The sequence below is a fragment of the Selaginella moellendorffii genome, unplaced genomic scaffold (genome assembly GCF_000143415.4).
Source record: "Selaginella moellendorffii unplaced genomic scaffold, v1.0 SELMOscaffold_182, whole genome shotgun sequence".
Lineage (NCBI taxonomy): Eukaryota > Viridiplantae > Streptophyta > Lycopodiopsida > Selaginellales > Selaginellaceae > Selaginella > Selaginella moellendorffii.
In genome coordinates, this window is record NW_003314442.1 from 1 (window position 1) to 128331 (window position 128331).

The 128331-nt window shown below is 47.0% G+C and overlaps 28 protein-coding genes, 4 long non-coding RNA genes and 1 pseudogene across 63 annotated transcripts; 12 read left to right on the forward strand and 21 right to left on the reverse strand.

Moving 5' to 3' along the window:
* Positions 1-3905: 3905 nt before the first annotated feature.
* LOC9637351 (E3 ubiquitin-protein ligase AIP2) lies at positions 3906-5169 on the forward strand. The gene is made up of 5 exons (XM_024667664.1): positions 3906-4054; positions 4113-4332; positions 4386-4591; positions 4657-4863; positions 4939-5169. Exons 1-5 carry the CDS (start codon positions 3926-3928, stop codon positions 5086-5088), a joined length of 912 nt encoding a protein of 303 aa, XP_024523432.1. The 5' UTR covers positions 3906-3925; the 3' UTR covers positions 5089-5169.
* LOC112343703 lies at positions 5010-5823 on the reverse strand. Its single transcript, XM_024667665.1, has 5 exons — positions 5787-5823; positions 5632-5743; positions 5493-5566; positions 5353-5438; positions 5010-5307 (listed from the first exon to the last, which is right to left on the reverse strand). The coding sequence occupies exons 1-5, from the start codon at positions 5821-5823 to the stop codon at positions 5161-5163; spliced, it is 456 nt and encodes a 151-aa protein (XP_024523433.1). The 3' UTR covers positions 5010-5160.
* Positions 5824-5928: 105 nt separating this feature from the next.
* On the reverse strand, positions 5929-19286 carry LOC9637327 (dynein heavy chain 1, axonemal). Its single transcript, XM_024667658.1, has 44 exons — positions 19210-19286; positions 18895-19146; positions 18634-18829; positions 18491-18585; positions 18256-18440; positions 17963-18208; positions 17558-17911; positions 17236-17499; positions 16790-17179; positions 16513-16740; positions 16369-16461; positions 16152-16313; positions 15961-16092; positions 15645-15902; positions 15322-15590; positions 15078-15264; positions 14733-15020; positions 14530-14673; positions 14286-14477; positions 13808-14230; positions 12702-13748; positions 12490-12651; positions 12202-12438; positions 11972-12139; positions 11619-11927; positions 11208-11558; positions 10900-11151; positions 10676-10840; positions 10455-10628; positions 10099-10401; positions 9884-10042; positions 9522-9818; positions 9272-9469; positions 9087-9212; positions 8748-9033; positions 8608-8699; positions 8146-8544; positions 7941-8093; positions 7530-7880; positions 7372-7476; positions 6811-7311; positions 6587-6739; positions 6203-6518; positions 5929-6134 (listed from the first exon to the last, which is right to left on the reverse strand). The coding sequence occupies exons 2-44, from the start codon at positions 19046-19048 to the stop codon at positions 6013-6015; spliced, it is 10686 nt and encodes a 3561-aa protein (XP_024523426.1). The 5' UTR covers positions 19049-19146; positions 19210-19286; the 3' UTR covers positions 5929-6012.
* A 916-nt stretch (positions 19287-20202) lies between these two features.
* Positions 20203-21163, reverse strand: LOC112343694. 2 transcript variants are annotated; one of them, XM_024667657.1, is made up of 6 exons: positions 21051-21163; positions 20923-20987; positions 20765-20859; positions 20567-20713; positions 20351-20511; positions 20203-20278 (listed from the first exon to the last, which is right to left on the reverse strand). In XM_024667657.1, coding segments are annotated over exons 1-6 (498 nt in total). In that variant the 5' UTR covers positions 21079-21163; the 3' UTR covers positions 20203-20276. The 2 variants fall into 2 exon arrangements, with proteins under 2 accessions (XP_024523425.1, XP_024523424.1); XM_024667656.1 differs by lacking the exon at positions 20203-20278 and having other exon boundaries at positions 20329-20511.
* A 970-nt stretch (positions 21164-22133) lies between these two features.
* On the reverse strand, positions 22134-25612 carry LOC9637338 (spermatogenesis-associated protein 20). 4 transcript variants are annotated; one of them, XM_024667652.1, is made up of 14 exons: positions 25518-25612; positions 25187-25406; positions 25032-25104; positions 24962-24983; positions 24779-24890; positions 24581-24729; positions 24363-24519; positions 24055-24295; positions 23751-23992; positions 23434-23700; positions 23273-23383; positions 22991-23215; positions 22500-22937; positions 22134-22439 (listed from the first exon to the last, which is right to left on the reverse strand). In XM_024667652.1, exons 2-14 carry the CDS (start codon positions 25304-25306, stop codon positions 22230-22232), a joined length of 2367 nt encoding a protein of 788 aa, XP_024523420.1. In that variant the 5' UTR covers positions 25307-25406; positions 25518-25612; the 3' UTR covers positions 22134-22229. The 4 variants fall into 4 exon arrangements, with proteins under 4 accessions (XP_024523420.1, XP_002994074.2, XP_024523419.1 ...); XM_002994028.2 differs by having other exon boundaries at positions 22500-22676; positions 22734-22937; positions 25187-25590; XM_024667651.1 differs by having other exon boundaries at positions 25187-25590.
* Positions 25613-25688: 76 nt separating this feature from the next.
* LOC9637339 (protein GRAVITROPIC IN THE LIGHT 1) lies at positions 25689-27280 on the reverse strand. 2 transcript variants are annotated; one of them, XM_024667655.1, is made up of 2 exons: positions 26043-27280; positions 25689-25958 (listed from the first exon to the last, which is right to left on the reverse strand). In XM_024667655.1, exons 1-2 carry the CDS (start codon positions 27157-27159, stop codon positions 25798-25800), a joined length of 1278 nt encoding a protein of 425 aa, XP_024523423.1. In that variant the 5' UTR covers positions 27160-27280; the 3' UTR covers positions 25689-25797. The 2 variants fall into 2 exon arrangements, with proteins under 2 accessions (XP_024523423.1, XP_024523422.1); XM_024667654.1 differs by having other exon boundaries at positions 25689-27280.
* Positions 27281-27478: 198 nt separating this feature from the next.
* Positions 27479-30736, reverse strand: LOC112343693 (alpha,alpha-trehalose-phosphate synthase [UDP-forming] 5-like). The gene is made up of 3 exons (XM_024667650.1): positions 28403-30736; positions 28060-28333; positions 27479-27989 (listed from the first exon to the last, which is right to left on the reverse strand). The coding sequence occupies exons 1-3, from the start codon at positions 30481-30483 to the stop codon at positions 27612-27614; spliced, it is 2733 nt and encodes a 910-aa protein (XP_024523418.1). The 5' UTR covers positions 30484-30736; the 3' UTR covers positions 27479-27611.
* Positions 30485-32681, reverse strand: LOC112343701. Its single transcript, XM_024667663.1, has 7 exons — positions 32394-32681; positions 32266-32341; positions 32112-32218; positions 31940-32061; positions 31019-31883; positions 30854-30957; positions 30485-30761 (listed from the first exon to the last, which is right to left on the reverse strand). Exons 1-7 carry the CDS (start codon positions 32679-32681, stop codon positions 30746-30748), a joined length of 1578 nt encoding a protein of 525 aa, XP_024523431.1. The 3' UTR covers positions 30485-30745.
* LOC9637340 lies at positions 32606-34676 on the forward strand. Its single transcript, XM_002994017.2, has 3 exons — positions 32606-34167; positions 34237-34426; positions 34477-34676. Exons 1-3 carry the CDS (start codon positions 32623-32625, stop codon positions 34605-34607), a joined length of 1866 nt encoding a protein of 621 aa, XP_002994063.2. The 5' UTR covers positions 32606-32622; the 3' UTR covers positions 34608-34676.
* On the forward strand, positions 34510-38580 carry LOC9637328 (copper-transporting ATPase PAA1, chloroplastic). 2 transcript variants are annotated; one of them, XM_024667648.1, is made up of 18 exons: positions 34510-34623; positions 34678-35142; positions 35194-35247; positions 35296-35443; positions 35632-35706; positions 35758-36038; positions 36087-36320; positions 36374-36472; positions 36521-36670; positions 36723-36869; positions 36927-36977; positions 37029-37177; positions 37228-37345; positions 37398-37495; positions 37552-37792; positions 37838-38041; positions 38092-38172; positions 38233-38580. In XM_024667648.1, the coding sequence occupies exons 2-18, from the start codon at positions 34744-34746 to the stop codon at positions 38440-38442; spliced, it is 2739 nt and encodes a 912-aa protein (XP_024523416.1). In that variant the 5' UTR covers positions 34510-34623; positions 34678-34743; the 3' UTR covers positions 38443-38580. The 2 variants fall into 2 exon arrangements, with proteins under 2 accessions (XP_024523416.1, XP_024523417.1); XM_024667649.1 differs by having other exon boundaries at positions 34543-34615.
* Positions 38581-39120: 540 nt separating this feature from the next.
* LOC112343696 lies at positions 39121-40739 on the forward strand. Of its 2 annotated transcripts, XR_002991373.1 has the most exons (4): positions 39121-39267; positions 39336-39602; positions 39664-40445; positions 40504-40739. It is a non-coding gene; the product is annotated as an uncharacterized LOC112343696 (long non-coding RNA). The 2 variants fall into 2 exon arrangements; XR_002991372.1 differs by having other exon boundaries at positions 39336-40445.
* An 85-nt stretch (positions 40740-40824) lies between these two features.
* Positions 40825-42573, forward strand: LOC112343695. Of its 8 annotated transcripts, none has more exons than XR_002991370.1 (8): positions 40826-40951; positions 41007-41517; positions 41574-41611; positions 41662-41713; positions 41789-41897; positions 41951-42105; positions 42156-42236; positions 42294-42573. It is a non-coding gene; the product is annotated as an uncharacterized LOC112343695 (long non-coding RNA). The 8 variants fall into 8 exon arrangements; XR_002991371.1 differs by having other exon boundaries at positions 41682-41713; XR_002991367.1 differs by having other exon boundaries at positions 40825-40951; positions 41574-41713; positions 41751-41897.
* A 5096-nt stretch (positions 42574-47669) lies between these two features.
* Positions 47670-48533, reverse strand: LOC112343699. Its single transcript, XM_024667662.1, has 3 exons — positions 48313-48533; positions 48146-48263; positions 47670-48093 (listed from the first exon to the last, which is right to left on the reverse strand). The coding sequence occupies exons 1-3, from the start codon at positions 48504-48506 to the stop codon at positions 47839-47841; spliced, it is 567 nt and encodes a 188-aa protein (XP_024523430.1). The 5' UTR covers positions 48507-48533; the 3' UTR covers positions 47670-47838.
* LOC9637341 (uncharacterized protein ycf39) lies at positions 48528-50309 on the reverse strand. Its single transcript, XM_002994031.2, has 7 exons — positions 49807-50309; positions 49660-49758; positions 49414-49608; positions 49274-49366; positions 49124-49219; positions 48918-49058; positions 48528-48863 (listed from the first exon to the last, which is right to left on the reverse strand). Exons 1-7 carry the CDS (start codon positions 50212-50214, stop codon positions 48687-48689), a joined length of 1209 nt encoding a protein of 402 aa, XP_002994077.2. The 5' UTR covers positions 50215-50309; the 3' UTR covers positions 48528-48686.
* Positions 50305-52919, reverse strand: LOC112343697. Of its 2 annotated transcripts, XM_024667660.1 has the most exons (7): positions 51426-52919; positions 51305-51360; positions 51177-51254; positions 50982-51113; positions 50702-50932; positions 50536-50655; positions 50305-50475 (listed from the first exon to the last, which is right to left on the reverse strand). In XM_024667660.1, the coding sequence occupies exons 1-7, from the start codon at positions 52831-52833 to the stop codon at positions 50350-50352; spliced, it is 2151 nt and encodes a 716-aa protein (XP_024523428.1). In that variant the 5' UTR covers positions 52834-52919; the 3' UTR covers positions 50305-50349. The 2 variants fall into 2 exon arrangements, with proteins under 2 accessions (XP_024523428.1, XP_024523427.1); XM_024667659.1 differs by having other exon boundaries at positions 50982-51254.
* LOC112343698 lies at positions 52855-54997 on the reverse strand. Its single transcript, XM_024667661.1, has 10 exons — positions 54809-54997; positions 54639-54755; positions 54391-54582; positions 54288-54334; positions 54139-54239; positions 53961-54076; positions 53639-53907; positions 53126-53581; positions 52988-53068; positions 52855-52926 (listed from the first exon to the last, which is right to left on the reverse strand). Exons 1-10 carry the CDS (start codon positions 54963-54965, stop codon positions 52855-52857), a joined length of 1608 nt encoding a protein of 535 aa, XP_024523429.1. The 5' UTR covers positions 54966-54997.
* A 7186-nt stretch (positions 54998-62183) lies between these two features.
* On the forward strand, positions 62184-64332 carry LOC9637342 (sphingoid long-chain bases kinase 2, mitochondrial). 5 transcript variants are annotated; one of them, XM_002994019.2, is made up of 13 exons: positions 62184-62354; positions 62398-62529; positions 62578-62654; positions 62703-62756; positions 62805-62864; positions 62917-62985; positions 63054-63100; positions 63167-63207; positions 63261-63342; positions 63391-63505; positions 63559-63681; positions 63746-63849; positions 63902-64332. In XM_002994019.2, exons 2-13 carry the CDS (start codon positions 62433-62435, stop codon positions 64038-64040), a joined length of 1008 nt encoding a protein of 335 aa, XP_002994065.1. In that variant the 5' UTR covers positions 62184-62354; positions 62398-62432; the 3' UTR covers positions 64041-64332. The 5 variants fall into 5 exon arrangements, with proteins under 5 accessions (XP_002994065.1, XP_024523410.1, XP_024523408.1 ...); XM_024667642.1 differs by having other exon boundaries at positions 62410-62529; positions 62600-62756; XM_024667643.1 differs by lacking the exon at positions 62184-62354 and having other exon boundaries at positions 62401-62529; positions 62600-62654.
* Positions 64333-65091: 759 nt separating this feature from the next.
* LOC9637330 (probable protein S-acyltransferase 14) lies at positions 65092-66936 on the reverse strand. Its single transcript, XM_002994032.2, has 7 exons — positions 66301-66936; positions 65978-66233; positions 65831-65922; positions 65649-65775; positions 65505-65590; positions 65386-65451; positions 65092-65332 (listed from the first exon to the last, which is right to left on the reverse strand). Exons 1-7 carry the CDS (start codon positions 66487-66489, stop codon positions 65207-65209), a joined length of 942 nt encoding a protein of 313 aa, XP_002994078.1. The 5' UTR covers positions 66490-66936; the 3' UTR covers positions 65092-65206.
* Positions 66859-70994, forward strand: LOC9637343 (DNA excision repair protein CSB). Of its 3 annotated transcripts, XM_024667625.1 has the most exons (8): positions 66859-66975; positions 67036-67074; positions 67139-67558; positions 67612-67911; positions 67972-68329; positions 68378-69792; positions 69840-70226; positions 70274-70994. In XM_024667625.1, the coding sequence occupies exons 3-8, from the start codon at positions 67463-67465 to the stop codon at positions 70808-70810; spliced, it is 3093 nt and encodes a 1030-aa protein (XP_024523393.1). In that variant the 5' UTR covers positions 66859-66975; positions 67036-67074; positions 67139-67462; the 3' UTR covers positions 70811-70994. The 3 variants fall into 3 exon arrangements, with proteins under 3 accessions (XP_024523393.1, XP_002994066.1, XP_024523395.1); XM_002994020.2 differs by having other exon boundaries at positions 67972-69792; XM_024667627.1 differs by lacking the exons at positions 66859-66975; positions 67036-67074; positions 67139-67558 and having other exon boundaries at positions 67709-67915.
* Positions 70794-72370, reverse strand: LOC112343691 ((S)-ureidoglycine aminohydrolase-like). Of its 2 annotated transcripts, XM_024667645.1 has the most exons (12): positions 72223-72370; positions 72080-72170; positions 71940-72016; positions 71843-71882; positions 71721-71793; positions 71577-71662; positions 71432-71522; positions 71321-71377; positions 71221-71259; positions 71098-71168; positions 70993-71046; positions 70794-70935 (listed from the first exon to the last, which is right to left on the reverse strand). In XM_024667645.1, exons 1-12 carry the CDS (start codon positions 72341-72343, stop codon positions 70848-70850), a joined length of 888 nt encoding a protein of 295 aa, XP_024523413.1. In that variant the 5' UTR covers positions 72344-72370; the 3' UTR covers positions 70794-70847. The 2 variants fall into 2 exon arrangements, with proteins under 2 accessions (XP_024523413.1, XP_024523412.1); XM_024667644.1 differs by having other exon boundaries at positions 71940-72170.
* A 12-nt stretch (positions 72371-72382) lies between these two features.
* LOC9637331 (hypoxanthine-guanine phosphoribosyltransferase) lies at positions 72383-73267 on the forward strand. The gene is made up of 4 exons (XM_002994021.2): positions 72383-72517; positions 72565-72738; positions 72789-72953; positions 73010-73267. Exons 1-4 carry the CDS (start codon positions 72398-72400, stop codon positions 73121-73123), a joined length of 573 nt encoding a protein of 190 aa, XP_002994067.1. The 5' UTR covers positions 72383-72397; the 3' UTR covers positions 73124-73267.
* LOC9637332 (protein ELC) lies at positions 73137-74669 on the reverse strand. Its single transcript, XM_002994033.2, has one exon. It carries the CDS (start codon positions 74554-74556, stop codon positions 73294-73296), a length of 1263 nt encoding a protein of 420 aa, XP_002994079.1. The 5' UTR covers positions 74557-74669; the 3' UTR covers positions 73137-73293.
* On the reverse strand, positions 74649-76955 carry LOC9637344 (pentatricopeptide repeat-containing protein At4g02750). Of its 2 annotated transcripts, none has more exons than XM_024667634.1 (2): positions 76746-76955; positions 74649-76686 (listed from the first exon to the last, which is right to left on the reverse strand). In XM_024667634.1, exons 1-2 carry the CDS (start codon positions 76929-76931, stop codon positions 74674-74676), a joined length of 2199 nt encoding a protein of 732 aa, XP_024523402.1. In that variant the 5' UTR covers positions 76932-76955; the 3' UTR covers positions 74649-74673. The 2 variants fall into 2 exon arrangements, with proteins under 2 accessions (XP_024523402.1, XP_024523403.1); XM_024667635.1 differs by lacking the exon at positions 76746-76955 and having other exon boundaries at positions 74649-76468; positions 76537-76628.
* LOC9637345 (NPL4-like protein 1) lies at positions 76785-78281 on the forward strand. The gene is made up of 2 exons (XM_002994022.2): positions 76785-77883; positions 77974-78281. Exons 1-2 carry the CDS (start codon positions 76909-76911, stop codon positions 78232-78234), a joined length of 1236 nt encoding a protein of 411 aa, XP_002994068.1. The 5' UTR covers positions 76785-76908; the 3' UTR covers positions 78235-78281.
* On the reverse strand, positions 78235-80424 carry LOC9637333 (vacuolar protein sorting-associated protein 36). 3 transcript variants are annotated; one of them, XM_024667637.1, is made up of 9 exons: positions 80183-80424; positions 80040-80124; positions 79196-79979; positions 78957-79133; positions 78805-78898; positions 78675-78732; positions 78554-78623; positions 78386-78512; positions 78235-78330 (listed from the first exon to the last, which is right to left on the reverse strand). In XM_024667637.1, the coding sequence occupies exons 1-9, from the start codon at positions 80346-80348 to the stop codon at positions 78254-78256; spliced, it is 1638 nt and encodes a 545-aa protein (XP_024523405.1). In that variant the 5' UTR covers positions 80349-80424; the 3' UTR covers positions 78235-78253. The 3 variants fall into 3 exon arrangements, 2 of the variants coding, with proteins under 2 accessions (XP_024523405.1, XP_024523406.1); XR_002991361.1 differs by lacking the exon at positions 78235-78330 and having other exon boundaries at positions 78467-78512; positions 78675-78757; XM_024667638.1 differs by lacking the exon at positions 78235-78330 and having other exon boundaries at positions 78507-78623; positions 78675-78757.
* A 7-nt stretch (positions 80425-80431) lies between these two features.
* Positions 80432-81837, reverse strand: LOC9637346 (GDSL esterase/lipase At1g71250). The gene is made up of 4 exons (XM_002994036.2): positions 81517-81837; positions 81335-81462; positions 81031-81270; positions 80432-80972 (listed from the first exon to the last, which is right to left on the reverse strand). The coding sequence occupies exons 1-4, from the start codon at positions 81770-81772 to the stop codon at positions 80508-80510; spliced, it is 1089 nt and encodes a 362-aa protein (XP_002994082.2). The 5' UTR covers positions 81773-81837; the 3' UTR covers positions 80432-80507.
* A 96-nt stretch (positions 81838-81933) lies between these two features.
* LOC9637347 (guanine nucleotide exchange factor SPIKE 1) lies at positions 81934-89034 on the reverse strand. Its single transcript, XM_024667647.1, is given in 29 exon segments — positions 81934-82277; positions 82338-83306; positions 83367-83552; positions 83604-83936; positions 83993-84340; positions 84392-84769; positions 84815-84997; positions 85050-85160; positions 85209-85284; positions 85335-85465; positions 85522-85715; positions 85765-85891; positions 85942-86086; positions 86151-86188; positions 86244-86351; positions 86408-86569; positions 86616-86688; positions 86741-86784; positions 86840-87031; positions 87079-87246; positions 87301-87528; positions 87578-87838; positions 87894-88031; positions 88080-88177; positions 88237-88292; positions 88355-88470; positions 88539-88627; positions 88705-88870; positions 88920-89034. Coding segments are annotated over 29 exon segments (5460 nt in total). The 5' UTR covers positions 89007-89034; the 3' UTR covers positions 81934-82022.
* A 198-nt stretch (positions 89035-89232) lies between these two features.
* Positions 89233-92541, forward strand: LOC9637348 (beta-galactosidase 8). 6 transcript variants are annotated; one of them, XM_024667633.1, is made up of 18 exons: positions 89233-89535; positions 89587-89682; positions 89738-89850; positions 89904-89970; positions 90039-90131; positions 90176-90319; positions 90370-90458; positions 90517-90622; positions 90679-90766; positions 90818-90936; positions 90978-91145; positions 91203-91375; positions 91431-91531; positions 91584-91693; positions 91747-91857; positions 91903-92007; positions 92059-92273; positions 92321-92530. In XM_024667633.1, exons 1-18 carry the CDS (start codon positions 89254-89256, stop codon positions 92430-92432), a joined length of 2292 nt encoding a protein of 763 aa, XP_024523401.1. In that variant the 5' UTR covers positions 89233-89253; the 3' UTR covers positions 92433-92530. The 6 variants fall into 6 exon arrangements, with proteins under 6 accessions (XP_024523401.1, XP_024523397.1, XP_024523398.1 ...); XM_024667629.1 differs by having other exon boundaries at positions 90978-91375; XM_024667630.1 differs by having other exon boundaries at positions 91903-92273.
* Positions 92530-94423, forward strand: LOC9637334 (DNA-directed primase/polymerase protein). The gene is made up of 11 exons (XM_024667639.1): positions 92530-92708; positions 92768-92914; positions 92965-93016; positions 93074-93248; positions 93301-93383; positions 93433-93645; positions 93700-93780; positions 93828-93954; positions 93998-94105; positions 94161-94226; positions 94275-94423. The coding sequence occupies exons 1-11, from the start codon at positions 92548-92550 to the stop codon at positions 94367-94369; spliced, it is 1308 nt and encodes a 435-aa protein (XP_024523407.1). The 5' UTR covers positions 92530-92547; the 3' UTR covers positions 94370-94423.
* Positions 94358-95162, reverse strand: LOC112343702 (annotated as a pseudogene).
* Positions 95087-95839, reverse strand: LOC112343692 (tubulin alpha chain-like). Its single transcript, XM_024667646.1, has one exon. It carries the CDS (start codon positions 95591-95593, stop codon positions 95213-95215), a length of 381 nt encoding a protein of 126 aa, XP_024523414.1. The 5' UTR covers positions 95594-95839; the 3' UTR covers positions 95087-95212.
* A 3078-nt stretch (positions 95840-98917) lies between these two features.
* LOC9637335 lies at positions 98918-99250 on the reverse strand. The gene is made up of 3 exons (XR_002991376.1): positions 99158-99250; positions 98986-99109; positions 98918-98934 (listed from the first exon to the last, which is right to left on the reverse strand). It is a non-coding gene; the product is annotated as an uncharacterized LOC9637335 (long non-coding RNA).
* An 18559-nt stretch (positions 99251-117809) lies between these two features.
* Positions 117810-118692, forward strand: LOC112343700. 2 transcript variants are annotated; one of them, XR_002991375.1, is made up of 4 exons: positions 117810-117881; positions 117941-118049; positions 118125-118312; positions 118395-118692. It is a non-coding gene; the product is annotated as an uncharacterized LOC112343700 (long non-coding RNA). The 2 variants fall into 2 exon arrangements; XR_002991374.1 differs by lacking the exon at positions 118395-118692 and having other exon boundaries at positions 118125-118393.
* Positions 118693-128331: the final 9639 nt, after the last annotated feature.

Below are 128331 nucleotides of genomic sequence, written 5' to 3' on the forward strand. Positions count from 1 at the left end.
TTCTGATTGCATCCATCAAGGAGGAGTCCTGAGGGGCCAGGGAAATTGCCATAACTTGAAGCCGATCAAGACCGAGGATAACTTGATCCTGTTGATCGAAGGCAGGATTACCAGGCCTGAGACTGAGATAGGAGCGCCTTGAAAGAGCATCAGGAAGGCCTTGAAACTTTCCAGGTCTGTACTTGATAACAAAGTCAAACCGACTCAGGAATTGTGCCCACCTTGCTTGACGACGGCTTAAAACTCGGGAAGTGGCAAAGTACTCGAGATTTTTGTGATCCGTCCAGACTGTTGTTTGATGGCTCGCCCCCTCCAAGAAACGGCGCCACGATCTTCAATCCGATGATCTCGCTAGCGACATTTTCCCCCATCTTCAGGCTGGACACCCAGTGACTCCCGACTGCCGGCGATTTGACGAGTTCGAGTTCTTAGATCCCGACTGCCGGCGATTTGACCGGTTCCATCTTAGACTCCATCTCGGACTCCATCTCAGGTCCACCTCGGACTCCAATTCGGGTCTATCTCAGACTCCATCTCGGGTCCATCTCGGGTCCATCTCGAACTCCATCTTAGGTCCATCTCAGACTCCATCTCGGGTCCACCTTGGACTCTTCCATGTGTCATGTGTTGGACCTTTTGGGTCCCTTTTTGGAGCCTTGCTTATTGCTCGCTTCGTGCTCACTCCTCGAGCATGTTGTTGAGAGTTCCACTCCCGCTCTCGACCTTTCAAGTAGGAGCTTTTAGTCCAAATGTGTTACGCTCGTTTGGTTTTCGCTTTGGCCACTACCACATGGCACCCTCTCCGGCTCCACTTTGGGGCCTAGGGATTTTGTGTCTCACACATTGATGGCCTTAACATTGTCCATTTGTTGCCACGAGGAGTGAGGGCAATGTGGGATAAGGACATTCTCCAAGTAACTACAAGCAAGCCAAGAGATATTAGAGAAACAAGCAAATTTGTTACTTTTGTATTTAGTGTTTGCTTGGCATTAGAGATTCTAGGACTTCATGCATTCTTTTATTTTATTTTTTCTCATTGCTTCCTCTTCTTTCTCCCTTTTTTTTTTAAGGCTTCTAATTTTTTCTTCTCTATTGCTTGAGCTTTTCTAGCTGTTGCTTCTTCCCTCTCCTTTTTCTTGATGGCTGCTACTTCTTTCTTTTTTATTGTTGTTTCTTCTCTTTCCTTTTTCCTTGCAGCCCTTTCAATTGCTTCCAATTTTTTTTGCTTCTCATGTGCTTCTTTTGCAGTGGCAATTGCTTTGACAACACTAGTGAATTCTAGACTTGTTGAAATAGTTCCAGCACTAGCTTGCAACACTGGTCCAAGTCGAGGATGACTTTGCACCCTTGAAAATAATTTTGTATGCAAGTATGCCACCCAACTGTTTTCTAATTGCCATCCAGGCACATCCACGTGTTGCTCATGCTGCTCAGCTTGATGCTCTAGCAAAACTCTTGTGAATGAGAATTAAGAAGTGCTTTTTACCTAGCTGCTCAAGTTGTCTAGGAAGTTCAAGATGCTCAAGCTGGTCATGATCACTGCTTGCTTGCTACTTAGGCTACATTGGATGTTGTAGATGGACCGCAGCCTACACTAGATCCTCATGCTGTTCAGGTTGCACTAGATCCTACTCAAGTCCTAGTTCTGATTGAGGTGGCTGCCGATCTCTTGGTCTCCCAGCTCCAAAGTGTTTTTGAAGTCTGCTTCAAAGTCGTCGAGAGATACTACATGGAGTGTACTTGGACCAAAGTGAGTGTCCATAGCATTCTTGTTCAATGGCCATAAACCACTTGCTCTAAAATTGGATTGGATGTTTGTAGGTGTCAGAGCCATAGCCATGGCTCTACTGGATAACTGTATGAGATCTTGACAATTGACTTCGTGTCTTAGATGTCCAAGAGTGTGTTCATCCATGCACTGCTTGAAGTAACACTTGTATGGCCCAAAACATGCAATGTCTAATAGCTGCATGTGGTGAGAAGTATATGCTGGAAGAAGAATCACATCCACACCTAACATTCTTGCTATGTCAAGTGCAACCTTTGTGACATAGGATTTGTGGCCATCAACAATGAGAGCATGGCAGTTTGTAGGTGAGCATCCATTAGGTACTGATTTCACAAAGTGTTCAAGCCATTGTGGCCACAAGTTGTCTGTCATCCAGGCTTTCTTACTGATGGTGAATGTAGCTCCAACTTCACAATCTGCAATCCAATTTTGCATCCTCCACTCACCTTTGAAGATATAAAAGCCAGGTATTCGTCCACCTACTGCATTTATGGCCACTAGAACAGTCATGTGCTTTGTGTTATTTGGGACGATTCGGTAACAAGATCTTGCACCTCGAGCAGCTAACACTTTGACACCTCCAGAACGATTAGCCCAAATGCTAGTTTCGTCAGCATTCCAGATATGATCTGCCTCATAGTTGTTTCCAATGTAAGTTGCTTCCAAGTTTTTGTAGAATTGTGCCAAACTACTTGATTCAAGGACTTTGCTCGTTGCAACTCCAAGGCCTCAGTGACTTTGTTACTGATCTCTAGATGTCTTTTCATAAAACCTTTGCACCATTTTTGACTTAGTCCTCCTTCTATCCAGGTAATTACTCTGCCAGTAACTAATAGCTTTGCTGCATCTTTCAATTGATTGAAAGTGAGTGGATAATTGATTTCAGCTTGAGCTTTCATCAAAGATGCAAGAGACTCTTCTTCCGATGATGTAAGAATGGTGGGAGGACCTGGTCGTCCTATGCTATGTCCCCTTAACTAATCTCACAAAGTCGTCCAGACATGCCACACTCTTCCACCTCATGCATAGCCTTCTTTATTGATTCTTCATTCCATATTCTAATTGCATGCTTCTGGCTACGTGCTGTCACTTAAATCCTTCCTGTAAGAACCAAAAAATTCATTGCTAATGATTACAGATGTAAAACTCACATATACACCCTATAGGGAATTTAGGTTTGAAGAACCTTTAGGGTGTCCTTGCAGCAAGAGGTAATTATCTGTTTCCATTTCAGATTTTTAACTGGACTTGCTTCCAGCTCATGGTGTAGAGAAGTCTGGCAGCTCTTGTCCCTGAAAGTGTACTTGAAATCCAATGTCCTAGCATTATAAAGGTAAAAGATCGTCAGGTTGAAAGAAGAAGAAATGTCTGACTTCTCTACTGTTTGTCCATGTCTTGTAAGTCAGCATCCAGCCACGCACGAAAAGCCCAGAATGGGACAGCCTCTGGGAGCTACTAGTATTTGCGCACAAGCTCTTGAAAGTTGCGTTCTTTTGCCCTGTAGTATGCTGGTTTCTTGTTATAGAATTTTGACTAGGCAAGGAAATGGCATGCAATGTGCTTAGTGTATGCATATTGTGTTGGCTAAGTTTTGTAGTTGATTGAATAGTAAATCTTGTGATAGGATCTAAGAAATTATTAAGAAATGAATGTTTTTCTTCTTCAAAAGAATGGCATATCTCAAAAATTGATGTATTCTTTCCAACTTTTTTCACTTTTGAGATACTTTGACCCTATGATGAAATGTAGCTTGATGAATAGTTGAAGTCAACAAATTTTTTGTTTCTACAGTTTTATTAAGTTCTCTTCTAAACTCAAGAATAGAGATGAAATAGAGCAATGGAATGAGTTCCTTTTCTTTTAAATAGCTAGATTTTTAATTGAAAAAAGTGATGAATTCTTAGATGACACTCAAATCCATCATAATTTAAAATGCCATAGAACCTGCCAAAAAATTGCCACATAATTTTCCATTTGTCACATGGACAAGGTTTGAGGGGTGGCCGGAATTAAGGAGAATTGGGCCCATTACCCTAAAAGCTCCATTAAATTCTAGCGCGTTTTGTTTCTAAATTCCCGCGTTGGCTGTAAATAGTATTTTCCTTGCATTTTTTTATTTTAGGGCAACCAGGGGCAATGGAGGCGGTCGTGGCGGATCTTCACAACCAGCTCGGAAAGAAGAGCAGCTTCGAGAGCGCGGCCACGGCGCTGGCATCTCTCTTCCGCGATCGCTATGACGGGGCCACGGCGGCGGAGAAGAGAGCGGTGAGTGAGCGATCTGATTCCTGTGAGAGGATTGATTTGAGCCAGGGAGAGTGTGTAGATGTACGCAGCTGCTTGCCGAGCGGGCTCGCTCCTTCAGAGCCGCTACACTGGAAAAGGATTCTGGATTGCTGGGCAGATACTGTTTGAGGAAGCTGGAGATGCCATCACAGACCCGCAAGAGCAGGAGAACATGATGAACTGGCTCACTAAGGCTCACGAGTTTCTCCACGAGGACGAAGACAATTCACCGCCACAGCAGCAAGCGCAAGCAGGACCAAGTGCGTATGCAAATTTTTCTTTTAGTCTTTGTCTCCAACCGCCTCGTGAACAGGCTCACCATTTTTGTTCGAGGGACAATTGACTGTCGATCCGGAGCCACGACCTCCGCTATGGCTTCTCGCTCCGACTACGTATCATTACGGACCGGCACAGCTTGATGGTGAAGGCGAACATGACGACGAAGAGCTGGAGGATTATGTGCAGTCACTCACAGCGCTGGAGAACTTTGTGATTGAACAGGCAGTTCGGCTAAGCCAGGTAACGTGTTAGATGCCACCAAACTTCACAGCGATTCGAGTTATCTCTTCTTCTGTGCCTTGCAGGAGCAGGATACTCAGAAAGGACCACCTCCAGCTTCCAAGGACGAAGTCGCGAAGCTTTCCATCGTGCGCGTGACCGAGGAAGTGCTGAAGGGCCTGGGCGATGGAACCGAGTGTGCAGTTTGCAGAGAAGTTTTGGTGGTCGGCGATGAGATGCAAGAGATGCCTTGCAAACACTACTTCCATCCTCTCTGTCTCAAGCCATGGCTGGTACGTGTGCTGTTTTTTTTTTTTTTTTTCTGGATTCGTGTCTTGGCTGAGAAACGTTATATGACGTTCGCGCAGGAGGAGCACAACTCGTGCCCGGTTTGCAGGTACGAGATGCGCACCGACGACCACGAGTACGAGAGCAGAAAGGAGCGCGAAGCGGAAGCCGAAGCCGAGAGGAAAGGTGCGGCCAATGCACTTCCGGGTCTCGACTTCATGTACGTATAAGTAGATTAAAAGCGATTGTGGAACAACTTTTGTTCCCCTAGGCAGTACGTACTAATAAAACAGGATAGATCTTCACCGCCATTTCGATCCAACCAGGCTGAAATCCTGGCTATCTTCGTAGAGAATGCTTCTGATGGTCATGGCGAATGCTGCTGCCGCAGAAACGCCGCCGGTGTTTGTCACGGTTTGGACGTATGGTGGAGCAGGCCCGATTGCAGCCTAAGAAAGACAGAAAGAACAAGCTTGATCGAGTTTCCGAAGTACCTCAACAGCTTGTAGTTTTCTGAGGTACCACTCTCGCTCGAACAAAACACCAAGGTAAGATTTATCCAGCTCGTTTTCTGCCTCACCTGTAAGCAAGAAACGTCTCTGGTTCTCAAGAACTAGCCGAGGCGAGGTCTTACGGATCATAGAGTGGACTTCCAGTAGTCGCCGGAGATGCATGATGGGTTTCTTTAAGAGAGCCTTGCTCTCGACACTGATAACCTCGAGTGTGTGTTACTTTCCCAAGATCTAATAGCAAGAAACACATTTTTGAGAGACCTGCTGGACTGGGAGTCTATGTCTTGAAAAATCTCTCGCAAGTTCTCCCACACGTCAGTGCTGGTGCTCTCCGAGTTTTGCGTTCCATCGTTGTCCAGAGAAAGAGCTCCGCCTGGAGAAAACATGAGAAAAAGATGGCAACACTATCTCCATACCAGCGTCAGAAGCTGCATTGTGGAGCTCTTCTTCCATGGAAGCAAGACAGAAAAGAAAGAAAACTAAAGACCTAGATTCCAAAATATACCCGCAGTTCAAGTTATTTACAAGCAAGCTATGTACAATATGTACGTGAAAAAAGAGAGCAATCACTTGACACTTACACCGTTGGTCATCTCACTCTCACTCCTCGTTCACTACTCTCGCTTCTACCATTCTACAAAACTAATAAGCCAGTGACGTGAAGAGACCAACACCCCTGTTTATCCAGTGTGATTGATCTTCCTTGGAAGGCAGCTCTATATACATGACAAAGTTTGTCGAGTGACCAGTAGTCGATAGTGTTCCTGAAAAACGAGAGAGATTCTTGTGAACTTAAATGTTTTAACTCGCAAGGAGGGAGTGATCTGCGTACCTGCGCGAACCAGTGTCTTGTAAACCGGGCACTCGTAGATGCCTTCCGTGGGAGCCTTCCTAAACTGGAGAGGCTTGAGCCACACCACCGGGAGCTCCGTGTACAACTCCTTGGGCCTGGATTCGTCCAGGACGTGCTGCTCGTAGTTCCACCGGCATCCCTCGAGGTATAGGCCCCGGATGTAGCAGCCATCGTCCGGGGGCTGCTTGATGGTGTCGTAAGTTCTGTCGTCAATGATCACGAAGTCGAAGCCCACGGTATCGATGGGGTATCTGTACTTTCTCGCAAAGTTTTGCAGTGTTCCCGTCAGGAAGGCCTGGGCGTGTTTGAGAGATGAGTTTAGCTTGCTGCTCGGAGACGTAAAGAAAAACAGGAGAAGCAAACCTGAGGGAAGAAAAATCCTGAAATCCAAAACACGGGAGGAGCACCGTTCCTTATCCATGTACTGATGAAATTTGTTCGCTCCAATAGATCAGCCACCCAAGCCGAAAGAGGTTTCAACGAAGGATAAGCCTTACCAGCCCACATTTCAGGCACCTGCAAATATGCTCCAAAGGTTTTAACAATCTATACTACGAAACGGAAGAACGAATGACAAGAAAGTTTACCTGGTTATTGAAGATGCTAGAGCACACCATCTCAAGTTCCATGGACATGACCACGAGACCTATGAGAGCCTTGAGAGCGTCATTGAGCGATGTCTTCATGACCGAGAGAAGACCATTGTACCGAATGCACTCCTGCGTCAGCACGGTGTTCATACTCTCGCTATACATGGTGGGATACAACTGCAGGACCGCCTCCACGTCAAACACCGAAGGCAACTTCTCCAGAATGTCACGGCACGACTTCTCGATCATCTCTTCCCGGGACAAGCCCCCTCCTCCGGAGCTCTGCTCCCTTGGTTGCAGCATGAGCACGGTGTTGAAGAGGTCGTACGACTCGTTCTGGTCGCAAGTGATGTCCGCGTTCTCGTGAAGTCCAAAGATTTCTGGCTTTGGTGCAAGTGGTAGCTCTTTGATGTAAGCCAGGAACTGATTCACGTTAGAGGCTTCTGGAACTCGAAATACACCCGATGGACTGAAGAAGTATTGAGATGTTTCTACCACCTGAGAGAAAAAGTGGAAATAGTGAGCGTAGAACCAAGGGAAAAACACCATGTGCCGTACATTGGGATTGATAAAAATCAAAAGAAGATTGTTGATGAGCCTCCTGTCTTTGTCGTCTGTAACTCGTCCTCCATAGTTGATTTCTCCACACAAGAATCGAATGACCTGCAAGCAATGCGGGTAGTTAGATTCGGATCTTTGCTCGCAGCAGTACAAACCTTGTATGGGATTTCCTGATAGTCGTTCAAAAACATTCTGATCTGAGTTTGGCATACACTCAAATCTCCGTCAGTAAACTCGTACCGGATGTTCCAGCCAAGTGGTCCGAACTTGCGTCTCTCTTGAATGACAGCATGGAACAAGCAGCTTGCAAAAATAAGCTTCTTCCACTCGTCTGGTTTTGCGCAGTCGCTCAAGATCTTGTCGGTGAAACGCAAGTAGGACCTCGCAAGATTGGATTTCAATCCCTTGGGTGGTTCCAGCGTCATCTTTACACCATTTTGAAGGATAGAAACAGGAAAGTCTGGACTGGGCATGCTTGTCAGCCACAGCCGGAAATCCTTGTGAACCTACAAAGGAATTCTTCCTTGTAATTCACAAAAAAAAAATAAAAAAATCCAATCTTGTACCTTCTCTGGATCAATATTGTCCACAATACGCTCCAAAGCTGGCATCCATGACTGGGACAAGTGGCAATTCTGTAAGCACACCCACATTCCTCGTTCCATACCAAGCTCTAGCAACTTTTCTGCCTTGGGACCTTGTCCTTGGCCCAAAGACACCTGGTGATAGTCAAACGGTTAAGAACAAGTTCTAACGAGCTCGTGTACGTACCTTTTCGAACTTCTTGGTAAATCTCAGTTCATCAGCAAGCTTCAGTAGATCTGCCATAGGATCTGCACCTGCTGAGAGAACGAATATAAGCGGTGATGAGTTGGATCCATCCTTATAACATGCACCCAGATCAAATGCTGGCGGCTCTATGAATCGTTGTCCCATTGTTGCAGCAACGAAGTCTTGAACACCGAGAAGAGCCTTGTCTACCCGAAGGCATCGAAGTATCAGCAACTTTTGGAGCATGCTGAGCTTTGTGTCCCATTCACCAGCCAGGGGCTCTCGATGAGCTTCCGGGCTGTCAAAATACTTTCTATAGTGTCCTACGTTCTCGGCCACGTGTTTATCAAGGCCCTGGTAGTTTGGAAGCTTGCTAAGGTTGGCAATTTCAATCCAGGACTGAAAGGTAGGCCACCGTAACGTTCAGTAGGGTGAGAAAAAAACAGGAAGAACCAGATGTACCTTGTCAGTAAGCCATGAAGGTGCTGGATTTGGACTGAGTGCACTTGAACTGGCAGCACCAGCCAGTAGAAACCGCCACTCGGCGGGATCAACTTCTTTCCGTCCCTGTAGATATATGTCAGAAAGAGTTCAACAAGAACATAAATTCCATGCCTGCATAATCTTGATGCAAAGAAGGAACGAAAACATGAGCTTGTGCTTTTCGAAAAGCGACCGACAGATATTCACGTACAAGGAATACGTGAAGTATTCGTTTAAATTCTCAATTCGCTTGTCAATGATGGAAGCTTGCGCAGCACTTTCAATAGCTCGACCAAATAAGTTGATGAACCAAGCAAGACTGTACTGATACATGGGATCCACAATGGCCAAGTCCGAAATACAGAAAAATAGAATAGAGGCCCTTGTTGCCACTTTGCGATACACCTGACCATAGACCGAACTTTTCTATTGAGTTTGGGACACGATAGAAAGCTTACTTCACGTGTCTCGTCAATGGCAATTTCTGTCTTCTCGGCTTCAGCAACCTTAATGGTGATTTCATCCGAAGTTACCTTGGACTGTGCTAAAGTATTTATAAGTACTTCATCCTCTAATATGTCACCCTGTCGCAACGACACAACTGTGAGAAAATGGCGGAGACAAGCACAACGGTGTCACTGACCTGAGCATTTGATAGAAGAAACAATATTTTGGACTCAATTTCCTTAAGCTCGCGCTTCATGTTGGCATTCGAGACGACAAGCTGGTTCTTCATTTCAGCAAGATCAGGCCTTTCCTTGGTAACAACTTGACCCAGAAGCTGATCCTCAAGACCCTCCATAGTCACGAAAAAATTAAGCAGTGTTACCTTCACGCACACCTGTCCGGAAACAAAGGCATTCAAAGAAACATGACAGTTTCCATAGCCATACCTCCGGTGCATAGTGAGGATTTCGAAGCTTTGTTGTCATATAAAACCGGAAATCTTTATGGTATGGAATAAGATTGTCGCCTATCTTAATGACTTCTGTTCCTCCCTGCTTGAAAGTCAACCTTAGCAGAAGAGGTTCCAATGCTGGCTCTAATGTTTCCCAGATGTTTTCTAGCAGCACCACTCTGCCAAACCGGACAGCATTTTCAAGAGTCCGTAGGTAATCCCTTTCGCTAAGTTTAATCACGTCCAAACCAGTTTCTCTGTACATGTTTTTCACCCATTTGTTTGCTTGACCCTGCGCATGAGAAAAAAAGAAAAGAAAAAAGAGTACAGGAACCAATTTTATTGTGCTCAATTCACCTGTGGATCAATCATGAGAGGCCAGCGTCGCGCTTTGAAGACAATAATGCCGTTGTCCTCACTTAGAGAGTCACTAGGTAGCCCAGCAATATTCCAAGCTCGCATCTTCACGGGGTCTTTAAGCACAGCTTGAAGAGTAACACCACGCGTATGTGGCAGCTGAAAGACGGTAACGGTCAGTTCCAGTAGATGCAAGTTACAACATGGTCACTTACTTGCAGCGTTTGCAACAGCTTTACCCATTCCTGATTGAGACGTAGCCTGTATTGGGGGGTAAACGGCCCTGTATAGGCAATTGCTCCAGCGGCAACAGCAACATCACCAACAATGTTTTCCATGTCATCGGTGAGGTTTATAATAGTCTCGTTCCACCTCTTCCTTTCACCACCCAAGCCTCCGATCAGTTTTGAAGCACGCTCCATTTTTTTCTCGCAATCGCTTTTTTGCTTGGCAAGGTCTTCCTTCTTCTTTATTGCAGCATTCAGCTGTGCTTCCAACCTAGCTATTTTTTCTTCCACCTATAATGAAGGATATACAGTTAGACATAAGCGGAGCATACTCAAAACGATACCTCTTTTAGCTTAGCCTGTGCCGCCTGGAGTTTTCCCATCGTTTCATCAAGTAACGCTTGAGCTACTGCAAGTTGCTCCCGCTTCGGACGGACTATCTTAAGCACCTGATAATACTGGTGCATTGCTCGCACCCACATACATATTGATGTGCAAGCCTTTGAAACTCTAGCGACCTGCAGCAAACGTATGAGCAACCTGCAGGTCGTTTAACATTACGTGCCTGTTCTGGCGTGAATGTTTCCAGTGCAAGATATGGTTCAATTTTCTGAATCGTAGCCTCTTGTATATTCTCTCTGTCAAACTGCAATAGAGAGTCTAAAAACTTCTGAGGGTCTGTCAGTAACTTTGTGCTGGGATCCCAATAGTCGGGTATTTTCTTTCCAAGCTGTTCAAGTTGAAAAATTTGGAGAGTCAGCATCGATCCAGAAACTCAAAAAGCCTTACTCTGTTGGGATCATTGACCATCTTCGGTGGCACGACAAACATGATACAAGTGGCTTCCATCACAAGCTTAACTCCTTCTGGTGGGTTTCGCAAGGACTTGACTTCGACAAGATCATTCTTCGTGAGAGCTTTCAAAGCGGACAAGGCGGACTCCAGTGCAGGCATGGCCTGATCAAGGTCGTTTTGTGCACTGTCAGCAATTGCTTTGGCGTCAGCAGCTTGGGCATTGGCGTCTGCTTCTTGTTGAGACACCTGCCAAAAACCAAACACATCTAAGTTCAACGCTTCACGTCAGATGATCAAGTTACCGCTTGCTTCGTAACATCTGCATCTTTCTTATCTTGCCCGATGGCAACCATCATTTCATCAGCTTCTTTCGCAGTTGCTTCGAGAATAGGCTGCAAAGCAACCAGCTCCTTTTGCATGACTTCAACATCAGCTGCCGTAGTCAGCAGCTTGTCCAATCCTATCTCCAGCCTCGATCGAAGTCCCTCAAGTTCGTCGCGCTTCTCCTCCAGAAGCTTGATGTATGTCGAGAGAAGTTCGAGGTAGCTCGTTGGTGTCACGTAGTTGTACCGACGTAGTTCCTCATAGAACTCTTTTGAACGCCTCTCCACAGATTGATGAATATACACACAGACTGTAACTATCTTCGCAATCTGAAAGTACCACAGGGGGGCAACAGATTGAATAAGAAAAGAAAGAGATTGTATACATACCTGTTCATTGTCCAGCATTTGAGTAGCATTCAAAAAGTTCCTCGCGACCGACTGAAGGGCCTCTTCAGGCCATTCACGAAACCAGTCGATGGTACAGCAGTTGACAAGAGAGGGGAACATGCGAAGCCGGGTCCGAAATGCGTCTCCTATGGGACTCATGCAGATGACAAGATGGAGATTTCGCCGCACGCGCTTCAAAAATAACGTATAAAGTGCAAGCTTCGTGGCCGGAAGCCCCAGGGACAAGAGAATAGGCCGCATTGCATTTGAGATAAGATCCATATCCTCATTTTTCCATAGGTTTGGCACCTGAAGTCTTCGTAAGGAAGGGATTAAACGTGAAAAAATGTTACCTCGCCAGAGTTCAGGATATTGTTGATATCTTCAAGAAAAGATTCCGTTAGGATCTGTGTGTCAGAGAAAAGGAACGTTGTTTCTTTGTCGTCAACGCCAGCTTTCATAAGAACTCTTTTCAGGTCATCTCTCCATTCTGTGTTGCCATAGCCTTTTGCAATCTCAATCTGCAAGGAGAAGTTTTGTCGACATTGTAAATGAGTGTTAGAAGTTCTTTAAGAATCTCAACCTGGAACAACTCAAAGTCCTCCATGAAAGTCGCCAGCTTTGTTAGACTCTGCCTCCCGCTGCCTCCAACCCCAAGCAGCAGCGCATTTCCAAGTGGCAGACGGATGACTCTGCACACTCTTGAAATATGTTCTATAGCGTCGAGAAATAGAACCAGCTTCATTGGGGCGTTGCTAACATTATTGTACTCCTCCAAGTAATTTTCCACAACAGATGGTAGTTTCACGAGGTCAGTGATCTAGCAATGGGAGAAAGTTAGCTTCCACGACGATTAAAAGACATAGTGTACCTCCTCGTAAATTTTTGGTTCTGCACCGGGCACTAGGAAATCCCCAAACATCAGACGTTCTCGCCTTACAACTTCGTTCCATTCAAGGTCGAAGTGTTTACGGATAAGATTTGCAAGCAAATTGGAAAACCATGTCCGATCCTCGTCATTGATGAGGCGATCCTGCAAAGCGCGAGAGTTAGAAAATCTGTTGCAAACAACCAAACACCTACCTGAAAAACACGCATGGCCTCATGAAGCCAGATAGTAATCATGGAGTTGAAGCTCTTGCTCTGATTCGGATCGGCGCGAAGAACACCTTGTATGGTCTTACTAAGATCTCTCAGGTTGAAAGTGTAATGAGACTTCGAAGGAGTTGGCAACAATTCCTGGCGTATAGTGTTGTACACATCAATGCTGGCGAGAACAATCGGAGTTGCGGCTCTATGCACATCTTCTTGGAACTTTTGCGTAAAAGTCGCTCCCAAGATGGTGGAGAAAATCATCGCCAAGCTCTCGTCAGACATGTCGTTGAAGGACAGAAAGTTAAAATGCCGTAGAAACCTGAAAGTGACGGGATTCCGTCCTCCTCCCGGCGGCCCCATGCAGCCAACAAACTGTATCTCGATCAGAGTTCTAAAGGCGCAAGGTGGCTTCCTGTCATACCATCCCTTGTGATCCATCCACTGACGAAGTATCTCGATTGGAGGCTGCGCGAAGTACTTCTCTCTCTGTGGCATGTTGACATCATCCACGAAGATAATGTACTTCTTGTTGATGGGGGGACCGAAAACTCCCTTCCGCCTCTTCTCGGTCTTGGAGTCTATCAAATCCTGTGTCTGGTTGGCACTTGTTCTTGCAGAAAAGTTGACGAAAATGGGGATGAAAGCAGCGTCCATGTGATTCAGTAACTGATCTTGCATGACCAGAGTCTTGCCCGTCCCGGTCTCTCCGACACACAAAACGTGCTTCCCGATCTTCAAGAGCGTACTGATTACAAACTTGGATCGAACCGAATCCACTGTCGGGACAATGAGCTCCGAAAACGGCTTGTCTGGGTTACAGACATACTTCGGAATGGTCTGCATCCAATCCAACCACTCCATAGTCAGATGGTTGAAGTGATAAGAAAAGACGTCCATGTCGGCTGGAGGAGGCTTTTCTAACGCCAGCGGCCCAAGCAAAGCCCGTAGCTGGTTATCGAACTTCATTCGTCCGGTGTTATCGCACGTAACTCCAATGGACCAGACAATAGAGAAGATAAATAGAGGCTCGATAATCTGTGACACAAGCGTCAGCTTCGAGCCGGTAAAACACGCAGAATAGAAAAACACCAAACCTGTGGCAAGCGTTCCTTTTCCTCATCATTTAGATCCTGACCGATATCCTTGACATAGGGGGCCATCATGCTGTCCATAACATTGAACAGGCTCAACACAAGATTGTCTTCCGTCGTCAATACAGTCTGCTTGAGATTCTTCTTTGTGTACTTAATCGCGTGACAGGCAACCTCGTTGAACAAAAGAGTGAGCTTTTCACTGTGAGCTTTGATAGCCGGGGACAGTCGCTGGAGCCATGAGACTATAAGAGGGTCAAATCCCCTGGCAGTAGGCTCCATATAAATCATCCCGCATCTGCTAACTGTGGCCGGTGAGGCCACCGCCAAGTCTTCCACCTCAAACATCATCGTCATAGTAGAAGTCAGTTGAATAATCTCTCCACTGACGAGACACAGCTTCTTGTTGTCGTCAAGAACAGTGTTCTACGCAGCAGAAAACCCGGGGATAAGTAAAAATAAAAACGAGACAGAAACATACCATGTTTTCTATCCAGACTGCATCCACTGGACCGTCAAACATAAGCCATTTTTTATCTTGTGATGGTTCTTCTGCCAAAGCGCGCATGTAACATGCTAAAACGCCATCAGTCCACTCGTGAGTGTTTTCGTCAAAATCACCATAAAGCTGACCCATTGTGATGGATTTGGGATTCAGACAGACTATTTGCACCTGCAAGTCACCATGGATATAAGTCATTAATAGCATACACGCTTATAAATACCTTCTTATATTTCACGGAGCCTTCTTTCTCAAGTGTTGTCATAGCCATGGAGAGAGAACGATAACACATAGTCTTGCCGGCTCCAGTTGGTCCCACCAACATCAGCCCGTGCCTCACTATGGTTGTTTCATAGAGTTGAATAACCTTCAGAGGTAGAAAAAAAAACATGAAGAAACAATGCGGCCCAACACCTTTACATATACCTTGTTTGTAAAGGCAGGGACTGGTTGAATATTCAGCTCCACGGATGCTCTTGCCAAAGCATCAAGAAGATCCACGTACGATATTTCCGGTGGCTCTACTCCCGGAAACAAATCCGTAATGATACCGGCAAACAGGGGCAGATCCTGGCTAAGAAACTTGGGAACATTGACATCACGTAGGCCGCAAAGAAGCAGTACGTCCTCGTCTTCATCGGGATAAGCTCGCTTCAGATTACCAGCAGCGACAATAACACTTTTCACTGCTCTCATTCCGTAGTCATAGTGGTCCTGCCGCGATTCATATGTTAGGAGTGACAAACAAAAATGAAGAGTAAGGACACTAACCTGTGAAGATAATTGCTCAGAGCAAAGTTTGAACGTGGCAACCATCTTTCTGGCAAGATTTTTGGCGCGACGAAATCCAAACGAAAATAGACTGATTTCGCCAATCAGTTCGTAATTGGGAACCATCATTGCGCAGGGCCTGAAAAGAGCCTTAAGATTGTCTGGTAGCTCCGAGCGTCCGGCGTATCTGATCAACAATGTCTTTCGGATCAATGCGAAAGAAGTGTAGCTGTCAGTTACTTACCCGGGGTTCATAGTGATGTAAACAGAACATGATGGATCGAGCGAAATCTCCGTATCTTCGAAAATAAAACGCTTTAACTTTTGTTGGATAGCCAGTTGAATAGTTAAAATCTGCTGAGCAACCACGGAGAGCACTTCCAAATCAATCCGATTGAATTCATCAAAACATGCCCATGCTCCACTGCTAGCAAGTCCTTTGAAAAACTTTCCCATAGCCAGGTAGTCAAGACCATCCGAGCAGTTGAAAACTACACACTGCTTTGCTAGCGCCTGCAGAATTTGTTCGTTACAAGATCACGCATGCATGTTGCGAAGCGTTTTTACCTTCGCAAGATCTTTTGTCGTCTCAGTCTTTCCAGTTCCGGCAGGACCAGCAGGAGCTCCACCCAGATTCAAATGCAAAGCTCCCATAAGGGTCATGTAACACCTATCTGTTAGAGGCGTTATAACAAGCCGTGGAGTGTTTCCCAGATATTCATAGCCATATGGAAGCGATGCTTGGACCATCTTCACATAAACTCCCTCATTTTCCCAGTAATAACGGAGCTGGCTCACCCATTCAAAATCTGTCACTGCTTTCACCTGCAGGTCGTGAAACTTACTTAGAAACCGAAGACTGATAAAAAAAAAAGCCACTTACGTTCTCGTCAATGAGCTTTTGAGTGACATCACGAGCATGAACATCAATGACAATAAGAGCCCCGAGGGTCAATCGGGCAAGTGCTGACAGAGGTTTTCGCACAAGATCCGTTAAAGCCATCAATTGCTCAACCTGTATAAGAACTGGAACACCATGTTAAACAACGGCCTCGCCAAAACATAAACTCTAACCTGTATATTCGTGAAATAATCTTGTAAATTATTTTCGTTGATAGCATTTTCCACTTGTTGCGTCCAATAGAATGAGCTTCCACAGAGAACTACTTGGCCGGGCCATACTTGAACCCAGTCAGTTCTTGCAGTTGTTTTATACGCAGCAAGCGAAAGACGGATCTATAGGGCAATCAATAAAAAATGCATCAAAGCGCGCGCACGCGCGCCAACGCACCTGAGCATGTATACTTTCTTTCATCCTCTTCTCCACTTCAGAAAGCCATACCTCTACATTTCCAAGAGGATGCATCGTGGTTGCAAACGGAACCTGCAGAAAACTATATGAGAACGAACTAAAAGTTAAATGATCATGGTTAACCTTTTCCCCTTCGCCGGAGTTCATGGCTGTTATTTCCATGTCCTTCTTAAAGTCAAGCTCCGCAATGGCTTCGAAACATTTGCGCAAATGCGGCTGAACAGCCAAAGGATTCTTTGCCTGTGATAGTATTTGGAGGAGCTCATCATTGGAAAGAAAAAAGAATCGACTAAATGCTAAACGCTTTGTCTCCAAATAATCAGCAAGGCCCTTTTGGACGAGATCAATCAACTGCGTGCAAAGAATGTGTTAGAAGCATTACAAGACGGACTCCACGTACCTTGTTAGAATCCTTAAATTGTTCACACAGCTTCTTGCTCGTGCACATTGTAAGCATGTGAGGCGTTTGTTTCGCTTGAGCAAGAGCTTTTCGCCAGATTGTGTTGACAGTGTTGAATCTCTTACTCTCAATAGGAAGCTGTGTCTGAATGTCCGGACTGCTGAAAATAGGTTCCAAGTACATCCATTGTCTTTGCAGTGCAAACCATTCGTCGAGAAGGTCAGACATGAGTACAAGCTGAGCTTCCCACTTTGCAATTTTCTCTTCAAATGGTTTCTTGAAAGGAGAAAAGCTCATGGACTGGCTCATGGCAATATGGTCGTCAAGTTGCTGCAATATCGACTCGTCAACTTTGACAATGTACGTGCCAGTTTCTTTATACTCCATGACCTGTAAGAAACAATTTCCATCAGACACACATTGTAAGGTTTTAGAATTGTACGAACCTGCAAGTATGCCTCCTTCCAATCTTCTTCCATCTTTTCCAAAGCAACCTCGATTCCGTATTCTTTGCTAGCAACATCTGCAACTTGCTGTATAACCTCCAGATGATCAAGGAGGCCCATGGCAATGCCTTTCTTCAGATTGAAATCCGGTTTCATATGCAAATCCATCTTAAGCTCTGCGGAAAGTTGATCCCAATGACGGTCTCTCATTCCGGGAGTGCGGAGTGCTTGTATCAAAGGAACATAGGGTCTGAATTCCCCAACCTGAACAAAAATGTCAACCATGAAAACAATCTTTCTCTACCGGAGCAAACGGTATTACCTGACCACGAATCTCCTCACAGTTCGATGCACATTTGGGAAGTTCCTTCTGAGTAAAAACACGGTTGGTTTTGAACAGGCCTTTCCACCAGCCGGTGACACTTCTTTCAACATGATCAGAATCGAGTGTTGTGAACTCATCATTCATCCAGCTTTGGTAGCTTCGTTTCCAATCATCAGCTGAAGTCCAAAGGTAGTGGAATGGTTCAAATGCCTCCACCGTTTTTCTCACACGGCTGTAATCAGTTGTCGGTACCCCAAACAAAAGCTCTCTGGAATTAAAGAGGCGTGACAGCTCCTCAGCTTTTTTGAGTTGTGCATGAATCTTACGAGCTTCAGCCGAAACATTATCTGTCTGCACAGAAACAGTTTAGAAAATAGCATTTTCAAAAAACCATACGTGTACCTCTGCAAGATCTTCATACTGCTTAAACCCTCCAACAACTGATTCCAAGGTATCCATGGTGCCAAGAAAAGCAATTTGCTGCTCTTCCATCTCTCGCTGGTAGCGTTCCATATCGGTTGCTAACGTTTTCTCAGTTTTCTCTATCTGTTTCTCGAGCCTTGATGGCCACCCCTGGCACGTCCACCTCAAGGCAAAATCGCTGTCGGAAAGGTTGTAGCTCAGCTCATCAAGTGCATTGTAATACACCTAGAAAGTATAACACGTGAATACATAACGCTTCTGTAGAGCATTACCTCGGTTTGATCAATTTCTCCTTTGAGCTCCGTAATCTTCATGGGGAGTGTGGCTATAAATTCACGCTGAGAAGCGACTTCTTCTGGTGTCTTAGTCTTGATTCTTAGCTGTTTTTCCTTTTCCTCAAACTTTCCGGAAACAGTTTGAGCCATTTGCCTTGGCGTTCCAGTTATCAAACCAAACACTGTAATCATTTGATCAGCTTCCTTTGCACAGTTAAAACCTCATACAAACCTAGCTCAGTTAGTTGGGACTTCTTTGTTACAAGAACAGTGCGCACTTTCTTGCATGAAATTGTAAATGGACCGAAGGCAATATTCGATGGTATCCTGCAAAATCAAATAGTCTATTAAGTATTGAAAACTAAGCTGCTTCACCTGGTTTCTAACTCCTCCTGGTCCACCCTATGAGTTCGAGCTTCCACGAGCAGATCTTTTAGTAGAGGCTTCCTTCCTTCGAGCTCCGTTTTATACTTTGGTATCTCCAGCTGAAGTAACGGTTCGTGAACTCTGTACTTGTCAAGATATGTTTTTGCCATATTGATCGCCTTTTGCACAGCAGTCTGCAACGAACCTATTTAAATGTCTCAGTGTTCTACTTCCGTAGTTTAACACGCACAAGATCAACGTAGAACATACCTCTACTCTCGATCTTAGCTTTTGAACCTTCGGTTCGAGTAGATTCACAGCACTTATTGACGGTATTTTGCTCCAGAAGAGCTTTTCCATGATGGCTGGCTCCACTGTGGGAATAGCTTGCAGTGATAGAACCGCAGCATCGAAAGCTCGACATATAACATCCTCAAATCTTTTTAAAGCTATATTATAATCAAACTTTCCTCCTTCTACATTGAGAAGCTCAAGGGTGAAGAGAGGAGGCTTTTTGATCACCTGAAAAAAAAAAAGCCAAGAGCGATGTAAGCGTGATACAAACAGAAAATCCAAGTGCTGTACCCCGAAGTCGTCTGCTGGCCAGACAGTTGAAACTGTGTCTGGATTTAGTATCTCTACAATAGGATTGCCGCAAAACCTTTCTACGAACTGGCAATAAGTCGCCAGTGCACCCTCTACGAGAAATCGCACTGAATCTTCCATCATGTACTGAACCATATGAAGGAATCGCTTCATTTTACTGCACTGATAAGCATCCATGCTGTGCTCACGGATATTGAACCAGCCTTTACCAACGTCTTTAAAAGCGCTACGCACTATATTTTTTAGCAATGTAGTCCAGCTGGAGCACAAAAATGCAAGCTTAGCAATAAAACACAGAATACCGTGATTTACCTGTCCCGCAAGTGCACCGAAGTTTGCTCGATCATCTGTGATTGCATCTGATCAAACTCGTCGAGTCGCAGACTCTTGTTGTAGTGAGTATTTAGCAAGGACATGTTGAGCACCTTCCTGCATTCCGCTCGAACTTTGACAGTGGCGATAATTACCTCTGTCTTCGTGAGACAGGAACAGAAATGGAACTCACTGGACCTTTCTTCAAAGTTATACTCTGGAACTCTAATACAACCAAACCTGAAGGTCACGGACAGTGCTCATTGTTTAGTCATAAAGCTAAAAAAAGATAAAGCAAGCACTTACTGTGGAACAGGTGGCATCACCTTCTTCGGAAACTGCATGTCCAGTGGAAGAATAAACTCTTTGCAAGAGGTCGGGCGTTTCCGAAGGCTCTCGTCAAAGACAATGTTGTTCATTGCATGTGCATAGTCCAGGTTAATTTCTCCTATTCTGGAAGCAGCGTCGAGGTTCCTCTCCCTTAAATCTTTACTGTTGAATGCCAGGTTACGTATCCGGCTCTCCTGATCATCTCTAAGGTGAGGTATGTCGTCAACGGGCATATTGTTGACGAACAAGTTGTATTTCTGCATAGAAAGCGGAAATGATCAGAACTCCTGGAAACGACACAGGACATCTTACAATGAGAGCTTCGACATCCTCCCGAAGTTTAACTGCTGCAACAACACGTTTTGTAAACAGAAAAGGATCTTCGGCTTTGAAGTGAACCAGCATCCTGCATTTGTAGATCGCTGGTGGTAAGTTGTCAAAGCAGCTATGACGCGGTAAAGCTAAAAAGGATCAGTACATTGCCTTGGCAACCACAACGTCTGTCCAGTATCCTCCCACTGGACAAGGTAAGTGTCATTCTCTTCGATGAAGTCAATAGCCAAGCAGTGTTTCCAAACACACCGCCCTTCGTAGTTAACGTACGCAGCTTGCGCAGAAACAACTGAGACTTTGTCGATCCTACACAATACTGGATTATTCGCAGACAGCTCTATTTATATCGTGAAAGGCTCACCAGTTGGAAGGAAGTCGAGTCTCAAAGTCCGTGTTGTCGAACCAATGCAAGGGCAGCCTACCCGTCTCACTCCCCAGATCAAGATTCTCGAGACCTTCGGCGGCCAGCAGCACTCCAGCATCTTGGAGAGCATAGAGCCGCTTCTTTCTGGAGAGAAAGAATCAGCTCACAAAGTCGTTTCTAAGCTCTCTTTCGAACCTCTCCACTTGAACTTTGCGAGGGATCTCCCCGACTTTGGTGACATAAGGGACCATGACCTTGGGATCCAAAACGCTCTCATCCTCCAGAAAGGCCTGCGTTTACCACCAGCGCATTTCCGATCGATTTCCAGGCTGACGTGAAACGAAGAGCCTTACCGTAGAGGCCAGCCGCTTCTTCCCCTTGTCATCGTCTTCAGCCGCGGAGCTACTGGATTTAGCAGCTGCGAGAGACGCAAGAATGTGACCTACAGGCGGTGAATGGCGCCGATGGATCAGTGGCATACCTTTGGGACGAGGCTGGGGCGTCCTCATCGCTCCGCGCTGCGAGAAATCTGTGCTGCGGTGTGCTAGCTAGGCTTTAGGGCAAGCCAACTGAATGAGAGTTCTCGGGGCGCCAAATTTCACTGCCAGTGCCATGTCACGCGCAATCTTCGCCGTCGGAATCTTCAGCCGGCACAGAGGGATGAGGGTTTCTTCCCCTCTTCTCGGTTGAGAGTTTGATGGGCTGGGCTCTCCTCGCCCGGATCGTCGTCAAGCGCGCCACCGCCAGCAGCAACACTAGCAGCGGCAGCAGCAATGGCGCCTATCAGCTCATCCGGCGCTGCTCCAGCGCCGCCCTCGTCGCCACCACACACAAGCTGCCGCCGCCGCCGCCGCCACTTCCCAGCGATGAGCTCGCGGCCCGGGAGGCCAGGAGCGACAAGATCATCGTCAGCGGCTACGACGCGTGGTGGCGCGAGTGGCAGGAGCAGCGCCCCCACTTCCCGAGCCTGGGGGTGCCCGACATTCTGGCGTCGGACGACACGGTGGTGATGGACGCCAACATCGGCGCCATCTTCTCGCGGATGCGGCTGGACAAGGCGTCGCCCGACCGGCAGGTGTTCCTGGGCATGCTCCGCGCGCTGGAGGACCGCGGGCGGCTCAACGCGCCCCCGAAGCTCATTCACAGGTACGCCATCGCGTGCAACCGGATGCACAAGGTCTGTGTCCCGGGCGCGTTTCTGGACGAGGGGGACCGGAACAGCATCGGGCATTTGGCGGAGGAGGTGATGCAGTGGATCGTGGAGGCGCGGTATCAGTTGCCCAGGGATCCCGCGAAATCGATAGACTTCCTCGTCACCCTGCTCCAGTGCGCGTTTCTCTACAAGTCGACCATCTTCCTCACCAACAACAAGGACTACTACTTCGTGCTCAAGGCGGCCAAGGTCTTGCAAGAGAGCATGCACGCCAGCTATCCCGAGTACGCCGACAGGATCGATCTGGGCAGCATCCGGATCGTCTTCGTGCAGGAGCAGCTCAAGTTGAACGTGCACCAAGTTGTGCGTGTCTGAGAAAAAAACGTTTTTTTTTTCTTTTCGGGAACAGCATTTTTTCTCCTCAACAGGCTTTCTGTATTGTACATCCTTCCGAATGAGTTTCTCAAGGTCCTTTCTACATCTCGACATCGACTACTTACAGATAAGCTAAACGGCTGCCACCTTGCTCTTGTTCTTGTTGAGGAGCCGCTCCAGTGCAGCCGCATCTGAGACTGGAGCATAGCACTTGAAATCCTGGCAAACAAAGGCCACTGCTTTGCTCTTGGGGGCTTTTCCCTGTGCCATGGCCAGGAGCATCGGATTCTTGGCTTGCCAAAACTCTACGTCGCTAGGCAGCTCCGGATCTATCTGGATAATCTGGCATCGCGGGACAAAACAAATATCGTCACAAAGCCAAGTGAAAGATGGCAATCTTACGGTCGAATCCGGGTCGAAGAAGAGATGACTTGTCGTCACCAATGCATCAAACTCGCCTGACGTTTTGGCGCCTGCCACCAAAATCTGTCGCTTGGAAGGAACGGCCAGCACATCGTAGGCACAGCACATCAGGGGCACTGCCATAGCCAATTCTTTCACCTTGCCTTCGAAAACAGCCTGTGTGCGAGAAGCGAGCAATGAAGAAAAGAAACTACGAAATGCTGCAAAACGTACCAAAAGATGCTGAGCCCTCTCAAGAAACAATTTTCCCTCCTCGCCGTGACAGATAGAAGCGAGACGCAACAAGTTGATGGCCGCTACTGAATTACCTGAAGGCTCGGCACCATCGTAGTCCTCCTTCATGCGGAACAAAATGGAGGAATCGCCTTCTGCAGTGCTGAAATAACCCCCACCTTCTTTATCCAAGAACAGATGGTCCTGCATTGCAAGCGACGCTCAAGTTACCAAGTGCAGGAAAGACGACATAATACCTGCACTTCTTGAAGCTCAAAGACCCAGGCAAGCCACTTCGTGTCTCCACTGGCCTCGTACAAGTCTAAAAGTCCAGCAATTAAAAACGCATAATCGTCCAAGAATCCGGGAGCCTGGGATGGAGACTTCCGGTAGCTACGCTGAAGTCGCTTCGCACTTGCATTGTAGATCTTATCTTTCACGAATTTTGCAATACGTTCAGCAACTATCAAGTAGTCCTTCGGCTGCAATGACGGAAGGTTACTCCTAGAACTGAAATGAAAGAGAGGATGATCACTTACGTCGCATCCCATATCTGGAAAGTAATGCTTCAATCCTTCGGGTTCAGCCCTCAAGAATCTGGAAGCACGAGAGTAAGCTGAAATCGCTAGGCCATTCCAAGCAACAATAACCTGCATAGAAGTTTACAACGTTCGAAAAGTAGAAACAAATGGTCCGTTACCTTGTCATCCAGATGTGGACGAGGCCTTTTGGATCTATGGGCGTGGAGCAACTCTCGGCATTGCCCAAGGAGGTCAGCAGTTTCTTCAACAGTTTTTCCAAACTTTGCCACGGTATCAGCTAAGCTCTGCCGCTCTATGAGCACATTTTTGCCCAGGAACTCATTGTGAGGATCGCTCATTCGTGACAGGTTGCAGTTTCCTTGCTCTCTCACGTAGTAATGAGCCGCGAAAATCTGAGCGCGATCCTTCCCAAGAACGTCTTCGATCTGTGAGTCATTTGTTAGCTATCCTTACGTCAAACTGCAAGATTTCTTACTTCTTTGGCAGTCCAGACGTAGAATGCGCCTTCTTTCTTCTTTGAGGATCCGCTTGGTTCTAGACTGTCCGCATCTTCAGCAGAAAATATGCCACCCTCAGGGTGTGTCATGTCCCGGTTCAAGTAGTCTAAAATATCTCTTGCAACGCAGGCATGCATCGTATCTCTCGTGACGAGGTAAACGTCAAGGTAGGCATTTGCAAGCTGAGCCTGGTCATAGAGCATCTTTTCGAAATGTGGGACTGTCATAACCAAGCAACCCGATATCGCTTCGATGAAGAAAACAAAATGATTTGATGCTTACCATGCCAGTAATCATCAACGCTATATCTGTGGAATCCTCCTCCAACATGATCGTGCATTCCTCCCCGCGCCATGCATTGAAGATTAAAACTTGCCATTTCCAAAGCCTTTTTGGAGAGGCTTGCTTTGCCAGCTTGATCCAGACGCTTATAATACCGAAGCATCAAGTTCAGCTCCACCGGCCTGGGAAACTTTGGTGCACTACCAAACCCGCCGAGCTTGGCATCAAAACCTTTCATGAGCTGCAAACGCAGATCCGAGAGACGTTAATAATGATAGCAAAGAACATAAGCTCAAACCTCAAACTACCTGACTAGCACAGAGCTGGACAGCTTGCTCCGCCACACCACCTGAAACTTGAAGAGACGTTGCACACGCGGCCATTGCCTCTGCAAGCTGCTGAATGACATTGTCCCCAGCGTTTCGAAGCACGGCTTTCCTCGAGTCCCAGTTCTCCTTCACTCGCCTGCAGCAGCAAGATTCCAGCTTCAAAATGTGTAAGTGCTAGCTAGCTAGAGACCAGCTACCTTAAAACTGTCTTAAACCCTGGACGACCGTAATTATCCTCGGGAGGGAAGTACGTTCCTCCCACGATGGGCTTGAGCTCCGGCGTAAGAAAGACGCTCATAGGCCAGCCTCCTCCACCTTGTGAAGCTTGGACGAATGTCATGTAGATCTGCATGAAAGCATTCACAAGGTATACGGGCATGAAGACGAAAAAAAACCTTATCAACGTCGGGCCTCTCTTCCCGGTCGACTTTGATGCTCACAAACCAGTCATTGAGCAATTTGGCGACCTCTTCGCTCTCGAACGATTCCACTTCCATTACATGACACCTACAAAAGAAGTTCTCAGTCAGTTCTCTTATGCCGGAGAAAGAAAGGAGAAAAACACTCGAGCGCAGTACCAGTGACAAGTGCTGTATCCGACTGCAAGCCCTTTTTGTTAGGAAGCAGAAGACACACGCAGTAGCATACCTGATAGGAAAATCGGCTTGTCTTCTGCCTTGGCCTTGGCAAACGCTTCTTCTCCCCATGGATACCAATCCACCTACATGCACACAAGACTAGATCATCATAAAAACGAAAACAAGAACAGAAGAGAAAACAAAATTGGAGGGAGCGAGCTATACTGGATTGTGTGCATGCTGGAGAAGATACGGGCTGTTTTCATGGAGGAGGCGATTGGAATGCTTGTGCTTGTCTCCCGAGCCAGCCGCAGTGGCACTGCTAGCGCTGTGCTTATCGGCCATAGCATCTGGCCCTGCAGCTCTGGCGACCGTGCGCGCAAAGGCAAACGCGGGAGGCTTCCTCTTTTTCGCCTGCAAAGAGGACCGAGCAGGGGCAGCAGGCCTGAAGAAGGAGGCGGCGGCGGCGGCCAGGGGCAGGTGTCGCAACCGGAACATGCCGCATAAATACCAGCTGCTACCAAACAGGAAACAAAAAATGTCGGGTGCCACTCACCTGGATCCAACTGCCAGTCGACTATCCCTCGCTCGCGCACGCACGAACCCTAATAGAAGACGAGTTTCTTAGCTCATCGTTTCTTCTAAATCTTTACAGGCGAGCCTGTAGTTGGATGGATTGCCACCAACACCTTCCACCTTCATCCACAGCTCTGGCGGTGAACAAAAGAAAAAAATGTGTCGTTTCTTTCATCACACTTAGAACTTACAGCTTCTATAGTTTTTTCTTCCGAGGATAAACGTCTAGACAATGAATGGGGTATATTGATGACTAGAATTTAATCTCCTCCGCCTCCGCTGCCTCCTCCCCCTTGATTTAGATACACCAGGCATTTGATGACTGCGTTCTCCAGGCGGAAGCCAGGCATGACAGTGAATCCCACCGTGTGCAAGTCCCCGCCCCCGCCACCTTCGAGATCCACAACGCTCTCCATGAACTCGCTCTGGAAACTCGTGTCCTTCTTCACCTGGAAGATGCTGGCGGTGGGGTTGAAGGAGAAGGCGAGGCGATGGAGCAGCCACACGCTCTTGGCCAGCTCCAAGAACCTGTGATAAAACTGGCTGCTCGGGTGCTCGCCGCCCAGCACCTGGTTCCTGTGTTGCAGATGCCCGAAGAAGGACTCCTCCATCTTCTCGTGCACGATCTGGAGGTACTTCCGCAGGCAGAACTTGCCAAAGAGGCAGTCGGGCGTGGTGGAGACGAGCTCCAGCGGATCGATGGAGCGCATGTCCTGGAACTGCAAGAAGCAGTCGTGGCGGTGCTTGCCGGGGTCGAGGATGGACGACAAGCTGCCGCTGAGATAAAAGTTTTCGTTCTCGAAGCCATTGAACATCCTCTGGCAGACGTAGGACTCGAATGCAAACCTGGTGTGGATTGGCCTGGCGTAGACGGCGCCCGGCTGGATCGAGTTTGCGGCGGCCTCCAGGTCCCAGTCGGCATTCTTGAGCAGTCCGATGAACATCTTTGCGAAGCTAAACGCCTCGCCGCGAGCAGCTTGAGCCATCTGCTCGAAGAGCGGGGGAGCAAGCGAGACGTTGCCGTTCATCATGCCCGCACCGCCGCCACCTCCACCACCTCGAGGGAGCTCGTTGAGCCGCCTCTCCAGCTTCTCCTTCTTGCTCGTCGCCCGCCTGAGCGACTCCTTGAGGCGCTCCATCTCCTCGTGCTGCTCCGCCAGCTCCTTCTCGCAAGCTTGCATGCGGCTGTCGTAGGAATCGATGATGGACTGCTTCTCCTTGAGGCCCGCCTGGAGCTCCTCCACAAGCTTGCGATCGTTGCTGTTGGCGGAGGCGGCGGCAGCTTGGTGGAGGAGGTAGTGACCCCCGCCGCCACCACCACCACCACCCCGGCTCCTCCCCTTGAGCATGTGTTTGATCTCCGAGAGCCTGCGCAGCTCGCCAATGACCAACCTGTCGGCGGAGCGCAGCTTATCCGCATTGTAGGGAGAGTGCGCCGACTGGAGCTGGATGTAGGCGTTCTTGAGCGCCGAGACAGTGCCGAAGATATCCACAATCACATTCTCCATCATCTGGACTCTCTGGTACAGCCTCTCCACCTCCTCGCCTTGCGCCTCCTCCGCCTCGTGGAAGCACTCCTCGGCGCCGCTGCCATTCCCATCCTCCTCGCTCCGTTGCGCCATGCCCTAGGTCTAGCCACAAATCCCGAGCTCGCGCTCACCTCGCTAGATCCACTCCGACTGCTACTCACTCACCCGCGGCCCATCAATTGGCGAGCAAGCAAGAATGATGGATCTGTCCATCATTCCTGGAGGGCAGAGGAAGCGATTGCGTGCGCCCTAGGCCTATGCGAGACGAGGAGGAGAGGATGAGAAGCAAGCAAGCCCCTTGTGCCATTATTCCACTCCCCTGCACGCACTTAGTACTTACTACTCTTTCCTTTAAATTTTTTTTTTTTTTCTTTGCTCGTCTCGTCGCTCCCCTTCTACCTAAGAGGACAACGACAACAAACAGCGATGATATTACTTTTACGAGCTTTTGTTTTCAGTGGAGGGGTCGCCCGCCTCCCCACCTTTGTTAGCTCGGTGATTCCAAAAGAGAGAAAGAAAGAAAGAAAGAAAGGAACGCGCCTGGCCTACATTGTGAGCGCATTCTCCATGGAGCTCGCAAACGTGAGCAAAGGAGACGGGGAGTCGAATCCATGGCCGCCGCCGCCGCCGCCGCCGCCACCAAGCATCGGCGAACTCAAGCTCGACTCGGACGCGGTGGCCACGGCCTCGAGCATCTTGATCACGTCCACCGTGTCGTCCAGGTAGTAGCGGGCTTTGCTCGGCTTCTGCCCCACCGTGCATGCAAACACCTCCGCCGACGACGAGGAGATGGCGTGCCCCAGCTTCTCAAACATGTCCTCGTCCGACCGGTCGTCTCCGATGCACAGGACGAAGTCGGGTGACTTGCCCGTCTGTGCGAGCGACGATAGCAAGCGCTCCACCACCACGCCTTTGCTCACTCCCTGGAAGGAAAACAGACAAAGCTCTTTACAACTCCGCCCAAACCCGTGAACAAGATAAGACTTTGCGTACCTGTGGCTTCACCTCCACGATAAACTGGCCGCTCTTGACGGACACCGGATCATTGGCGAGGACGCTCTCCAGGTGATCCAGCAGCTCCTTGGCTTGCCACGATCCAAAGTCGGGGTCGGCGTCCCGGTGGTGCCACACGAGAGCGCTCTCCTTGGCCTCGATGTAGGATCCATCCGTGCTGTCCATGTACTGCCTCATCACCGGAAGTGCTACGTGCTTCCACTCGAAGTCGGGCACCGGCACGCACGCCTGCCAATCCTCGTCTCTGGACCACCTGCGACAAGCAGCACTTGCTTTGAATATCTCGAAAGAGAGGAAAGCGAGAGAAAGTAAACGAACGTACCTGTAGAAGTAGCCGTGCTCGGCCGCCAGCCCAAGCTTATCGCACTGGGAGAACCACTTATGGAGAATCTGTCTGTCACGTCCACTAACGATGAACACCACGTTCTTGGGATTGCTACACAGCGTGTTGAGGATGGAGATGACCTCGGGGCTGGGAGTCTTGTTCACCGACGTCTGCGGCATCATGGTTCCATCGTAGTCGAGCAGGATCGCCCGGCAGGAGCTCCTCCTGTACACGGACACGAGGTGCTCGGTCATGAGCCTCCGGAAGTTTGGATCCAGCGCCACCACCCGGAAGCCCAGCCCGAACCCGATCCCGTAGGACCTCCTCCGCGAGTGATCCCGGCAAGCTCTCTCCAGGTCCGCCATGAAGCTCTGCGCCCAGTACGCAACGTCGTGCGAGCTCACGTACTTGAAGTGCTTCTCGTGCCTGGCGTGCTTCTCGGCCTCGGGCATGCTGACCGCCATTATCATCGCCTCGGCCACAGCCTCGATGTTCCAGGGGTTGACGCGGATGGCCCCGCTCAGCGACGGCGAGCAGCCGATGAACTCCGACACCACCAGCATGCTCTTCTTCTTGGGCTTGTCACTGTCCTCCACTGTAATAACCCCGATGCGGCCAAGTCCATCATCGGCTTCGTGCTCGTCACCTTCTTCGCCCATGCCTTGTCGGCAGACGATATACTCGTAAGGGATGAGGTTCATGCCGTCGCGGACGGCCGTGACAATGCAGCACTCGGCGATGGTGTAGTAAGCGATCCGCTCGTACAGCGGCATGTCCCTCTCGATGAGAACCACCGGCTGGTAGCCTTCGCGGCCGTAGGCCTGGTTCACCCGCTTCGCCACCGCGTAAGCCTCGTGCTGGACCTCGAGAACGTCCTTGCCCCGCCCCCTGGCCGGGTTCCCAATCTGGACGAGCACCAACTTTCCTCTATACTCGGGGTGCTGGTTGAGCAGCTCCTCCATCGCCAGGAACTTGAGGCCGATCCCCTTGAATATGTCCATGTCGTCCATGCCCAGCAGCACGATCTTCCCCGCAAACTGGACGCTGAGCTCCTCCACCCGGCCGTTGGTCTGCTGGAGCTTGAGCCCGGCCTCGAGCTGCGACATGTGGATGCCAACCGGCATGATCTTGATGCCCACCGTGCGGCCGTAGTACTCGAGGCCGATGTATCCCCTCCGCGACTCAAACTCGAGGCCCAGCATCCGGCTGCAGCACGAGAGGAAGTGGCGGGCGTAGTCGAAGGTGTGGAAGCCGATGAGGTCGGCGTTGAGGAGCGCCCGGAGGATCTGCTCGCGGACGGGCAGCGTGCGGTAGATCTCCGACGAGGGGAAGGGGCTGTGGAGGAAGAAGCCCAGCTTGATCCTGTTGAAGCGCTTGCGCAAAAAGGTTGGCAGCACCATGAGGTGGTAGTCGTGCAGCCACACGAAATCCTCCTCGGGGCTGATCACCTCCATCACCTTGTCCGCAAAGATCTTGTTGGCGGAGACGTAGGCCTGCCACAGGAGGCGGTCGAAGCGGCCGCCGGGGTCCGTGGTGAGCGGCAGCATGTAGTGGAAGAGCGGCCATAGCTGCTGCTTGCAAAACCCGTGGTAGAAGCGGCCGTGGAGATCCGGCGGCAGGAAGGCGGGCACGCAGTTGAAATCGCGGAGGAGGATGGCGGCCACCTCGTCCTGCTCGCTCATGGGCACGTCCACGCGCAGGCAGCCGACGTACACCACCTCCAGCTCCTCGGGGAGCCCATCCTTGAGCTGCAACAGCAGCGAATCGTCATCCCACCTGAAATTCCAGAGGAGATTGTCGGGGCGGCGCTCGCCGTGGAGGGGCAGCTGGTGGGCGACGATGATCACCCGGCTGCTGTGCGAGATGGAGGCCGCCTCGGACGCGCTGTCGTCCTCGATGATCCGGCTGTCGCTGCACAGCCCCGCCACCGTCATGACGCGCGGCAATCGTCGGCCCCGGGGCGACGCCGTGCCCTCTGCCGGGGACGATAGATCCAGCAAATTGGAGTAAGATCTGGACACCATGGCTGCTATATGGCTGCCACAAACCTCACCCCTCGCCAAATATAGGTCTATCATATGCTCCTTCCTCTCAGTGCCATTGATAAGCTAAGCATATCCAGACATCAAATTCTTGCCTGATTGATTCGTCCGTCTCCTCCCCTTCGAATCGCTACCTCACCTTACGTAACGCATTTGACACAAACAAAACATCTCCTCTAAGACTTGCGCTGTTCCAATGATTCCGCAATGTCTTTTCAGCTTCAACTCGTCCGTGGTTGTGGCGCTCGTCACTGTTAGTTTAGTCACCAGCAATGCTACGGTGGACTCGCGTTCGTGCTCAAAACAGCGTGCTCCTGCCAGGAAAAGATCAAGCACACGTCTGCCAGTTAATAGTTTACTCGACAGACAGGCAGACAGCAAACACAAAAGAAAGATTCATTCTCACCTCGAAGCCCCCGCTGCATCGGTTGCTCGCAACTGTCGAGACGACGATAACGCTTTGTCAATTCGGACCTCGAACGGTGTAGAGTGCCAGGTGACCCGCTGATCCTGATGTCACGTCCACGACATGAGAAAGAGAAAAACGAGCAACCAACGAGAAAATATCTACCTCTTTGTATTTCCGGGTGGTGTTTGGAATTCCCTGCCCGTCCCAGAGTTTGGGAGTTGCGTCCGCCTCCGCCTCCGCCTCGGCCGAACTTGTCTCGTCATCCCAGCGCGAAGTTGGTCTCAGCTGTGGAGTGATCTGCGTGGAGCCCCACTGCAGCTCCGAAAAGAAAGAGTAGTTCTCCGATTCGATCTCCAGCTCGTTGGATCCACTGCTTGTTGTTGGTGATACTTTGTCTTCGTGAAAATCGTCTTCCTTTTCTTCCACCCGCTTGTTCTTGTGCCATGCCTCTTCTTTCAGCTGTCGCCATTGCAGTACGTTTCCAACGGGTGTCAGCACGGAAGTTTGGTGATCCTGGCGCTTCTCCGCCTCCATCGGGGTTTTGCATGCAAATATATTTTCCTTGTCCTTGGATCCATCACTCCGAGCTTCGACTGTTTTCCTCTCCACAACGGGTGACATGCACCGAACGGGTGTTATTTCCACGTCGCTGCCTTCGCTCCTGAGCCCCTCAAGCACTTCACTGGAGGACGGAGCCTCTGCCTGCGATCTTCTGCTGCAGTCGGAATTGATGCTCACGTTTGCCTGTGAAGGAACGTTTCCTTCCTCTTCGGAAGAGATGCTGGACTCTGCTTCGGCAACTGGTGAAAGTGGCTCTTGCCACATGAATGACCGGTGTGCAAAGCTTCTCTTCTTGGGAAGCATGAAGAATCCGGCCGTTTTCGGAAGACAGACGAGCGAAACCTGTTCCGGCACTGGCTTCGGGTTTGGTTCTGCCGTGCCTGCGGCCAGTGCAGCCTGTGTGTTTTTGTCCTTCATCCCTTCTGGCACTGTCCCCGCTTCGACATTGTTTGACGGAGGCGGAAGGCTAACAAACCACAAAAGTTAAAATGAATGAATGGAGAGCTCGAAAAACTTGCAAACCTTGCGGAAGTTGATACTGGTGAATCCTCCGGCGACGAATCCCATCTTGGTGCCTCCAGAGGAGCTTTAGAGACCTTTAGAGGTTCATGTGGAGTTTCTAAGGATATGACGCACGACCGAAACTGAGAGACCTGTGTGTTAAGCTCGCAGGAAGAAAATGAGGGGGATGTACCTCTTCCTTCAAAAACTTGGCTTGATCAGCTTCCAGCACACTCTGCAAGGGGCGATCTCTGATACGCAAGTGTTGGAGTCCATTGCTGTCCACACTGAGGCATTCACCTGAGAAGACACCGCCATTAAGCTACCAGAAACATAAAAAAGCTCACCACTTCTCAGCCAGGGATTTCCTCCAGCAGCAGTAGCAAACGAGGGCGTGAGCTGTGACGACTGGGCATGCTGCTGCTACAAACGTGAGCACATTGAAGAGGAAAAGGGCAGAAAGGGGAGAACTTACTGTGGATTTATGGCCGCGACTAGTCCGTGAGCAGAGCCTTGGCAATCTTTCCTTCCTCCCTCCGCCGCATCCAAAGCATCCAAACAGCCAGCCCATGGCGCTGATCCAGGCGCTAGGAGAAAACCCACATCTCAATCTCAGCCAAGCGAGAGCGCAGTTTGAAAAGAGCCGTTGCGGGGGAAAAAGAATTCCAGGAAGAAAGTGACCTAGCTTATGCTCTAGGGCACGGATGAGGAGGACATTCCCCACAGCCCTAGGAGGAGGTAGAGCGTCCCCGCCGCGGCCCATCGCCAGGGCTCCCCATTTCCAGCGTTCATGCCACCGCCAGCAGCAGGAATGCTGCACCATGGAGGCGGCGGAGATTGCGAGTGTGATCAAGTATCACGAGGCGACCAAGCATTCTCTAACAAGGTATGCTCGCGGCCCGCGTGGCCTGGATTGGATCAACCAGCCCGATCCATTTAGGCGCTACCAGGGAGCTCAATTGGCGCCCCTGGATCATCTCCCGCCGGACGAACAAGGAAAAGAGGACACTCCTCTTTCGTATCCCAGTGTCTTCAAGCTCGCGGTTGCTCCAAGGCCTGTTACCAAGCGGACGCTCTCGCAGCTGCTTTACGATTCTCTGGCGCTCTCCGCGTGGAAATCAGCAGGGGGATCGACATGGTCGCTCCGTGTGAATCCCAGCAGTGGAAATCTCCACCCCACCGAAGGATATATTATCAGTGGTCCGGTTACTGGCGTGTGTGACTCGCCATTCATTGCTCACTACGCGCCCAAGGAGCACGCATTGGAGATTCGAGCACAGATGCCTCCGTCAACTTGGAAGGAGCTCTCCATGGATTTCCCGCCGGGTTCTTTTTTCGTCGGCCTGTCCTCCATCTTCTGGAGAGAAGCTTGGAAGTATGGGGAGAGAGCATTCAGGTACTGCAACCACGACGTCGGGCATGCTATAGGAACCGTGGCCATTGCGGCGGCAACACTTGGCTGGAAGACGAAGCTTGTCGACTCGTGGAGTTCCAGCGACTTGCGACTTTTGTTGGGATTGCCTCGAGATGACGCGTCGGCCTCGGACAGCAGTGATGTTGCCAAAGGACACTTTCCGGAGCTAGAGAACGAGCATGGAGACTGCGTCATGCTTTTGTTTCCGAGCGACAAGGCAGTTCCCTCCAACTGGTCTCCGTCTACAGAGCTCGTCTGTCAGCTTTCCAAACTGGCTTGGAATGGCAAGCCCAACTCGCTGAGCCGAGAACACGTTCGCTGGGAAATCATTTATCGGGCAGCACAGGCAGCCAAGAAGCCAGCGCTCGCAGAGTCGTTGTCAACTGGCTGCATGGAGGCGAGCCGCGAGCAGACAAGCCGAGAAACTTGCTTTCGACAGTTTGCTTCGTCATACGGCCGGGCTACTATCCGTCATGTTGTCCGGACGCGCAGGAGTGCAGTCAGCATGGATGGTCAATACGGCATGCAGAGAGACGCTTTCTACCAGATTTTACTCAAAACAATGCCCTGTCTAGGGACGCATAAGCAGCTACCATTCTCATCGCTTCCTTGGGAAGCAGAGGTGAGCATGGCGTTGTTTGTTCACAGAGTTGCCGAGATGAAGCAGGGCCTTTACTTACTCGTCAGAAATCCGTTGCACGAAGAAGATTATAGAGCGGACTTGAGGCAAGATTTTGTGTGGGAAAAACCAGCAGGATGCCCGTCAGAGCTTCCACTTTATCTTCTTGCGAGAGGAGACTGTCGGAGCATTGCCGAGCGACTGTCTTGCCACCAGGTGAGATTTATTTATTTTATTCTCTTTCTTTCTTTTCTCTTTTTTACTGATGAATATGTTGGCTTTTAGGATATTGCGGGCGATGGATGCTTCAGCCTCGGAATGGTGGCAAGATTTGAGGATTCTCTCAAAGAGCATGGTGCTTGGATGTATCCGCGGCTCTTTTGGGAAGCTGGCTTGCTTGGTCAGTTGCTCTATCTTGAAGCGCACGCAGTTGGCATATCCGCGACTGGTATTGGATGCTACTTCGATGATTCTGGTATGTGACATGCTTTGGTTCATCTTACTGAGAATCTCTCTCACAAACAGTGCATCAAGTACTCGGCATCAAGGACAGAAAATTCCAGAGTCTCTACCATTTTACGATTGGAGTGCCCGTTTTGGATACGCGCATTTCGAGCCTGCCTGCATACCCATCCACGAAATCGAAGACGAACTAGCGGATAAAGTCAGTAGGTATATATAAAAGCTCATTCATCATAAACGTGATATCCGGACTTGTGTGGTCAGCTACAACGTGGATCATGTGGGAGAAACAGTGGAAAAGAAAGGAGAGCTTCTAGTGGGTTATAGGCGATGGAGGCGATGGAGGCCTGTGTCCGGGGAAGCCTCTGGGGGTGTCAAGCAGGAGCTAGCTCCGCGTTGAGGCGCCAAATAAGGCTCAAGCTCGTAGTACGCAATTGCAGTTCACAGCGATCTGTCTGGTGGAAAGCTGGAGCGGCGCTGTTGCTGAAGTCTGCAAGTGCATCAGCCTGCGCTCGCCACAAGCAGGTTCCAGTACTGGGATGCATCTCCAGCAGCCTGGCGACTGGTGCAGGAGGGGGCTGCAATTTCAACAGTGGTGGAGGCCAAGGACCAGGAGGAGGAGGTGGAGGCGGAGATGGGTTTCAGACGTCGGCTGTGCCAGCACAGTCAGTGAGTGGCGAAGCTGACGATTCGAGTGCTGCTCAACCAGTAATTATTCTCGACGTTGGGGTATGTCACACATAGGAGCTTTTGTTTATCAGTTTATTTGGCTTGCAACAGGGAATGTCGTGTGGTGGGTGCGCAGCGTCCGTAAAGAGGATCCTTGAGTCCCAGGTCTCGGCTTCGATGAGTGTATGCATGCAATGACTATGAATTTTCCAGGTTCAAGTAGCTTCTGCTACTGTCAATCTTGCCACAGAAACCGCAGTTATTCACGTCAAACAGGATTCTCCTGCAGCATCTAATCGGGAGATTGCGGAACATCTTGCAAATCACCTGACTACTTGCGGATTTAAATCATCAGTACGAGGTGAGGTGTCTTCCCTTTGCAGCACAATAGACTAGGAAGGAATCCATCCTTGCCTGATTTGTTTTTCTGCATGGTTGCAGAAGTTCCTCTGTAAAGCAGTGGAGATTTTGCTTTCAATAAACTATATCTTTGTGAACATGATTCAACTGGAATAGACTGAGATGTTTCATTGGGCTTTGGTCATGCAGAACAAGGGTCCCAAAGTCGTCTTCAAGCAGCTTACAAAAGAAAAGAGGAACGTAAAGTTCGTTTGAAAGACTCTGGTATGCATAGTGTTTTGTAAATGCATGTCATGGATTAACTTGACTGAGCAGGGCGGAGATTGGCAGCAGCCTGGACGCTATTTTCTCTGAGTCTCGTTGGCCACGCAAGTCACTTCGGTCTCAAATATTTTCCTCCATGGCTACATTTTTTCCACTCAGTGAGCTTTCAGATGTCTCTTTGCGTTTTCTCGCTAGTAGGACCTGGCCGCAGCCTTCTCTTGGACGGATGGAAAAGCTTTCGTCGAAGGAGTCCCAATATGAACACCCTGGTGGGCTTAGGAGCTCTTTCATCTTTTGCAGTCAGTGTCATCGCGGCACTATATCCAAAGCTGGTAGAGTTCGATCCTTACATTGAGAAGGCTTAAGCGTTTGTTTCACAGGGTTGGAGTTCGTTTTTCGAAGAGCCCGTAATGCTTTTAGCTTTCGTGTTGCTCGGCAGAGCAGTGGAAGAAAGAGCAAAAGTGAAGGCAAGCAGTGATATGGAAAGCCTACTTGGACTTCTTCCCAAAAATGCTCGGCTTGTTATGGGGAAAAGCTTAGACGAAGTTCCATCGACAGTGGACGTTCCATGTGATAGCATTGTACTGGGAGACCGGGTTATGGTCTTACCTGGGGTATGTTAAGTATAGCTATCATTCTTCGGTTCATTTAATTTTATTGTTCTCAGGACATTATCCCAGTGGATGGCATTGTGAAAGAAGGCAGAAGCACTGTGGATGAATCCAGTCTTACTGGTGAACCTCTTCCGATTTTGAAGAAATCTGGTGTAAGTTACGACTTTTGTGGCCTTGTTGCTCAACTTAATGCAATGCAGGATGAAGTAAATGCTGGAACAGTGAACCACAATGGTGTGATCCTGGTTGAAGCAGTGCGGTCTGGTGATGAAACCGTTGTTGGGGATATTGTGAGGATGGTAGAGAACGCTCAATTAAGAGAAGCACCAATACAGAGGTTGGCTGACAAGGTGTGTGGACGCAAACGTCACTGTTTAGCGCGCTGACTGTTTTTCTTTGTAGGTTTCAGGCAAGTTTTGTTATGCAGTAATGGCCTTATCTGTCGCCACTCTCGGATTTTGGAGCGTTTTGGGACCAAAGCTGTTTCCTTCCGTCATCCCGACTGGTGGTGGACTTCTTCTCGGCCTACAGCTTGCTTGTAATGTGCTTGTGAGTATATATTTCACTGATTGTTTGGCACTGCTCAACTTCTTACCGGTTCTCCAGGTGATTGCCTGTCCTTGCGCTCTTGGACTTGCCACACCAACCGCTGTTCTGGTACTTAAAACTTTGTTCGTCATTGTAAGACTTGTATTTGCACTTATCTAGGTGGGCACGTCACTGGGAGCACGAAATGGTTTACTAGTTCGAGGTGGAGACATTCTAGAAAAAGCATCCGCTGTTGATGCGGTTGTGTTCGACAAGACTGGCACACTTACACTGGGGAGGCCTGTTGTGGTTGACGTGGTGTTAAATAAGTATTACTATCGAGTTAGAAGATACTACACTTACTAACTATTTCTTTCAGGTACTGGAGTAAAGAAGAAGTTCTAAAGTTTGCTCATGGAGTGGAACGTACAGCAAGCCATCCTCTCGCAAAAGCCATTGTTCAGGAAGCAGAAAACGTAGGATCTACGGGCGCATTGGTGAGAACTATGTTCTCTGTGAGCAGAAATGTTCTGATCTGTTATTCTCTAGGTGCAAGATGGATCTTTCGAGCAAGAACCTGGGAGTGGGGCAACAGCTGTTGTGGATGGAAAGAGAGTAACTGTCGGCACCTTAGATTGGGTCCAAAGGTTTCTCTTATATCTATCTACTTGTGGCAATATCTATTAATTTTGATATGTTGTAGGTTCGGAACGGTTGGAGAGCCCCCGCGACTTCTGGGAAATCCGGAAGGAAGAACAGTTGTTTTTGTCGGGGTGGACAACTCCATTGCTGCTGCTATCACTTTGGTCGACGAAATCAGGGACGACGCCGCGGAGACTGTGAGAGCTCTGCAGAGGTTGGGAGTATCGACGTATATGCTGTCGGGTGACAAACGTGAAGTTGCCGAGCTCGTGTCAAGGAATGTGGGAATTGATAGAAACAAGGTATGAACCTACTCATCTGAATCGATTTTTGACTGCTGCTGCTAGGTGTTTTCTGGAGTGAGGCCTCACGGAAAAGCTGAGCTTATTGTTCAGCTTCAAAAGGAGAAGAAGACCGTGGCCATGGTTGGAGATGGTATCAACGACGCGGCAGCACTTGCACAGGCCGATGTGGGAATAGCCATGGCAACGGGTATAGGAGCTGCAAGCGAGGTGGCGTCCATTGTTCTCATGCGAGACAAACTGCTTCAAGTAAGAAGATGGATTCTGATTTTCTTATCGTTCTCAAAATCTGGTTCCAGGTGGTGGATGCTCTCGAATTAAGCCGAAGAATCCAGAGAAAGATAAAGCAGAACTTATGCTGGGCATTCATGTACAACATAGTTAAGTGGCTATTTTGGTTCTTCTTTTTGTTAAAACTTTCCAGTGCTGTTTGTTGACAGATTGGTTTGCCAATAGCTGCGGGGGCTCTTGTTCCAGCCACCAGAGTGATGCTCACGCCGTCACTGGCGGGTGCTCTCATGGGATTGAGCTCGCTGGGAGTGGTGACTAATTCGCTCCTGCTTCACTGGGAATACTTTGTTCACGTGGACAAGCATCGCAGTAAAGCACCACTCGGAGCGAGCGATAGCATTGCCATTGTTACTTCATGATTCGTTCAACTTTCACATTCTTCACGAACTCAGTGAGTTTTGAGGAAGAAAAACTGCGATTCTTTACTCATCGTTATCTTACAATTCTGCAACTCCAAGGCTTGTCCCAGCTGTAATAATAGTAAACATCGCACCTCAGGAACTGGGAGCACCTGTCTAGCGTAGATTCCCAGAGGCTTGGCACTGCCTTGGGCAGAAATACCTTCACCAAGCCATCGCTACCATGGTAAGTTGCGTTTGCACCAACCGGGTGGTTAGGGGGAAAAGAAAGCCTGAGCGCGAACTCTTTGGTGTTCGCTCCTCCCCGCTCCAGCCTCCGTGCTTGGCCCTCGTCTTCGTCTTGAATCACGCCAGTGACAGACACAATACAGCTCTGTAGCCAGCAAGAGCTTCAGGCTGAACCAGCTCCTCCGCCATGTCAGTAACCAGAAGATCGCACCGCACCCACAGCAGGAAGCACAGCACGCTCCTCGCTCTCCGCCTCTTGCTCGTCGAATCCAAATCCCACAACAAGCGGCACAGTTACCCGCAAGAGACCATCGTCAAGCTGGTGGCTGATGCGCCCTGCGTCAACGTGCTGCGGGAGGACAAACTTCGGAGCAAACAGCTTGGTGAGCGCACCGCGCTCCTCTCTCCGTGCAACGGAATATGCCTCGTAGAATTGGCAAACATCGGCTAGGTTTTATGAATGGTCTAGGGCTGTTTGAGAGCTTGCGATGGTGATCCTACTAGGCATGTTGCTGCTGATTGTGCTGGCGATGCTGCACCCGCCGCCTAAGCATCGCAATGTGTGGGCTACTGCCACCTGGATCCTCTTCCTTGTGGGTAAGTTAAATCTTTTTCAATGCTTATAGATTGCTGCCATTCGACATTGCTGATGCTGTTTATTTTAGTGGGCATTTTGATTTTTCTTGCTCTGTGGGAGAGATATGGACACTTTGAGGAAGTATTTTCTCCTGTCGTGATTCTAGAAAACTGGTTTGCAGTCAAGAAGGGCACTAGTTCTGCGTTACCTTGGAGATTGCCCTCTTATGGAAATCGTCGAGGCTTACTAATAGTGGTCAACGATGAGAATATCACTAGATGCACTGATGATGCTGCTGACATTGAGATGTTACGCCACGAGTCTTTTGGATACACTGAAGTCTAGCTCCTGTCCGGTATCGTTACTGGTTTATGATTGTTTGCGTCTCTTTACTTTACATGGTTGGTTTTTGTTAGGTCCGAGCACTAGACGTGCTTATTTTGCAATCAAAAAGTTCATCACAAGTGGAGTTACTGGAGATCGGCTTTTCTTCTTCTTTTGTGGACATGGTTTGGAGAGCCTTCTTGATATGAATGGTGATGAACTTGATGGCAACAATGAAGCAATTTGCTTCTCAAATGGACTTCAGTTTATCCAAAGGACTTGTGGAGTAGCATCTCAATGTCAGCAACGTCATCAGTGCATCCAGTGATATTCTCATCATTAACCGTTATTAGTAGGCCTCGACGATCTTTATAAAAAGGCAATCTCCAGGGTAACGCGGAATCAGTGCCCTTCTTGACCGCAAACTAGTTTTCTAAAGTCACGACGGGAGAAAACGCTTCCTCAAAGTGTCCCTATCTCTCCCACAGAGCAAGAAGAATCGAAATGCTCACTAGAATAAATAGCATCAGCAATGTTGAATGGCAGCAATCTATAAGCATCGAAAAAGATTTGGGTATGCTTTTTCATTTATTCTTCTGTTATGTTTTTTGGTCATGATTTTGTTTGTATGTAGGTGCTCATAGATGATATTCTACATAAGATAATGGTAGAAGATCTTCAACCTGGTGTCCAGCTAACTGCTGTGCTTAACGAATGCCACAGCGGCACGATGCTTGATTTGCCTTTCCAGACAACAGGGAAAAGATGGATGAAGGCTTCAAATCAAGTTTCAACTCTGCTGCAAGCAAAGGTTTTCTTCAAAACGACTGTTACCTCAATTGCAGCGTGCCTGGATCACGAGATAACTTTGTTTGTAAGTTTCTTTTGCCCATTGTTTGATTTGTTCTCTCAGTTTCTGTTATTCTTTTCAGTATCAAACTCAGAGACACAGTCTTTTCACTCTCGATTTCACCAAATCCATTCGTGAAGGAGCAAACACGTACAAGCTACTCCTTGAGAGTATGCACAAGAAGCAGCAAGAAGCTGGATTAAGGAATAGCACAATCAATATATGTGCAACTGAGCCGTTTTCTCTTGATCAGGTACTTGTGTTGTAGCCTCTGAATGAAGTTCTGCTGGCGTTAATAAAGTTTACTGACTTTCCATTCGTATGGCGTTCTGGTGCAATATAAAAACATGATGCTTTCATATAGGAATGTCGTTTCCATGTCGGAGATGACGAGAGGAGGCCACTGCTGCCACGGACAGACCCGCAGAGCTTCTTAAGCGCTACTGAAAGCAATGAAAGAATACGGGAGCTTCCAGATTGGATACACCAAGGCAATTTTTGTGAGAGTAGAGTGCAGTGTCAGTACACGGGTAAGAAAGTGGAAAGCAAAAGCTCCGTCGGGATTTGAAAAACGTTAACATTTAGGTCGGATTGCTTGGAAGGAGCGAGGAGCGCAGAGGATGGCGACGCGTCAGGCTCCTCGACATGTCGAGTGCCGCCGCTTCTTCTTGTCCCGTTGTTATGGAGGACGACGATCCGCCACCGGAAATGGGGATCTCGAGGTAGGCAAAATTTGCAGACTTTTCCCTGGATCCCTCTAGATGTCAGGGTCGAGGACGCTCCAGTTGTAGCTCCCGTTCCTCCTGGTCGAAAAATTAAGAAGTACCGTAATCTGAGGAAGAGTCTTGGCCTTTCTCACTGGCGAATGCGAAATTTTCGTGCTGTGCACCTAAATTTTACATCGGCGTTTTGGATCCGGACGAGCTTCCCATACCAACGCGATCATCACCCAAGAAGCTGCCGGAGCTACCCACTCTTGAAGTAAAGTCCAGTTTACACGACGAGTGCAACACAAGCGTGGAGAAGAATTCCAACAGGGACAGTTTGCGGGAGACATGTTTTTCCGAAAGATTCGACAGCCGTTCCAAGCCGCTTGGTATGTTTTCTCGTTCCTCGCTGTATGAGACTCATGTTCTTTTTACTTGTTCTTAGACATATCGATCATGGAAGAGTCTGCTCGAGACACTTCTGTAAGTTTGGAGCTTTATTTGTATGCCAAGGCCTATACCTCTAAGTCCAGTTGTGCTCCTGCAAAAACAGCGATAGAATCTGCTATACAAAAGGACACTCGGGTACGACTTCCCATTACATTCACATATCCTTTTACAGCTTCGTTCTTGTGATTTTTTCGATCAAACTTCCTGTAGCACTTCACACAGACGAGAGAAAGACTATTCCTCGTCCATTAAAGCTGCAAAAGGAATCCAACTTGAGTAACCTCCGTTTCTAGGAGAGTTCAAGATACACTTCTTCCAGGTTCGCACTCATCATGAATATGTATTGGTTATTGATGGCTTCGTCTGGCACAGGGCGTCTTGATCCGTTCACAGCAGAAAGATCCTCGGCAGTGCGTTTGTCCAGCGACGTGGAGCCGAGCTGCTCGTTGCAATCCTGCTCAGTATCCGACGCTCATGATGAGATTTGGACACGGGATACGTTTCGAGTTTGAAGAAGGATCAGACAAGTAAGAAGATGGATTCTGATTTTCTTATCGTTCTCAAAATCTGGTTCCAGGTGGTGGATGCTCTCGAATTAAGCCGAAGAATCCAGAGAAAGATAAAGCAGAACTTATGCTGGGCATTCATGTACAACATAGTTAAGTGGCTATTTTGGTTCTTTTTGTTAAAACTTTCCAGTGCTGTTTGTTGACAGATTGGTTTGCCAATAGCTGCGGGGGCTCTTGTTCCAGCCACCAGAGTGATGCTCACGCCGTCACTGGCGGGTGCTCTCATGGGATTGAGCTCGCTGGGAGTGGTGACTAATTCGCTCCTGCTTCACTGGGAATACTTTGTTCACGTGGACAAGCATCGCAGTAAAGCACCACTCGGAGCGAGCGATAGCATTGCCATTGTTACTTCATGATTCGTTCAACTTTCACATTCTTCACGAACTCAGTGAGTTTTGAGGAAGAAAAACTGCGATTCTTTACTCATCGTTATCTTACAATTCTAGTAGAGGATGCAACTCCAAGGCTTGTCCCGGTTGTAATAATAGTAAACATCGCGCCTCAAGAACTGGGAGCACCTGTCTAGCGTAGATTCCCAGAGGCTTGGCACTGCCTTGGGCAGAGTCACAGAGCCAATCCCAACTCCATAACCAAAGAGTGTAGATGGTTCCTCTAAAGAGATTTTATTCCTCTATTATATTTTGCAATAAAGAATCCCTACTCTATAAATTAATTAATTAATTAAAATTAATTATTTTATGGATTAAGAAACCTTGGATCTGCTCAAAAACCCAAGAACACTCTATATTGGCAATTTCTTTAATCACTAAAATTTATCTTGCTAAAACTATATCCTTAACATGGCTGGCTTTCTAGCATAGTGGTTGATTGTAATGTGGTAGGGCTAGTGATGACTTATGTGCTATCACCAAAGGTAATTACCTTTTTGGGAAAAAATGCTTTTGCTTACAAATAAACAAGCTCCTCAGAAAATTTTACATGCCGATAAATTAAGAAAAAGGAAATCAAAATAAAAGGAGAATTTTTTTATCTTTGATGAGCTAAATGATAAGGTAAATGGTTATAAATTTCATGTAAACCATTTACTTTCCCCAAAACCTTAATTACAAACTAATTAAAGAACAGTTTAAGAGCAGTAAATCATGATTATATACTTAGAATATCTTTCACAGATCCTGGTAATTGCCCCAAGCATGAATGACTAAATCTACACTCAAGAACAATATTGCTTTGAAGTAGGTGTGATTCATTAAATGAAAAATGCTTATCACATAATGAGAAATCTCAAGTATAAAGATCATATAGCCTAATTGACTATAGGTTGAAGAAGTGATAACCCTCTTCAAATCTTGCTGTAAGCTCATTGTAGATGCAATGAAGAATAGAGTCATGGCTCCAAAGACAACACAATTAACAAATTAGGCATATAGACAACACCAAATCAAGCCTTAGCTATAAGGATCTACCACCAGAGTTAGTGAGTGTGATTGAGTGGTTGTTGGAGGTTGGGATCAAGTTGGATTGGAGTTGGCTTGTGGATTAATGGCTCCACTATATAGTTATAACATTCAAAGGGTTGATTTTATCTATCTTTTGCAAGGGTCTCTAGTGAATTTTATAGGAATACTTGGAGACAAAGGCATTCCATCCTCAGCTGGCAATCTAGGGATATTAGGAAGATATGCCATTACCTTAGGTATATAAAACCCAACTTATGGTGACTCAAGTTTGGCTGCAAGAGGAGATCTCTCTATGATCCAAGAGATGCAAGGCGAGCTAATGGAGCTAGCTAGTAGAGAGACTATGCAACAGGTCATTGATGTACAACAACTTTGTGATGAGAAACAGAAGTTATTGGAGGTTGTGTAGCATTTGGTGAAGGCACACTAATAGCAAGGATTGGAATTTGAATAGCGGATTGTGGAATCAACACTTGATATAAAAATGCATTAGCAAAGTTTCAGAAGAATAATTAGATTTTAGAGGAGAGCTGTGCATTACAGGAGCTCATGACATGGCAGCATTGGACAGCTATAAATGCAAGGAAGCTAAATCAAGTTATCTAGATCCTTAAAAGAGTTGCAAGCAAAGACTTGCAACAAAAGTAGAGGATCTCGAAGCTCGAGAAACAGGTACAATGTTCCTTAGTGCCAAAGGATATAAAACTTACCAAGAGGCATAGAAGGATGCAATAGGAGAAAAGGAGTTTAAATAGGAATTTAAGGAGTTCATCAAAGAGGAGTTAGACCTGAGTGAGGATTTAGAGGACACCATCAGCAAGCTAAAAAGCAAGGATGAAGACATTTGAGAGGATGCAAAAACTTTGGAAGACAACCAAGAATCAAGTGTAGGAGATGGAGTCACCTACTAAGTAGGTGGTAAAGACAAGAGTAGGGGAAGCCAACATCAAAAGAGTGCTAAAATGAAAGGAATTTGGGATGGAGCAAAAGATTTTTGTAGAGGAACAAGTATAAGGATCTCTTACTTCAGCTTAAGGAGAAGTGATAAAGAAGGTTTTAGGAAGTGCTAGTGGGTTGACATTGAAGGTTCAATTATTGCTGAGGATTGTTGGAATTTCAGTGGAGTGCTAAAGATGTAGCAAGGATAGAATTCACTTACTACCATAAAGGATGAATATGGGAGTATTAGTAGAAAAGTATAGGCTTGGGCAAGACCCAAAGAAGTAATATGCAATAGCATTGCATTCTAGGTGGTGGTAGGGCAGAATAGCTATGCTATGCAAACCTTAGAAGCAGTCAAAGTTATGTTTTGATTAATGTAGTATTTAGGGTGTAACATAGAGATGCATGGATATTCTTTAGGAGTCATGGGAGGGGAATTTACACTAAAAGACAATAAAGATCTGGGTATTATAAATAGCTCTTTAGCATTTGTTCTAATCAATTATACTTAAGTTTCTTAATAGTGTTATTTCTTGGATGTGCATTACCATGCCTCTAACATCACCTTAAACTTTATTATATCAAGATCCTAACTACTATCTTTACCTCTATGTCTTTTCTATGATTAAAGATATTGGTCAACTTTTCAATAGTTCCATTTCTATAGTTTATTTATTTTCTTGGGTGGCAGCTCTAATTTAAAAAATAACTTTTAGCTAGTGAGCTGCAACAAATAAGCAACTTATTACCCTTGAGACATCAGCCATGCAGATCTAAGTTATAGCTCAATATTGTAACTAATAACATCTACAAGTTGAGTCATAGAGCAATTATTTATTTAGTTTTTTTCTTTTAGTACATTTTGGAAAAAAAATTCTCAATATTTCTATTTCAGTGTAATTCTAAAATAGTGTGTAAACACATAGCTTATTTATATTACTGTAAGTTTTTTTATAGCATTAATACACCGGTCACTATCTTAATTATAAACAAGAGAGACAAAAAGAGAAAACTCAAACCTGATGACCTTTTCTTTATTTAAAATAGAAACAAATGAAGTAAAAGCTTGTGTTGTAGTCAATAAAATCAACTTGTTTGACTTCAAACAATGTCTAAATACATTGCAAAGCATCTCTTTCAAAATGTTCTTGAATCCATTAGCTATAGAGTAATAAAAGTTGTAAACCATGAGCATAAAATATATTTACATTTATGTTGCATACCTAGTTTTTGCATTTTGTTACTTATCTTCAGCTGCAAAACCCATTATACTATTTAAATCTACCATAAAGGGTATTTTCAGCTATGTGGATTTTAGCTTTGTAGAAATTACTCTCCAAAAATCTTGTAACTAAGACACTTGTGGATATAATTGATTGATAAGATACAAAGGAATTATGACATCTCAACAACTTTTTTGCACTATATTATTTTCCTTTGAGAGAAATTTGTTGCCACACATAGTCTTTGTATTTGCAAGATTCACATTTTGCTTCAAATCTTGAAAAACAAATTGTTACTAGAAGAAAAAGTGGTTTAAAGATTTACAGGATGTGAGTTGTCAATTTAAAACCAGCCTCTAATCTGTTTATTAATAGACAAGTAAGACATTTTACTATATACATATCCTGATAAAATTCTCAGCAATCATCCGGAATAAATGTTCAAGTGACTGTCTTTTGCCATCATCAATAACATCAGTAATAATAGTCATACCAATAGCATTTGCAAGTTTAAAAATACTATCACCCTAAAGATGGATGAAGTAGGTGCATCGTCAAAATAGAATTCTCACATGAATATTTCAAAACTAAACATAGAATTAGCAAGGATCCTAGCTCCACTGGGAGAAGTATAATCACAAACACACAACCAGCAATGTGAACATAGATTTGCAATTAATCTTAGAGTTTCCACAATTTGCCAATCTCTAAATAGGCCAACTCTTTCTTCTATGACACATGCAATACAAAGGGTAGTTCTGCCATTGTCAAAACAAAACCCTATAGTAATGGTTTTATAATAGTTTTTGAGATTAAACACAAACCACTTCAAGTTGAGTCCTGGAACGTAAAGACATACTCACACTTAAAAGGCTTGCTTGGATCAGGATTGTGCTGCTTCCCTTTGGGAGTACAAAGTACCCAGCCTTAATGGCCAATGGTTCACTATTAAGCTGTCAGATCAAGGTTTATTATTTGTGAGAATATTATCACAAGTTGCTATATCATCCTACATGGCCTGTAGATGTTCTCCAGAACATGTATTGCCCACCCATGTGGAAGTCATGTTCTCAAGAACATATACGACTAATCAACAATTTGTACACATGGCAATGTTAATTCAACCGACTTAAACCTCTAATTACAGATTGCTGCGTGTACTGCTTCAATGGGCTCGCCACAGGACTGTTAAGGTAGGCTTGAAATGAGCAAGAGAGTGAACCCTAGGCCAACCTCCTAACCCTTAAGGCGTTATGGCCTATAATCCCACAGGCCATGGAATATTCTTGGAATATTCATGTGGTTTGTTGGGATACCAAGATTAGTGGGGATAAAACATCCTTGATTGGAACTCACACCACTTAAAATGCTTGCTATCACCATTGTGTTGTTTCCCTTTGGGTGGAGGCCGAGCTGAGTCCAATCATGGCCAAGTTTGTTCCAATGTTTATAACACAACATTCTATTGGTCCTCGAATTGCAGCACAGGAGGAAGTGCCCAAAGAATACCATGACAACATCATTCTCATCACTTATACATCCTGCAACTACTGGGTCTCCATTGGGATTCGCTACTGTTTCTGCAACACAATGAACTGGTGGCACTATTGTCCTAATTTGGCATTTCCATTGAAGCCCACACAAACGTAGGAGTTTTGGGGAGTTGAAGTGAGGCAGAATTAATTGATCTACTGAGTGCTAAAAATACTGAGAACAATGAGCACAAAACAGCAATCGGTTAAAGAGAGGGACAGATAATATAGCTTCCTGATACTCCGATTTGGATATTTGAGCATCCAATTACCTTCTTCTCATGGGGGATGCACATGTATGGCACATAGGATACATGGGATGGGGCCACCATTATTGGAATTCCACGTGGTATATTCTATATAGAGCACGCCATTCCGCTAGAAAATGCATGCAGAACACTCTCCACCAATCCAATCCGGATTTAATTGCCATCTGGGAGGGATACAAAATCCGAGCTCATCTCCGCAGATCCATGGATTGGCGAGGATTGGCAAAGGTCGGAGACTGCTTGCGGGACCACTGGGAGGAGAATATTTTTGACAGGAAGCTCGTGGAGGCCACCACCTTTGACATCATTCCTGGAGAGCCGCAAGGAGTTCCCTCTCCAAGCTCTGGTTTTCCAGCTGCAGTGCCTTGACCTCGTGTTGCAACTGGTGCATTGCCCGCATCCAGTCCCTGGCCACGCCCACTTGCTCCTCCGCGCGCCGCTTGATCCACTCGTTCTCCCGCACTTGGTCTTGCACCTCGCCCTTCACCCCCGCCAGGTACTCCTCGCTCCTCGTCGCTGCTTCCACAGCGCTGTCCAGCCGCTTGAGCACCATCTCCAGCTGCGCATACCATCGAATATTGAGTTTCATCGCAATGCTCAATATCACAGACCTCGCTCGCGGTCTGGCGCAATTCCTGCACGGATTCAAGCTGCTGCTGCTCGTCGCACTTGATCCGCTCCCCTTGCGCTTGCTGCTGCTGGAGCTGGCAAATCTCGAGCGCCACCTCTCTGTCCATTGCATTGCATCTAAGGAGATTTTAAAAGGAGGAAAAGGAACCTGCGCTCTTGGACGAGCTTGTCTGCCTTGGCTTGGCGACTTCGTAGCTCCTCTTGGGCCAGGGCAGTGTGCAGCTCCATTTTGCCCAGACCCAGCTTCAGTGCCAGGATCTGGCGTTGGATGCGCCGGAGCTCGCCCTTGCGCTCCTCTACAACCAGCCGCTTGCCACCTTGGAGGGCCGTCTCCTCCTGCATGGACTCATCACTCGCCCGCAATTCAAAAACTTTCAATCACTAAAAGGAATGCGTTTGTTACATTCAAGCGCTGGAGCTGCGCTTGCCGGGAGCGGAGCATCTCGTCCAGCCGCGCTTGGAACCCAGCAGCCATTTCCTCGCGTCGCGAGCCTACTAGGGCTTTTCAATTTTACACATCATTCATATGTAGAACTGGCCCTGCTTGGACTGCGCCTTCAAGTCCTTGAGCTTCTTGAGGATTTGCGAGTAGTACTCCTGCAAATACTTCTCCAGGGTGGTGCTCTCGTTGGGATCCACGCCCAGCAGCGAGTATGTGTCGGCCATTGGTGCAGAGAAAACAGTGTCACTGGTGAGGATCTGTGTCGTCGAACTCACTGCTAAGTTAAATAGAGACTTAAAACAGTCACGCACCTCTGAGAATGTGAGCCGGTCTGCCGCATCGTTTGTCCACTGAAAGAAACGAGTGACGAGCCGCGCAAGCTTGAGGATTCCCAAGGGAACTGTTGTCACCTTGGCGTCCTGTCCTGCCAGCCTCTCGCAAAGACTAATCACCTGGAGAAGGAAAAAGGAAAACAATATCAGAACAGGCAGAGGATCAAAACTTGCGTTGCTGTGACCTCTTGTGTCGTCCATGCGCGAGGACCTGCAAATGTGAGCATCTTGCGATCTGCCTTTTTGTTTCTCAGAGCCATGAGAGTTAGCCGCGCTACATCCTGGTAGAGAAGAATTTATCAAAAAGGAACAGTGCCATACTATAATGCAATCACCTGCGTGTCCATGTACGCAATCCGCGTAGGAGCATCTGTTCCCCACACTGCTTGGTCCTCGAGGACAGGCACTGCGTACTGCCCGATGAGACCCTGCAACGCAAGCAACATATAATTCTCGTTTGTTTTTCTTCTTTCACCTGCATGAATCCACACAATCTGATGATTGTGTAGTTGAGACCGGAGTCCGCAATGTACTTCTCGGTGCAACGCTTGATCTCCATGAGGGGTACCTCCGGATGCTGGTCGCAATTATGGATAGAAAAGAAGATGAACTTCTGGATTCCCATGGCCTTCGCGCATTGGATCAAAGCCACCTTCCCATCCCAATCAACCTGCAACCAAAAAGAAAAATAAGAACCGCGAGGAGCAGCTAGTATCCACACCGTTCTGATAGGCTCCTCCGGCCGACCGGTTGCACAGTCGATGATGGTATGAATTCCCACCAAAGTGGCCGGTAGCGTCTCCGGCTTGCTCAAGTCACCCTGCAAATGATGAGTGAAGAAGCATGATAGCAAAAACGGCACACGTACGTTGACGACGGTGGCACCCCAGTCACGGAGGAAGTCCGCAGGCGCCGGGCGGGGACGGACGAGGCACCTGACATCGTAGCCTTCGTCAAGAGCTCGACGAACAACCTGCCTACCCAGCGTACCAGTTGCTCCCACAACCAGAACGCTGGTTGCACGTACTCGAGTGCCCGAAGTGGCCGCTACCATTGTCCCAGCGTCCGCACGAACACTCACTACTCCTCTCGCGCTCCTGCTCCTTGCTCCTTCCTGTGCGACCACACCTCTTCCGCCAATGCTCACCTCGCTAAATTCCCCTTCTCCCCACAACGAGCAACGCCGAGTTGCAAATACACTTCTCCTCCTCGTCCTCGTCCCACAGTGAGCTCCCAGTCCAGCAGCTGGAGTTGACGGAGCACTCGTAGTCGCCATGATAAGACAAGGAGGAGGGAAGTGCCTGCAACTGAGTAGAGACTTGGATTTCCCTTTCCCTGCACCACGCAATCCACATCCCGAGTCATCTTAGATTAGAAGTTGACATGCTGATTAACATTATCTTATCTGAGATCACTTGTACACTTTGATATTCTTCCCTAAGGCCGCGTACAGCTTGTTGCCTTTGTAGACCATCGACATTACTGCATCATCGCATGTAATGCTCTTCTTGACATCATCATCGTTGACATGCACCACCTATACAAACACACGCCACACAGAATAAAAAAACAAAGCATGACAAATCCCAAGTGCAACCTTGATCGATTTGTCCCAGCCACCCGTACACAGACAGCCATCTGTAGAGATTGTGGCCAGGCACGATATTGGTCCATCGTGAGGCCTGATGGAAGCATCGCATTTGCCATTCTTCCACACCTGTAACTCAAGTTGAGTTCAACCAAACAGAGCGCGAGCTATTTACCTGAATGCCACCGTTGTCGAGACCACAGACAACAGCTTCATCGTCAGAAGAGATGGATAGTGCTCGGATAGGATCAGTTCCAACGTTTAAAACTCCAACTGAGCCAAAGTCGCTACGAGACCAGATGCGGATGCAGCCATCCCAGCTTCCAGAATACAGAAGTCCTCCGCCTACTGCAAGAGTTGAGACCACTCCTCGGTGGCCACAGAACGTTCCCAAAAGGCTGTGCGTCTGCAAAACATTCCTGCACATTTATTTTTCTAGACATAGCTCTGCATACCTCTGTACACCACGCTTTGACAAGCATGTCACCGCTGCCACTGTAGAGAACGCCGTCGTCCGAGATAACAAGAGACGCGACACCAGTGAACCGCCAGTCGTTGTGGTCTTGCCATTTAGCCACGGGATGCTTCTGAAACGGTTGCGAAAGTTTCCATACGCAGATAAGTCGACCGTAATCGCCAGTGTAGCACACCTGAGAAGCTTCGTCTACCGCTAGAGCTTGAATACGTTGAGGATGCTGGTCTTCCCAGCTCCAGAGCAGAGATTCATCCTAACATTCCGAAATCAACTGGACGCTTCAGAAGAAAGATTTTCTCTCACCTGCAAAGACCAGAGCCGCACAGTTTTATCAAAGGAGACGCTCACCAAATTCGCTCCTGCAGCAGCAGTAAACGCAGAGGCTAGGTTCAAAAGCTAGAAGTTGGTAAGACACAAAACTCACCGCAAAAAGCGAGGGAAGTGATGCAACCCGTGTGACCTTCGAGCGTTGTGGTCTCCTCAAGCTGCAGGTCTTGCTGCTCCTGGTCTTGGAAAACTTCCTCTTTCATCAACATGTCCAGTGCTTGAAGCCCGAAGCACCAGCTTATCTGCGCGGGCGGAGCGTCCTCTTCGTCATTGGTAACTGAAGTCTCTGGAGAACGCAGCAGCTTGAGATGGTGGCAAAACTCTTTCATGGTTGGCCTCTCATCCGGGTGCTCCGCAAGGCAACTCAGCAAAAACTCTTGAAACGGACTGTCACCATGTCCCGCGGCGCCAAGGAGTGTTCTTTTCTGCTTAACCTCATCGCAAGCTTGCTTGAATGACAGCGCTGGGCAGGGTCGATCGAGAATGAGGTGGAGGAGAAAGCATGCGAGCGACCATACATCGGATGACTCCTGGTTTTCGCTTTCCAAGGTCCCTGCCCCAGAGGAAAGTGCTACCAACATCTCTGGACTTGTGAAATGCCATGCTTCACGAGTAGTTTTGTCATCCACTAGACTCCGATGCATGGCACCACGAAGCTCCAGTGCCCCGTTCCAGTGCATAATGATGCGACCAAACTGGCTCACTTGGAACATCTCCATGCCAAAAATTCCCAGCACCATCCCTTGGGAGTGGATTTGCATCAGTATCTCGCACAAGTCCGCGGCAGCATCGGCGAGGCGGCCTCCTTGGACATGGTGCGCAGAAAGGCTTGTCGACCCAAATGAGATGTTATTTACCAGGTAGAGCTTGCTATGCTCGTCATTCAACCACACTCCCACAACTTTGCACGCCGCTTGGCACAGCGAAGCTACCCTCAACAGCGCTAATATCTCCTTTCTCGATCCCTGTGAAAGCCCCTGCTGCCAAAGCTTCATCGCCGCCTCTTCTCTGCGCAAATCATCCTTGCCAGCAAGAATGCTTCTCCATTTCCTGCTGCTCCCAAGGAGCAAGAAGAGCGAAACGCGAAGCCCATCACCTAGCTGCCCATGCAAGAGATCCCCGGACGAGCTTGAATCTGAGCTTGAGCTGACGCAAATAGAAACCAAACCTGGGAACGGGTGGAGGAGATCACGCAGCACAAACTGTCCAGCTCCTTCCACAGACAATGACGATGGAGCGACAGTAGCAGGCCGAGGACGACGACTCCTACCAGATAGTCGCAGCAGCTCAAAGTTCTTGGGGAGCGATGACGGATACGCAAGGGCCGTGACGTGAGAGCACTCGGGGCACCGAACAAACCGCTGCTGCTGCTGCTGTTGCCGGTCTCGAGCAAGGTGGACAACGCACTCCTGGCACAGCGTGTGGCCGCATCTTAAAACTCGCGGAACATGCTCCCCTTCCTCCTCAAAACCTTGGAGACAGACGCAGCATTCGGCCTCCTCCATCGAACTTTACCTAAACTCTTCTCAGTCCCAGGCAACTTGAGCGTTTGACTTGGTACAGTCGAAGGGACCCAGTTGCGTTCCATTCTTTCGAACCTGCCAGGACATGACGGCTTGATCACCCAGCCACGAAGATCAAAATACCAGCACCACGTACCGGAGACCACGGGCCTGGCTGAGGTTCTGCTTTATTGGGAGGCGAATGTTGTACTGGTCCGGGCTTGAGAATGTTTCCATCCTACAGAGTTCCAGATGCATTCCAGTTAGTACTCTGTAAAATAAACAAGAATTCAACCTCTTTGATCGCTTCAGCTGACGACTCTGTCGATGCTCCATCACAGCTAGTAGCTATCCAAATTTTCTTCTTCTCCTGCACAGGCGACGCCAAACGGCCGACAGCCCTCTTTGCAAACGCGAAGAACGAGCCCTTCTCTTTGGCTACGCTGGGACCAGAATTTAGCAAACCACCGTTCACTCCCAACGGACTTTTAGTAGCTGAAGGAACGGGGCCGTCCTTCAAACTTGACTCGCTGTTCTCGTCTGTATGTCCCTTTTTCTTTAAGTTCTCCTGTTCCCCTGATATTACCTTGCGTAAGTGCGGGGCTGACGGAATAGCCGAAGAAACGCGCTCGATGCTAGCTGTTGACGGCGGCTTTCCTTTAGGCAAACCATGCGGCTTTGTTTTGGAGCTCGGCATACCAGGAGGGATTCTAACTGCAGCCCTGGTAGCATAGTGATGTGTTGGTCTTCCCTGCATTGTGACGAAAGAAAGAGTCAAGTCAGCGAATACTTGTAAGAACTAACTCACAGCATCAAAAAATCCGAGTTTGGGAGATGGCATCTTCAGTGCAGTTGGCTTTGATCGCGAGTCCTCTGACAATAGCGCGTTTGTTTTTGTCTGATCCTTCTTCAAACTCGAAACGTATCCCGTGTCCAAATCTTCTAGAATCTCATCATGAGCATCGGATACTGAGCAGGATTGCAACGAGCAGCTCGGCTCCCCTTCACTTGTGACTGAGACGTCGCTGGACAAACGCACTGCCGAGGATCTTTCTGCTGTGAACGCATCAGTATGCCCTGTGACAGAGGAAGCCATCAGTAACCAATACATATTCATGATGAGTGCGAACCTGGAAGAACTCTCCCCAGTGTATCTTTAACTCTCCTAGAAACGGAGGTTACTCTCTTGCCCAAGTTAGATTCCTTCTGCGGCTTTAATGGACGAGGAATAGTCTTTCTCTCGTCTGTGTGAAGAGTTAAAGGAAGTTTGATCGAAAAAATCACAAGAAAGAAGCTGAAAAAGGATATGTGAATGTACTGGGAAGTCGTAACCGAGTGCCCTTTTGAATAGCAGATTCTATCGCTTTTTTTGCAGGAGCGCACCTGGGAACCACTGGACTCGGCAAGCCCTGAAACATATATAAGGCATTGGCATACAAATAAAGCTCCAAACTTACAGAGATGTCTCGAGCAGACTCGTCCGGCCCCTGAATGATCGATATGTCTAAGAACAAGTAAAAAGAACATGAGTCTCATACAGCAAGGAACGGAAAAACATACCAAGCGGCTTAGAACGGCTGTCGAATCTTTCAGAAAAACATTTCACTCGCAAACTGTCCCTGTTGGAATTCTTCTCCACGCTTGTGTTGCACTCGTCGTGTAAACTGGACTTTACTTCAAGAGTGGGTAGCTCCGGCAGCTTCTTGGGTGATGATCGCGTTGGTATGGGAAGCTCGTCCGGATCCAAAACACCTGGAGCGTGCTACACATTCGATGTAAAATTCAGGTGCGCAGCACGAAAAATTCACCTTCGCCAGTGAGAAAGGCCTTATCCCACGCAAGACTCTTCCTCAAGTTATGGTACTTCTTGATTTTTCGAACTGGAGGAACCGGAGCCACAACAGGAGCATCCTCGACCGTGACATCTAGAAGCCAGAGAAATGGGGGATCCAGGGAAAAGACTTCAAATTTTGCCTACCTCGAGATCCCTGATTCCGCATTTCCGGTGGCGGATCGTCGTCCTCCATAACAACAGGACAAGAAGAAGCTGCGGCACTACCCGGCAGAAGACTGTCGTCCTCAATCGACATGTCGAGGATGGAGAGCCTGTCCCGCCGACGCGCCTTGCCCGCCATAGCTGCGCTCTCCCCTTCGCCTCTCCTAGCAATCCGACCTAAACCAACGAGCGGGAAGTGCCGTACATGTTAACGTTACAATTTTTATTCCTCCACTTATTTCTATGCTCTATGATTAGAACTAAACTAATTAAAACGATGCTGCTCTGTAAATCGCGCGTTTCGAACCCTGCTCCTGTCGAAATGCCATCTGGATTTCTGGATGGATCTTTCCCTTTTTCAGCTGACTTAAAGTATTTTTAAATGCATTAAAAAGTAGAATGTGCTATGGAACACTTGGTTTGCTTTAGATTTTTAACATTTTCTCTAAGCATGTGATCAAATGCAATTTAGCAAGCTAAGGTCAAATTCAACAGCTTGAGCTTGCTAAGGTCAAATTCAACAGCATGTAAAGACCATATAGCTTTTTGTCTCTATTATTTGGTATTTGATCTAAATGACAAAGTTATGAGGAGAATGCTTGCCTTCTGGTGGTGCAGCCGCCAATGGTGTTGAGCTTCTCCATACTTAGTGATGACTATAGATGTGTCTTCTATACATCCACCACACCTCTCCTACACTCAAAAGATAAGATTCTATGTCTTGACTTGAGCTGTATAGAAAGCACATAGTATAAATTCCTTTTGGTCATCTTCTGGCCTAATAACCATTGGTAAGGAAGTGTCACAAACACAAATAAATTCCAAGATGAAGGTGAGTCTTTTTAACTTTGACATTTTGCCCTTTGTAAACCACAAGATCTATTAATGTTATTGCCAATAAGCTGGTTTTACATGAGTTGTTTTGCTTCTTGCAAGCATGATCTGATGGATAAATTTTAACACAATTTTAAATTGAAGATTATCCTAAATTATACTTGGATGAGGGGCTTGGCACCCAAACTACCATTGACCTATGCCTCCATGTTTATTAGTGACTTCTCCTTGATCAGATTCCCCTATGTAGCTAGATTTTTCTCTAAGGATGTCATCTTGGAGCTAGTTTATACTCACTTTGATGGGGATACTAGCTGGAGGGAGGTAGTGTTTGGCTCTACTCCTATCCAGAGGGCATCATTGGTAGACTTTAGGGGAGTAGAAAAGTAGTGAGACACAGCACTATGCCGGTCTCCTTGCATATGGCTCTCAATCCCATGAGTGGAAGAGATGCACCAAATGTCATGGTTATCCCCTTCGTCATCCTCTTTAGTCATTAAATTCCTTTCTAGAGTTCCCAATCGGCCCTTTATCCCTCTCCACCCAATGCAATCCCACCTCTGGCTGTGGGTTGCCCCACCAAAACCCTCCCACCCCATTGGGGTTGGCCGGCCATTGGCTATGTTTTTACAAGCACTCTAGAGAGTTATTTTTTATTCAAGTTCTAGATAGCAAAGTCTCAAAAAATCCAACAAATAGTAGTAGTTGATTTATCCAGAATAAAGAATACCACAAAGAGGTGTTACAAAATTTTGAAGTTATTTAGAAGTTTTGAAAATGTCTATTCAAGTAGTCATAGTTTTATAAACACTAATATAAAATGGAAGACTACTTGAAACAAAAGAATATAAAAAAAAATTATTAGCAAAAAGAAATACTTATATTATCCTTTCTATATTGGCTTTTCCTTTCTTGTGTTATCATTTGTTCACTTTTTTACTTTTTTTATACTGTTAATTCTTTATTTTCTTCCCTTTCCTAAACTCAAATCTTTTTGTCTCTGCTTTTTTCCTTCCTTTAATACCTCCTTTAATCATTATCTTTCTTATTTTGGTTACTTTTGTCCTCTTTCTCCCTTAATTTTTTTTGTTCTCCTTTTTTAGTTTTTCTTTGTGCTCCTCCCTTTTATCATCTTCACTTTTGTCTAAGTTATCTTTGTACTCCTCCTCTCTTGGTTTTTTCTTGTTCTCCTCCTCCTTTAGTATCTCACTTTGGTACTTTTTTTTGAACATTGATCCACTTGGTTGTTCAATAGCTAAAGTATTGCCCAATTCATGATAGATGTACTTTGAGAAGCAAGTACAAAAAAAACTATATTAAAACTTACCCTCTTGAATAATAATTCTTCTATTATAATTAGTCATTACTTTTGTAGCAATGAATTCTAATCCAATAGGATTAGAAAACAAACTACCAAACCAATGGATTTAGCCATCTCCATCCTTAACAATATAAATGTTTTTAGATATAACAATAGTTTTCCCTAAAATAAAAACCAAATTTAAAACTAAGAAAATAAAAGTTTACCTATACAATAACTCTTAAACTTTTCCTTTATGATTTTTATAACCTTATTATTTTTGCCAATTATGTTGGTAACTTTGGAAGTGAGTGCTAGCACTACAAGGTTTGAACTTTGATAAACATATTATTTAATGAACTCTAAAGTATCAAAAACATTAAAGATTTCACTCGAAGTGGCAAAATGACTACTAAATAGTGCATTTTATAAGGTCTCCTTTTCAAAAAAGCTTTCAAGTGCACTATAAGAGAAGTTTATAAGAAAGCAAAACAATATTAAAAAAAAGTTTTATAGTTCATGCATTCTTTTGTTATAAGCCACTTTGCTACTACTACCACTAGAAGAAGAACAACACAATTGGCTTTGGAAAAAAAAAAAAACAACACTTACATATCTTAGATGAAAAAACCACATCTATATATCTTTATGGTAAATAGTGCCAATGCCACCAATACTAATAGCCTTGCTCATGTAAAAGAAGTTTTATAAGAAAGCAAAACAATCTAATAAAACCTCTAACAATTCATATTCTAACACTTACAAAAACAAAATTAGAGGGTAGTGCCAATAGTACCTTTATAACTAGGCTTCCTATAAAAAAAGTTTATGAGAAAATAAGAAAATAACAAAAACAACTCTTATAGTTCATATATTCTTTCCTTATAAATCATTCTAACTCCAATGACACTGCCACCACTGGAAAAATAGTGCAATTAGCTTCAAAAGGAAAAAAAAAAACTATACTTACATATCTCGATGATTACACCATAACTAACTCTACCATAGTGATCCCTACACCCTTCAATTTCTCCCAACCCTCCACTATTGGTTACAATATAGTTACCACCTTAATCATGACTCATTGACCCACTAAGGGTGATAGAAATGATATAAACACTAACAATTGCCTTTGCCACCAAACTCGACAAGGAACTATTACTTGCCATCCCAACTAGCACTAACACTAACACTATCAAATCAATTGAATCATCACCCTAATCAATGGAACTCATACTACATTTGGCCACCTAAAGGTTTAGAAATGAAAGGTAAAGCACAAACATTGCCACTACAAAGGTGCCAAAATTCACTAATAGTTCAGTTTTAGTTTTAGTTTTGCTCACTTTATAAAGAAATTTTACCTTCCAATTACACAAACACCGTTTTGACCCTTGCCTGCCACTTGGAACCACTATAGTCACCTCCAACAGTGTCAATTCCCAAGGCTATAAGCACTATCCTTGACAAAGAACCATGACTAGTGTAGTAAAGTTTCCTAATCTTGCTGTGGGGAGACTGATGGCTAGGAATTGTGTATATGCATAGCAAAAAAGCTTATTGGGTCCTTAGATCTATATCTAGATCACTAACACTTTTACTAACTTTGTGCTTCTGTGTTCTTGGTAGAGCTTGCCATGCAACTAGCTATATAACAAAATATCCATGTAAGCTCCTAAGTCTGGACTTCCCGGGAGGTCACTTAACCTAGTACTATTCAAACCCAAGGCTACTTGGGGTTTAGGGTAGAAACCTAAAACCTTTAACCGATTGAAAAATGAGGTGCATTTTTATTCATAAGCCCTTTCCCTCTATATTTGAACCCTATAAACTGTCTCTCAAGTCATTCTCTTTGGTTGCTTACAATCCACCACACTTCTCTACAAATTCACGCCCTCGTGAACAGAAGCTAAGAGCCGCAACTCTCCTGAGAGCCCTGCTCTCTTAACACCCTACCCCTTGAGTTGAGCCTAGCGGGAGCAAATTGGACCAGTCAGATGTCAATCAATATGTGGTGTGATTCCCCTAGCCAACTAATAGAGTCAGACCTGCCCCTCAGGAGCAAACTAGACTAGCCAAATGTCAATCAATATGTGGTGTGATTCCCCTAGCCAACCAACAGACAGGAGAGCCCTGCTCTCCTGACACCCTACCCCTCGGGTCGAGCCCAATAGGAGCAAACTGGACCAACCAAATGTCCTCGGGTCGAGCCCAGCAGGAGCAAATTGGACCAGCCAGATGTCAATCAATATATGGTGTGATTCCCCTAGCCAACCAACAGAGTCAGACCCACCCTTCGGGAGCAAACTGGACTAGCCAAATGTCAATCAATATGTGGTGTGATTCCCTTAGTCAACTAGATGTCAATTAATATGTGGTGTGATTCCCCTAACCAACCAACAGAATCAGACCCACCCCTCGAGAGCAAATTGGACCAACCAAATGTCAATCAATATATGGTGTGATTCCCTTAGTCAACCAATAAAGTTGGACCCAAGACCCCTCTAATACCAAATGTAAGCTCTTGAGTCTGAACTTCCCAAGAGGTCACCCAGCGTAGTACTATTCAAACCCAAGGATAATTAACCTTAAGTATCCCAAAACCCTTGACTGATTAGAAAAGCGGGTGCACTTTTATTCATGGGCCCTTTCCTTTTATATTTGAACCCTATGGACCGTCTTTTAAGTTGTTCTCTATGTAGGCTAATAAAGATGAGTTCGTTATTTACCCCTTTCTAAGTAGTAGATACCTTCAACTATTTCCAATGGTATTCCCAAATTCCTCAAGATATCTATTGTCCTTTAATGTAAATTTTTTCATGTCACACCTTAGATCAAGCCACATCAATCAAAATAGAACTTCAACTTAGACAACACAATCAAAAGAATAGTTAATTTTCTTGACTTAGAAGGTGTTATGAAGCTCTTTAATTAGATCAAAGTATTGATCCTTGGTATTTATCAAGCTATTCTTGGTCATTGCTTCATGCTTGCTTGTTATGGAAGCTAGGGCATGCTAAATAGCATTCCTTCACAACATGTATTTGATATGCAAAATTTGTCAAATGACAGTTGTATTGTCTAGCATTTAGTGAAGTAGCCATAGCCCAAGGCCCACAAGTTGTTGAAATGGGGCATTAGGGTGGGGTCTATGTTTCACCTTGGGGGGAAATTTTCCATGGGGGAGAAATTAAACCCTAGATTCCATGCCTCTGCTTAATGACATAATACCCAAGGGGGCCCCTTTAAATTTCTCCTAGAGCTTGAAACCTAGTAAAATACACAAATAAAATAATGACATATGGTTAAATTACCACATCATTTAAAAATTTTATTTACTCTAATTTGCCACCATATGAATATGTGAGTTCTTGGAGGGCCTTAGGAAGGATTTTTGCAACAATTTGAGAAGGAAGTTTGCAAGAAATGAAGAATCACTCACCTTCACCTCATCCATAGTCACAATTTAGCTTTTTTTTTAGTTCACTAATAGGTTAAATTCATGTAAGTATTAAATTTTGTAATTCTAAAGTTTTGTTTATTTTTCTTAATGTTCAGGGAGGAAAGGGCTCTTTGTGTAATGTTATTCTGGAATCTATGCCAAATGTAGCCATGATCTAGATACTTTTCATTTTCTCTTTGGTTTTAGTCTTTTGTTTAGCAAAATTTGCAATGGTTTTTAGCGCAGCATTCCTACATGCAATCCAATGATTGAATTTATTCCAAGTATTTTTGCAATGCAAGCTAGCTTCAATTCCTTAAACTATGCATTTTTTTCCAATTATTTTTCTATTTTAATTACAAGTACAATATCCTATAAGGGAAACCATCATATTTTAGTAGTGAGTTTACTACAAGGATGAAAAAGGATATAAAGCTTCTTTATACATTAATGAAGGCCTCTATAATGTTATGGATGACACAGTTGAGAGTTAATATTTTAAGTAGCCACCGAGTTAATACATCTATGGGTTCCACAATTGCACCAAACTATAATAAGTTCATTTAGATTTATTGATTGACTTTTTATTTCTCTTTTTCCTAGAGACAAACACAGCTACAGATCCAGATGCAAATGCTATATTTGAGATACAAGATCCTAAAGATGTTAAGAAGGACATTTCAGAAGTATAAGTTGGCAAAAAAAAAAGTTTCAATAGCTATAGGGAAATAAAACAAATGCACTCCAAAGTGATTTGATAGTCTTCTTGAGTGAAGTGATGAGCAAAAGAAAGTAATGATGCAAAAACTTCAAGATAGCAATATATAAATGATGGAAAAAATAAAGGCAATTGATAATCGACACCACCAAACTTCATTTGTGGCTACAGATAAAAGTGTAAATAAATATAGAGAGAGATACAATGGTGGGAATGAAGTCTTACTATTTACCATGGCTTGAACTACCATCAAGTAGTACTTTTTTGCCTTAGCATACCAATTTATTGCATCCTATATCCTGAGAGCTCGATTACAATGTAAATGCAATCCATTATACCATAACAGTTTGGGAATCTACACAATCTTTGAAATCCTATTGTAACTTCATTAATTCCCTCTTCATCCGGTCAATGGATCATTAGTCCTTCATACTCAAGTAATGGATATTTGAAACAGTATAAACAAGCTTGCATAGTGTATGAAGCCACTCCAAATACATCACTAATTGTTCACCATATATCCCTGGATGCCAAATGTTTTAAAGCCATAACTACTTACTTTGAAATATGCAAATGCCACTCTAGTATTTCTATTGAACCTAGAGGAGAAATTTTGAAGCAAGCTCATCATAAAGAAAAGTGAATATAAATATTGAAATCCAAAAAACTTCTCTGAACCTTTATGGATCTATATGGAGAACTTCAAACTCTATTTGATGCCACTAGTGGAGACTCTTGTAGTAGGATATAGTATGAAAAACACTATAGCAATTGCTTCCTCCACCATTCAAATGAATAAAAGCTTTCTTGAAACTGGAATTAAGATTATGTCCTCTTCTTCCAGAAAAAACAACTTTACCAAATTTAAGTATTTCATCAATAACATAGGAAATGATCAGCAAAGAAGAATTGCTGAGCTGTGGCATGTGCACTCAATTTAGGGCAAACCAAAATTATGACATGGAAATAAAAAAGCTGGGAAGTTGTTTTTGAGAAATTTCCTGGAGCATGGAACCCCACCCTTATAACAAAATAGTTAAACCACATTGCTGCAGCAAATTATTTTATTGGTGCTTCTAGAAACTTGTGGGATTCATTGGAGAACAGGGAAAGAGTAGCATTCTTGTTTTCTTGTACGATGATGGAGGAAGGTCGTTTGATGCTGCTGCATACCTGTACGAGGTACTGCTTGAGCAGCAAGCAGCAGTAGAAATTTGCGAGTTCTGAAACAAAGGTGCGCATTTCCATCAAAATATGCCCTATATCCAAAACTACAGAGTTTGGTCTAGGTCTCTCTTTCGCTGATTGAGATATGGCGCTCAGGGCATCAACAGCTTGGGCTGACGCGCCGCGGGGCCTCCAGCTCGACAGCAAGAAGCGGGAATGTGTCTTCGTTGTCAATCCCAAAGGTACATCAAGACCAAGCCTCCCACTCCATGCTAACGGGATAAACTTAGGAGCTAATGGTCGCACTGGCAGGGAATGGAGCAACATTTTCCCCAAGCTCTCGCTTGAGCTCAGCAAACATTACAATGTGAGTAAGTATGTTGATTCTATGTTTGCAAGATCTTGGCACTCGCAGGTCTCTCAGGTGAGGACGTCGGGACCATTCCATGCCACGGAAGCTACAAGAAAGGTTTCTGGAGAGTTTGTTTCAAGACCTCTTTTCTATCGTTGCTTGCAGGCTGTTGAGGACGGAGCTGCTGCTGTGATTGCCGTTGGTGGCGATGGTACACTTCACGAGGTATTCTTTTGTCCGTTCCAACTCTTTCACGACATTCATCCTTTGCGATCAGGTTGTGAATGGCTTCTTTCACGACAATTGCGCCTCCGCGGATGAGAGCAGCCATAAGACAGCTCTCGGGGTAGGCCGGTTGCTTAAAACTCAATCCTTGCTTGACCTGCAAATGCAAATGAAAATGGATGCCTGCAGCTCATCCCTCTTGGAACAGGCTCGGATTTTGCTCGAACATTCGGCTGGTAAACTTTTCCCGTTTTGTGATAATTCATTTTCATATATATATTCTCAACCTTGACACTGAACAGGAGCAATGATCCTTACCAAGCCATTCATCGGATCGCCCGAGGTGTGGATATAGTCTGTTCTTGACATGGTATCACAGCTTTAAAACTTTACTAGGAGACCATCGACGCATTGACACTGGCTACGTTTCTGTTGGTGGAAACCGGCATCATTTCATCAACGTTGGAGCACTTCATTTGTATGTCTGCTCTTTGCTTTCCCGGCACTTGCTTACCGTGCTTGACAGGAGCGCACAGGCCGGATACCATGCCACTAAGTATAAGTGGCTGGGAAACTTGTCTTACGTGATAGGGGCATTGCAGGCGTTCATGCATCACAAGAATCGCGACCTTGATATCCGGGTAAATAACTTTTTGTGTTTTCTTTTCCTCAAAGTTTTTTTCTTGTTACACAGATCAACGGAGAGGAGTGGAAACGTTTTTCAAGAGTTACATCCATTGCAATTGGAAATGGCAAGTACTTTGGCGGCGGCATGAAAATCACGCCAACAGCGGATCCTTACAGTGGAGATCTTGAGGTATGTGTGTGACCCTCGACGGGGTCAAAGATGTAACAGTGGAGGAGAGATGATGCGCTCGCAGGTGACCATTTTGCAACACTTTCAGTGGTACCACTTTGTGATACACTTGTTCAAGCTGTACAAGGGCACTTTTCTCGAACTGAACAATACGTGGCGGTTCGACAAGTAGGTCTATGTCTCACCATCGGCTTGTCGATTGAAGGTGGCTTTGTTTCAGAGTGAAGAGCATCGAGATTAAGGAGGCCGACAACGAGAGTGGAGATGACGGCGTGTTTGTCCAGGCTGATGGAGAGCATCTTGGTTTTCTTCCCGCCGAGTTTGGGATCTTGCCAGGCAGCCTCGACTTCCTGTGCTGAAACTCTTTGGCGACGCGACATACCGTTCTTTTCTCTACGCTAACGCGTGGGTGTTATAGTTGCGACATTTGTTGTTGTCGAAAGGAAAAGAGAAAAGAGCCAGGGGATCGAAATCAATCAAATCAAGCCATGACGAAGACAAAGAAGAGGCAAAGGAGCAGAGAGAGAGAGAGAGGAAAAAGAAGGTGTCTTGAAGTTTCAAAGGCTTGACCGGGGTCCTTGTCAAAGAGTGTTGTTTTCCTTGTCGTGCTCATAGGTTTTGTATTTGATATATGGCCATCTTTTGACCAGAGCGATGGGGGTACGGTGCGCCTCAAAGCGTTTGTCTGGGTATCCCGATCCACTTTCCCGGGGGGTTCGGTCCAGCGCGTGAGCCCCACATTCCAATCTTCCATGCATCGAAGTATCCATCCACCTCGTATGACGTTGGGCTATACCCCCGCACTGAGGCACCCCAGTCAAAGCTACGAACAAGCGCAGAATCACCCTGCTTGTATATATTAACACGTCTAAACATTCGGAAACCAATCAATCCCCCTTCTCTCTTCTCCTTTCTTCGCCATGGATTCCTCCTCCCCTTGCTCCTCTCGCCCCTCCTCGCCAGCCGGAGCGCAGCCACTCAAGGTGGTGCACATCTTCTCCCCGAGGATCTTCCGCACCGATGCCGAGAACTTCCGCACGCTGGTCCAGTGCCTCACGGGCAACAACCGCATCAACGATCTGTGTGATGACTCCTGGATCCCGGACGGATGCGTGGAGCTCACCCCTCGCAAGCGGCACTCCTCCACCACCTCCAACTTCAATCACCATCTTCTTCTCTCCCCGGCTCAACCCCACGCTGGCGCCGCCGCTGCTGTGGCTGCTGCTTCTGCTCAACCATTCGGCCTCGGAAGAAACTCGGGCCGCTTTCACGATATCGACATTGTACCGAGCCTCATCTCAGCCGACACTCTTGATGCGGATTGGCTACCACCATTTGTTCCAGATCCCAGCATCAACCACCTGTGGACATGTCAGGCTTGAGCACAAACAGCCTTGTAAGTTCCCAGTGTAGATAAAAAGAACCGCAGCATACCAACTGTCTCGGTCGAGCGAGCTGCTGGGTGTGCGCGCGCGCGTGTTGTTGAATTAAAGGAGCAGTCGGTAAATACAAAGTGCCTTTTGATTCAAAACTCCTGGCCTTCCATATCCGATCTCACAGGATACTCTAGCCCTTTGAACACTGGCATTCTTCTAACATCCTCTTCCGCATACATGGGAAGGAACCAAAACAATTTCTTTGTGCCAAAAACCTGCCAACGGAGGTGAAGCTCTTGCAATCCAAAACAAATGCAAACCTGCCTACCTGCTCGAAATTCTTTCTACGCCCAAGGTCATAGCGCCATCTTGCAGTTGCTTTCTTCTCGTAAGCCTGCGGCAACAGCATTGAGCAGGAAACACTTGGAAAGGAAGTTATGCTTTAACCTCAATGGTGGTGGTGTTTCCAGCGACTAAAGATATGTGCATGATGAGAAAACCCAGTACGCTGAGTGCAAAGGCCAGATCTAGGACTGAAGCCAAGAGGAAAAGGGCGAGTTTCAGAATGAGAAAGAAACCGCAACGACTGACCAAATGCGAGAAAGGTGGTCGCAAGTGTCCCGGGAAGAGCAGGCTCGTCATCAGCATCTGTGAAGAATGCAATGAAGTGTGGTAGTAGCGAGAGCGACACCAGTGATGTCTCAAGAAATGTATAGAACTGCACAATATCCAGACGTCAACATGCAGAGGAGGATGATTGGCACCCGTCGTACCAGGAAAAGTAGAAACGCCTTGTAGTTGCGAGCACCAACACAATTGACAACCCAGACACAGTGGTGGTCCATCTTGAGGACGCATCGTCCACCTGCATGGCACTGGCAAGTTAGCGAAAGAGTTTGAGGCGCATGGGCATGACTTACACACGGAGCAGTGGTGGCAGCGCGGAGGCTTGAACTGGCAGCACTTCCGGCAGAAGCGCATCCTGGAGCTGTCGAGGCTGGTGCTCATCTGGGTGGTGGGCGCGGTCAGGACTGCGGCCGAGTTGGCGGGCAGCGATGACAGGAGCGTGTTCTGTGCTTCCATATCCTCATTCGCGGAGGCGGGCTTCCAGTCCGAGGGGACGCTCCCTGGATCCGTGAACACCACTGCAAAATAGCACCAGAGGACCATTGCCAGCTGATGCATCGAAGAAAGCTCTGAGCTATGGAATGCACACTCAATGCAAAGAAAGTATTCTTGTTACCAAGAGGTGGAAGGCGACAATGACGAGCGCGGCAACCGGGGCGTGATATCCAGCCTTGAACAGATCGGGGCCGTAATTGGCGACGACGATGGCGTAGTAGGAGACGGAGACAACGGCCAGAACCACCAGGATCATGACGGATCCCACGACCCGGAGACCGGTGCAAAGCTTGAACGCGTTCCATGCCATCAACTTCCTGTGACCAACCTTTGCCCACCAGCTGCGGCCGCTGCCACTGCCGCTACAGGCCAGATTGCGCAACGCGAGGGCCGCGCCCTACCTCCTCTGCAAATTACCCTAGAACTCTCTCATCACCGCCGCATTCAGCGCCCGGATTTGGCACACATTGCTGATTGCTGTGAGAGTGACCGACAATGCTGGAAAGATTCGCCCCTGTGCTCGCTCCTCCTGTTCACGCTTCCATTCCCAGCCGCCAAGGAATATACCCCCCTTCCCTTTGCATTTTCCTTCCCTTTTTGCGCTTTAGGTCTTCTCCTTGCTTCTAGACCTAGGGAGAGTTGAGAGAAGCGAGCGGCGCCGACGACGACGATGATGATGATGAGGCGAGCTGCGCAGCGCTTGACGGGAGGGGGCGTCTTGATCCGCCGGACCTATGCCGACACGCGAGGCGTGCTTAGCGAGGAGGAGAAGGCGGCGGAAAACATGTATATAAAGGTTTGCTTGCTTTGTTTCTGGCCAAAAAGTCCTCATGTCGCTTTGATCATGTATGATCAGAGAATGGAGAGGGAAAAGCTCGAAAAAGCCCGCATGAAGGTGAGTGCTGCTGCGTGCTGCTGCATTGACATTCAATCAATCCTCACTCCTCACTGGTGGGCAGGCAAGCGAGGAGGAGGCCTCGTCTGCGGCATCCTCGGCATCCACAGAAGAACGAGTGCCAAAGGCAGACCCGGACCTGCCCACCAAGAGCATAGCGATGGGAGCTGGCCTTGTTGCTGTGGCTTGTGCAGTTTACTTCATGTTTTCGTCGCCCCCTAGTGGCAAGAAGACTGCGGAATCCAAGGTCGAAGAGTCTTAGTAAGTCCGCACCGGACGGAAAGCGAGACAATCACGAAAGACGCCCTGGCTTGGCTTTTTCATCTTTCACTGTTAAATAACAAAGTAAGGGCCCTCTAGGGCTTAGTGGCATTTGGTCTTTTTGGCGATGGAGGAGGACGAGGAGCTGTTGCAGCGGCTGGGCGTGACGGCTGCACGAGCTGAGGACGTCGAGCGCCATGTCATTGCTGCGCAGCACCACCAGGTGTGATCCTTCTTCCGCTACCTACGGCCTTTCGAGACTGTTTGCTTTGCTAGGTTGATGGCGGCGGCGGGGGCGAGCACCCGGAGGCTATTGCCAAGCAATTGACTGTCTTGCAGAAGGAGATTGACGCTGTGGAGAATGGTCTGGAGCGTTATGAAGAGGACGGTGGTGAGCTCCACACCACTCTCGCGCACGACCGTCTCCACTCTCTCAACTCCAAGAAGAAAAAGCTGCGAGCCCGATTGAAGTCTCTGGATGGAGCGTCACCTTCCACACAAGAACAACGCTCTTGCCTCCTGGAAGACAACGACCTCGACGCAGCTCTGGACGCAGCCTCTGGGCTTGTTGAGACTGTGGGTAACTAAGCTCAAGTTTTTCTTTCCATCACCGACGGGGGACGCTTGCCTTTCCAGGAGCGCGACAGGCTCATCCGCACCGGGGCACTGACGCCGTTTGACAGGATCAAAGGCTTCGAGCGCCGAGTACAGACGCTAAGTGATCGACAGTCGCTGGAGCGGGACCGATTGGCCGAGACCAGCCTCTCTAATGCCGTCGCGTCGCTGGCCGCAATATCTCGCTCTCGAGCAACAACCAAGCTGCTCGATCCGGCCCAGCTCCCAACGCTCGAGGCGCCGACGCGTGAGTTTCGAAGGCCTCCAAAGTCACTTGACGTTGGGAGGAGGAAGAAGCGCAAGCGGCCGCTGCCTGAGTCCAAGTGGAGGCGGAAAAAGCCTCACAAGCTACCAGAGCAGGCAGCAGATGACAACGACGGTATGCCATCGTTATCTCATCTTATTAACTCGTTCGTGGCTTACTTAGATGGCGACGACAACGACGTTAATGATGAGGAATGCGACGACGACGTGATCCTGGAAGGAGGGCTCAGGATTCCGTTAGATATCTACGACAGGCTCTTCGATTATCAGAAAACTGGAGTCAAGTGGCTGTGGGAACTGCACTCTCTAAAAACAGGGGGGATCATAGGTGATGAGATGGGACTAGGCAAAACGGTACAGGTCATTGCATTTCTGGCTGCCTTACACCACAGTCGGATGTACTCGCCCAGCATTGTCGTCTGTCCCGTGACACTAACTTTCCAGTGGAAGCGGGAGGTTGAAAAGTGGTATCCCAAGTTCGACGTGCAAGTTGTGCACGAGTCGGCTGCTCCGAAAGGGAAGAAGAAGGAGGCGGAGGATTCCGATGCAAGCGGAGATGACAGTGGCGACGCGAGGCGTGATGCAAGACTAGCTCGTTGGGACGGGGTTGTAGAAAAAACTGTCCGGTCGCCTTCTGGTCTCATTGTGACGACTTATGAGCAGCTCCGGTTGCTGAAAGATACACTGCTGGACATAGACTGGGGATATGCGGTACTGGACGAAGGGCACAGGATAAGGAATCCAGACGCTGAAACAACTCTCATCTGCAAGCAGCTACAGACTGTTCACCGCATTATCATGACCGGTGCTCCTATACAAAACAAGCTTACAGAGCTGTGGTCTCTCTTCGACTTCGTTTTCCCTGGAAAGCTGGGAGTCCTTCCAGTGTTCCAGGCCCAGTTTGCTCTACCTATATCCATCGGTGGCTATGCAAATGCGACATCGTTGCAGGTCTCCACTGCCTACAAGTGTGCCGTCACCCTTCGGGATCTGATCATGCCTTACATTCTCCGCCGCATGAAGTCCGATGTTGAAGCCAAGCTCACCAAGAAGACGGAGCACGTTCTTTTCTGTAGCCTGACTGAGACGCAGCGCGCCTGCTACCGTGCCTTCTTAGCAAGCTCAGACGTGGAACGCATTTTCGAGGGGAGCAAGAACGCACTCTACGGCATTGACATACTGCGGAAGATCTGCAACCATCCTGATCTTCTGGAGAGGGAGGCCAGCGAGAAGCATGCCGACTACGGCCTACCAGATCGAAGTGGGAAGCTGATGGTGGTCAGTCAGGTCCTCAACTCGTGGAAGGATCAGGGGCACAGAGTACTTGTTTTCTGCCAGACGCAACAGATGCTGGATATCGTTGAGATCTTTGTAGAGTCACAGGGGTATACATACAGGAGAATGGATGGCTCCACATCTGTGAAGCAGCGGCCGGCTCTAATCGACGAATTCAACGAGTCTTCACATGTTTTCGTCTTCCTATTAACTACCAAAGTCGGGGGCCTGGGAACCAATCTTACTGGTGCGAACAGAGTTATTATTTTCGATCCGGACTGGAACCCTTCGACTGACATGCAGGTATGGCTAGTCCTTTCAATAACTTGCTCCGACTTTCTCTTCAATAGGCTAGAGAAAGGGCTTGGAGAATCGGGCAGACAAAGGACGTTATTGTTTACCGTCTAATTACCAGGGGAACGATTGAAGAGAAGGTGTACCATCGCCAAATATACAAGCAGTTTTTGACGAACAAAATCCTCCGGGATCCCCAACAACGGCGTGTATTCAAGTCCAAAGACATGCGAGATTTGTTCGTGCTGCACGAAGATGCGGAGGGAGACAAAACGGAGACATCGAACTTGTTTCCAGAGTTAAAGCTTCCCGCTGCGGCTGAAAGCGACGCCAAAGAAGCGGCACATGGTGGCGAGGAAGGTGACCAAATCACAAGAGACGAGCAAGATGGTGCGGATGAGTCCAGGCTTCTGCAGAGCTTGATGCAGGCCAACGGAATACACGTAAGTTCATTTTCCAAGTCTCCAGGTTTAACGTGTGTGTGCTTTAGTCTGCGATGGACCACGATGCAATCCTGGCTGTCAACGATCCCGAACGGGTGAAGGTGGACTTTGAAGCGAGCAGGGTGGCCGAACGAGCTGCCGAAGCTCTCCAGCAGTCTCGGCTAATACGAATGCGAGACGACGTGGCTGTTCCCACGTGGACAGGGAACTCAGGCGCTGCTGGGGCTCCAGGTGGTGGACGGAGGAGGTTTGGAGCTGCCGTGAATTCTCGCTTGATGTCTCCTGCGCCACCCCCGGGGACGCCAGGTGCATCTAGCAGCAGGGCCCTCAGCTCGGTCGAGCTCCTGGCTCAGATGAGGCAACGCCAAGCAGGTGCGGTCGAAAGCAAACGAGAGGCACTACGTAGCGAGCTTGAGAGGTTTCTGAGGAGCCACGGCGGGAGTGCACTGTCGACGACAGTCGTTCAGCACTTCAAGCTGAAGCTGTCACAAGCGGAGCTACCGCTTTTCAGGCAGCTGCTGAATGAGATAGCGGCCTTGAACAAGGATGGTGGGGAGTCCAGGTGGATTCTGAAACACGACTAGATATCATGGACGGGACATTTTTTCCACATTCTTTCTCTCAGTAGCCGTAAGGATGCAGGAGAGGATCTCTGTTGATATCTTTGTACAAAAAGTATCGGGACCTCGTCCGTCCGAGCGCTCCATACCTGTTTTGTTTAACAGCCAGACTTGGATATAAACACGGTGCATAGGCAAAGTTTTACCATTGTGGGACAAATGGAGCCATCCAGATGGCATCGCCTGCTTGCACGGGATACCTGCAGTATAGACAGATGGAGAGAATGGAGATGATGCAGGAACTGTTTTACCACTGATTGCTGAGCCGGTAGATCCCCCGACCTTCGAGCAGGAACAAGCCGTGTTGAAAATAGTGAACCTCCTGGGTGTCATCGCCACGGTAAGCGTAGCAACATAGGGAATCCAAAACTTGCCTTGACGTTCAAGTACTCTCCAGGCTGGAAATCCATAATCTGTGACCAGCAGGTCAACGTTCTTGCGTTGTTAGACGCGACATGAAAGTTTGACACTTACATGGACGTTGAAGTCGTAGATTGCGTCCGAGGGTAGCAACTTTCGCAGATCAAAAACCTGGAAACTCAGAAAAGTTACAGTGTGTTAAGCTTGCAAGGTGTAGCTGCTTACCTCCCCGGGAGTTTCAAGAAGAGGACGATCATCGACATTTCCAACGAGGAATTGGGGACGCTGGTTGTCGAGGGCTTGTGATGCAAAATACCTGCAAACCACGACGACATGTTGTTCGGTCATTCAAGGAAGAAGGGAGACCCGCCTGCGTTCCAAGACGAGAAAGGTTACAGGCGCAGTTGAGTAGAGGGTGTGGTTAAAATGTGGTGGGAGATACGCATACGAGTTCACCTGCGCACAAATCACCATACACAGTGGAAATGAAGTACTACTAGCGACGGGAAAATACCGAGAGCTCGTTCTCGTCATCCATCACATTGTGCGTGGTCAAGAGAACGCTGCCCGCGAGGACAAAGACAAGCCTGCGGTTTGATGTTTAGACGTCTCTCCCTAAATGTTACTCTTGCGTACCTCTCAACACCCGGTAAGGGAGGGGCCGAAGATGAGGAAGCTGAGGCCGAGACACACGTTATCAGCTGTGAGGCATGAACATGATTCATGAATTTACCTTCCATGCGTGCAATGTACATGGTGAAATGCGAGCCAATCGCTGGCGTGACCAGGTAAGCTGCTTGAGCATTGGTCCTAGAAACGTGATGGAAACAGTGATGAGATGGGAGAGAGAGGAGAGAGGAGGCAATTGCAGACCATCCGGGAAGAGCACTGAAAACTTGGCTCTCGGGTGTGATAAGCGCATGGTCCCGTTGGTACACGCTCCGGGTGAATCCTGGCAAGTCCGCTGGGAGGGAAGGGCCTCGTCTCAAAGCCATATAATAAAACACACTAAAAACCTGGAGACTGGAAGGAGCTGATGTCGTCTCGAATGTGGGCTTGACACGTCCCTGCACTGCCAAATACTAGTCGTAGCTGCACAAGCAGCAGCGGCACCAGCAGCGGCGGAACAAGAGACATATCTTTCCTTGTTCTTGGTTACCAGATATTTTGGCAGCGCAGCAAACCTAAACAATGGAGTCGGACATTGAGCAAGTCCTGTGGACGGCGGCGGACATCGAGCAGCGGGTCAAGGAGCTGGCGGCCGCAATCTCCCGCGACCTGGCCAGCCACACCCCTCTGCTTCTTCTCGGGGTAGGGAAGCAGCCAACTTTGTAGAGAATGACTGTCGTCGTGTGCAGGTGGCCACCGGAGCTTTCATGCTTGTGGCCGACCTGGCTCGCCATCTCAAGCTGCCCGTCCTCGTCGACTTCATCCGGGTGCAGTCTTACGGCAACAACACGCAGTCGAGCGGCGTGGCCACCGTCTCGTCGTGCGACGCCAAGATCAACGTTAAAGGCAAGCACATCCTCCTGGTAAGCCGGCTCTTGCATAGCTAAAGCTATAACCATTCTCATACGCAAAGGTGGAGGACATCATCGACACGGGGGTCACCTTGTCAGCGCTGGTGGACCATCTGCTGGAGCGGGGAGCTGCCTCCATCTCTGTGTGTGCGCTGCTGGACAAGGTATGCCGGCGGAGGGTCGGCCTCACTCTCCCCAGCAACGGCAGGCTTTATGCTGGCTTCCAGGTGTGTTTTGCGACCAAAATCCAGTCTAAATAAACTGTGTAAAACCGCTGTGCCAGTGCCCGGACAGGTTCGTGGTGGGCTACGGCATGGATTTCGCGGAGCACTACCGAAACCTCCCATACGTGGGAGTACTCAAACCTCAAGTCTACCAGAGTTGCAAGTCCGATTGACTGTGCATTGTGGTGAATCGCAATATTGAATCAGATTATCATAGGTAATTATGCACAAACGAACTGCCTCCGCCACTCTGCGTCTCGTCTGGATGGATCCCAGCAAATAAACATAAATACACCACCACCTCCCTGTTATTCCTATACTCCATGTCCCCTGCGGCACGGCCTCACGAGGAGACGTAGGGCGGAGGAGCAGCCCGGGCTGCCATGCCAGCAACCTGTGCTTGCATCTGTGCCGTCCTCACTTTGGCTGAAGTAGCTCGGTAGAAGAACTGATCGCGCGCCAGCATCCGGACGTGCCTGAGGTACACCTCCGCCGTGATCACCCCCTCCTGCACTGCCTTGTCCAAAGAATAGAGCACGTCCTCGATCGCCAGGTCCTCGGCGCTCGCCTCCAACATCTGCCTCGACAGCACGTCGCAAGGCTCGAACGCCTCGTCTATGTTCATGTCGCCCGACGCGTTGGGGCCGTCGTTGGACTGCAGCCACGTCTCCAGCACGTCCGTGTTGGTAAGCAGCAGCTGCAGTTGCTGCTCTAGGCCCTCCTTCTCGTGCTGGAGCTCCTGTAAGTGCTTGCCTAGCTGCTCGGCTCTCTTGTTCAGAGACGCTTGCACGCTAAAAAGCTCGTCCATCTCTACCTCGAACGAGCTCCGCAAGCTTACCACATCCTGTTGCACCCGTGCCACCAAAGTGTTGACAGCGTTCCTCTTAAACACGGACGCCGGGTCCTCTGTACGAGTCGATGGCTGCTGCTGCTGCTGCTGCTGCTGATAGTAGGGAGGAGGATACGGGATGGGCGCCGCCGACGTAGGTGGTGGAGAGTTGCTGCTGTAGATTGGATTCATTCCATGGAACGACTGCTGTGGTTGCTGCTGGGGTTGCGTTTGTTGCTGGAGTTGCTGCTGCTGCTGCTGCTGCTGTGGAGACGGGACGGGTGTGGACGGCCTCGAGTAGAGCGGAGGGTCGTGACCAAAGTGCAAGCTGAGATTTTGGACAAGCTCCACCAGATTGGAACGCGGGAACACCCACTGCTGCAAGTAAGGCACCGAGACCATCCCCGAGGCGTCCACCAGGCGATGGCGAGGTTTGATGATCATGTCCCGTGTGGGACTCACGTAGACGAGCGGCGGCTTGCGGGGATACGGCTCCGTGAGCCAGATCGTAACGGGGATGTTGTACTTGACGTCCTGGTAGTACATGGGAATGGTGCCATCCGCCTGGAGGAGATTGGCTTGGCGGCCATCGTTGTGCGTGAAGCCGGCTGTGCGGGCCTGGAGCCCCGGGAAGTGCTGGATCACGTTCACCAGGTGCTGCCGGATGGACCATTTCACTTCCTCCTCGTACGGCAGCGCGTTGGGGCGCGACAGTACCGAATTCAGGAACTGGACGCACGCGTGCGACGACGTCTGCCCCGGCGATATCGACGGCATCGCCCCTCCTCCCTCCTCTCCCTCCACGATTGAGCTTACCCGCGAGCCGGCGCTTGTTCCACTCCCCTACCTAGCCTAGGGCGGCCAACACAAACCCTAAACTCTTGCTCGCTCCTTTTACTCGTGAGGAGCAGCAATGGCGGACAGGAGAATGTGCGGCGCCACGCTGTGGGGCTCCAGCGCCGCAACCTTCTTGGCAGCTTCGTGGGCGCGCCTCAGCTGCTGGCGGCTGGGGTGGATGTGGCAAGCGCCCAGCAGAGCTGTCCACGACACGGCGTCGGCGGCGCAGGGCATGAGCGTGATGAGCCCCTCCGCCTCATGCACCAGCCCCAGTCGCCCCAGGATGCCTGCCATCGCACTGTAGTGCTCCTTGCCCGGCTGCAATCCGTAGTCGCTCGCCATGGACGCAAAGTAGCGGCAACCGGTGTGGAGCAGCCCAAAGTGGTTGCACACAACTAGGAGGCACAGATAGCTCACCTCGTCGGGCGCCGTGCCCTCCCAGGCCATGCTTGTCACCACTTCCGTGCCTCGCTCGCACTCGTCGTCACCGCCCAGGTGCGCATACGCCGCCAGCATGGTGTTCCACGACAACAAGTCACGGGCGGGCATGACGTCGAACAAGGCCCGCGCTGCCCACAGATGCCCGTTTCGGGCATACACACTCAAGAGCGCATTCCAGGTGGCGACGTTGCGATGTGGCGCCTGGGAAAAGAGGCGATGCGCTCCATGGACGTCCTCGCTCTGCCCGTAAGCCACCACCATTGCGTTCCATGACACCAGGCTGCAATAGGGCAGCTTGTCAAACAGCACCTTGGCCTCCTCCAGATGCCCTCTCTGGGCATACGCCACGAACATTGTCGTGTGCAGTACCAAGTCCTGCCTCCCGCCCAAGCAGTCAAACAGCTGCCTGGCGTCGCCCAGCCTCCCGGCCTGAGAATAGCAAGAAAGCATCGAGTTTACGGTGACCACGTTCCACTCCGGAATGGCATCAAACACACCGGCGGCCTCGTCCAGAATGGCAGCAGCAGCAGCAGTGCCACCCCCAGCCGCGCCATGCTGCGCGAGACCACTCATATAAGTGTTCCAAGAGATTAGGTTGTGCTGTGGCATATAGTGCACCAGAGTGGTCTTGGCGGCGTCCAAGTCCCCCGTCACAATGCGGGCACGCAGAAGGCTGTTCCACGCTACCACATCCCTGCCCGGCATTTGCTGGAAGAGCGCGGCAGCACGCTCCCCGTTCCCCGCCTCGTTGAACGCACTCATCATGCTGCACCAGCTTTGCAGGTTGTGCTCCGGCATGGCATTGAACACGCGCTCTGCTTTCTCACCATGCCCTGATGCGGCATATGCAAATAAAAGCGCGTTCCACGACACCAAGCTGTACTGTGGCATTCCATCAAACATGAGGTGAGCTGCCTCGACGTTGCCATTGCTGCCATACAAGGCCAGCATCGCCGTCCAGCTTACGATATTGGGCTGTGGCATAGCGTCGAAGGTAGCCTTAGCAGCCTCGAGGTGCCCTTTGTCGGCATATCCTTGGAGGAGCAGCGTCCAGGCCACCACGTTTGGCCGCGGCATTGCGTCCAGTACTTGTTTGGCCGCCTCCACATTCCCGCTTTGGATGTAGGCGCCAAGGAGGAGCGTCCACGAGTGGTCGTTGGGGTGGCGGACGGTAGCAAACACTCGCCTGGCGTCACCACTGCTGCCACAGCGGCCAAACATATGAATGACAAGATTGCACAGGTAGACATCGGTGTGTCTAGCAGCCGCGACAATGCGCGCGTGCACCGCCCTTCCCTCCTCAACGTTGCTGCATCTGGATATCGCCGCAGCCCACTCATGCTGCAGCGCATGGTGCGTTGTGGGAGCTAGTGGGAGCCAGGAGACGGCATCCATCCTGGATGGGGTTTCGCTGGTGGCAGGGGCATCAGAGTAGGAGCAGGTGAAATTGCTGCAATGGTCCAGGCACATAGTACGTACATCTATTTGCGCTCCTTGGCCTCCTCCTGGGCCTTGGCTGATAGTACCTCCCACAGGCCGGTCAAAAACTCCACCATCTCCGCCAGCGGCACGGGTCGCGAGAAATGGCGTGGCTCCTCGGCTTGCAAGATGTGGCAAGTCTCGTTCCAGCTGCCATCAACAGACTAGGTGAGGCCAATCAAACAAAGTGGAGAAGAACCAGAGCCAACTTGATGGTTCGACTCCCCCTTTTGCGGTTGCGTGACGGCTTGGGGCATGCCCTCCGCCTCCATTCCCGTCTCTGCTCCTTCCACAGCTCCACTCCAAAGCGATGGCATGCCATGACAGCCATGGTCTTGCCTGTCAAGCCCTAAAAAAAAGAGTTTGGTGGTGATGGCGGCAGCGGTGGTGCGCATCCGCAGCCGCGACGGGCTGGAGAGAGTGAGTGTTCACCCCAAGGCGACGGTGCTGGAGCTGCAGATGGCTATCGAGCGGGAGCTCCAGGTCCCGGTGAGCGCCCAGTATGTGTCGAGAAATCAGTCCCTGCTCATGGCCAAGGATCCCAGTGGCGCTGCGCTCATGGCGGCGGACATGAGGGATCCCTCGGCTGCGCTGTCGTCGCTAGGTATCGGGCACGGATCCGTTGTGTTTCTGTTTTACAGCGGGAAGCGGGAGGTGGCCGGCCCAAAGGTGACGCCGTCGGGGGCGTTTGGCAAGAAGATGACCATGGACGACCTCATCGCCAGGCAGACGAGGGTGGAGCGGCAGCAGCATGCCCACTGCAACTCGCTCAGCTTCGACAGGGCGGCGGCCAACGCGTTCCAACACTACGTGCACGAGACGCTGGCCTTCGGCGTCAAGCGGGGTGGCTTCATGTATGGCAGCGTCACGGAGCAAGGGGATGCCCTGGTCCACTTCATCTACGAGCCTCCGCAGCAGGGCAGCGAGGACGGCCTTCTCCTGCTGCGAGACCCCGACGAGGAGAGGCGGGCCGACGGCATCGCTGCGGGCCTGGGCATGAGGCGCCTGGGTTTCATCTTCACGCACACCATCAGTCAGGGCAAGGCCGACTACACGCTGAGCAACGCCGAGATCCGCCAGGCTGCCCAGCTGCACGCCGAGAGCAACTTTGACGCCTGGACCACGGCGCTGGTCAAGCTCGAGGCCAATGGCGACGTCCAGTTTGAGTCCTTCCAGCTCAGCGACCAGTGCATCAAGCTGTGGAAGGAGGGCTGGTTTGTCCAGGACGCCGAGGATGTGAATCCCAAGCTGTCGAGGATGAACAAGGAGGTGGTGATCCTGGGCAAGGATACCAGGGACGTTGACAACGTCCTCTTCCTTGTGCCCGTCAAGATCCTCGACCACCAGGTGAGACGGCGTACCCTCTCTCTCTCTCTCTCTCTCTCTCTCTCTCTCGTGCTGACCCCTGAAGCGCTATCGATCTGTCTGTGCATGCAGGGTCCCCTGTCGTGCAATTTCCCCATCGAGAACAGGCTGACGCTCCCCAGCTTTGAATCGCTGCGGAGCCACCTCGACAGCAACAAGAGCCGGCCGTACGTGCAAAGGATCTCCGATTTCCATCTGCTCCTGTTCCTCTCCAAGTCCCTGGACATCGACACCGACATCCCTCGGCTGACTGAGGCAATCTCCACGCAGGGCTCGGTACCCGATGGCTACCAGCTTCTCATCGACTCGCTGGCTAGCAATCACTCCTACTGATGGGACGAAGACACTATTTTTATGGAAATTGAGCGTCCTTGAAAAAATTGGTGTAGAACCTGAGACCGTCGGGACCGTCGTCTCGGCACAAGAAGCCTAAAACACGACACAAGGCTCAGCGGCAGGGCGCGCGCGGAGACTACATGCGTACCTCGAGCCTCTGCAGAGAAGAGGTGCTCCTTGGCAAGAGCTGGAGCAACACCCAGGCACTTTGCCGCTTCCCTCGCACCAACGCCAGTGCGCAAGTCATCCACGAGACGCATGATCCTCGCCACCACCTGCAACCAAATGTAGCACTAGTTGGAGAATAAAAACGTACCTCGTCATCGCTCTTGGACTTGATTTGTATGGCGAGGGCTCCACTGTCGAAGCGGCGCAGCATCACGGGCCTGGCAAAGTCAAGTCAGTCGAGTGCGAACGGCTGGCAAGCCTGGGCTTACACGTCGAGTCTGTCCCACAGGTCACATGCCTGGAGCAAATCCTCGGGAGATATAAGCTCTACGCGAAGCCAAAGCGAATTCCACTGTCGACGTGCCAGATTTCAAAAACAAGGGAGCCACAATCGTATACCTGTTCCCCTCGCGCGGTTGAACAAGCAGTAGACATCAACTAGAGCCAGCATCCCTCCCGCGCTTTGCAGAGGGCTCCCCACAAAGTCGGCCAACTTGAGGGCCAAAGTTAGCTAGACGCATGACATGCGCGAACGAGATCGAATCACTCACCTGTCGCGAAAGCTGTTGGTGGTAGAGTGCACCCGCTGATTCTTTGGTAACTGGCGATGCGATGCCAACGCTCAGCAGCAAGTCGTGGAGCTCCTGCTGTGATCCCGATGCCGAGCCTTCTGTCAAGAGCCGGGCACGCATCTTATCAGCAAGTAGTACCATCTCCTTCGCTTTTCCCTGAAACAACAAGGACGAGGCTAGAATCTATCAAATCTTAGAGGCGTTTGACTGGAAAGCACCATGAGCGCGTTGAGATCGTGGAAGGCCTCTTGCAGGTTTTTATCTGTTTGTTCCCACTGCTCCTGCTCCTTTCTCAAAATGCCAGACACTCCAGCTCGGGATGGATTCCAGTGGGACGAGGGCGTGGACGCGGATGCTGTGGAGGGGTTGACGGCGGCCGCGGGAAGAGTTTCCCATGCCCTCGACTGCAACACCGCTCCAAGCTGCGACACCAGGTTGTCGAAGCTGCTGGCGTGGCCCCGGAAGGAAAGGAGGAGCGTGACGGAGCTGTGCGCGGCAGCAGCTCCCTGGAGGCACAGCTTGCCGTTGGCACAAGTCCACACATAGACCCTGAGGCGCAGGGTGGAAGAGAAGACGGACTTGAGGCCCTTTCGGGGAGCCGAGATCCGCGACACCGAGGACAAGGGCAGGAAGAAGGCGGATCGGGAGTGCTGGTGCACCCAAAACATCCGGGCATTGGTGAGGATGAGGAGGCCAGACCTAAGTGGATCGCCCTCCACCCCGCTGTCCACCACTTCAATGTCCACTCCATCCAGCAGCTGGCATTCCACCTCTCCGGGCCCCAACAGCGGCCTGCCCGCGTCGCTCAGCGCGCCACTCTCGAGCAGCCGCTCCGCCCACCTCGAGCCCGAGCCCATTGGGAAGGAATGGCATGACCTAATATATTTCTCGACAATCAACATATCTGAAAGGGTGCTTCCGCGAGAGCCCTGGAAGCCGGCACCTTGTCCGGGACGAAGTCCGCCAAGAACTCGAGTTTGTCCATGGACGACACCGCGGAAGCTGCAGCAACCCTCTCACTCTCACGGTCTGAAGCACAAAACGAGGCAAATTTCCACTCACACAGGTCCTTGTACACGAGGGTGGATCTGTCCTCCCCGGCCATGCCCTTGAATGCATCCTCCACGAACTGCTCCAGGAAGAGCTCCTGCGCCATACACAAGACAAACAGAGAGATCGCATCAAGAGAGACACGGACACGATACCGCGGCTTTGGCAATCACCACAATGGCTTCCATGCCCACCATGGCTATATCGTTCTCGCTCTTGATCAGCCGCCGCAGCCTCGACACCGGGAAGGGCAGGGACATGGCGGGTGAGAGCAGCTCCTCCTCCACGGCACCCCCATTCATGCGCACCTGCTCGTCCCATTCGCGAGCATCCTCTTCCTCCTCCTCTTCCTCCTCCTCACCCACGCCTTCGACCACCACCGCATCCTCCTCCATTTTGCTGTGTGCCCTAAGTAGTAAGTCAGTTCATTTAACAATGGGAAATGTCAAGATCAAGTTTGACAGAGCTCAAGGAAAACAATCAATCCCCCGACCCGATGCCGAAGGAGGACTTGAGGGCCTGGAAGAGCCTGTGGCCGAGGATGACGTTGGCGGCGTCGGTGGGGTGGAAAGGGTCCCAGAAGAGGTGGTTGCTTCTGTTGGAGCACATGTTGGAGATTGGCCTGGGGAAGCAGGGCAGCTGGCCGTTGAATCTCCCACCCCCGCAGCACCCGCGGTTGACACTCTCCATGCCGTAGGCGCCAGGCGTGGCAACCATGGCGGCAACGGGTGTGTAGGTGTCGGCGTACACAATGCGGGCGCCTGGGAGCAGCGAGTGGAGCGACGCCAGCATGTCCTGCAGGCCGAGGTTGAAGCCGAGCATGAGCTGGTTGACGCTATCCACGCACGCCCCGTCGCTGCTCTTCTGCGCCAGCTGCGACGGGATGCAGCCCAGCGGGCCCAGCGATGCCACCACCATCCTCCGCGCCCCCAGGCGGTACAGCTCCTACACACCACGTTTATTCCATCTTAGCACGCTTTGAGGGCGCCACATATATGCTCACCGTCAGGTGCTGGGCGTAGGCAGCCAGGAGCAGGTCCTGGAACTGGCGCTCGCTGTAGCGGAACCTGGTGGCCGAGTCCGGCAGCAAGTAGTTGTTGATGTAGTCGTTGTTTCCAATGACGATGGCGAAGAGTGAATCGGAGAGGAGCTGCTGGCAGCCGCTACTGCCCAGCTGCTGGACGAGGCCCGACAGCGTCTGCTGGAAGTAGTGCAGCTGCTGCGACATTGATATCCGCTCAATCTGCAGACAGAGCGGGGGGGATCAAAATGCAATCCACACGGCTACCCTACCTTGAATCACCTACATAGTTCTTGCCGCTTTCGTCCAGAATGCCGCCGGCACCAGAGGCATAGTTGACACCCTTGAGGATGCGGGCGTTCTTGGTGCTTGGGTCCAGAAACGCAGGCACGTATGGCAATCCAATGAGCTCGCCTGCAGAAAAGATGAGGCGGCAGGACAAAACAGTACTAGGTAGATACTACTTACACACAACATCCAGCACCGTCTTGCCGTTGCAGAAGCGGCCGGTGGCACCCCAAGGTGAATCGATGCCATAGGGTGCAACATTGGCTTTGGCGAGGGTGAGCAAATAGTTGTTGTTCCCCACATCCACCAGGGAATCCCCGAATATGAACATAGCAGGAACCAGGGCCCCGGCGGCAGCAGCCCTTGCCCTTCCCACGAGGAGGAAGACGACGAGGAGTAGGCGCCGCCCGTGGATGGCCTTGGCACACCACTTCATCTCTGCTCCTCTTCTTCTTTGGAGAGCTCAACAAAGACCAAGGCGGGCTCGGCTACCAATGCTTAGGACATTCATTCTACTAGTTAAATCTCACGTCTGTGCATGTCACGTCCACACATGAATGCAAATCAGAAAGGGCAGCAGGCAATTTGCTTATGATGTTTGAAAAGGTGGCGGTCCTTTAAACAACTTAAGTTACTTCGTACAAAAAAGTTCCAAAATAATGTACACTACTTACACTATAATCCAATTACAGCTCTGATAAAATGGCCGGGATATAGTGTGACAGTTCTGCAGTGAGAGACTGGAAGCCATTCACCAGCTGCGAATGGAAATCTTGGTCTTCCTCCCCGATGAGCCTCGAGTGGATGCGTATCGCTCGCTTGCACACAGCCATAAACTCTAGCAATGCAGCAATCAGCTGCTGGAGCTCCTGGGACCGGAGCTTTGTCGCTGGCTCTCCAGAAAGGAAAGCCGAGCATACTCCTAGCACACCGCTGTTCACCTGAGAGTACAAGGAGCCATGAGCACAACAGTACTAGAAAAACACCACCCCAACGCTTACCTGTACTGCAACGCTGCCCTGAAGGATCCTTTGTAAGCTCTGCAGCCGAGGGAGATGGTCACCCTCGGAGTTGCGAGGCTCTTCGAGTTCATTTCTCAACGTAGCCGTCCTCGCTTCGATCATGCCTATGGCATTCTCTATGGGAGAGAACTCTCTCGACTCCGATTTGATCACGAGAAGCCGGTTTACCAGAGCGGGAAATGAGCCGTGCGTCTGCACGACCGTCCGCCTCTTCCACTGGTCCTCCAGTCCGCCTTGCGACTTGCCGTTTTTGGTAAACGGTGTATCAAACAGAAAGTGATCGAACACACGAGCACAGCTGCAAGCCGATGGTCGAGCAGCTATTCGTTCCTTCCGACTCTCCAAGTCCTCGCCTTCAAATATCGGATCCACCGAAGTTATTTGCAGATAGCACACGCCACTTTCTAGTTCGTCGGCTTTGACCTGGCGCGAATCTGGTATTATGTGCAGCGTTTGGTCGGCACCCAGAACCAGCTCGTAGATGTGGCCCAGCTTCTCCATGATATCACCCAGGCGCACATCTTTGGCTTCCCTGTATACGTACTCCCGTCGATTGAGCTTCCCAAACTGTTCCCCGTAGAAGCCGACACGGTAGTATGTCGCATCGATGAAGGGCAGCGGGCTCGACTCCTGCTCCACAATTGACTCGTAAATAGCCGTCAGCGATGTGTGGCACTTGGCAAGCTGACCATAGGCTTTCCTGCTCTTGTGCACAGGAATCACCAGTTCCACAATCGCCGCACAAAAATGGAAGAGCTCGGCCTGCGCAAAGAGCTTGTTGCCAAGCTGTAGATACTTGACAGCTGAATCCACCGTCAACTTCGACGCCCCATAGCCTTCTACTTCGGCAGCCGATGCCTCCACTGAGGTGGCAAGCATCGGACAGATCCTGCGGAGCGCCTCCAGATTATCTCGCCCCCAAACTAAATCATTTCTCGCTACCAAAGCCTGTAGACACCCATGCGTCAGTGTGAACATGCAACGGTAGCCCTTGCAGCTAAACTATACCTGCATAATGACGCCCGCTACGGCTACAGCACACTCCGCAGCTTCGGCCCACGACTGCATTTCTTGGTGGGCGTCACAAAGGTGAAGCAGCCACATTATGTGTAAATCAGGCACATGTGCGTATGCGACTGCCAAGCTGTGGAAACTTTCTGCTGCCGCATACTTGTCCGTTGTCATTATGGTCCCCTGAAACATTACTCCAGTTAACCACACAGCGAAGTAGCAATATGCACGTACCAGGAGAGCGTGCTCGATACTTGCATCCAGAGCTTGCAGCAGGGCCACAGACATTTCTCGAACTTCCGACCACCGCCAGAGATTATCACGATCTCCATCAACCGCGGCATCTAGACAATTCGCCGGGAGACCACATTCTTTCAACAGGCCATCACTTATTTCTTCTGAAGCCATTTCTTGCAGTGATCTTTTCAAACGGCGAGCTTCGCCGCTCTCTTCAAAACTGCCATCAGGCTTCATCTGGGTGACCTGCACTTCAGACATTAGTTCTGAGAGTGTTATTGTCAGCATGACGCGCAACCTGGCTGTACTTTGAAAGTAATAAAAGGAGCTCTGCACTTGGCATCAAACACGTTAGAAACACCTGAGAAAACAGACACAGAGCTCACCCGAATAAGAATTTGAAGGCCCACAACAGCTCTCTTTCGTATCGAGTCGTTCCGATACACGGCAAGGTGCAAGAGATGGAACGCAATCTGCTTCAGGAAACGATCATTTTCTCTGCCCATTAGCGTCGCTCCATGACGTGTAAAGAGGTTGTTGAAGACAGGAAAGAATGCTTTCCAGAATATAAGAGGTTGGCTGTGGGAGAAGAATCCCGTAAAAATAGCAGTGACACAATCCAGCTTTACGTAGTCAGTAGCAATGCTGTGCACAGACGCAACGTCTATGAATTTCTCCACTATTTCGAGCACCTGTAGGCTCACTGAAGTGCTAAGGTTCTCCTCCCAAAGCTCCTGTACAGTTCAGCTTGAATATAGAGAGCAACATCAAATCCATTTTCTTACGAGTTTCTGCCTCAGCATTGGGTGCAGGCTCTCGCGAAGAGCTCTGTTCGATGCCATTTTTCGAGAAGACTGTGCATGCGCCAAAGCTTCTCGTAGAGAGTAGGGCTGACTTGGAGAATTTAAATGAGGACTTGGCTTTTTCCACAGGTGACCATTTTCCGGAGTTGCTTGAGGCTGCATCCACTGTAAAATGATGGTCTTAGTTATCGCTTTGCCTGAGATTCAGCACCTCACCTTCAGCTCCTGTCGAGAAGCTTGGCTAAAAAAAGTATGAACTGCGGGCGACAGCGTATCAGAGTATTTGGGTGAGTATGCACCTTCGCTTTCCGGTGTTTGCATTGGTAAAGCTCCACCCAAGGAATCATGCATCTTCCTATGCTGCACGGAGAATGGGAAAAGTAACTTCGTAGAAAAAGAGTTTACCTCAAAGAGGGAGAGACATTCTTCCATAAGTTTAAAGAAAAGTCTCGTACGAGCGACGCTCTGCTGCCATGCTTTTATCAATGACATATCATCAAGATGTCGGATAATTTGTACAACGCAAATTAGAACTTCTCGTTTCTCTGTCGCATTAAGATTGTAAAACACTGGCATTTCATCCAGAATCTGAAGCACGCCCTTCAGAAAACGAGGTTATAAAGCTTGAATCGGAACATACCATGCCAACAAGTTGGAAGTACAGTTGTGATATGTACAGCTTGTCCTCGAGCTTCTGGTAGCGGCAGTCGAGCTCGTGCTTGCATGTGAGGACCACCAAAATGCGTGCTGCCTTTACAGAAACGCTTTAGAGCTCCCAAATACGAAAACTCAAATCTACCTTCGATCTTTGTGATAAATCATCGTGATCCCATGTCAGGAAAAGTTCTTGCATAAGGCTTGAAGCAAGATAGTTTCTGCAAATACAACAAATTAAATACGCTTGTAAGAATGAATATGTCCGTACCTTTCAGAAGGGTCTCTTCCTGGCATTTCAATAAAAAGATCGTGGTCGCAGATGACTTGTAAGAAAGTCAGCTTACACTCGTGCAAAGAAGATTGGCAAACACCCGTAAACTTGTCAAAGTACAGCGCAATCTACAATAAAAAGAAGGCCTCGATTAGCAAACGCAAAAGTAACCAAAGCAACTTACTAGCTCAAACACTTGTCGGGGATCAACAACGGAAAGTAAATCATAGCAAAAGAATGCCAGACTGCTGTTCAACCTTCTGGCTAGGCTGAGGCCCTTTTTGGATCGATCGTGAACTTCCGTAAGCAAGCAATCGTACAAATTTGACACGCAGCGAAAAACTTCATCCGTTAGTTGCAAAGGTGGAGCATCCTCGTCTGCAAGGCAAGTTAATATCGGTAAGAAAGGTAGTTAGAAAAATCTGACCAGTAGGAAGGTTTTCCGGGAAAAGTCTAGCTTGCTCTAAAGCCATAGATCTAACGATCAGTTCGAAGAACACCCAAGCCATTGACAGCACGTCATCATATACAGGTCCAACTCGGTAGCCTTTTGCCTGCAAGAAAACTATTTCATGACAAGCTAACGAAGTTCCGATACTGCTACCTTGCTTCTAGCCAAGCCCCTCCAAACATTACACAATCCAGGGTAAACAGGAGGTCGACGCCCACCAAAATCATCAAAAGCGTAGTCAATAAATTGAACAAGATAGCGGTTTCGTTCGGCCCCGTCAGACGATTCTTGTTGCACCCTGAAAAGTTTCAAAACTGAGCGATACATTCCATTTTTTTAAAAGAAAAGAAAAGAAAACAGACCTTGTAAGTATATTCACCATGGCACGAAATGCAGCAACCTGGCACCAGCAAAAACGTATTTACAGCACAAATATAGAACTCCACATCATTAACCTGAAGGGTTTCCCCGCTGTCACTGATCAGATGCAACAACATATTCATCAAAGGTTGCAAAAATTGGAGCATGGACGTTGAATCCACATTCTTCAGACTGTTGATTGGCTGGTATTCATATAAGTGTTAGGACTCTTCAATAAAATTGGCGAACAAACACAAACCTCCAAAAGCTCGGAGCCCCAGGGAGCATTGGCCCTTAAAATGTGGCGATCAAATTCTATAGTGAAGTCCCTAATGCGCTCGTTTACTGAATATAATGAGGAACAAAGACGCAAGCGCAGCCTCAGCAATGCCCTCCCATCTTCCAAATGCTCAATTTTGTCCTGAAGAAATAACAATATGATACCAGTGAGCTATTTGCGACAGTACCTTTACAGAGTCTTGAAGATAATGCGGAACAAGATCCTTTAGGATCGGAAGGCTGGCATCAGAAAAGCGCATGCTTCTGTCGAAGAGACAATCAAGAATAAGTTTCAAATTTTCAACACACGTACTGAGCACCAGCTAAGAGGGGCAGGATAGCGTAGCCGACGACTACCTGCAACAATACCAAAAGTGAGAGACATGATGTTAGAGGAAGGAAAACAGCGTACTGGTTTTGGAGCCTCGAGTTTCATATTAAGATCCACGTGGAATAAAGTAAACAGAATGTGATGTTGTGCCGTTAGTACCGCCGGCAAATTCATTTTAAATTCGTCATGGTAATATGCCGTTCGAGAAGCCACAGCAATTTGAGAATATGCCCACTCTCGCATGCCGGATTCAGCGTCACGGGGGTAAATAGCCTGGTGTAAGAAGAACTAAGCATCTGGCTCACAAATGCAAGACATACCTCCATTGCAGGCGTCTGGAGATCAATGTCATCCTTTCGGACCTCCACCCTGATGAAGAGATTCCTCTTCTTACTAAACGTTACAGACAGCGGGTACACGTAAAGGCAGTGTATCGACTGCGTAAAAGGCTCACTCTTTGTAAAATGCCGAAACTCCATAAGAGGATGCTGGGAAAGATTAAAATTGTTAGGAACAACGCGTCACCACAGCACATCACTTACATCTGCAGGCAGCAATCGCTGCTTCACCTCAACGTTCCCAACCCGTCTCTTTCTGTTGTCCAAATCCGCATCACTGCTCCTTCCATCTGCCTCGCCGACCTGACTATCCTGGTTGTCAGGACTGCTACATACTGATGCTGCGTCTGGATCTAGATCCTCGGGGGCAAGGCGCTCGACTTCAAAGCGCAACGTAGCTTTGATAGGTTTATGAGCTTTCTTCTTCGGATCCTGCAAACATACGGCTCAGAGCGCCGGGCAGCAATGATCCTTTACAAACCTGAAGCCAGTCTTCATTGTAGCATTCCTTTACACGATTAAGGCCCGGAACGTCTAGCATGATGGGGTGGCCAAGACGCTTCCCCCCTTCCCCAACCGCGTCTGCTCCAGAGAGGGGACTGCTTGGAGAAGAGATACCTGTCATTGCCCCAGTTACACTCAAGTCAAACAACGGGACGGTGGCCCAAGCAAACGGCTCTTTGAATGGCATTATTCGAGCCCATACTTGGAGCCTTTGCTTCTCTCTTTCCGTCAAATGAGCCTGAAGACAGCGGTTAGCTTCACGGCCAGAGCTGATCAAGTAAAGAAAAACGTACAGGCTCCTTACGCGAATACACAGAGGATTTTACGCCACCTTCCTCAGTTGCATGCTTCTCGAGCTGCACAAGCATACAAATGGATGCCGAAGGAGCATCCACCGAAAAGATGGCACGCCTTTGGATAGCCACCGTTCCCTGAATGAGAATGTGAGACTAGGTGCGGAGTATGCGCGCATCACAAACCTCGCAAAATTCGCCAGGAAGGAACTCGAAATAAAAATCTTCAGACAGTTTTTCCCGCCTTTCTCGATGATAGAGGCTGAGGCTCCCATAGATTGGCTCTGCAGCGGACAGGCAGGCGTGAGGCAAATTTGCAGCTGCGAAGGCGGATCCAACGTACCCACGAAACCTGCTTGAAGCTTGAGTTGTAAGACCTTGACGGCAACCTTGAGACCACTGTCGCAAACAGCAAAGACGACAGACAGTTAAGTAGGGTAAATGCAGAGAAACACCACAACCTGCCAAGAGAAGCTGGAGGGGGTTCCGGCAGTCGCTGGCCACTTATAGCGCCTCTCTCGGATTCCCAGTTGAATGCAGGCTCGTAAGCATGAAGAGGGGAGGGGCCGAGATGCTGCTGCACAAAGAGAGGGGAGGGGGGGGGGGGATTTATTCCTTCCACCACCGAGAAAGTGAGGACTGCACCTTCAGCTTCTTTGTACGCCCGGGAGTATTGGTGGCCTCTTCGCTGTCACACGCGCTTGGGCCCTGGCGCAGGTTGGAGAGGTGTAACTCTTGCAAGGGAAAGGCGCATCAACAAAAGAGTGTGAGTGCGGGGGAACGAGGCAGCGGGCAGGCAGAGAGCTCTTACCGGTTTCTACATCGGTGTCGGGTCCCTCGAAAATCTGATTGTGAAAGGCAGGGCGCGAGACGCTTTGGTAGTGGCCGTACTTGGCGTCATCCGTGAGCCAGGCCGAGCTGTAGGATTGCAAGACAAGCTTGAGATGGGGGCAGTGCTCCGCATCTGCTTGCAGCTGCTGCAGCCAACACCAGCAATCAACAATAAGCTCCCCAGGATGAACAAACCTGTGGATCCAGCTCCAAGGCGCTTGACGGGAACGCCACTCCCCGGCTCATCCTCTTGAACCGCTGCCCGCGACCGGGAGCTGCCATGGCGATCTACCTAGAGGCACGCTAGGACGCAATGCAGGTGCGCCCTACCATTCACCATTCACACTGTTGCATTGTGGCTCACCCTTGCGCACCAAGCTACGTGACCTCCACGCGACATCATCATTCCCGCCTTGGCCGCCCTCCCTCCTCCTCCTCCTCCTCCGCATCGCCAGCGCCCTAGCCCAGCCAACCTGGGATATTCCATTCCCCACTACCACGTGGACGGTGAGGATGGTCATTATATGCTATGAAACTTGGATGGGAATGGGATGGCAGCGCTTGCTTCCTACCCAGAAAAGGACAGCGCACTAGAGACCGATCCATTGGCCGACCTGGCCGCCACCAGCAATCGCTCCAGCCAGAAATGCCGCCGCTCCTCCTCCTCCTCCTCCTCCTCCTCCTCGCCGCCACGCTCCTCCATGTCGGCCTCTCCGACACCGTGGCCTATGATCACAGGGGCCTTATCATCAATGGCCAGCACCGGATGCTCATCTCGGCATCCATCCACTACCCTCGCGCAGCTCCTCAGGTATAGCCACCCATCTCCGATTCTCTACGCAACCTCTGAATTCATCTGCAGATGTGGAGCCAGCTCATCTCCAATGCCAAAGCCGGTGGAATTGACGTGATCGAAACGTACGTCTTCTGGGACGGGCATCAGCCCACCAGGGACACTGTAAGCTCTTCCCCGGGCGCTTGTACAGACTTGATTCTTGCCTCATTCCCTCCAGTACAACTTCGAGGGGCGATTCGACCTGGTTTCGTTTGTCAAGTTGGTCCACGAGGCGGGCCTATATGCCAATCTCCGGATCGGCCCTTACGTGTGCGCGGAATGGAACCTCGGGTGAGAATCTCTCTCCTTCGTTGCATGCAACAACATTCCTTGGTTTTCATCAGGGGCTTCCCCGTGTGGCTCAAGGACGTGGCAGGAATTGAATTCAGAACAAACAACCAGCCCTTCAAGGTATGATTCACGCGCTCGCTGCTCAAGATTGCATCCGCCCCCGGCACCCAAGTTTGTCAACTCTTCAGGCGGAGATGCAAACGTTCGTGGAGAAGATCGTGGCGATGATGAAACATGACAAGCTTTTCGCGCCTCAGGGTGGACCAATCATACTGGCTCAGGTACTCTTGCATTTCTTGATTGTGTGCAAAGAAAAGCAGCACAGATTGAGAACGAGTATGGCAACATCGACGCGGCATATGGAGCGGCAGGAAAGGAGTACATGGTGTGGGCCGCAAACATGTCCCAGGGTCTCGGCACGGGTGTGCCCTGGATCATGTGCCAGCAGTCGGACGCACCAGACTACATCGTGAGCTTTTGATTATATAAGGCTTTCATGACACCCTTTCGCTCCTGCAGCTAGACACTTGCAACGGCTTCTACTGCGATGCCTGGGCTCCCAACAACAAGAAGAAACCCAAAATGTGGACCGAGAATTGGAGCGGCTGGTGAGCCACGTTTGAGGAAGGTTGAATGCCCCTTGGTTATGTCTTGGATCACCCACAGGTTCCAGAAATGGGGAGAGGCATCCCCGCACAGGCCCGTGGAAGACGTTGCCTTCGCTGTAGCCCGTTTCTTCCAGCGCGGGGGAAGCTTCCAAAACTACTACATGGTTGGGGGTTGGGCTCTTCCTTGCAATGTGCTAAATCTCGTCTGGAAACCTTGCAGTACTTTGGCGGCACCAATTTCGGGCGATCATCCGGAGGCCCATACGTTACGACCAGCTACGATTACGACGCACCCATTGATGAGTTTGGTAAAAGGGTTGTGTGCCGCAGTATACCATGCTAACGCGCGTAACGTGCAGGAGTAATTCGCCAGCCCAAATGGGGCCATTTGAAGCAGCTGCACGCTGCAATCAAGCTCTGCGAAGCCGCGCTTGGCTCCAACGATCCCACCTACATTTCCTTGGGCCAACTGCAAGAGGTAAACACGGGCTTGTAAACCTGGTCTTCACCCTCTTGCAGGCCCATGTCTACGGGAGCACGTCATCCGGAGCTTGTGCAGCTTTTCTGGCAAACATTGATTCCAGCTCCGATGCCACCGTGAAGTTCAACTCTCGGACGTATCTTCTACCCGCCTGGTCTGTCAGTATTCTCCCCGACTGCAAAACAGTCAGCCACAACACCGCTAAGGTCTCTCACTCTCTCTCCCTTCTTCTCATGCTGACGATGAAACGTTTCTATCCGAAGGTGGACGTTCAAACAGCCATGCCAACAATGAAGCCCTCCATCACGGGGTTGGCCTGGGAATCCTATCCTGAACCAGTCGGAGTGTGGAGCGACAGTGGTATTGTGGCGTCGGCATTGCTCGAACAAATCAACACAACCAAGGATACAAGCGACTACCTTTGGTACACCACAAGGTGGATTTTGACTTTTCTCCGGCTACCTGGAGCTTTGCTTACACCCTCTGGGCAGCCTGGATATCTCTCAAGCAGATGCCGCGTCTGGAAAAGCACTTCTTTATCTTGAAAGCATGAGAGACGTAGTTCATGTCTTTGTCAACGGAAAACTAGCAGGTAGCTGGCTTTCTAGATTTCCCGCTCTAAACACTTATATGGCATGATTCAGGCAGCGCAAGCACAAAGGGAACCCAACTGTATGCCGCTGTGGAACAGCCTATCGAGCTAGCCTCGGGGCACAACTCCCTGGCGATTCTTTGCGCTACGGTTGGCCTACAGGTTGTCTATCTGACCAGCGCAAGTGTGTGCGGCTTTCTTACTTCGCTCCGCAGAACTATGGTCCATTTATCGAGACATGGGGTGCCGGCATCAACGGCTCGGTCATAGTCAAGGGCCTTCCCTCGGGTCAAATAGATCTCACTGCTGAAGAATGGATACACCAGGTTCGCTCGCCACAATGAGCCTTTTGTTATTCTGTGTGGACGCAGGTAGGCCTCAAGGGGGAAAGCTTGGCCATCTTCACGGAGAGCGGATCTCAGAGAGTGAGGTGGTCGTCGGCAGTCCCTCAAGGGCAGGCATTAGTGTGGTACAAGGTAATCTTCCAACACCATGGTATCACATGTATCGTGTGGATTGCAATGCAGGCGCACTTTGACAGCCCCAGCGGCAACGATCCGGTGGCTTTGGACTTGGAAAGCATGGGGAAGGGCCAGGCATGGATCAACGGGCAGAGTATTGGGCGCTTTTGGCCATCCTTGCGTGCACCTGACACTGCCGGATGCCCTCAAACGTGTGACTATCGCGGCAGCTATTCCTCTTCCAAGTGCAGGAGTGGCTGTGGCCAACCTTCTCAGCGATGGTGAGCTATGGACCTTGTACAAGATTACCTAACGTCTCTACCTCTAGGTACCATGTTCCACGCAGCTGGCTCCAAGACGGCGGAAACTTGGTGGTGTTGTTTGAGGAGGAAGGTGGCAAGCCGTCTGGTGTGTCATTCGTGACCAGGACGGTGGTTTGAGCAGGCGCCGGCCCTGCTTGCTTCTTGTGCTTGCTGAGGTAACTGGGCCGACAAAACAAGCCTAGTACATATATATATCTATATACAAATTTCTGGGATCCCCTTTCAAGTGGGCATGGCATGTCCAAGAAACGAGCAGCGCCCAAGGGAGATAGCAGCGGGCATTTTCTATGGAGCGCCCCGAGGAGGCGGTCATCAACAGCCCCCTCGGCTCTTGCACTTGCTACGCGACATCCGCAGCGATCTTGGCCAAGAATCCACACCCATTGCGGCCGGGTTAGTTGACTGTTGTGCTTTGGCTGTTCGAGTGAAGAGTGCTTTGGAAGTTGGAACAGGGATGCTTGGGCCACGTTCGCGAGGCAAGAGCAGGCCCTTCAATACGCCGACTGTCACCGCCATGGCCTCGCCGTCTTCACGTACCAAGACCACACAACGGGCCAAAGGCGATTCCTTGTGACCTCTCACCTCGAGTTCTGGAGGAGGTGGGCCTCCTCCCCCGGACCTCATGATTCTAACGCATCGTGCACCGCAGATACGAGAAGATGCACGGCAGCTTGAGGCACCACTATGAAATTATACGCGAGGTAAGATTGCTGCCCGAGCTGTAGGTGGGCTGGATGCACATTGCTGCGCATGCATAGAATACCCCGTGCAATCTCTACTTCGATCTGGAGTTCAACCGGCACACCAACCAGGGCGCGGATGGCGATGCCATGGTCGACCTCCTGCTGCAACTGCTCGCCTCCACGCTCTACGAGGCTTTCTCGATCCGCTACAACATGGCCTGGACACTGGAGCTCGACTCGTCAACCGCAGGTAATACTAGTCTTAGCAGACACAAGGATTCCTTCCTATAATGGCTTTATAGACAAGTTCTCTCGGCACCTCATCTTGCGCATCCCCAACACCGCCTTCAGGGACAACTCGCATGCAGGGGAGTTTGTTGCTCATGTAGGTGACCCTATTCTCTTTTCCATGTTGGGATAATGTTTTGCTGCAGCTGTGCTCGCGGATACATGTGCTTCGCGGGCGTGACAAGCACCTGGAGGAGCTTTATGTCATCACCGATCACTCTTCCACCCCCAGGTTGTTTGTCGATCAGGCTGTCTACTCGCGTAACCGTTGCTTCCGCCTCGTCTTCTCTGCCAAGGCTGGAAAGACGGCCATCCTGGTCCCGACGTACAGATTCGCCTCCAGCTCCGAAGTGGTCATGGTCAGTCCCCGCTGCTCCTCCCTGGAGGCCTGACTTCATACAAAGCCGTTGCAGGACGATATTACAACGTTCATGCAAGCGCTCGTTTGCAACGTGGATGCGAATTGCGAGACACTTCTCACATTTGATCGCGGGGTAGGCCTAGTATATCCTTCTCATTTGTTGTTAATTATCCGCTGAAGGCTGCTGGCAAACACCCAAAGTCGCTCTCCAATATCCAGCCTCAACATAGCGTCGCTTCGGAAGCATCGCCATTTGGTGCAGTTGATGCGTTTGTGGAATCAATTTCATCCTTTGGAAACACTCCGGGTGCGTATATCCTACTCGTGCGTTCCTGTCTGATGCAACGCAGGAAAGATTCGAAACTGGTTTTGGTTTTCGGAGCTCGGCATTATTGTCTATAATATTTCGGGCAACCGTTTCTGCGAGCGAGTGGGAAGGCAGCACAAGAGCAACAACGGTATGATTGTGTGTCTTGTTCTTTCTTTTGTTGACGCGTCAACCACTCTATGCAGTCATGTACATCGTCAACTTACGACGAGCAAGCTACTATCAAAAATGTCATGATCCGGATTGCAGGGGTAAACGGCTATATAACTAGAGCGAACTTGACGAGTTACTGTGCCCAGGATACAAATCTCCTGTGAGACCTGTTCCATGCCATGTTCTCCCACCTGCAGGTTTGCACACACACGACGCAGACACACAGACATACAGGCGGTGAATGCATCTTTTATCCGTGTCGTCAAAATTACAGCGCCTGCGTTCTGTTGTTCAATCCTCTCCTTCCTTCTCGCCTTCCCCTTCAGTGGACTCTGCACCAACTTCTTCGTGAGTGCCGCAAGGTCCTCCCGGGCTTCAGAGAATTCTCCCTCTTCCATGCCTTCCCGGACGTAGGCGCGCTTGGCGTACATGAGATCAAACTTGTGATCAATTCTGGAGAAGACTACTGCGTTAGACATCATGCAGACGGCTCTTTGGACTCGCCCCCGGGAACAACTGTTGGTGGCTGGTAGTTGATGCCAGACTTGAAGCCTGTGGGACACCAATCAACAAACTGATGGGTCTTGATGGTTCTTAGGGACCACGTCACCTCGGTACATGAGGCAGCAGGCCATGTACTTGCCGTGACGGGGGCACTTGGCCATCATGGACGCGGGCTCGAACGCCGTACCCGTTATCTCGGACACGGACAGCTGCTCGTCGTAAGCCTTTTCTGCGGATATGACTGGAGCGTACGAGGATGAATCCGGGGATAAGGCACCAAGTTGGTCTGGAACTCTGTAATGTCGGGCACCATCGAAGCGGAGCAACGTCGTCAGGGACGATATCACCTGATCGTCACACGCACACACGCACACAAACAAGCATACCTGTGGCACGAGCCTGTTGAGTTTGGTGTAGGTGATGCCGAGTGAGCGGCGGCAGCTGTTGTAGATGGCCAACGTCGGTGTGCTCCAGCAGGGAACGGGTGGAGGGCACGCTGTTGTAGGGCTCCACAACAACAGCCGTGGACACTAGAGGCGACGGCTAGACCGTAAAGTCAAGATTCGACTTCTTGCCGTAGTCAACCGAGAGGCGCTCCGGAGCCCCACGGCGTTGAAGATAAGAAAGCCTTCAATTGTCTGCAAGCTTCCTGATACGGTCCGAATTTCGGTCCAGGCACAGGTCGACGATCTCCGTTACACGGTCCGACACACGTTATCGACGATAGCCTTGTTGTCGGGCACTCACTTGAGTAATGGCCACGGGCGAAATTACTAGCGGCATCTTCCTTGCCACTGATAAGTTGCTCGGGTGGAAGAGTTGACTGTATACCAGTCCTCACTTCTATCACCGTGGGTTCCAAGTCGAGGAACAACGAGCGCGGTACGTGCTTGCCCGCACCTGTCTCGCTGAAGAAAGTGTTGAAGGCGTCGTCACGTCCGCTAATTCTGTCAGTCGGCATTTGGCCATCTGGCTGAGCACAGCAGGGCTCGCTCAAAACAAGCAAGCCTCATAAATTGGGAGTATTTTAAGTAGCTGGATTCCATGCTCCAGAGCTCCCAGCAAGCATTGGACCCTGCTTGGCCAATGTGGATGGAGATGCACTCCATCATCTTGTCTTGCTGCTATGGTGGTGTTAATCGACTCACTGGGTGAAGCAAAGAGCCCTACAGCGAAAATGAGCCATAGAAAGAAACGAAGCACTCCCCCATGAGTGTCTAAGTGGGACGACTCTTGGCTTCAAACTGATTATTGGGAATAAAAAGAAAAAAACCTGCAAGAGTTAGCTGATTTCTCCCTCATTGTACGTGTTGAACCCAAGCACGCTGGAAACCTGTACATTCGGATCTAGTGCCACACACATACCATCAGGAGACACCAAGGTGGAATGGTCGTCCATGTCCAGCAGAAGGTGCACCGATCATAAATTGACAACTCCCATTCTTGTTCTCTGCATCAAACCACAATCAATCCCTTTGAAAAACTCAATGCTTACCAATTGAGCAGGAGCTCTTTCACTGCTTCAGTGTTATCATGATCATGTAGGCTGTGACCATATATAGGGATGCAAGCTACCACATCCTGCTGTGGCATTCTGCTGTAGGTCGTTCAAGTTCCCATCAGCTCCATGCGCCTGAATCCAAGCTAGTCTAATATTGCATGCAATGTCTCGCTCTGGCATCGCATCAAACACCCCTTCATCTCTTCAGTCCACTGATGACATTCCATGATACCACATTCTACTGCGGCTTCCTGCCAAGCACCATTATAATTCAGGTGTGTTAATATATCTTGCTTCCCTCTTAAGAATGAACTTTTTTTTGTTTTCAGATTTGGAATGCTCGGCAAGACTGGCTCAGCGTTGCACAAAGCTCATTAGCACTAGGTAGAATGGCACTTCTCATCGTACAAATGTTGAATTAAGTATGATTGTAGATTGTTGTCTGCATAATATGCACTTCTGGTGGGGTTCTTATAAAGCAATGAGGGCAAGATGATACATGTAAAGCTCTCTGAAACTTACATGCCACAGTCAGCTTTAAGAAATATATCTCGAGAGCAAATATAAATTACCATAACGTCAATACTTATAAGATCCAATCTTGGGGATTGAAGCAACACTAATGTCAGGCTCAACTTTACTTGAGAGGGATGACCATCAGAGTGAGAACCGATAGATCAAGCCAGAATCTGTGTAGTCTTTTGCCAAGACGTACAAGGACGTTGCTAGTAATGCATCTTATAATCAGGAAACATCCACATAAAGCATTCCGAAGTATTCGTAAGTATTACACCTACAAAGTCTATTTCCTTAAATAAACTAATTTAATCTTTTCATTTAGTGAGTTTGGTTGGGCCCTCCATTCCCTTTAAAACAACCATTAAATCGATCAATGTTTTATGTGGCCCTAGGTACCAGTTTCTCTCTGGAAATCCTCACCCTCTTGGTCGACCAATATGAGTTCGAATGATGCATTTGCTTGTTATGGCTAGCCTCTTAATAAATTCCGCTCAAAAGCTGCAAACGCAGTGAAAGATCTTTTTATGAAAACATAAACATTAAAGTTACCTCCTTTGTCTTTTGACAACGGGCTTTGATACTATCAATTAGTTGTTGTGTCGTCAAGTTAGCCTGTAATCACATGTTGTGGTGAAAGACAAAAATGTCAATGCAGCTTACTCGATGGCTGGGATGCATATCAGAGTGGTGACCTGAACAGATATTGATTGAGTATGTGATGTCTAATTCCACGTACAAATGCAGATGAAGGCTTACGTAAGTTCATATTGCTTATGTCCCGGATAGGCTCGTCAACCTTTCTACCAGACCGCAACTCAAATTCTGTCAATAGAACAGGAGAGGGTGAATGAAAACTTTTAAAATAACATACGAAAAAGTGGTGAATGCTTTTTGCAGAACTGTATATTTTTCTCCGGGCTCTGACGGGCCTGTAAAATAACATAACTTCAGGCAGATACGATATGGGGCTTGCCTTTGGAAAAAAGGATTTCTCAAGAAGTCTTATACGGCTCTCCAAAGTACAAAATCTTGCCTGTGATAGTAAATGGAGTTAGTAACAGCAACTGAACTTTTCTATTACCTCTAATGTTTGAGTCGTCTTTGAAAGGCTTTCTTCCAGGGTGCTGAAGCGAGACCCCAGCTTTTCGGCTATTTCGCCCTGGTAGACGCTTGGTTGAGCACAAAGAAATGCTTGCGTTGATCAAACTTACTATTTTCAGCTTGATCTCGTCATAGCAGGAAGTAATGGCTGCAACATTCATTGAAACCACCGGGGCTGCTTCATCATCTTCCGACGTTGATGGAGAAATAGAACACTTTCTCGAAGTCATTTCTGAACTCAGGGACTTATGGGTGTCCATCTTTCTTGGAAGAGATGCATCTGGACTTTTCCTTATTCCGCGATCGAGCTCTCTTGGAAGACTCGAGTCGATACCTCCAATCTAGCATTTTTAGACAAAGTAAATCCTTAATGTACCTTAAGATTTCGTTTACCTGTGTTGGTGATTTGACCTGAAAATCAGTTTGTGCTTGTTTTTCGTTATCAGGTATGTAACACGGGCTCGACCTGTCTTCCATCTGCACATGATGTAAATAGCTTCACAGTTTAGACACCTAATTTGTTATTAACCTCGTCGTGGTCGACCTGTATGCCTGGCTGCTCGAAATTTAGGCGAGGTGTCGGAGAGAGCTGTCACATGCAGGAGATAGGGAGAAACTCTTGAGAGTGAAAACATACCTCGATGGCGAGCTTACACATTGTACTTATAGACGGCAATTTATTCTTGCATCTTGGAGATGAGGTGGTCTTGATTCTAAGAGACGGACTTTTGCGTTCCTGGAGCTAAAACGTGAATAGGACTGATAAAGTAAAGAAAAGAAAACAGAAACACCTCATTGACCTCTTCATTTCTGGAGATCCTTTTATGCCTCGAGGACATGACAGATTCTGACTAATACAAGAGAATAGTGACAATTGATAATGCATAAAATACCTTTTTAGTTACACCTGCCCGTCGGGACTCTTTTAACAACTCATTATGCTTCCTTTTGCAGCACTGCTCATATTCTATTCAAGATAAGCGTCACAAGGAGTTAAACATACCTGGACGACATCATGGACAAATATCATCTTTCTTTCTGAGAAACCTTTCGAGAATATCTAGCAGCGAAGAGGTCAAGTGCGTCTTGATGTCCCATGTCATTGTTACCTGTGCCAGCGTCAAGGAACATCTATATCCAAACTCAGTCCGGAGAAACTTCAAGATGCACTCTATGAATCTCTGTTAGCAAAAATTAGTAGTGTACTATCTCTAGCTTTTGCTTGGTCGCACCAGGTCACTTTTCGCGTATAATTCATAGCCATTCGTTGAGAGATACCTGAAAACATGCCTGGAATAACCTAACAGCGCGTGATGGAGTAGTGGAAGAACAGCCGATGGAAGTCCCATTCTCAGGCTGCAACAAAAGCATGAGACTCCAAATCATCTTGTAATATGACCGTACCCTTGGTTGTCGATTGTGTGTGGGTAGGAAACAGATCGGAGCTGCGCCTTCAGTCGCTCTAGGTTTCCTTCAACATCTCCTGTTGCCATGGCTGCCCTAGGCCTAGCTCTGTTTGCATTTGCAAAACATCACTGAATCAAGAGCTCAGGCAGCAAGGCTCAAGAAGTGTGCCAAGGAACGAATATCCCGCCCATTATCCCCTCCTCACTCTAAGTCGTCCGGCTTGATATCCAACGGTCTTTAGAAAGGCGGGTCAGTTGGAATCTTTTCCTAAAGCAAAGACTCCTCTTATATGGTAAGTGCCTCTCTTACGTCAAGAGCATTCCCTCAGAGTAGTGTGGTAATGGCAGGAGCACAAGAGACCGTCGATTATAAGGATCTCCAAGCCAAGGCACAGTCTATTGATACAGGAAGAGGTTCTGGCTGCAAAAGTGGATGTGGTGGGGCGTAATGAACTAGAAGGCCTGTGGCAGGAGCTGGATTCCTGGTCTTTCGATATTTTCAAGGTTGCAACTGAGGACCTGCCGAAGGTCTGTCAATACTGTCCCTTTGCGCCTCAAAAGATTTAACCTTGCGCAGATGGCAGAAAGAATATTTGTAAACCTGGGCCTGTTAACGACTTTACCTCTGGACGTCCAGAAATTAAAAGCTTTCATTGAGTGTGTAGGTGTCGAATACTTTTTCTTGTTCTCGATTGGGCGCTCCTTCCCTTGTTCTCCTCTCTACACAGATGATGGCACAATATCGCGCACATGTTCCATTTCACAACTTCCGGCATGCGTGCGATGTCCTACATGCTATGTAAGCGCTCAGAAGCTGTCGTACTAAAGTTTCTCTGGTTGATTACCAGGTATTTGTTTCTTAAATTAGGAGGAGCGGATGAGAAGTTTAACGAACTTGAAAAGCTTGCTCTTTGCATAGGTGCATTGTGTCACGATGTTGATCATCCAGGGCTTACAAACTCTTTTCTTGTTGCTTGTAATGATCCTCTTGCTATTCGATACAATGACTTATCTGTATTAGAAAATCATCATGCTTCGATCACGGTGAAGGCACTGACGGTATAAAGCATTTCTTTTTCTCCTAATAAAGATGTGATTTTTCTGCATAGGGGTACGAGTCCATGAACATTCTAGGAATATTTCCTGACTCAGAACAAAGACACATTCGTAAGCTTATTGTGTCTTGTATTCTTGCAACGGACATGGCTTACCATGGTGCTGTTGTTCAGAGCTTCAGTTTAAGAAGCAAGGAAGTACGCTCATTCCATGCTTCTTCTCGTTATGAGTACCAGCCACCTCCACCGCCCAAAAAGGTCCCGTGCAAGGTTACAGGGATATTTGAAATGGAGGAGCAACAAGAAGAACCAGCATTGGTGTTTCCTCAAGTGACGAAAGAACACAGGAGCAGCGACGATGTTCTGCTTCTTATGAAAGTGATTATGAAATGTTCAGATATTAGCAACACTATCAGACCTTATCCACTCTCCAAGAAGTGGGCTGCTTTGCTGCTTCTAGAATGGTTTAGACAAGGGGACGTAGAAAGGAGGTTAGGAATGGAAATATCAAGAAATATGAACAGGAACGATCCAGACTCTTTACAGTAGGGATAACCTTTCTTGCGTATTTTGCCAATAAATGACGTTTGCAGCTTCTGACAGGTCGATGACACTTGGCTGCATTGACGCCTTTTCAATACCAATGTACGAAGCTGTAGCACGAGTATTACCAAAGCTGAAAAACAATGTTTTACCAAATCTTGCTTCGAATCGGGAGTCCTGGATGTCTTTTTCAACAGCTGGACCGATAGAACAGGTTATAATTCTGTTGGGAATTATGCTATCACATCCATTGCCATGCAGGAAGTGCAAGTTATACTTGGTTCCTTTTTTCCCATTGAAGGTGACGACGAGCAGCAGAGGCAATCGACGTCGAAGTCAGGAGCTAGGTCGTCACAGACAGGGCAATCAACGATGCCAGAGTCCGCTCAATCCTCCGAAGGCCACAAGGTTTCTGAGATTAAAAAGGCTAGCGTGACAACGCACACGAGTCCTGGGAATGAAAGGCCCCTGAGCCTCCTCTTTGGAGCTCCGCTGGGCAGGGACGTGAATACGTTAGCATCAGAATTGGCGTGGAACACTACTCTACGGGACTCTTCACTGAGAGTCAATTTAGTCCCATCCACAAGAAGGTCTCATTCTTCCGGAAGCATTGGATCGCTACAGCTAGGTCCTGGACAAACAGTGCCAAGTGAGAGAGGCTCTTCACTTGCTGGTACTATAAATGACGAAATGGACTACAGACATGAAACATCGTTATCTTTGGATCGTATTGACGTTGACAAAGGACCTGTGGGATTTTTCACAAGGCTTCGTGCGCGTGGCGTAGCCATCAGGGTCAGTCAAGTGCTGGACAGCAGGGTTTGGGCGCACTTTGTGGCCATTCCTGCTACACTGATTGCGCTCTTCTTAAATGATTTTAGCAGGGCATTTCTACCGAAGTCATTAGACACGTTCGTGAATGTGGTTTACGTCATCTGTCTGTTCCTCTTCTTGCTTGACCTTGTTGCACTGTCAGTACTAAAGCCAGCCTATCTTTTCAGCTTCGCCTTTTGGTAGGTATGTGATTTCTCGTCATATTTGGACATCGTTTGTACTAACATGCCATTGTTAGTAAGGCTCGATCTCGTTGGAAGCCTTACTCTACTTCCATATATGTTTGATCTCATTAGGCAGAACCTCATTGTTGCTAGAGTCTGGAAAGCAGCAGAGTCTCTAAGTCGCCTTGCAAAAAAGCTTCAAAACCGGAGCGCGAAGGTTCCAAGCGCTTTCCTGATTGCTCGGCTAGCAAAGGTATGCATAGATTGGCTGACACAGACGTTTGTAATCCGTCTGTATAGGCTGTATTTTACCACTGCATTCGCCCTTTAGAGTCCAAGGCCACAGACGATAAAGAGACGACCGAAGATTCTTCAAATCAGTTTATGTCTTCGAAGCCTAGTTATCTATGGTTGAGACTATCAGACTTGCAATCTCAGAGGCTTGTTCTTGGCATCCTCATTTTAGCCATAGCATTACCATATTTTTACCAGCTCCCTGATGACCTCGCTCCCACGCTGGCTCTCGCTGCACTTGACTCCAGTCCCCTGTACACACTGAGGTTTAACACCAGCCTTATAAATTTGAACCAGTTCAACAACCAGCATGACTACGCAATTATCTACTTGGGATGTAGAGATGGATGTGCCCAAGGCTATTGCAGCGGGTACGAGTTTTCTGAAGGCGATCCTTTTATTCAAGTGGTTCCGCCCATTGAGGCAGGTCGTGATGCAAAGTCGGATGTGACATCTAAGTATCGAGATGAAGAACTTATCAAGGTTAAGAGTGACTCTAGACGCTGCGAGGCATTTTATTCGATTCGTAAGCGAAGCCGGAAAAACCACGTACTAAACGTAAGTACTGGTTTCTTGTTCGTATCCAGTAGCTTGAAACATTGGGTGGCGCAGATGGGGCTGACGTTGCTTATTTTGTGCATCTTGTCTGCTTTATCGTTCCTTTTAAGCTGGGATACCAACAATTTATTGGTTCAGGTGCGTGTTAAGCTCACTCAGATCTGTTATTTACAGGAGCATTTCAGCCCATTGAAAGAATGGTAAACTTTATCAAGGAGCTTGCAGACAACCCAGGTGCATTCGTGGGGAAGTCTATTTCCCGAAAGTCCAGGGGAAAATCAGGAAAGGTCGTTTGCTAATTAGAGGTTCCTGGCTAATAGATTTCAATGACAGGTCATGGAAACGAGAATGCTTGAGGGAGCCTTGGTGAAGATCGCAAGCCTGAGCAAAGTGGCTCTTGGGGATGCTGGAATGGACATTCTTTCCGTCAACCTTAAGGGAGCCGAATTTAATCGTGAGTTGGCCCTTTCTATACCTTGATCATTTGTCATCCTTCTGTGCACAGCCATGGTTCCAGGTAAGAAGATACGTGCCTGTTTTGGCTTTTGTGACATCAGGAACTTCACTGACGCGACTGAGTGCCTGCAAGAAGATGTTATGATGTTTGTGAATAAAATAGCGGATGTAGTACATAGCAAGGCTATTATGCACAATGGGTTTCCAAACAAGAATGTGGGCGATGCCTTTCTAGTCGTATGGAAAAAGACCATGTCCGACGGTGCACAAAAGGTGGAATGTCCTCTTTCTGCTCTTTCCAGTCAGGAATGTATTTTCTGGTTTCCAGTCAAAAGGTTCTTCGTTTGCGGACAGGGCACTGATATCATTTCTGGATGTCATTCAAGCTTTAGAATCGTCTGAAGTATTGCACGAATATGCGATGCATCCGGCCATCCAGCAGCGGATGCCAGGTACGTCTCATAATGGTCCTTCCTTGCAGTAAAGATAAGTGGAATCATTGTTTTCACCTAGGATACACAATCAAGATGGGTTTTGGCCTTCATGTTGGGTGGGCCATCGAAGGAGCCATCGGCTCATCGCACAAAGTGGACCCGTCGTATTTGTCTCCCCATGTCAACATGGCATCTAGGCTGGAAGCGGCGACCAAGCAATATGGAGTAATGATCTTGATATCAGAAACAGTGATTGCAAACCTTACAAAGAGTAGCCTTCGCGATTGCTGCCGGAAGCTGGACAGGGTGACCGTCAAGGGCAGTGCGGATCCCTTGACTCTGTACACGTATGACTTGCCAATGTTTCAAAACGACCTTAAGGCCTTGTATGCGGATTACAAGAACATGTTTGAGGCAGCTGTGGACAGCTACATTGTTGGTAACTGGCACACTGCTCTGGAGAAGCTGAGAGAGTGTGTTAACCTGTGGCACTCGGACAGGCCGGCAAGACTGCTCACTTCATTCATGGGGTCACACAAGAACATGGTCCCGGCAAATTGGAAAGGCTACCGAGAGTTATCGGAGAAGTGAAACATATTTTTGATTTTTGATATTGTTAGGATAAAAACTAAATTATCCATTGCATATGGCACACTTGAGGCAGTTGGGGATTACAGTGTCAGGCACTGCAGTTCATAGAGGTGTTGAAGATGAGTTTTGATGAGTCCCTTAAATAATATTATCATTCTTATCATCATCATCATCATCATCATCATCGGCCGTTGATTTTCAGGTAAGTCGGAAAAAGATGTTTTGAAAAATGAGAGATGAAAACAAGAATAGAAAGAACGAAAGAAAACAAACCAAGTTTTGAAAAACTATGTCTTTGAAGCTTCCACTCCTTTTAAAGAAATACACACTCAAATATATCAAAACATTCTCCCAATTTTACAAAACACTTCCAAAAATTAACCGCCACCTTTTGCAAGCATTATATATGAAAAAAGATCCTTGTTTCAACCACCAAACTCCTGTGCCATCTGTAAGGCAGTGCTTAGATCCCAGTACATTCGACAAGCTCCTAGCAGACTCCCTCACACGCCCTCACTCCTCTTGCCCAGCATCCCCTTGGAATCCTTCAGCTTCCCGGCCCTTGCAAACACATGCTACTGCAGCGATCTGCAGTGAGATTCAAGCCATGGTTGCGGACTCCAAGTACTGCCACACGTTCACGAAAGCGATCTCCTCCTATTTCAAGGCCATGGCATGGAAGAGCTCTAGAGCTTCCCATCCTTGTCTAGAGAGCAAAGCCCACCACCATGGAGTTTCACATCATTTACATGGGCATCTTGTACTTTGCCTGCTCGAGCTTGCCACCATGCCATCATAGAGAGGCATGATACTGAGTTTTTTCCCGGCCATCTTGCCAAAAGAGATTCACCCTACCACAATCATGTTCCAGGCAACGAAACTCCAGTTCGCTTCCTCTAGGAGCCCGTTCTGCAGTAATTTCCATACACAGGTTGTTCAGCAACACATCCTACAATGTGACCATCACTCTTGGTGCACAACTCATAAAGCGCCACATCTAGGGTGTACATACTCAGCTAATCTGTTTGCCCAGCTCAGTCTTTCTCTAACAGTCTCCTGGCAAATCTCAACCCCAGCCATGCTATCCCACATCAAATAACTTACAATCCCAATTGATCTGTGAGCTCGACAATCCACAAACAACTCACAATCCAATGATTTCTGAGCGACACAATCCTCAAAAAACTCATAAACCAATTATCTGTGAATTCTCAAGTGACTAAAAATCCAATGATCTATGAGGCTGTGGGTAGATGCACTATGTTCACTACAGCATTGGTTTTGGATGGACATAAAGATTAATGTTTTGCAAGTAGCAAATCCTGCCATTGATCCTGTACAGAGGGACTTGTGATGTCTCTTGACGTCAATATTGGAAAGTGAGAAAACATTCTAGAACCAAAAGCTGAGAATGCTGCTCAGGTGTGGGTTATAATTACAGTTAATCATCCAATTATTGTCTTGCATGTGCTGCTGAAGTTACTGAGCCAGTTACTGAATCGAAACTTTGATCCAGTTTTGAAGGCTTCGATAATTCCAACGTTATTTGACATTAGTAATGGACTTGAATGATCACTTTCTTCTGCACTAGACAAGCTGTGTGAATTGCTGATTAGGCTGTACGTGGAGGATCACAGCTTGGGTGGAGGTGCTTGGGAAAACTTCCTGGTAGAAAGTAGAATTTAAAACCTTGGGAGAATAGTGAGGTTGGATAACAAAAGCAAGATACCTTGAGCGCGTTGTGTAAAATTCTGTCTCAGCTCCTCTAGACAGGACATTGTGTGCATCATCATCTCCAAAACGTTCAAGCCATGTCAATAGTGCTTCTAACAAGGATTTTCAGACTGGATAGGATCTTTCAATTCATACCCTGCTAAGATTCTCTCAATGATGTTCTCTGGAGCTCTGGCTGCTTGATTCACGCAGGATGGACTCAATAGAAACCAGAACGTTTTTTATTCCATGAGGCCAGGAGTACTGCAGCTTGAAATAGTTCTCAGTTCCCAATGTAGCCACTGGGAATAAGGATAAGGGAACACCATCTGCGAGATTTTTCAGCAGGTAATGTCATCTGCACTGAACTTATGATTTTCTTATGTTGCTCATATTTGCTGATTTCATCATTCTTTTGTGTTTTTTTTCTTGGTGTCTGATGCCTCACCTCTGTCTTTCAGCCTTTTAAATGCTACACAGCAAGAATCCAGTCTCCTGCCACTCCTGTTGCTCTCTCCCCGATGACCACTTGAGGTATGTGCACTCTTTCTTTTCCTTGTCATGCTTGCTTCAATTTCCTTGTCATGCTCGCTCTTTCTCATTTGATGTTGTTGAGATTGCATGGAGTTATGCATCCAAGTCGACTGTGAGAATTGCTCATCCCTTGCTGAGCGTGGCAATGTTTCTTGAGTCAGAATTCTCCTTGTTTGATATCTCCTACCCGGCTGTAAGTTCCATGGCGCAATGCTCCTGGCTGCCATGGAATCAAAGACGTGCTGGTTGTGTTCTTTGCTCTCCACACACGGACATTGAGAGACTCAGCGCTGGTTTGGGCGATTCCCATTCCATAAGAATGGAACCAGCTCATCGCTCCTGATCCAAAACCAGTTTTTTCATGTTCAGTAGCATCACCACCATCACAAGGATCACTCCGCAAAGCCACCATCACTAAAAATCGAAAGTAGAATCTGGCAGGAGAAGGACGAGGCTGGGAATCCCGAAATCCCGTACTCTTGTTGTGACAGGTTGAAGGTAAGGACTTTGTTCTTTGTGTCATCTGAGAGTTCTAAGCGATTTTCTGGCTCTTCCTCATTTTTTTTTCTCTCTTTTGTGTTTGGTAGTATGCTCATCAAAAGTGTGTGTAACACTGGTGCAACGAAAAAGAGGACACTATCTGTGAGATTTGTCAGCAGGTACATCATCTGCATTGAACTTCCAATTGCTTATCTTCCTCATGTTTGCTGATTTCAATCATTCTTTAGTTTTGAATGCAGCCAAGGTAGAGCTCCATTTCTGAGAGTTATGACACAACATTTAAGAACTTAACTGCAAATGTGGATTTCCACAGAAGGGTCACCAACCTGTCACTGCTTCCATTGCTGCATGATGTTTGTGATTTTCTTGCTCAAGCTGGTCGTGAGAGAAAACAAAAGCCGTAGGAGGCACAGTTTAGAATCAAAGCTGGTAAAGCTTAGTAGCAAACCTGGTAAAGTTGTAGAATATACAGATTGGAATCAAAACTATAAGTCTTAGTAGCAATTTGTAAAAATAAACATGCTAAGAGAAAGCAAAAAAGAAATAGTTTGAATAATTAAAACTACATCTTTCAAATTGAAAATATTCTCTACTACTCCCAGCAAAGCTGGGACCCCTGCTAGTCATCATCATCATCATACTCCCTTATTTAAAAGTGCTATTGGCATATGGCATCTGCCGTCTTTTATTTCATTTTAAGAATATTATTTATGAATATGCTTATAATCTAATGGTTAAAATTCAAAAACTTCAAATAGATGGCATAGATGAAGTGCCAAAGGGGTGGCAACGCTTCAATGTGATTTTAGTGATGCTCCAAATCAAGTGAAATTTCTTATGTGATAGGGCAGATTGTGAGCTACAATCTCTCTCTCTCTCTCTCTCTCTCTCTCTCTCTCTCTCTCTCTCTCTCTCTCTCTCTCTCTCTGTATATATATATATATATATATATATATCTGTGTGTGTGTGTGTGTTATAACATTTCCTTTAGTTGGAACAAGGTTTTGGAAATGAAGATTGTGTGCCCAGATGAGACAAGCCATTTGCTGCTTCTCATGGCTTGCACTCACAGTGGAGAAGTGGGCCATTGACTGAAGCTATGCGGCTCTTTTTTAGAACCTTGAAAGTAAGTTTTTCAATGTTTTTTAAGAGTTTCCATCTATTTATCTTTGCAGGAACAAGATCCAGACTGGTAGTCAAGTCGCCAGGGAGAAAAGCTGAGGAAATTGGTGAAATGGCTTTATACTTTTTCATTTTTGTGTTATAACTAAAACTTTGAAGCATTCTTTCAGCCTATGCAAGACAATGATTTAAATCCAAGCCTTCAGGAGGAGTACATCCCTGCTGTAAACAACTCTCCTCCATCCCCCTTGCTGCCATCAGCAAATGGTGGAACGATGTCCAGGTATGTAGTGTTTCGCTCTTTAATAACTGATGTTGCACCTTTGCCATAGGTGCTCAAACTAAGAATGCTCACCTGGTCCAAGTTGAGCAAAAGCTCCCAATGTCTCCTTTTGTCCTTATCCATGCTGCTGATCCCACCCTGTGCCAGTCATAGCCTGGTAATTTTTTTAGCTTTGTACTTTCATCTTACAATATTCCCAAGTGTTTTCAGATTCTGAAGAACAGGATGCTGTTTGTTGGTGGCCACTTGAGAAACCCTTGACTCTGTCTCAGGTTAATATAATGCATTTCAGTGTCTCACTTCAGTGCTCTCTATCTCCAGTTCATGTTTTTGATATGCAGACTTTCACTTGGTTGCTTTTTCCAACAATGGACAAGCTCTTGTGCATGTGACATACTTTATCACGAACCTGAGATTGCTGTTTGAGGGGCCAGTCTGTTTTGCTGATCGGATCCTGCTTAGTGGAGTCATGTTTGGTGGAGAAGACTCCAATAGGTGTTTGCTCAATGACCTCAACATCTTTGATCTGGAAACAATGACATGGGACGCTGTCAATGCAATATAAGCCAGCACGGACGTATATTGCATGTGAGGTATGGTATTTTGATTATCCTTGCTGGTCTTACTCCGATTCCATTTGTCATTTTCTGTCCTGCCTAGGGATTGAGTCTCGTCTTCATGTGTTTGAATGGCGAAGGAACATTAATAGCCTTGGTTGTTTTTGAGACTGTGACTTGTATTGAGGTGGAAGCTGTCAGATGCATGTACTGAAGACATGCAAAAGCCAATCAGAGGTGTCTCCTGCTCCGAGTGTTGGTGGAGCCATTTTATAGAGGTTGGAGAATCTGCAAATGTGCCCAAGAGCTCAATAATTTTGAAGGAACCAATAAATCATCAGCCTATGGGATCATGTTTTTGTGCATCTCTTCCCTGTTTGATAATGTTATTTTACTTTTTTCCAGGAGAATGGCAGCTACAACACACCAAAGTTGCTGGAGCTTAAACAGGAGCTTGAGGTGGCTCTAGCATCACTCTAAGACGAAATAGCATGTACAGCTATGACTGGTCGAATATGGAGAAACCCTTAGCTTTTGTGAATTGTTTTAATGGCAAGGAGCTTATGCAGCATGATAGTTCATGGCAGAATGAAGTAGAGGCACTCCAGGTTTGGCATTCTTGTTGGATGTCTCTATGCTTCTCTCTAAAAGTGACGAAAAGAATGAGATTTCTACGCTCCAGGTCGTGTCGGTGCTGCTGTTGTCCACCAGCAGTGACATTCCTGCCAGTGTTGCTTGCGGCAAGATCAAGATCATCGTTGAGTTTTAGGCAAATTGATGAAGATGCCTGGCAAATGAGAGATGAAAACAAGAATAGAAAGAAAAAAAAGAACCAAAAAGGCTCTGGAAATATCTGTATAGCTGAGGGCAGAGGCTCTGTATAACTGTGAGAAGATGCTCTGGAAATGGTTGATTAGAAACTTGAGGAGTCTCTTGATTACAATCTTGGAGGGGTCAGGAAAACTTCCTAGCAGAGAGTAGAATTTTAAACCTTGGGAGAAAAGAAAGCTTGGATGACAAAAGCAAAGTACCTTGAGAATGTTGCATTGCATATCTTGGCTTCTTAAGACAGGAGGACATTGTGCACATCCAAAATGTTCAAGTCATGTCAAAAGTGTTTCTAAGAAGGATTTTCAAATAGAGACAGACTTGGATAGGACATCTAGATTCATACCTTGTCAAGATGCTCTCCATGTGCTTGAAAACTTTGGGATGATGTAATGAGAAGGATTCCGCAAGTAGAGGTGTAATTGGCAGCTTCATTTTCATTCACTATGCAGGCAGGTTCCCATGGTCTCAGAAGAATGCCCTTCGCAGCATGACTCATCAGCTCAATAGCGAGAATGTCTTAGTAATTGTTCCCAGAGGTGGCCAGCACTAAGCGAGTAGGTTATTGGTGACATGGTATGCAATGTTCTACTGGAGACATCATGCTATGAACAGGGCTGACTGCTTGGAAATGCACACTCCAGGTGAGGGATGTGAAGCCAGTGCTGGTGGTGTAGGCACCAAAGAAAAGGCTAAACAGCTGACTGCTGCTGATGTCATTGGCCTCTGTCCACCACCATTTGTTTTATGTGGCTTCCAGCTCACAGCTAGGAAAGGAAGTTAAAGTTCTACTGTGCATTGCTGAAAGAAGCCAGGTTAGTATGTTAACAACATAGGCCCTACCTCCAAAGTTGGGCACCACCATCTCCTTACTCACAAAGCTCAACTTAACATACACAATGGCAGTAAAGCTGCATGACTCCCTTTTACATGCTTTTCTTTTCCATCCCAATCCAAGGAATGAATAGGCCTTTATTGCACCATAGGATGTCTTGAATTATTACTGTAATTTCTTTGTACTATACCATGTACTTTGATAAGGCAATCCTAGGAAGACCTCATTTTGGTAATTTTTGAAGGAAATGAGCATATTTCCATCATATCACTCCACCAAGCAAGATAATAGTAATAAAGTTACTCATTAGCATTTAGACCCAAGCTCTGTTGGGCAAACAAACATAAATTTTGAATGAGCAGTATACAAACATCCATTTTTGCTATCAAATTTGGCAGCAACAATGAATTTCTGAAGTACCATTATACTCTTTCTTTTGGTTTTGAACTTATGCTCAATCAACTTAGCAACAGAGACTCATGGCAAAGCTCATTATCATTGGATAAATTGTTAGAAGACTTGCTAGCAGTGGGGAGGATGCAAGGAGAGAATTAATGGCAACACTACTATATTTCCTCCTTTTCCCCTCTTCCCATTTTTTTTTTTTATAAACTATGGCCTATCAGCCTTAGAAAAGGACAATCCCAGGATCTTTGCCAGTAATTCTTCCCCTCTTCTATATGGCAAGAGTGGATGCAAGTTCTTAGCACTTGCATCATGCACCTACAAAGTTACTATGACTAACTTATAACATCAAAAGTTGTAAATGACTATTAACACTTTTTTAGACATGGCTATCTCTTTTTTTTTTTCAGACTTACATGTTGTTCTGCTCCAAAGTATATATAATAATATCTTTTCATTTTTACTTTTCCCAGCACAGCTGGGATCATCATCATACTCATATATTTAAACGAAAGAGCCGGTATAATAATAGCATATGCTGGCGTCACTTATTCTGGGCATATGCCAAAATCTAACGGCTGAGATTAAACAATGGGGAGTCGTGACTTTTGGGATCATAAAAACTTTTAATTGTCTTTTAGGGCGCGTGAGCACGAGGAGAGAGCGTCGATCATCGCTTGTGGGAAGGTACTCTCTCTCTCTCTCTCTCTCTCTCTACCTCTGTGTGTGTGTGAGTTTGATGCGGTCTTCATTGCAGAGCACCTCAGAGCTACAGTCAGCTGTACGTGAAGATCTGAAGCTGCTACCGATCTACCGATTGAAAAGCTCAGGTTTTTCACTCTCTTGCTCTTGCTATTCTCTTTCGAGGCTTAAAGTTCCTGTTTGTTCCAGGTGCTCGAGGCTGGAACCAAGAGAAAAAAAAGAAATTTTCATCCCTGTACTTCTCCTCGGGACAGCCACAGCTCCACGGCCGTCGGGTCTAAGCTCTATTTTTTTCGAGTCTCTCAAGTCCCTGTTTGTTCCAGGTTCTCGAGGCTGGAACCATGACTAGAATCAAGGTTTTTCACTCTCTTGCTTTTTGCTATTCTCTTTCGAGGCTTAAAGTTCCTGTTTGTTCCAGGTGCTCGAGGCTGGAACCAAGAGAAAAAAAAGAAATTTTCGTCCCTGTACTTCTCCTCGGGACAGCCACAGCTCCACTGCCGTTGATTTTTTTCGAGTCTCTCAAGTCCCTGTTTGTTCCAGGTTCTTGAGGCTGGAACCACGACTAGAATCAAGGTTTTTCACTCTCTTGCTTTTTGCTATTCTCTTTCGAGGCTTAAAGTTCCTGTTTGTTCCAGGTGCTCGAGGCTGGAACCAAGAGAAAAAAAAGAAATTTTCGTCCCTGTACTTCTCCTCGGGACAGCCACAGCTCCACTGCCGTTGATTTTTTTCGAGTCTCTCAAGTCCCTGTTTGTTCCAGGTTCTCGAGGCTGGAACCACGACTAGAATCAAGGTTTTTCACTCTCTTGCTTTTTGCTATTCTCTTTCGAGGCTTAAAGTTCCTGTTTGTTCCAGGTGCTCGAGGCTGGAACCAAGAGAAAAAAAAGAAATTTTCGTCCCTGTACTTCTCACCCACGAGCAGCAGAGATTGATGAGGTCCTCACTTTGGAGCCATTTCTGAGTGGTTCAACGTGGTGGCAGTGATCCAGAGCAGCAGCTCTAGAAGTGGTAATGATGACCATGCGTTTCTCTACAGGGACACGGTGCTGTACAAATCCAATTACTATTAGCATCACACGTCTGAGGACAAATTAAGTGAAGTGGTGCCAGATTCAATTGTATTTGTGTTGTAATACTACATTATATATAAGGTGTCTCCTACCCTTGATTGGCTACAAAAAAATAGCAAATGTCTTTCCCTCTTTGCTCTAAGTGAGCACTCTGACCAACACACATAACAGTAACATATGTGTCGAGAAGGCCAAGTACTGCTCAGTTCAAGCTCAAAGTCACCTAGCTTCTCTACATTTATATCAACAGCTCCTCTACATAATCAGGCTGTGTACTCCACATGAACCATGGAGCCTATAGTTGGCCTGTCGCAAGATGTCTCTTCTCCTCCGGTATTCCTGTTGAAGCACTAAGCAACAAGTAAGCAATACACAGCTTACACATGGATGTGAGAAATCCAGCGATCCCTCCTCCATGTTTTGGACACGAGTAATATCCTGTTTTCTTTCCTTGTTTTCTTCTAAACTCTTTTTCCCCTGCAGATACTTTTGTCTGGAAGAAGATTTCTACCGCTGGAGTCTCGCCTATTCCTCGGGATAGCCATACCTGCTCTTCCTATAAGAACTGTTTCGTTGTCATGGGTGACCGAGGACGGTGGTAATCCAGAAACAATGGCATGGCGGGAGGTAAAGACGACTGGTGCTAAGCTGATGCCAAGAGCCGGGCATACAACAATCAGCCATGAAAAGTATCACGCTTGTAGGTAGATTTGTTTCCTGTTGGTCTCTCATGGGCCTTTTATGTATTTTGCAGCGACTGGTGTTTGGGCAACTTTGAATCCCTCTGGTTCCAGGCCTTCTCCAGGTTTCTCCCTTGCAGGAGATTCTGTGGATGCAGAGCAAGGCATATTATTCGTCTATGAGGGATGTAACAAAGAGCTTGAAGCTCTGAATGACATGTATTTCCTTGATACAGGTAGGCTTCTTCTTTTATTGACATTGCTGCTATTCTTGACAATATGGTTGCCGTTTTTCTGTGAAGAGATGCTGAGGGAGAAAGATCCATCAGAACCAAAGCTATCCATGCGTAAGGAACTTAAGAGAAGGCAGCAATGAGTATTGTGCCACGCCATTCGTGCTAGACAAGCAACGGGGATGCGGACAGGAGCTTGGTTTCATCTCACAGAAATATCTGCAGAAAACCTTGGACCTCTCCAATTTTTCCCTGTCAAACTCATGCTACAGAGTTTCAAGCTCACGTTCAGCCGCTAGGCGAGAAGATGTTCGAGGCCAGAGAAAGTGACGTATTCAACTATGGATACACGCTAGAAGCCTCCATCGGTGGGAAACTCTTCTGTGGGCTGCTCTTCTCGTACAAGCCTGGCTTTGCTCAGGCAGTGCAATCTTACATGGCGAGGTATGTTTCGTTTGATCCTCAGTTATTCTCTAACGCCAGGAGAGTGTCCTTTTGGACAGGGCACGGGCATTTTCCTCGAGTGATCACGTTCGTTTACACCAGGATCTCAAGCTCGACAACAATCTTTCCAAACTAAACATGCGTGACAAAGTGGTGATCAGCACCTTTAGGAGATATCACCACAGCGTAGTACATGGCAGCTAAGGTGGTGGAGAACAAGGATTGGAGCTCTACATGGCAGCCTACTCGACTTTCTTACAGACAAAGCCATGAACTGTTTTTAAAAAAGCCATTTCTGAAGGAATAAGACAGTATTAAATAAACTGTTGTGTATGTATGTGTTAATAGACACAACTTTGAAGCCATGAGCTTGGTTTGCTTCAGTGTACATTAACTCAGGGCATATAAATGATTTCTATGTTTGATTTTATTTAGTCTTTTGCTCTCTCATAAAGGTTTTAGGTAAAAAACAAAATGTGTATATGTCGTTCCAGATCACGATCCTAAAAAACGCTTTAGACATTCAAAAGGAAGCGTGCAGGCAGAAAAAAGTTCAAAAGAGTGACCTGCACATACAAGAATCTCATTCTATTGTGCTATTGCTATGTTTGCTTGAATACAAAACAGAAAAAAAACAAAAAGACTTATTGATAAGAAGCTGCATCGTTGCATGACGTTCTAAACAGAACTAACACCTACCAAAGCTATTCTACTTTGCTGAAATCTACTAGCCTATTATACAAATTGAAATAACTAGCTGAAAATGGGCGGCAAAAGAAAGCGGAAAACTGTGGATGCCATTTTAGAAGGGGATGTAATTGTAGCAAATGCTACTGGAAATCAAGAACTCATACCTTTTACCACTAATGTGGATGTTTGGAAACTAATATTGGCAAAAACAATGCTTGCAGAATATGTGAAACTGGAGAAGTCATGTCAACTGGTAAATTCTGTCACACGATTTCCTGTATTCCTGCAACCACTGCTTGTAGGGCAGTGAGATGAAAGAAATACATGGGTTTAATGTCGGAGAATGAAAATTGAAAATGTGAGCAACATTATCTTGGTAAGATGGAAAAACAATGTATACATTGTAAGGCTCTTTTTTTTATGATGGAAAGTGTTTTCAACTGTTGTTGTGATGGGAGAATATCATTTAAAAATTCACATCCTTTTCCTCAATTCATCCAGAAACTGCTGGAAGAAGCACCACAGAAAGGAAACTTTAAAGATTTAATATGAAATTATAATAGTGCATTAGCATTTGCATCAATGGGTGCAAACATCGAAGAGATTGCAGTAGGTGGCCCTTATTATTTTAAAATACATGGACAAATTTATCATAATATTGGAAGTTTCAGACCAAACAATGGAAATATCATTGAGACAACATTAGACACAATACAAAAGGCTACCATCTTAAAAAATGTGATTCATCATCACTTAAAATTTTATTATTAATAAAGAAATCTATGGACCATTTTTTCATTTTCTGATATGTTATGGTTTTAGGGAAAAACAATATTATGAATCATCAATACCATAATATCAGGATAAAAACTTACCTTTCATTGAAAGATTTTAGCCTCAATATAAATTTATATAAGAAAAAATAAAACATAAAGGTAATAATCTTAATTCATTTTAGCATTCACTCTATATAAAAACATATACAGAAATAATATTAATTATATAGAATATAATAATTTAACTTTTAGATAGTACTTCTAAAAGTATAAATATAAATATTATGAAAAGAGAGGATATTGAATAAAAATATGAAAAAAATTCTAAACTAAAAATATAATATAATTTTAGAGAATAAGTTTAAATATATTTTAAAAATACTAAATATAATAAAGGAAAAAATAAAATATCTAAATTAGAATATAAATAAAACAGTTTCTATAAAATATGATATTTTATAACTTAAAATAGAGTAGTTAATAGTTCTAGATATTTTTTATGTAAAATATTTTTTATTAGTAACCTTATGTTATTTATTAGTATAAATATAAATTAAATTAAACTTATTGAGATGTCAATTGGCTAAGACGTAGTCTAAGATTTATATAATATCATAAATTTTCTACCACTTTATCCTACATGGTATTTATACATGAAAAACATAATAAGGTATAAATATGATTGAGAAAAAATTAGTATATGGACCATATAAAGAAATTTAAATATATTATATTAAACCTTCTATATACCATTCATGAATTTTCTGATATATTATAGTTCTAGCATAACCATTCATTTATCATCATAAAATTTCAGCATTCATAACAGTGCTATAAAGCCTTAATTATAAATATAAATACATGAATATAGGGAGATAATAATCTTATTTCAGATTTATAAAAACAACTACAGAAATAATGTTTATGATATATAAGAGAATACTTTCTATTTTAAATATTACTCTCAAAATGCATGAATATAAATATTAGGTAAAAAAAGGAATATCAATGATAAATATGTAAAATATTATAATTTTATAAAAGAAAATATAACACATAAACCTAACGTCTTTCACTTATTGTTATGCAATTCCAAAACTTTCAGTCTGAAATAATGAAAAGAGAAACTCCATAACAATGTTTATATTTTTTAAATTTAAAAGATGTATGCACTTTAGGTGAGTTTTTAAATATATATTAAATATATTTTTAACATCATTATAATTGAGTGTACCTAAGTAACACATACTTTATTAAGAGGAGAAATTATATATTTTAATAAATCATGAAATAATAAGATTTTTATCACTTATATAGAGATTTCAAATAAAAGAAAAAATTAGTTAATAAAAAATGACTCATCTGAGAATGGGATCCCACAGTGAGAAATTCCATTTATAGAATATCCAAGACTTCAGTCAACAATCAGAATTTTAAATATGATATAATGTACTGAGTTATATTTATTATGTTTTTATGTTTGTTGGTAATGGAGTCAATTGTTGAAGATATTTTTAATATAAATATTATGTTATGTTTAACTATATATCTTATAATTATGATTATGTTAAAAATTACACTCTTTGAAATTATTAAAATATCAGAAATAAACACAATGCTCCCAGCGTAGCTGGGACTTTTGCTAGTACTCCCTTATTTAAACGTGCTATTGGCATATGGCATCCGGCGTCTTTTATTCCATTTTTAGAATATTATTTCTGAATATGCTTATAATCTAACGGCTGAGATTAAACAATGGGGAGTCGTGACTTTTGGGATCATAAAAACTTTTAATTGTCTTTTAGGGCGCGTGAGCACGAGGAGAGAGCGTCGATCATCGCTTGTGGGAAGGTACTCTCTCTCTCTCTCTCTCTGTCTCTGTGTGTGTGTGTGTTTGATGCGGTCTTCATTGCAGAGCACCTCAGAGCTACAGTCAGCTGTACGTGAAGATCTGAAGCTGCTACCGATTGAAAAGCTCAGGAAACCGTTGTCAATGGCCATGCGCCGGAAAAATGACAGTCTTTTTTCGAGACTCTCAAGCCCCTATTTGTTCCAGGTTCTTGAGGCTGGAACCACGACTAGAATCAAGGTTTTTCACTCTCTTGCTTTTTGCTATTCTCTTTCGAGGCTTAAAGTTCCTGTTTGTGCCAGGTGCTTGAGGCTGTAACCAAGAGAGAAAAAAGAAATTTTCGTCCCTGTACTTCTCCTCGGGACAGCCACAGCTCCACGGCTCCATGGCTATTGGCCCCATGCATTTCACAGTCATCTCTACAGAACATGACTGGAGCTCGACCAGCAAACAAGTATGCATTCTTATTCTTTTCATCTTTCCTTCAACGAAACCTTCTTCTACAGTACGCTTGGATGAAATCTGACCTTGAATCTGTCGGCAGATTCAGTACACCATGGATAGTTTTCACAGGGTAACTGTTTTTATTCACATTTTCATTCTGTAAACTCATGTGTGCTATTTTTCTTTCAGTCATCGACCTATGTACTCCACTCAACTGCGGGGGATTTATTTCTAAACTTTACCAGGTGTGGATCCGAAATTTGTAGCAGCTGTGGAACCATTGCTCTTGAGAAACAAGGTAAAACACGAGCTCTTCAAAGGGAAAACTAGAATGAAACTGTCTTTTTTCTTTTTTCTTTTTTTTTTTGCACAGGTTGATTTAGCAGTGTGGGGGCATGTTCACAATTACCTGCGAACTTGTGCTGTGTTTCAGGGCGCTGCCTGCAGCACCCGATCAAGGATTTAGCAGGCGTCGATTTCTTTGACACTACAATTTACTCAGCTCCAGTTCACACCGTGGTTGGCATGGCTGAATTCACCTTGGATGACTTCCCTCATAATGTAAGCTTGCAGCTTTGTTTCCTATATTCAAGCTCTTTATATGGTATTGATATTCTACCTTTTCTATTTTTTTTGTCGACAGTTTAGTTCATGGAGCTTGATTCGAAGGTCGGCATTTGGATATGCAAGAGTGACAGCTGATAAGACAAAGCTACTGTTTGAAGTAGATGAATTGCGTTCTTGGTTCTTGCATGTTACTTATTTATTTTTCATTCCAGTACATTACAACGGACGGACAGTAGCTGACCGATTTAAAATTGCCAGGCTAGATTGGGGATTTTCCAGGCCATGAACGATTTCAAGCTTTACAAGTTCAATAGTTGGCTTGTAGAGCTTGCTGATTTACTTGACACTGCCAAGAGCTCTTGCTTTGCTGCACAGCACCTGTTTTTGGATCTTGCCAGTCGCAGTTTTGTCCAAGGCTGTGAGAATGACGATGCTCTTTGGCACCATGAACTTCGGTAAATGCTGTCGATACAACAAGAGTATCTCCTCCTTGTTGCTTCTCACGCCGTGCTTGAGGGACACAAACGCATATGGACCACTGCTCATCTGGCTGCGCCACCACAGCAGCTTCCAACACTGCTGGATGCCTGGATGAAAAAGAAGCAAACTTTAACAAGAAACAAAGAAGGAAAAACTCTCCTTTTACCTGTACAAGATGCTCTCCACTTCCAGGCTGCTAATGTTCTCCCCTCCAGAAATGATAATATCCTTGGCTCGATCCTTGATCTTGATGTATCCATTGGGATGCCAAACTGCCAAGTCCCCAGAGTCTGGATTGTTCAAGTATCCCTTGAACACCATGTTCCCACGTATGCAAACTTCGCCAATGGTGACACCGTCCTTGGCAACCGGTTCTAGAGTTTCATCTCTGATAATGTATTTGTCTTATTTGTTTGGTTCTTCGTCACTCCTTACTCGCTCGCTGCTTCTGCTAAATTTTTTTGCTTGCTAGCTCGGAGTTGAGCACCTGTAAGCCATCGAGGCAAACGTATTTCACGCCCTGCCGAGCCTTGAGCCTGGCCTGCTCATCGGGCAAAAGGCTGTCCCATTCGGGATTCCACTCGCACACAGTGCATGGACCACAGTGCATGAAAGAGTGGGAAGAGGCTAGCTGCCTATTTTTCTTTCTATGCACTTCCTTTATGGTTATCTCCAGTTTATTTTTGAGTAGGTGGTATCTGTGGCTATATATATTTGAATGTGGAGTCATGCTAGAGAAATGCGAAACAACATGATGACTTGAGTTCCAACCCAGGCCCAGTGCATCTCCTCTTTTTATTGACCCACCACAATGATGAGCATCTATTATGCTAGGAAGAAAACGTAAGCTTTTAGGTAATAGCTTATAGTGCCACAATTTCGTCTGTCTGTACCAACTATCAGCATTGCAAACTTTGTGGAGTCATGTAGAGGCCGAGACTCTGTAGGTTCTGTTGAAGGTGTTGTAGTGAGTATCAATGATATAGGCTACAACAGTGGTCAACTCACAATAACAGATAACATCAACGAGTCTGATATGATATAGTAAGTTCAATATAGCATGTGGATCCCTGACAATAATCTATATGATGGCAGCTCAAATTCCATGGCAACATAATGGAATTATTCAAAGAGTTGATGAATGAATGTTTTTCTGGAACTCCACCAACAAGATGTTTCATTAATTTACAAGGAGACGGTTATTTCAAGAGAGCAAATGTCACAGGCATGAGCATTGTTTCATGTATAATAGATGATGCCAAAATAATTCCTTGACTCTGTTTTTCGGAATATTGCAAGGGAATGCAATATTCTATGTATACAATGTACAATGTATACAATGCACTATGCTCCCAGCGTAGCTGGGACTTTTTCGGAATATTGCAAGGGAATGCACAGGGGTAAGTGCGAAAGGAAATGAAACAAGCCCATATTAAATACACGTTGTTTTGCAGATACCTGGATACTTTGAAGTAGATAAGCTCTGTCCAGTTTTTATACACACAGTTTGTTCATTATGCTGCGGATCAAGATTGCAACAAACTTCTAAAGATGAAGCAATATGTAAAATATGTAAATATGCAGGACCTATAAAGGAACACATCACGCTAAAGGGCCAGCTTCACCTTGGACAAGACACGTTCCAAGTAGCTGTACCTTCGCATTTTGTTGATCAACTGTATGGAACAAAGGAACTTTGACATTCCTTAAAAAAAATAAACCTTTGCCTTTACATCTGTGCCTTTACTCTTTGATTTCTGATGTTGAAGCATCTGAAGCTTTTATGCAGAAATTGTTAGAGTCTAGAACAATGCACTGGATCTTTGCAGGGGAACATTTGAAAGAACCCAGCACTTGAGGTGATATGCTCATTAAAGTTTGTGATTTGTTTATCTTTTTTTAGGCACTTCAAGCATTGACTTACATGGGAACTTTCATTGATGGGGGCAACGATTCCATTGAATATATTCCTAACCTTTCAACATCAGAAGGTTTGTAAATCAGCTGTTTACAAACATTCCTAATTCTCCCACTAATGTATTACATACCTGGAAAGAGATGTGTATAATTGCATTGCATGGATCACACTGCTTCATATACTCCAATCAAATATACAGGCCTGCTGTGTGTGGATTGTTGAGGCACGTTCGTGAAAAAAACTCATGGATTATGACATACTCTACTTGCGCAGATAACTACAACTTAATGTTCTGCTCAGCAAGCAGCCAGAAGAATATCTGGTCTGTCTCTAGAGATTGCAAAGTTGTGTAATGGTCCAAGATGACAGAACTGAAGCCAAAGTGATAGATGTTTACAATATCAATGTGCCTTTCATTGGTGATCCAATGAACACTAGAGTGCATATCCTTCAAGGTTAATGTAATTACAGAATATGTATTTAAAAATCATGATATAGAAAAGGCTGAACTTCTTCTTACAATCAAGTAAGCTTTCCCACACTTTCATATTCAAAACCTTTAACATAACCACCTATGAAATCTCATGCTTGAATATTTCTTTGTTAATATAAAGAAACAATATAAACGAAAAGCCAAGAACTGAAATATATATGACACTCCCAGATTTTTCTTCTGATATTTCTTTTATAAAAAAATAAACACAAATGTAAAGCACTACGACTACTAATGTTAGTTTTGTCTAAATACATTACAAATTAGTTATTTAGTTACAAATTGTTTGTAACTAATTACATTATGTATGTATGTATATAACATTTTTTATTTTTTTTCTCTGTTTCATGTTAAGGGACAGAGTTCTAAGAAGCTGAGATGCCATATAAGAACATCAGGGGCCACTGCTACCGATGGTCTTTTCATGCCAAGGTGAGACACAAAGGGAAACTTGTATTCTTTGAAACAGGCACAGCTGGGTGTGTTATGTCAGTTGCTGTTGCCGATGCATAAAGTTCCAAAATACATATTGTTGGGTTTGGCATGAATGCAAAGCATCTTTCATGATATTGAGCAAGGCAGTGTCTATATATTTTCAGGGAACAGTGGTATACAACACTCTAAACCAGCATATACACCATATAAATCAAATTGGGAGATAAAAGCAAGCAAGACTATGGAGATCAAGTGTGTAGAGGACGATCTACGTATTCCAAATGTTGTTCTTAATAGAATGAGTGTTTTAGATGCTTCTAAGCTCGGCCAAGAGACATTTATAGACGTGATTGGTGGTGTAATGTGGAATAGACAAACATTTCTCCTAAGGATTCTGGAGCATTCATGAGAAGGAGGATGCTTTCTTTGAGTGATGAATCAGGCCACAGTATAGACATGTGTCTGTGGGATTCAAAGGCCGAAGATGAAGGTTCAGAAATCGAGGAGAAACCTGGACGAGGGCAGAAGCCTACTGTATGCCTGAAGGGCAGCCGGATTTCAGATTACAATGGCAAGTCTATTTCAGTCACAGGTGGCTCTACCCTTTTAGTTGATCCTGAATTAGAAGATGTCTCATGGCTGTGTGAATGGATGGTTGCTAGCTACAACCAATACTTAGTTAATTTAAACAGTTTTTAACTAATTACATTATTACAAATTGTTTTAATCATTCATCAACTTCTACACAACATTAGTTTTGAAAGCTCCAGCTTGGCTTATACTTAGAAACTTGATACCACACACAACAAATTATAAAACAATAGTAGAAAGAAATAAAACATACTTTTTGTTTTCTCACACATTTTTTCTTTTAAGTGTCAAGACCAACTATAATTTTTTGGTATCTCTGTAGCTCTCGAGCTTGCAACGAATCTTCAGATTGTACATCTTTGATCAAATAGAGTCCATTACGGTTGAAAAAACAGTATAATCATCATCTTGTAGCGCAGCCAGCTTACATGCAGGCATATCTACAATTTCATTAGCATCATCAAATGCAACCGCCTATATATGTCCAGTGCTGTCCAGAATACACAAGTGTAGTGCATATTTGAAGTGAATATCTCCAGAATCAGTGTCACAAGAGTTGCATTGCCACATACTTTCCGAAACCTGAGTAACCTTCTTGCCACATTGGCTTCCATTGACAACCTTCATGCATGCTGGGTAATAGAAGTCACCAGTCTGGAATTCTTTCACTGACACAATAACATGAAAAATAGCAGAGAACTTGGAAACATTCAGGTTGATAGACAACATCTCAGATACTGTCTTTGTACCAGAAATCACTGCTTTAGAAGAAGAGTTGGTCACATGGACAAATATGGTTGTGCAAACATTGCTACAGAATAGATTTAATAAATAAAATTTTTGTTACATATAAATATGTGAATTAATAAATAATTTTAAATATTAAAATATAATATTATCACTAATGTATAATTTTAATACAGTATTATATTATTATCACTAAAATTATCAATAATTTAATATAAATATTATAATATGCATCTAGCTTAAATATATAATTTCAATTTTAGTACATAGACTAATTTTTTATTTCTAAAACTGAGTCTATGATATAGATCATACGAAATATGGTAGGTCATATAGAGTAGAATACAAAATAATAATCACTACCACTGCCACTATGAGCATCTATATACATATATGATCTTTTAAAGCTTTAGCTTCTTCCTCTCACAAAATATTAAGTTTCTGGATTTTCACTCATACAACCATTTGTATTGAACCCATCCTTAAGAGTGGGATCTCATAATGAGTAATTCCACTTATAGAAGATCGAAGATACAATGTTATGAGTTTTATTTATTATGTAATGATGTCTGTTGCTGATAGAGACAATTGTAGAAGGGATTTTTAATATAAATATTATATTATATTTAACCATATATCTTATAATTATTATTATGTTAAAAATTATAATTATGATTATAAATCTTGTCTAAAATAATTTTTTATCAGTAATCTTATTGTTATTTTAAAAAAACATAAATAAAATTAAATATATTGAGTTGTCAAATGGCTAACATATATATATTATCATAAAAGTTTCTAACACTTAATCCTACATAATTTTTATACATGAAAAACAACTACAATTTAATTATATTAAACCTATCTATATACTATTCAGGAATTTTATGATATATTTAAATCTAACATAGAGAAAAATTATATATTATCAAACCCTACTCTACCCCAGTATAGAGTAAACCATAACCATTCATTTATCATAATAAAATTCCAGCATTCATAACAGTGTTATAAAGCCCTACTTTTAAATATATATATACATAAATATAGAGAGATAATAATCTTATTTCAGATTAGCATTCTCTCTGTGAGTGCATGGAATATGGAAAGGGAATACAGAAATGTGCATATCAATTAACCCAAAAACCCTAGCTTATATACAGGAGCGAGTGGTCCGGATTGAAACCAATCCGACGGCTACCAAAATCCACTACGCTAATATTAGTATACGGCATCGTAGCCGTACACTTGGCCCTCACATCATCCCCTCCTCTCGGAATAATGGAAGGCCGTCAGGGTTCTCTTGTAGATGGGCCGGGATCTGGAGGAACGTCAGGAGGAGGCATCGGTGGATCTGTGGACGGTATTAACTGCTCCTGATCCCTCTGTAGGAAGCATTTTAACCGCTGCACATGCACAATCTCCGGAGGATCAGCCTGCTGAACGTCATGCCGAACCTCATAAACTTGTGGTCCAACTTGCCGCAACACCCGATACGGTCCTTTCCACTGCGCAAGGAGCCCCTTAGATAAACCACGTACCGTAAGATGGGGAAAACGGACTAACACCAAATCATCCACTTTATACTCCACTGGTGGACGATGATGGGAATTGTAGCGCCGTTGTTGTCCCACTTGTACGCGGCCTAAGTGTTCAGCAGACTCTGCTCGGACAAGTGGAAGAATGCTTGTCAAATATTGATCCCATGACCTAGCATCAGGAGCTCGTGGCAATCGCGAAGGTAAACCTAGCTCTGTTGGTAATATTGGATCATGACCATATAGAAGTTTATATGGTGAAGCACCAATAGAACTCTGCACCCCTGTGACATAAGCATACCGAAGAGACGGCAAATAACCATCCCAATCCGAATGTTGAAAGTTCACATACTTCGCAATCATCCCTTTGAATGTCCGAACGAGCCGTTCCACCAGACTGTCTGATTGTGGATGATAAGCACTCGTAAAAGTGTGGCGTATCCCCAACCGAGATGTCAAAACATGAAATACCTCAGCCATAAATGCAGGACCATTATCCGAAAGAATCCGTTCTGGACAAGAATGCTGGAACACCACTCGATTGAGGAGGAAGTATCCAACAGCAGTTGCAGAGGCACTAGCAAGAGCACCAACTTCCACCCAACGAGTCAAGTAGTCAGAAGCAATAATAACATACTCATTGCCAGCAGTCGATCGCGGAAAAGGTCCCATAAGATCAAATGCCACCAACTCAAACGGACGAGAAACTGCAATTGACTCCAACCGTCCTTCCGCAGCACAAGGGGGAGTATTACGAGCTTGGCACCAAACGCAGCTACGCACATACCGGATAATATCACGTCGCATCTCTGGCCAATAGAAAGATCTGCGCAACTTCTCGGTGACACGACGGTGTCCCATATGCCCACCTAGAATAGGAGAATCATGGTAGGCATGGAGAAACCGCGGAATAAACACCGAAGGCACCACCAGCCGTAAATGAGCATCAGGATCCGTCCCCACAAACTAAAGAAGGCCATCTTCAAGGCGATATTGAGAATGTAAATGCCGAAAAGGCAAGTCATCAGCAAGTGATGCAGGATTCTCAAACCCATCTCGAAGCCTTTGAATCCACGGCTCAATCTTTTGAGCCTCGCGAACCTCATCCAGAGAAGGTAGATCTTGCTCTACGCTCTGTGGACACTGAACGTCAAGGACAGCAACCGCCGACGGCACAGAATCCTCATCTAGAAAATCCACAGATGCTGGAACAACAGGTTCATCAGAAACATGAGAAGTGAGTGGAGAAGGAAGAGGAGCTCGAGAAAGGGCATCAGCATCAGCCATAGAACTCCCTGGGCGATGAACAACATCGAAATCATATATCTGAAGCTTCAAAGCCCATCGAGCCGTACGACCAACCAGGTTCTTCCGCTTCAATAATGAAGTAACAGCAGCATGGTCACCTTCAAGTAACGTCCGAGAACCATGTAGATAGGCATGAAGTTTCTCGAAACCCCAGACTGCTGCTAAACACTCCTTCTCCGTCGTGGAGTAGTTCATCTCCGCTGGTTGTAATGTACGGCTTATGTATGCAATGGGATGGCGCTGACCAGGCACACTCGAGCTCTCTTGCATCAACACACCTCCAAGACCAATGTCAGAAGCATCCACGCGCAAAATAAAAGGTCGAGTGTAGTTAGGATATGCCAAAACCGGAGGAGTCGTCAATAGCTCTTTGAGATTCACGAACGCCCGCTCACAATCGGGAGACCAGATGAAAGATGACGTTGATGACTTCAGCAACGCTCGCAATGGTAAAGTGCGATCGGAAAGATGATCCACAAAACGACCGAGATACTGCACCTTACCCAAAAAGCGCTACACATCATTCACACACTTCGGAGTAGGGAACTTTAGAACAGCCACAAGTTTGTCAGGATCAACTTGCAAACCCTCACGAGAAATACGGTACCCAAGATAAGTTGTGTCCTTGGACCCAAACACGCACTTCGACCGCTTCAGCTTTAAACCAACGTCGCGTAGCCGATCCAACACTTTACAAACATCACGAACATGCTCCTCCCACGTCCCCTCCGAGTGGATCAAGACATCATCAATGAAGTCAGCCGTCACCTCTGGCATATCGCAAAGAACCTCGTCCATCATTCGCTGAAAAGTTGCTAGAGCATTGTTCAAACCAAACGGCATCACCAAAAACTCGTACAAACCAAATGGTGTACGAAAAGCAGTCTTAGGAATATCGTCTTCAGCCATCGGTACTTGCCAATACCCAGAAGCAAGATCTAGCTTGGTGAACCAACGACTTCGCCCCAGACGATCCAAGAGATCAGCAGTGTGAGGAAGAGGGTACACGTCCGGGATCGTCACTTCATTTAACGGACGATAGTCGATGCAGAAACGAATACTCCCATCAGGCTTCGTCACAAGATGAGGTTCACATGCCCAAGGACTCCGCGACTTCCAAATAACACCCTTCTCCAACATCTCCTTGACGTTTGCACGTAAAATCTTGATCTCCTTGGGTGACTGACGACGAACAGGAACCTTGATTGGACGAGCATCCCCGGTTGGAATGGGATGACGTGTGGCAATCTTGGCCCTAGACGATAGGTCAAATTCAAAGAGATCAGAATACTCCTTCATGAGCTGATCAACAGCTGCAACACAAAGATCATCGGAGGGATCGGAAAAGGGAAGAGCAGAACAAGATGGAAACACAAGAGGAAATAATGGGGGAACAAAAGTAATGGAAGCAGAGGTAGAAGTAGAGGGACGAAGAGGTACAGAAGTGAGAGGAATGGATGAAACATAAGGAAGTATGAGACAAGGGGGAAAAGCCTCAAAGTCACACTTGGCATGATTGTGCTGCAACCAATCCATACCAAGAATGAGGTCAAAAGCTTGACTCGGCACCACCCGCAACGACTGCAACTCAAGCTCGAGATCGCCCACACGCACAACCAGGTCCGCCTCATCTCGTGCACATGCATGTGTACGGCCGTTGCCATAAAGAATGAAAACTGGATCCGCCGCACGACGCAAGTGTAGACGACAACGTGTGGCAACAGGTTGAGCAATAGAAGATAAACTCGAACCTGTATCAACCAACACGGAGAGAAGAATAGGAGACCTCTTGTTATAAAAACGAGCTTGGAAAGTAAACACTGGATGAACCGGTGCCGAGTGAACCCCTTGATGATACTCCCGAAAGAAAGATGGAGGGGTCACTAACTTATTCGCGCAAGGTCCCTCCATTACTCGCGCGACTCCTCGTTTCCCGAATGCACCTCAGTATCCAAACCTTCCACCGCAGCAGCACCAACGGGACGTTGCTGACGCCAAGGTCTCCACCCAGGAAATGGAGGTCACCAATCCGGAAAGCGCCGACAACGCCGATAAGTATGACCAACTTCATCACACGCCCAGCAACGAATGTCACGGCCACGACCACGTCCTCGCCCTTGTCCTTGGACTCGAGTAGCAGCAGCATCAACCTCCATGGGAACAGGACCATCACTCATAGGAAGTGGAGCTGAAGGACGTGTAGCAAGAAGTGGAAGAGGCGACGTCTCATAACGTTGTGCCAAGCGAAGAGCATCGTCAAGGGTGGCAGGAGCAAGTGCATGCACAAGTCCGACAAGATCTTGACGAAGTGCTAGCCACAGCATTCCTAGCTTGATCCGCTCCGACATATTTGGCTCCGCACGAAGCAAAAGACTTCGGAAACGAATGCCAAATTGCATCACCGACTCAGATGGCCCTTGGCGAAGACGATGCAATTGTTGGAAGGCATCATCACAATCGTCGGCGTGTCCGAAGGCGCGTTTGAAGACGTCCGGAAGAACAC

Coding starts and splice junctions, on each gene's coding strand:
- LOC9637330 (XM_002994032.2), bottom strand. CDS start 66,489: ATGGCATGGAACGCGTTCAAGCTTTGCACCGGTCTCCGGGTCGTGGGA. Junction 66,234..66,300: donor TTGTCGCCTTCCACCTCTTG/GTAACAAGAATA, acceptor TCGATGCATCAG/CTGGCAATGGTCCTCTGGTG. Junction 65,923..65,977: donor CTGCCACCACTGCTCCGTGT/GTAAGTCATGCC, acceptor AGTGCCATGCAG/GTGGACGATGCGTCCTCAAG.
- LOC9637348 (XM_024667628.1), top strand. CDS start 89,254: ATGAAACTTGGATGGGAATGGGATGGCAGCGCTTGCTTCCTACCCAGA. Junction 89,536..89,586: donor ACCCTCGCGCAGCTCCTCAG/GTATAGCCACCC, acceptor ATTCATCTGCAG/ATGTGGAGCCAGCTCATCTC. Junction 90,320..90,369: donor CGGACGCACCAGACTACATC/GTGAGCTTTTGA, acceptor TCGCTCCTGCAG/CTAGACACTTGCAACGGCTT.
- LOC9637344 (XM_024667634.1), bottom strand. CDS start 76,931: ATGCGCACCACCGCTGCCGCCATCACCACCAAACTCTTTTTTTTAGGG. Junction 76,687..76,745: donor AGGGGGAGTCGAACCATCAA/GTTGGCTCTGGT, acceptor TGTTGATGGCAG/CTGGAACGAGACTTGCCACA.
- LOC9637351 (XM_024667664.1), top strand. CDS start 3,926: ATGGAGGCGGTCGTGGCGGATCTTCACAACCAGCTCGGAAAGAAGAGC. Junction 4,592..4,656: donor AGGCAGTTCGGCTAAGCCAG/GTAACGTGTTAG, acceptor TGTGCCTTGCAG/GAGCAGGATACTCAGAAAGG. Junction 4,864..4,938: donor TCTGTCTCAAGCCATGGCTG/GTACGTGTGCTG, acceptor ACGTTCGCGCAG/GAGGAGCACAACTCGTGCCC.
- LOC112343699 (XM_024667662.1), bottom strand. CDS start 48,506: ATGCAGGAGGAGACGGCCCTCCAAGGTGGCAAGCGGCTGGTTGTAGAG. Junction 48,264..48,312: donor AAGCTCGTCCAAGAGCGCAG/GTTCCTTTTCCT, acceptor TGCAATGGACAG/AGAGGTGGCGCTCGAGATTT. Junction 48,094..48,145: donor TGCGCCAGACCGCGAGCGAG/GTCTGTGATATT, acceptor TGGTATGCGCAG/CTGGAGATGGTGCTCAAGCG.
- LOC112343691 (XM_024667644.1), bottom strand. CDS start 72,343: ATGTCTCTTGTTCCGCCGCTGCTGGTGCCGCTGCTGCTTGTGCAGCTA. Junction 71,794..71,842: donor CCCTTACCGGGTGTTGAGAG/GTACGCAAGAGT, acceptor ATCAAACCGCAG/GCTTGTCTTTGTCCTCGCGG. Junction 71,047..71,097: donor TACCGGCTCAGCAATCAGTG/GTAAAACAGTTC, acceptor TCTATACTGCAG/GTATCCCGTGCAAGCAGGCG.
- LOC9637332 (XM_002994033.2), bottom strand. CDS start 74,556: ATGCCGTCGATATCGCCGGGGCAGACGTCGTCGCACGCGTGCGTCCAG.
- LOC9637338 (XM_024667651.1), bottom strand. CDS start 25,459: ATGTTCCGGTTGCGACACCTGCCCCTGGCCGCCGCCGCCGCCTCCTTC. Junction 23,701..23,750: donor ACGTCTGGACTGCCAAAGAA/GTAAGAAATCTT, acceptor AATGACTCACAG/ATCGAAGACGTTCTTGGGAA. Junction 22,938..22,990: donor TTGAGCTTCAAGAAGTGCAG/GTATTATGTCGT, acceptor CTTGCAATGCAG/GACCATCTGTTCTTGGATAA.
- LOC112343698 (XM_024667661.1), bottom strand. CDS start 54,965: ATGGCGGGCAAGGCGCGTCGGCGGGACAGGCTCTCCATCCTCGACATG. Junction 54,583..54,638: donor GGCCTTTCTCACTGGCGAAG/GTGAATTTTTCG, acceptor AGCACGCTCCAG/GTGTTTTGGATCCGGACGAG. Junction 54,077..54,138: donor CGACTTCCCAGTACATTCAC/ATATCCTTTTTC, acceptor AACTCTTCACAC/AGACGAGAGAAAGACTATTC.
- LOC112343693 (XM_024667650.1), bottom strand. CDS start 30,483: ATGATAGACCTATATTTGGCGAGGGGTGAGGTTTGTGGCAGCCATATA. Junction 28,334..28,402: donor GAGCACGGCTACTTCTACAG/GTACGTTCGTTT, acceptor TGCTTGTCGCAG/GTGGTCCAGAGACGAGGATT. Junction 27,990..28,059: donor TCGTGGAGGTGAAGCCACAG/GTACGCAAAGTC, acceptor TTTTCCTTCCAG/GGAGTGAGCAAAGGCGTGGT.
- LOC112343703 (XM_024667665.1), bottom strand. CDS start 5,823: ATGGAAGAAGAGCTCCACAATGCAGCTTCTGACGCTG. Junction 5,744..5,786: donor CAATGCAGCTTCTGACGCTG/GTATGGAGATAG, acceptor TGTTTTCTCCAG/GCGGAGCTCTTTCTCTGGAC. Junction 5,308..5,352: donor GAAAACTACAAGCTGTTGAG/GTACTTCGGAAA, acceptor TGTCTTTCTTAG/GCTGCAATCGGGCCTGCTCC.
- LOC9637327 (XM_024667658.1), bottom strand. CDS start 19,048: ATGTCGAGCTTTCGATGCTGCGGTTCTATCACTGCAAGCTATTCCCAC. Junction 14,478..14,529: donor GCTCCGTGAAATATAAGAAG/GTATTTATAAGC, acceptor GGTGACTTGCAG/GTGCAAATAGTCTGTCTGAA. Junction 6,519..6,586: donor CAGGATTTTTCTTCCCTCAG/GTTTGCTTCTCC, acceptor AAACACGCCCAG/GCCTTCCTGACGGGAACACT.
- LOC112343701 (XM_024667663.1), bottom strand. CDS start 32,681: ATGGGCCGCGGCGGGGACGCTCTACCTCCTCCTAGGGCTGTGGGGAAT. Junction 32,342..32,393: donor GTCGCGGCCATAAATCCACA/GTAAGTTCTCCC, acceptor TCACGTTTGTAG/CAGCAGCATGCCCAGTCGTC. Junction 32,062..32,111: donor CCAAGTTTTTGAAGGAAGAG/GTACATCCCCCT, acceptor CAGGTCTCTCAG/TTTCGGTCGTGCGTCATATC.
- LOC9637333 (XM_024667637.1), bottom strand. CDS start 80,348: ATGGGACGAGCAGGTGCGCATGAATGGGGGTGCCGTGGAGGAGGAGCT. Junction 79,980..80,039: donor CCTCGTGTACAAGGACCTGT/GTGAGTGGAAAT, acceptor GGGTTGCTGCAG/CTTCCGCGGTGTCGTCCATG. Junction 78,331..78,385: donor CTTCTCTGCAGAGGCTCGAG/GTACGCATGTAG, acceptor GTCGTGTTTTAG/GCTTCTTGTGCCGAGACGAC.
- LOC9637342 (XM_024667640.1), top strand. CDS start 62,433: ATGGCGCTCAGGGCATCAACAGCTTGGGCTGACGCGCCGCGGGGCCTC. Junction 63,101..63,166: donor TTTGCTCGAACATTCGGCTG/GTAAACTTTTCC, acceptor GACACTGAACAG/GAGCAATGATCCTTACCAAG. Junction 63,682..63,745: donor CTTACAGTGGAGATCTTGAG/GTATGTGTGTGA, acceptor ATGCGCTCGCAG/GTGACCATTTTGCAACACTT.
- LOC9637340 (XM_002994017.2), top strand. CDS start 32,623: ATGAGGAGGACATTCCCCACAGCCCTAGGAGGAGGTAGAGCGTCCCCG. Junction 34,168..34,236: donor AGCGACTGTCTTGCCACCAG/GTGAGATTTATT, acceptor GTTGGCTTTTAG/GATATTGCGGGCGATGGATG. Junction 34,427..34,476: donor ATGCTACTTCGATGATTCTG/GTATGTGACATG, acceptor TCTCACAAACAG/TGCATCAAGTACTCGGCATC.
- LOC9637343 (XM_002994020.2), top strand. CDS start 67,463: ATGGAGGAGGACGAGGAGCTGTTGCAGCGGCTGGGCGTGACGGCTGCA. Junction 67,912..67,971: donor CCTCTGGGCTTGTTGAGACT/GTGGGTAACTAA, acceptor TTGCCTTTCCAG/GAGCGCGACAGGCTCATCCG. Junction 69,793..69,839: donor ACCCTTCGACTGACATGCAG/GTATGGCTAGTC, acceptor TCTCTTCAATAG/GCTAGAGAAAGGGCTTGGAG.
- LOC9637345 (XM_002994022.2), top strand. CDS start 76,909: ATGGCGGCAGCGGTGGTGCGCATCCGCAGCCGCGACGGGCTGGAGAGA. Junction 77,884..77,973: donor TCAAGATCCTCGACCACCAG/GTGAGACGGCGT, acceptor CTGTGCATGCAG/GGTCCCCTGTCGTGCAATTT.
- LOC112343697 (XM_024667659.1), bottom strand. CDS start 52,833: ATGGAGGAGGCCGAATGCTGCGTCTGTCTCCAAGGTTTTGAGGAGGAA. Junction 51,361..51,425: donor CACTTCCCTCGCTTTTTGCG/GTGAGTTTTGTG, acceptor CTGCTGCTGCAG/GAGCGAATTTGGTGAGCGTC. Junction 50,933..50,981: donor TCAAAGCGTGGTGTACAGAG/GTATGCAGAGCT, acceptor AATGTTTTGCAG/ACGCACAGCCTTTTGGGAAC.
- LOC9637339 (XM_024667654.1), bottom strand. CDS start 27,159: ATGGCGCAACGGAGCGAGGAGGATGGGAATGGCAGCGGCGCCGAGGAG.
- LOC9637346 (XM_002994036.2), bottom strand. CDS start 81,772: ATGAAGTGGTGTGCCAAGGCCATCCACGGGCGGCGCCTACTCCTCGTC. Junction 81,463..81,516: donor GACGGTGCTGGATGTTGTGT/GTAAGTAGTATC, acceptor TCTTTTCTGCAG/GCGAGCTCATTGGATTGCCA. Junction 81,271..81,334: donor ACGAAAGCGGCAAGAACTAT/GTAGGTGATTCA, acceptor CTCTGTCTGCAG/ATTGAGCGGATATCAATGTC.
- LOC9637328 (XM_024667648.1), top strand. CDS start 34,744: ATGGAGGCGATGGAGGCCTGTGTCCGGGGAAGCCTCTGGGGGTGTCAA. Junction 35,143..35,193: donor TAATTATTCTCGACGTTGGG/GTATGTCACACA, acceptor GGCTTGCAACAG/GGAATGTCGTGTGGTGGGTG. Junction 36,671..36,722: donor TACAGAGGTTGGCTGACAAG/GTGTGTGGACGC, acceptor TTTTCTTTGTAG/GTTTCAGGCAAGTTTTGTTA.
- LOC112343692 (XM_024667646.1), bottom strand. CDS start 95,593: ATGCCGACTGACAGAATTAGCGGACGTGACGACGCCTTCAACACTTTC.
- LOC9637341 (XM_002994031.2), bottom strand. CDS start 50,214: ATGGCGACTACGAGTGCTCCGTCAACTCCAGCTGCTGGACTGGGAGCT. Junction 49,759..49,806: donor GGGGTGCCACCGTCGTCAAC/GTACGTGTGCCG, acceptor CATCATTTGCAG/GGTGACTTGAGCAAGCCGGA. Junction 49,059..49,123: donor GCGCATGGACGACACAAGAG/GTCACAGCAACG, acceptor TTCCTTCTCCAG/GTGATTAGTCTTTGCGAGAG.
- LOC112343694 (XM_024667656.1), bottom strand. CDS start 21,078: ATGAGGACGCCCCAGCCTCGTCCCAAAG. Junction 20,988..21,050: donor GCCCCAGCCTCGTCCCAAAG/GTATGCCACTGA, acceptor CGTCTCTCGCAG/CTGCTAAATCCAGTAGCTCC. Junction 20,860..20,922: donor AGAAGCGGCTGGCCTCTACG/GTAAGGCTCTTC, acceptor TGGTAAACGCAG/GCCTTTCTGGAGGATGAGAG.
- LOC9637331 (XM_002994021.2), top strand. CDS start 72,398: ATGGAGTCGGACATTGAGCAAGTCCTGTGGACGGCGGCGGACATCGAG. Junction 72,518..72,564: donor CCCCTCTGCTTCTTCTCGGG/GTAGGGAAGCAG, acceptor CGTCGTGTGCAG/GTGGCCACCGGAGCTTTCAT. Junction 72,739..72,788: donor AAGGCAAGCACATCCTCCTG/GTAAGCCGGCTC, acceptor TCATACGCAAAG/GTGGAGGACATCATCGACAC.
- LOC9637334 (XM_024667639.1), top strand. CDS start 92,548: ATGGCATGTCCAAGAAACGAGCAGCGCCCAAGGGAGATAGCAGCGGGC. Junction 92,709..92,767: donor TCCACACCCATTGCGGCCGG/GTTAGTTGACTG, acceptor AAGTTGGAACAG/GGATGCTTGGGCCACGTTCG. Junction 93,249..93,300: donor GCTCGACTCGTCAACCGCAG/GTAATACTAGTC, acceptor ATGGCTTTATAG/ACAAGTTCTCTCGGCACCTC.